A 144,179-nucleotide genomic window follows, 5' to 3' on the forward strand; every position below is an offset into this window, starting at 1 on the left:
TTGTGTAAACTTGCAGGAGCTTTAACGACCTCGCGAGCGAGATTCCATAACAGAGCAGAAGCTAGCTACCATTAGGTTAATAACGTTAGCCTTCATGCTAAATCAACAAGCAGGGAGCCAGACAGATATGTAGTTTTTGGATTCACTGTATAAAGCCGGGGAGCCTTTTTCGGGGCTGCTTGTAGGCTTGTCTCGGTGCTTAATAGTTCCTCGGCTGTACACGACCACTCGACACAAAGCTCAAGTTGCTGCTTATCCATCTAGTTGAAGAGCTAGCTAAGCTAACAGCACCGCACAGCCTGCCTTCCGCCGACGTGCACTTCCCCCACTCTCCCTCCAGCCGGCTAGCCGCAGCGTTAGTCCGGTACATAAAATGAAGCGACCATCAGCATTTTGGGAAGCTGTGTGGCTGTTTGGATTTTGCTGATGTATGAGGAGACGATATTGTTTTTGTGAGGTGAGCTGTTTTTAATTATGGCCTCTTTGAACTTCTTGCAACAGACATACCTAAAGACACACCAACCCTGACCTTAGACCGGGTAATGTTAGCTCCGCTGTCGGTAACATTTAGCTGTTAGCTTCGACCAGATGGGGACGTCTAATTGCTGGAGAACTAGCTGTGTTACCTGGGTGCTAACTTTAGGTTGAAATATGTTCAACGTTGGCGGTGTCCAAGGTGTGATCCACAGTTTGGCTGGCTGACAAATGTTGAAGTATATACGCCGGTGCATGACATTAGATGTATTAATCGTAGTTTTACCTCTTCGGGACACTTTGCTGCTACGTCACCATTGGTAGTTGTTAGCTTTTCCGTATCAGCTTGTCGCTAGTGACACGGACGAGGCTATTTGCTGGACAGAACCAACCCTTTGAAGTCGGTGTTTACATTGAGGAATATGCTTAGCTCTGCAATTATTTAACAATAAAATCTCACTAGCTTTCACCGTGGCACTGCAACAAATAACAGCTGCTGTCGGCTGCCATTACAAGACAAAAACAAACACGTTAAACCGTGAAAGTTAATTTGTAACGTTCACACTTTTCATGTTAACTTAGCTAGCCAGGATGTTAAGACGTTTCACTCAGCCATCATGTCATCACTTTTGCTCTGCACATTGCCAACTTCATTTTAAAAAACAAAGCCTGTTTAGTGTCCTCATTAGCTGTGGTGTAAGTTAACAGGTTTTGTAAGGACTTGGGTTGGACTTTGTTGTCGAGAAGAGAGTGCGTTTCCAGTGTTGTTGCCACTAAATGCGTCCATAAGGAAGATGTAACGTCAACGTTTACATGGAGAAATTCATTTTCATCAGCTCGTCTGCTTCTCTGCCATTAACTGCCTTTGGTGCCATTAGCTTGACAGCGTTTTAATGTAGCGCCATATGTGTGTTAGATTAATGCTGCTGCAGGAGTAGTGTGCTGAAAATGTATTTTTGGAGAATTGTTGGACAAGGATTCAAAACTCCTTAACATGTATTTATTTTTTTGACACAGATGCATATACATTAGTGTTGATTTAGTGTGAATCATTCATTACAGTCTGATTTGAATATGTGATGAATTCAGCTGCTGTGCATTATTAACACGAGAAAAGCGCACCAGTCTCGGATTGGTATCTGCATGGATCAGTAAAATGAACAGACAACATTTCGTAATGTGTATGCGTCCTATCGTTGGCTCACAGGATGCTTTTTCATAGTATGATGGCACAGTTTTTGTTTTGTAACAGACGAAAACACTGCGAGACTCTCGGCAGGATCCATATCTCAGAGTCACTGTCACATGTATTGTCTTTTAAACAACGTCGCACCATGGACGACCCTCCTAGCTATTTAATTTCTAACATTCACGATAATAATAACAAGTATTGGTGAGGCAGTTTTGTACCATAAGTGATATATGCCACGCAAATCGAGGCCGATCGGCCCCTTTTTAAAGCACAGTCTGTTAATAGCCTTTAAACGTTAAAAACATGACATGACTTCCCATTGCTCGCTTCGTGGATTAAAACACGGTGAGCCCGTCCACTCCTGCATTGTTTGTTTGACAGTATTTTTGTTAATGGCGTGAGTCTCATAGCGGAACTATGATGCGAGCGACGAAGGTTCTGCACGAAAGGAGTCCCGCTGCAACAGGAAGTTCTACACACGGAAGTTGTGTTTTCTTTGTGTATCCCGATTTATGGTTGTTTTATTTAGGAAAACACTGTTTTAGTTGTATCATTTTGTGGTTTTTTTTCACGCAGCAGTTTCACCGGGTTGGATTATGCATTGCTGGGTAAATAATAACTTGAATTGTTAAAGCGGGGTCCGGTTTATCTGTCTCCTGTAACCCTCGCGCTATTTTCACGAGTTTGCGAGAAAGCTCGGTTGCATTAGTGCTAACGTTAGTCAGACTAACAAGGAAATCATCTAAAGTGAGGACATAACAGCCCTATGTAATTGGTTGTGTTGTTGGTTGTAAGTCTTTATGTTTAAAGTGTTTTTGGATGGGCAGGGAGACCACTGTGAAGGATGGTGTGGCAGGAAAAGATGGATTTTGGAGATTATTTCTCTGATGATGATAAACATATGTTAGCTAATGAATAATGCCATTTTCTATTTTGGTAAGTGTATACCTACATTCAGCTTGGCGGATTTTTTAAATTATTATTTTTTTTTACCAAAATCTTATACATTTTTTTTTTTTTTTTGAAATGTATGTATTTATTTTACATATCATCAGATCTATTCTCAACCTTAATTTAGGATGCAGTGATAACAGACTTAATGTTTATAGCATTGTCAGTTATCAGATAAAATGCCAGTAGATTGTTACATATTTGAAATCATTTATTAAGCTGCTCTAGTGTTGATTAACTTTGGCAAATGATTCTACTTTTTTACGTTGCAGATCTCTATCAAGGAGGTCAAAATCAGCACGGGGGATGGACGAGCAGAAATCAAACTGCGAAGAGAATGACTCTGAACCAACAGGTAATGTGCTCCTCTTAAAAATGTCCTCATGTTCCAGTGTCATCTGTTATAAATGTACACTAGTCTGCAGAAAGTGAAAGAGAAATGCACATGGTTGAGGAAATAAAACAGATTTTTCATCTTATCACAATAGAGATTAGTCAGTATAATTTATTCAAGGTGATGACACCAGAGCAGAACAAATGAAAATGTTTTGATTTCATGTAGCGTTTTTTCTTTTTTCCGCTGTCTTCAGCTGATGACAATGCCCCTTCAAAGCAGCTTGTCTCCTCTGAGGAGGAGTCCAAAGCCCTTCCTGCTGCTGAGGATGTGTCCGGTGCTACTGCAGCCTCTTCCAGCACACCTGAGTACGTTTTCACTCAGATCCAAAAGGATTTCGTGTACACTGTAGAGGTCTTCATCCCAAGAAGCTGCTCATGCAACATCAAAAACTTTCTTTCTCTACTTGCGTTTTGAACAATTTTCTTTGTACCTGTACAGAGAGAGCGTTCGAGCCTGTGCACTCTGTAACTGTGTGGATCGGAGCCTGCACGGACAGCGGGAACTGAGACACTTTGGGCCATCTTCTGAGCGGCTGACCCTCAAGCCATCAGCTTCTCCACTGCCTCAGCCCGGGAATGATGACCTGTCTTCCATTGGATTTTCTGATTCCCCCTGTCTGGCGGCACTCTTTGACGACTCAGGTTGAACTGAAAACATTATACTCTTATAGATTTCATCTACTAGAAATACAACACACGTATATTATTGAAATTCTATGAAATTTTTACTGATGTTGAGCTTTATAATGAACAGGGGGTTGTTGGGTTCATCACTGGTGTGCGGTGTGGTCGGAGGGAGTGAAGCGGATGGAGAATGAGGAGCTGGAGAACGTGGATAAGGCCGTTATCTCAGGGACGCAGCGGGTAAGTTCACTTTCCATAGACTTGATAGTATTGATAGTAGTACAGTATAGAGTATATACAGTATATAGTATAGATGGTATTTGGTGGAAATATTGAGATAAACAGAGGCTTCCTTCAAAAACACTTACCATTGGTTTGTTTCAGCTTTGCGAATACTGCAAAAGGCTGGGTGCAACCATTCGATGCCATGCTGAGGGCTGCTCACGGTTCTACCACTTCCCCTGCTCGGCAGCCAGTGGATCCTTCCAGTCCATGAAGCAGTTGATCCTCCTCTGTCCAGAGCACATAGAGAAAGCAGAGGAATTGGGTAAGTGAATCAGACATCTTTGTCAGAATTGTAATGTGATGTCATTACTTAGGGCATGCTTTCAAACGGCACCAAAATCCATAGCTGTTCAATGCTGATTTTGGTTTATCAACAGTGGACTGTTATTGTACCAAGGCATTGCTCTTTGTTGTCATAAAATGGCAGCTGCTTGCATTGCTTGGAAAAAAAAAGCAATCATTGGTTGTCTTTTATTTAAAAAAAAAAATAAGTGAAACTTTTTCTTAACAAAACACATGGAAACTTTTAAAAATGGCTAGTACTACAAATTAAATTCAAGATTAATTTAATTGTCATTATGCAACACAAGATTGTAACTGTGTAACTGTTGTGGTGACGACCTGAAAATTACACAAAAATCAGTCAATCGCATCTCCAGAATCCCTTTAAATGTTTTCCTACATAGTGTGCTTTAGTTGTCCACCTTTATGCTCACACAGTGGCTTGACTGGCCTGTTTTTGTTTTTCTCCCCCTGTATGTGTCTGCTCTGTTAATGCCCCAAAAATACACCTGACGGTTTTACGTTTTTGTCACCCGCTATTCCGTTTTCACAAAAGTTGGTGAGCTGCGCATGTGCTTTGTTAATTATGTTGCCTATTGAAACGATCAAGGGCAACATGGTACCAAATGATATTGCACCAACCAGGTGCACTTAAAGGCTTTTATGAACGAACAGCATGAGTAGGCCTATATTAAATAGGAGATGTTGCATAATCAGTGCATTAATGCATATACAGGAGGGACGTAAGAGAGATCATCTTTCTCTCGGTTTTTCTGCAGAGCATGTGCAATTGTCCAATTTGGATTGAGCAAGGGCAGATTATCCACTAGTTTATTGTTCAGAAGGCTTTCTTCTTTCTGACGGTTAAAAAGAAATGTACAAAAATGTTAAAATGGGTCACCAAATACACTGTGGTGGCCAGCCCAAGTAAAGTCTATGTATGGGAAACACTGCTATAAGGACATTTCTGTTGTAATCCCAGGAGCTACACACACAAAAAAACAAAAACTATACAGACTAATGAATAAATTAAAATTTAAGTCACAAAAATAAACTATTCATGGTGGCGTGCTGTGAATGAGTTAAGGAGTCTCACAGCCTGAAGAAAGAAGATGCTCTGTAATCTGGTGGTACGACGGTGGATATATTTGTATCTTCTGCCAGACGGCAGCAGGGTGAACAGACTGACTGGGGTGGGTGTTGTCTTGTAGCATCCTTTGGGCTCTGCACAGGCACGCCTCAGCCATATAACTGATGCTGAGTAGATGGGTACCAGTGATGTCCAGGGTGGTTTTTATCAACTGCTTTTAGAGCCTTTCTGTCCTTGGCTGTGCTCGAACCATGCCAGTTTGTGATGTTTCAAGTAATAATGCTGTCTCTCGTTGCTCTGTAAAAGTTGACAAGGACTAGACACAGAACTTTAACCTTCTTAAGTTTCCTTAAGAAGTTGTAAATTTTTTTGCACCAGCTGTGTGATGACCATGACAGGTTCTCTGTGATGTTGATTTCCATGAAACTCAAACTGTTAACCTGCTCCACCTCAGATCCACTGATGATGTTAATGTATTTGTTGTATATGTTTTTTCACAGCAGGTGAGGAGTCTTGGTGTGCAGTGTGTGACTCAGCGGGGGAGCTCACGGACTTGCTGTTCTGTACGGGTTGTGGCTTACATTATCATGCTGCCTGTCTGGAGATTGGTGCCACGCCCATTCAGCGGGCAGGATGGCAGTGCCCGGAGTGTAAAGTGTGCCAGACTTGCAGGTGAGTCAAATCTCATGAATGAAACTGTATAAACTGTACCCTATCTGAGCGATTCAGATGTTTTGTCTAATGTTTTGCATTTTAACATAGTTAAAAAAAACAACAACTATATTTATCTTATTGTTCTTGAACTTTATTTCCCATTTTTAAAAGTACTGTCTTGATTCTTTATTTTCTTAGACAACCAGGAGAAGACTCCAAAATGTTGGTATGCGATGCCTGTGATAAGGGCTACCACACCTTCTGTCTCCAGCCGGCCATGGATTCTCTTCCCTCTGACCCATGGAAATGCAGAGTAAGTCACAATTGGCAGTCACCTCCACAAAGTGATGGCCTAAACTTAGAAATTATTGTGAAAACAAGTTCAAATACTTTCTTGAGATTGAAATCTTCCTGTCAAAAATATTTGAAAGTGAGCTTTTTTCATGTGCTTCTTTGATATATCTTTTTACATTTTAACCATATTATATCTACTATGTCAGAGGTGTCGTGTATGTACGGAGTGTGGTGTCCGTGGACTGGTGCTGCCAGGTTCGGCCCAGTGGTTTGACAACTACGCCGTGTGTGAGGCCTGCCAGCGTCAACGCAGCTCTACATGTGGCGTTTGCAGCAAAGCTGCCAACCCATCTGTCACTCTGCAGTGCTGCAGTATCTGCCACAGGTTTGTTAATACACAGGCACAATAGTGTCAATGGAGATGATGATCCTGTGGCTTGTTACTAATTTTGTCCAAAAATATTTCTTGATCATCTCTGTACTGTTTTAGATGGGTGCACAGTGAATGTGCTCTACCAGGGGAGCTTCCAGAAGCCAAGTGCATTTGCTTGCTTTGCAAGGAGCAGCAGCCTGTCACTCAACCACACACAGCAGAAATACAAACCAGAGAGGCATCTGAGGAGACTGGAGGACATGTGGATTTGGTGGAGATGACAATTCAAACAGATGCAGACATGGAGACAGAAGAGCACACAGACTTATCAAAGGTGACACCAGGACAGAGAGGCACATCAGCGACGGGTCAGGCTGAAGCCACGACTGACAAAGAGACACCCATGGACTTGGGTAAGTCTCAGTCAGACACTACAGAACAGAAAGCCTACAAATCATGCCAGTCATGAGGTTTATTGGAATAGCAAAAAAATGTAACTTCTTTATGTCAAAGATGTTTTTATTTAAGTTCACTACCTTTGGCTTTAGGGGCGGAGTCTGCACCTGTTGAGACAACAGATGTTGGCAAGAAGATCACTGAGAAAGAGCTAAAGGTAGCAACAGAAGAAATATCTTCTGAGGCGCCTGCTGCTCCACTCCAGTCTTCAGGTAAACACAGAGAACACTGTAGATGTACATATTTGAGAGTGAACACAAAGCTGCACTTTATTATTTTTAAGTCAGTCTGCTGTAACTAATGATAGATTCATAAATGTTAACACTGATAACAACGCATTCCTCAATCTCAAATGTAGAAAGTGGAACAACAGAACAGGGGCCCTCTTGTCTACCTGCTGATGGAGAAAGAGCAGAAGAGGCAGTCAGCCAGGTGACCCAAGCCACTCCATCTCAGGACCCCACTGCAAAGACACAGTCTAACAACTCTAAAGTAGAACCGCCGGTGTCACAGCAGGGCCCTGAAAATATGGAGGTGGAGAAGGAGGAGGAGGAGAAGGAGACCACTCCGTCAGTGAAACAAGAAGCATCAGCAGAGTTAATAAACAAGGACTCTGATAGTACGCCAATCACAGAACCATTCAGTAAGGATCCACCAAAGTTACCAGCTTCTCCTGCCTTTGTCGACAAAACAGAGCAGAAAAGAAGTCCATGCCAGGAGCGCCGGTCTCCCTCACCTCTTTCTTTATCAGTAGACAAACGGGATACCCTCTCTGCTGCAGACATGGACGGGAGGTTACTACCTCACTCTGAGGAGGAGGAGGAGGAAGACGAGGACGATGAGCCAATGAAAGGGGAAGAGCACATTGTGGTCATAAAGCAGGAAATGCATGAGCAGGACATTAAGCCAGAATTGCTGCTGGACGAGATGTCCAATATGAGCCATGGAGATGAGAGCAGCAGCGGCTTTATGGGCTCTCCAGGAGAACCCGATCCTCAGCTCTCCATGGAATTTGGGCTCGCTGGCCGCTCACACCCAGATAACTTGCTCACTGAGACTGATGACTCGCTTCCCTTCGAACCCCTCAGAAGCGACAGAGAGAAGGTGAAACGTAGAGGATCCCCAGGCCGCTCACGGGTCAAACAGGTAAGGTCACCATGTGTCTTTTGAGTGTTTACAGCTGTTGTTCTACTTTTTATCTATTGTTTTTTAAGATGTAATTTTCACATTCTCACAACATGACTTAACATTGAAATGGATTATTCTCTGCTTGTAGGGGCGAAGCAATAGTTTTCCTGCAAAGCGCAGACCTCGAGGAGGTGGTGCAGGTAGAGGGCGTGGTGGGAGGTCACGCCTCAAAGCCATGGCCTCCTGCATTGATGCCTTCTTGGTGAGCTGTGACTTGGGAACAGACTTCAAAATGTCATTTATATTCTTTCAATGTTATAATATGGTCAAAATCACTTTTCTTTTTTCAAATTCTTTCAGTAATTATATTTTATATTATATTTGCAATGTATTTGAAACTGTTTGTGTCCTTGTCCACAGCTAAGCATGACCTCAGACACTGGAATAAGTAAGGAGGAAGATGATGAGGAAGACGACACCATGCAGAACACAGTGGTTCTTTTCTCAAACACTGATAAATTTGTCCTGCTCCAGGTACAGCTATTGTTGTTGTGTGACATTTTTAATTACCCTGAGGCATTTGCTGTGCCAAGAATCACAGTTTTCACTTTCGAATGCAACATAAATAGATTCTTTGTTTCCCCCTTTTTCATTTTTTCGTCTCACTTTCTCTCTTCTGTTTTAGGATATGTGTGTTGTGTGTGGCAGCTTTGGAAAGGGTGCGGAGGGGCAGTTGTTGGCTTGTGCTCAGTGTGCCCAGTGTTACCATCCTTACTGTGTGAACAGCAAAGTAAGCAAAATGTTACCCTTTGACTTTTATTTTTTCTATCACCATATTTTGTAAATCCCGATAGATTAAACCTGATATCTTCTCTAGATCACCAAGACGATGCTCCGTAAGGGCTGGCGCTGTTTGGAATGTATTGTGTGTGAGGTGTGCGGAAAGGCTTCGGATCCCTCCCGTCTGCTGCTGTGTGATGACTGTGATGTCAGCTATCACACCTACTGCTTGGACCCACCTCTGCACAATGTTCCCAAGGGTGGTTGGAAGTGCAAATGGTAAAGAAAACATTTAAACAGGAACATCTTAATGCTTTGTTCAGCCTTGTAGCTTTGAATGGGGTCAAATGGAAATGAATACATGTGAATTTGCATATTATGTAAAACACTCATGCCACAGCCCTGCATTAGCAATTCAGAGGCCCATCCCTCTGCCTCTTGCTTCTGTAGCAACAGAAAAATTGTTGCACCACTCACATAGGCATCTGTATATTAGCATATTAGCTGTGTAATTATTACAGAGTGCTTCAATATTTCTGCGCAGGTGTGTCTGCTGTGTGCAGTGTGGTTCCAACTCACCGGGTTTCCACTGTGAGTGGCAGAACAACTACACCCACTGTGGCCCCTGTGCCAGCCTCGTCACTTGTCCAGTGTGCAGAGAGAACTTCATGGAGGAGGAGCTGTTGCTGCAGTGTCAGTACTGCGATCGGTAGGTGCTGCTCATTAGAACTACACATGCACACACAGAAACTGAGGTATTCATGAGACTGCAGCTAATGAAGACAAGCGGGGAATGGATTATTTATGTATTTTTTCATGTCATGAATAATTCCATAACATCTTTGATTCGCGGTGTGATTTGTTATTAAAACTATGCAATATATCAATGTATTTTTGTGTGCCTGTGCAGATGGGTCCATGCTGTCTGTGAGAGTCTGTACACAGAGGATGAGGTGGAACAAGCTTCTGATGAAGGCTTTGCGTGCACATCCTGCACCCCATATGTTCCAAAACCTGTGGGTAAGTCTCAGAAAGACCCTGTTTTAAAACTGAAGACAGGAAGACCATGGTTTGCGAAAATAAACACAGGATATTATTAATGTACTAATAATATTTCTTTTGCTTCTTTCTCTCTTTATACCTGCTTTTCGCATTTGTTCGCAGTAGTAGAGTCAGCCATTATGGCTTCTATAAAGATCAAAGAGCCAGGTTAGTCGACTTTGCTGATTCATGTTTATTATCACAAGCCCACTCTGTGTGGTCATTGTTTTTTTGTTTTAAGAGTATGTCACTCAGATTTTCAAATGTTACTTTACAGAACCCCAGTTCTACCGGTTGGAGGGAGTGTGGCTGACTGAGTCGGGCATGTCTCTGCTTCGTAGCATGTCCATGTCTCCCCTTCACAAGAGACGACAGCGTCGCTCCCGTCTAGGCACTCTGTGTTGTGAAGGAGGTCCTGATGGAATGGATCTGAGGGAGGTCGAAGGAGATGGTGAGGAGAAAAAAGGCTGGCACACTCCCTGCTTATCCTTTGGTGTGTGAACAATGTTTAGAGGTGTTTTTCTCCCTTTTAGACCTTGTTTAAATACAATGTTGTTTTGTAGGGGAGCCCATGGAATGTGAACCCAAGATGGAGAACCCAGGGAGCCCTGACAGAGAAGGTGGTGCTGAGGGACCAGAAGGCATGGCTGACTGCGAGGGTCTCAAAGCAGGAGCAGAGGAGACAGAGGATAGCAAAAAGCGAAAGCGGAAACCTTACAGGCCTGGTAAGCGACCCAGAATTTCACAAAATAACTTATAGCATCCACATAAATGTCTGACCATCCACAATATATCTACAAATATTTTCTTCATGAATTGTAAAAGGAATTGGAGGCTTCATGGTGCGACAAAGGAAGTGTCACACACGGTTGAAGAAAGAATTTTTCGCCCAGCTGGCTGGAGAGACTACATTAGATGGTCAGCCAATAGAGAGAACCATTGATGAAGGTTAGTGACAATTGTTGAATTTCATTTTATCCATTATTTATAATTTATAATAAAATAGTAACATAATTCTCATAAGCGTGATCTCCCTAATTGGGGTGGGGATTCAAAGTTTACTTTTTTTGACATACTCAATAGGCTGTTTTCCAGCTATTGGCAATGGTACCCTCTGCATATGATCTCTCTTCACCCTAAGGCCATGTTTGGTCTCATGTATAAATACAGAGCCCCTCATTCATTTGAATCAGGCCACTATGTTGACGCAGTGGATCTGCCAATGTAGAGGGATTAAGCAAATCCTTTTTACACATGGCTGTTTTTTTATCTGATTGCCCTCTCATCATCTTCCAATATTAGGGACAGTGTGACCACATTTGTTTTTTATGGATATTGTATGTTTGGGAAACTGAATTTCATGGTTTTATATGCCTAGGACCCCATCCTGACACCGATAACATAATGGATCCTAAACCAGTGGAGGGTGAGGAGCAGGCCAAGAAACGCCGGGGCCGAAAGAAGAGCAAACTTGAGGACATGTTCCCAACATATCTCCAGGTTTGTAGTCTCTCTTGCCCCATGTCGTAACCATTTTTACACTTATGTCATCCAGTGATATAATGTTTATATCGTAAATGTTTGTAATTCGCTGCAGGAGGCTTTCTTTGGGAAGACACTAATAGACTTGAGTAAGAAAGCTGTGATGATACCACCAGGGCAGAGGCCAGGTGCATGCCTTGTCCGACCTTCATTACCAGCACCGTCAGGGCTCAAAACTACTGCCCCAGAGGGTAAGAGCACTAACTTAACCTGTGACACATGAAAACTCAGAAAATTATTTGTGACACTGGGTGTGGAAAAGGTTAGTACATGGTGTGTGACCTTTGTGCTTCTCTCGCTAGCTGATGCCAAGGATCGTCTGATGAAAGATAATTTTCCTCTCAAGCAAGAGGGGGGTGAGGACCCCCAGGCTCAGGGAGAAGGTGCAGGTAAGTGTCTGTTTGGACTCTGATTATGCTGGTGTATTGTTATGGCCGTAAGGTTATTGCAGGTTGGTTTAACATTGCACATTTTTAGGGGTTTCTGCACCATCCTCATCGCTGAAGGACCAGGCGTCAGCTGATCCTCATGACTCTGATGCAGAAAAAAGTGAAGGTACTCCCCTGAGAGAATACTTTTGCATATATAGTGTGTAACATTAATTTGTTTTAAATTAACATTTAATATCTGATGTTAACATTACACCTTAAATGATGTTGTCCTTGACCATGACAGGTCTTCCGCAAGGGGTGGAGAGTCAGGACTCTGAACAGTTCTTCAGGAAGGTTTTGGGAGTGTCAGATGGTTCCCCTTTAGGGGGCATGAAGCCCATCTTGGAGGGCAGTAAGGGAGAACTCAATCGTAGCACTCTGCCACAGAGAGCTCTCCTTTCAGGTGGGTACAAAGGGAAGCCTTCAGATGATCATATCATGATGTTTTTGTTGTTCAAACCTTTGTTTGTTGTATGATAGAGGATGTGTGAAATTAAGGTTTAAGTGAAGTTGGATTCGTAATTTAAATATGAAAAAAATCTCATGCAGGGTCCCTGCCCTCAGCTGGAATGATGGACGCCTTTCCTGGCCTCTCTCAGTCACCGTTTTTTGACATGCGGTAAGACCAATACTGAATTGCCTAGTGTATTTTATTTTCCAACAATCTATAGTATGTAATTCTGCAACTTGATACAATACGTACTACATATTACAACATACTTTTTATGTTCCTGTTGTTGGCATGTGTAAGCCCTTTATTTAATGCCAAACAATACCCTCTTATTTTATGTACAGGGACCGAGGAGGACTGTTCAGTCCGGATGGGGGTGAGGAGAGCCCCTGGGCGACTCCCTCTACCCCAGCGACCCCCTCCTCCCCACCTACCCCCACTGAGGCAGAGGGTGATGGGCTTTCCTACAATCAGCGCAGTCTTCAGCGCTGGGAGAAAGATGAGGAGCTTGGAGAACTCTCAACCATTTCCCCTGTTCTCTATGCCAATACCAACTTTCCCACTCTCAAACAGGACTACCCAGGTGAGTGTGGAAGACATACTATATTAACATGTACAACCTATTTATTAGACTAAACAGTCATGCTTTTTCAAAGTATGATTTATATCACTGTTAGATATTAAGCAGATGTGAAACATGTCACCTGTTACAGACTGGGCTAGTCGCTGTAAGCAAATCATGAAGATCTGGAGGAAGGTATCAGCAGCTGACAAGGTTCCATATCTGGTAGGTTTGCAGTTTTTTGTTTTAATGGACAGTACAGATTTATTATTTATTTAATTAAATTTTTTTTATTGTCGTTCGCTCTAACACACGTTACTCAAATGTAGTCCGTGACGCCAGGTTCTTGTTATTCTGTGTTTGATCATAGTCTGTCCAATAGCATATGGTACCCTCACTTCTATGCAGAAATTTACCAACACAGAAGTTCAGGAACTGTTACTTTTCATTCAGCTTGTCTGGTGGGATCTTCTTATTAAAACCAAAATGAGAAATTTGGCATCGAGATATTCCACGTTCAGCCTACATGATGTTTGATGTAGATATGGGACAGTATGACATTTTCATTTTATGATTATCCTGGTCAAAATAATTTGAGAGCTAGACAGCTTTTTCAAGTTAAAATATTTAAAATTATCCCGATAACAGAAATTCAGCACAATTTATATTGAGCATGTTTCTGCAATTAAACGAAAGTATTACTAATTATTAACTAATTTAGTTTAATATTCTTATAAACATCTTTTTATTCTTTCTGTAGCAAAAGGCCAAAGATAACCGAGCAGCTCAGAGGATCAACAAGGCACAGAAGGTGAATTAAAGCATCAGCACGCTTTTGTATTGTCAAGGTGAATTAGGTTTGCTGTCTGTCCATTAGAGTCGTGGTGCAGATTGTTTATGTTTCCTCTTTACTCTTTTCACAGCAGGCAGAGAGTCAGGTGTGCAGGCCGATCAAGACAGAAGGAGGGCGTGTGAAGGGAGAACGGCCCAGTTTACACCTCCAGATCCCTCCACCTTCAGGCTCTGCGTCAGTCTCTTCCCAGCCCAGCTCTGCAGAAAGCCCATTTCCCTTCCCTCCAGATTCAGGGTCATCCTCAGTCTTTTTCTCAGATGGACCTGTTAAGACCCCAGGGTCAGCTGAAATCCGGACAGACCCTTTGGCCAAGTTTCCTCCTCAGTCACCTCACTCTCACTCTCACTCCCACCCAACCACTCCCTTCTCCCATGCTGGGGCCAGCCCATTGCAGGCCTCTTCCTCAGGTTATTCCGCTTCCGGCCCGCAGGGTCCTCCTCAGGGACGGCCAGCCAGTCTTGGCCCCTTTGACATGCAACCAGGAACTCCTGGAACCCCCAGACGGGCTCAGCAGGTTGACCCTTACTTCAGATCACAGCTGCAGCAGCAACAAAGTCATCTACCACAATCACAGCAAGGCTCTCAGGAGTCGTTAGGACCTCCAGAAAGTCCTCATTCAAGAGGTGCTGGGCTTGGGGAGTCGCCCATGTTCTCGCCAACCCACAATACCCACTATGGAGACCCTTTCAGAAACCAGCAAGGGATGGGACGGTCAGATTATGGCTCATCCCCATCACCTTCTGCAGTGGCTTCCTCACCTGCAAGCACAGGGCAGTACAGGGCTGATATGAGTGCACCTTCTCCACGCTCCTCCGCAGTTGGAAGACCGGACCTTTCCATTGGCTCCCCTGCTGGGATGCTGGACTCCGGAGATGGTTTATTCAAGGCACCTATGACACCAAGGATGCACCAAGGGGAGGGACTTCCTCCTGGAGCATCCCCTAGCCACCACTCTGATGGCTACAGGCAGTCTCCTTCCCACCCTTTCTCTGACCCCCACCCTCAACCACTGCTAACTCCCAGACCGCAGTCAGGCGATAATTGTTCTCTCGGACCCCAGAGACACAATGTGGGTCAACAGGAAGTTTGTCCGAGAGTGCCCTCCAGCCCACAGTCCCAGGGCAGCTCTCAGTCTCCCCACACTCCTGGTGGCCTCTCCAATGATGCTTACTCTGTTCACTCTCCTGCTACTCCTCGTTTCCAATCCCCAGACCCTTGTTCGCAGCCACCTTCAAGGCCACAATCTAGAGACCCTTTTGCTACTATCCACAAACCCTCTCGCCCCTCCTCTGTTGCCCCAGAGGGAACTGCAAGTTACAAAAGCTCACCTCATCCTAACCAGCCACCTCCACCCCATCCTAACAACAGTTCCATGGGGGATCCTCTTTCTGGTAATCTGTCAGCACCTCCTACTTTCAACCGCAGCCCAAGCACAGGAGGCTTCCAAATGACCCAACAGCAGAGTCAGATGATGCAGGGTCAGCTTCAGCCACAGCCACAAAGTCAGCAGTCTATGGGAGCAGACGGCTTCAACTCTAGGGTGCCACCTCCTTCTGGATCTCAAGAACTACCAGCTGTCCGCCCCCCTGATGCACCTCATCAACCAGCTTTGCCAGGCACTCAAGAAATGCCTGACATGTCAGCAGTGCAGGACCCTGCTTTAGTGGGCCTTAGCCCTTCTGAGCTGGAGAAGCACAGACAGGTATCAAAGTTTTAGCCAGTGAACAATTGTTGTATGCACCTCTTGCTTGTTTTGCTAATCAATGCTTCTCATGTTTTTTAGCGCCAGAGACTGAGGGAATTCTTAATCAGACAACAAATGCAGAGAAATTCCATTAGACAAGAGAAGGAGGCTGCTGCTGCTGCCGGCAGTGCATCCCCTGGCTGGTCCGGTGGAGAGGTGGGAGCCTTTCAACCGGACAAGGCCCACAGAGCACCACCACCTTATCCACAGGTACACACCTCCACAAAACTTACAAAAGGAACATTTAACAAGAGTGTGATATAGGAATTAAGAAGATGCGTTTGAATGTAGAAAAATGAAGCCAATACTTACTTTCTTTAGGATCGTGTTGCTGCTGCTACTGCTGCTGGAGCTCAGGCTTCTGTGGCAGGGAAGATGCCCATGGCTGTAGGAGGCATGGAGGACAAGCTCATTCGCCCACCACCTCCAGGAACCCCTTCTATAATGGATCCTAATGCACTAAGGTGAACACCTAATTGAAGTAGACAGCATTTGGTGCAACTTTGTTTTATATAAAGGTCACGCAAGAAATGTCAGCATTTGATCATTACAGAAATGCAAAGATGTAAGATGCATGCAAATTCAGATGAAACATTGCCAAGTAGTAATATTACTGGAACTGAATAGGGAATGTAAGAAGCCCAGAAGCACAAGATGGTCACAGAAATAATTACTTGCCCTCAAAGTAATTATCAGCAACCTAACTTAGTCCCAGCCCTCGCATCTTCAAAAACTAGTCATACAGTACAGTGAATTGAAATGCATATATTCTGTCTGTCTCTATCCTTCAGGCCGCAAGGGCCCACCAGACCTCAGGGCATGTTTTCCCGTCCACCATTCCCTCCTCAGTGGCAGGGCCAGGCTCCAGGTCCGAGGAGGTTCCCCCAGCCTGGCATGGAGGCTATGGGCATAAGGCACAATCTCAACCCTGCTGTCAACGTCCAGGGTATGGAAGGCATGGGCAACCCGCACACCATGATGCCAGGACACGGAGGAGAGACCATGCAACCAATGGGTCAAGGACCCCCACCGCAGTTTATTGAATTGAGACACAACTCACAGAGGCTACCCCTACGAGCCCAGTTTATGCCACGTGGACCTCAGCCCAGACCACGGCTCTTTGTTCCACAGCAAGGAATGGCATCCCCGTTTGTTGAGCAACATCCTGTAGCTCAAGCTGGTGCCATGCAAACAGAGGGGGGGAGTGACTCACAGCTGGGGTTACAGCAGGGTGGTGTGCCAGTTTTAATGTCTCAGCAATCTACAGGCCCAGTAACACAGCAGCCTCACCTGCAGCCCCACGCAGCTACTTCCACTCCAAACATGGCTAGCACTGAGCAGCATCAGCTTCCACAGCGAAGCGTAGTCACAGGGCCCCAGTCTGCCACGGTAGAAAGCAGTGAGGAACTGCCAGAACCTGACCTCGAAGGGCTTGGGGATGCGCCAGGGGATGGAGGTGTGGAGGATGAGGATGATTTGGCTTTAGACTTGGATCCTGACAAAGGAGATGATGACTTGGGCAACCTGGACAACCTTGAAACCAATGATCCACATCTAGACGACTTGCTTAACAGTGATGAGTTTGACCTGCTGGCTTACACTGACCCTGAGCTAGACCAAGGAGACCCTAAAGATGTCTTCTCAGACCAGCTGCGCTTGGTGGAGGCAGAAAGTGAAGCACCTTCATCTTCCTCTGGATCTGTGTCTGTTAAAGTGGAAGTGAAAGCCAAGGTGGAGCCAGGGCAGGAGTCTCGCACAACAGCCCCTGCCACAGCTGGGGGTTCTTCTACCCAAATGCCACCCTCTGCAGAAATTGCTGATATCTCCAAGGTCAAAATAGAGGACAGAGGTCTGACCCCTCAGTTGCAGCCTGGACAGACTGTGGTGAAAGATGAAATAGGAGAAGCTGTGTCGATGCTTCTTGGTGGTACCACACCATCAGCCAAGCCTGCACAACCAGAAAATCAGTCAGCTTCACTGAGTTCTGTTCGATTAGGGGGTCTTCAGTACCCTCTGCCAGGCCAAGGTGATCCATTACCTTTTCCTCCAGCTGCTCCACATGCAGATATTGGTGATGATCCACTGGAGCTGCCTGATGTAGGGGGACAGCACTCCCCTGCTGTAGATTTGGCAAAGGTAGAAAGCTCTTTAGATGGTGAACTGCCTCTTCTAATACAGGATCTGTTGGAGCATGAGAAGAAGGAACAGCAGAAGCAGCAACAGCAGCAACAGCTCAGTTCCCTCCACCAAGGAGGCATGGCTCCTCATTTTCCTGGCCTCTCAAATCAACAGCCGAACCCACAGGCACCTGGGCAGATAATGCTGCCACACCACCATCGTCCGCCACCCCAAGGAATGATGGCCCAGCAAGGAATGGTGCCCCGTGCTCCGCACATGTTGCAACAGCAACAGCAGCAAAGGCTTATAGGAACTGGAATGGCACCTCCACCTCACATGGCCATGGCCCAGCAGCAAGCTATGATAAGGATGGGGCAGCCAGGGATCCATACAGGTCTCAGTCATCAACAGCAGCCACAGCAGCCAGTGGTTAAACAATCACCTCTGGCAAACAATTTCTTCCCAGATAAAGGTAACCACTGTGGCCTATCACTGTCATTATTCTGCATAATAATGTACTTTTTCATACTGTATCTAACAGATTTTGTGTTATTTATTGTAGATTTAGACAAATTTGCAACTGATGACATCATGGATCCCATTGCCAAGGCAAAGATGGTGGCACTTAAGGGTATCAAGAGAGTGTTGGCACAAGATCCAATGGTTGTTCCCTCTGGCATTAACAGGTACTTTTTGTGAATATTGTATTTACATAGCTAGAAATTGATATTAATGTTGTGTGTTTACTGGACTTGTAAACAGACAACTTTATGGTAAAACGTTCAACATGCTTAAAAGTTCACATGTCTTGGTGCATGCAATTAACTTGTCAGGTCTAACATTATACAGAACACAGGACAACTGCTGCAGGTGAAGTTGACAGATATTGTAGGGTAGAGTTGAAGTACTGGTGTTGTGTATTAACTAGTTTCCTTGTTACCTTTTGAACTTTCACACAAATGTGTCAGTGGTTGCTTGTAGATGCAGAAATGTTGAAAAAAAGAAGTAACCATTGTTTTTATGAAAATTGCAAAAACATTACCCATATAGCATATGTTTCCACACCCACAAGAATTAAACAGTTGCAATTTGGTTATAAAAAAACTGAATAAAGTTAAAGTTGTTTTGGTACTTGTCTTGTGTATATATACACAGCAAGATTAACTTTTAACCATTATATCCAAGCATTTCCAAAATTGGCACCATTTCCAAAACATTGTGGGCTTTATTATTATTATTATTATTATTATTATTATTATTATTATTATATTTTTTTTTTTTTTTTTTTTTACATTTTCACTTTTTTAATACTTTGTCAGTGCTGGGCACAATGATATATTTACACGTACCAGTGCAATACAATTCAAGCATATACTACCGTAAACTTCAGCATCAAAAACGTCAACAAAGAGCTCTTCATCCTTCATCCTTTTGTCAGTTACGGAGTTAGAGGAATTTTTAAGTCCTTATCTTTAGGCATGATCCCCCTGAGCAGAGTAGGCAAATTCAGCCTTGTGCATCTACTGATGCCCTAGTTCATGTTGAATTATTTAATGAATTAAAGATAAATATAGGCTCAGTCGGGCACAGTTTTGAAAAAACATCTCATAGAGCCAAGAAAAACTTTAAATCTTTAAATTAGGTAGTCTTGTCAAAACTAGCAAAAGGAAACTCGCACTAATTTTTCCTTTTTGTTTGTGAACATTTTGGCATGAAGAAGTTTTGCAGCATTTGGATGGAAACTTTACTACAGCTGTTGTATCGTGATGACGTGAGCAATACTACAAGTTAACAGGTGGAAAATAAAGATTACCTAGCTGATACCAATCGTTATATTCAGTTCAGTTTATAGATTTGTGGTCACAGACTATGCAGTTGAGTTTTTTCTATGAAGCAATTGCATCTCCATTCAAATGCACTTTGGTACATACGACACTAAGTGACACCATGGTAATTGTACACTTCTAGTATAGTTATACCTTTTTATGTTTTGCTGTCTTTTCAGGCAACAAGTTTCTCTGCTTGCTCAGCGGCTAGCCTCTGCCCCAGGCACAGATCAGGGTCAACTTGCATCTGGACCTCCAAAGGTATGCTGTATTACTTGTCAGGAGTGATTGATTTACTTATCTTTGAAATCTTGTGTAGCTGATTTATTAATATGTTTCTTTTTGTGTTTAGGAGGGAGAAACAAGTGATCCCACACAGTCAAGACCCAACCCTCCCCAGTTTGTGCAAGGAATCATCAGTATGTTCTGCTAATACTGCGTCTGCTGTTTAGTCATTAGAAAAGACATTGCTGTCCCCATACTGTTTTATGGATGTATTAAGTTCTCCTCTTTTGTTACAGACGATGCAGAACAGCACCAATATGAAGAATGGCTTCTTCACACCCAGCAGTTACTCCAAATGCAGTTGAAATTTTTGGAGGAACAGATTGGAGTTCATCGCAAGTCACGGAAGGCACTGTGTGCTAAGCAACGCACGGCTAAGAAAGCAGGCAGGGAGTTTGCTGAGGCAGATGCAGAGAAACTAAAGTTGGTTACAGAAGAGCAGAGCAAAATTCAGAAACAGCTTGACCAGGTATGTAGCTGTTAGTTTTACAAACTAACCCAGTAAGGGCAATTGGCATCTTGATATGCAAATTCACTTCTGTTCATAATTGTTCTGCTCTAGGTGCGTAAGCAGCAGAAGGAGCACACCAATCTAATTGCAGAGTACAGAAGCAAGCAGCAGCAACATCAGCAAGGCTCAGGTCTTCTTGCCCCAGGCCATTCTGCCCAGGGAGGGGGCCCTCACATGTTTCAGAAGATGCCTGGCCAGATGGTCATGGGCCAGCAGGGAACACCAGTGATGGGCCAGCACCCAGGAATGATGCCCCAAGGTGGAATGCCTGTCAGGATGCCCCAAGGGCAGCCTTTTATCGGTGGAGCACAACCCCAGCTCCCTGCAACTCTTGGAGCTGGTGCTGCAAGGGCCCCAGGACCTCCTGGGGCTCCGGCAGGATTCTTCCCACAGGGGCCTGGAATGCAAGGTGCAGACCCTCGGCTTCTTCATGAAAGACAACTTCAACATAGGATGCAAATAGCAAAACTGCAGCAACAACAGCAGCAACAGCAGCAGGTGATGATGGGTCAGCAACCAATGCCACACCCAAATCAGCAGTCTGGCTTAATTGCTCAGCCACAGTCCGGTATGATGGGGAACCCGATTATGGCTCAACAACAAGCAAATACTCAACAGGGAATGATAGCCAACCAGGCCAATCAGCAGGGCATGGTGCAGGTTCCTCAAGGAATGGTTGGAGGCCAGTCTGTGGCCTCGCTGCCACAGAACATTGCAGGAGGTCAGCCTGTCAACCATGGTCCAGCCATGATGGGAGCTCAACCAGGAATGATGGGGAACCAGCCAGTTGCAATGTCACAGCAACAGAGGCCTCAAATGATGATGGGTCAGCAAGGAATGGTTGGATCTCCAGGTCATCCTGGACTCAGAGGTCCCCATGTCCAATTAACTCCACAACAACAGAGCATTCTGGCCCAACGCATGCTTGCATCTCAGCAGCAACAACAGCAGCAGCAGAATGTTGCAAAGAATTTGGTCCACCTTCAGCAACAGCAGCAGATGGCACAGCAAAGACAACCGACACAGTTGATGAGTCAGTCCAGCCAAGAACAAGGAGGGCTCTCCCAACCCTCTACCCCACAAATGGGCTCCTCGCCTTCAGCAGGAAGCAACACGCCCCAGCCGCAAGGAGCTACAGACGGCCAAAACTCAGGCCCCAAAGAGGGTGGGATCCTTAGCCCTGTTTCAAGAACACCACCACAGCAGAGTGGACCCTCCACTCCCAATCAGGTCACCCAACTAAGCTCTGCAAATGATCATCAAACTGACTTGGGGAGGCAGCAGTTACAACAGCAGCAGCAGCAGCAGCATCAAAACCAGGTTTACATGGCGCAGCAGCAACAGTCAAATCCTCAGCCTGTTTCTGAGCAACAAACAGGTTTGATCGGACACCAACAAGCTGGCGTGCTTCAGCAACAGCAGCAACAACAACTTTCATTAACCCTCCAAAGGCAAGGTTCCCTCAGTGTTGACAAGACCGGTTTGTTGACTCCTAAAGAGGAAGTGAAACCAGGGGATTTCTTAGCTCAGCAGCAACAACACCAAACAGTTCAAAATCCCTTGCAGCAGTCCCAAGATCCCAGCATGCAGCAGCAGATCACAGTCCAGAACCATCCTGGCCAGCCACAGCCTGGTGTGATGGGCCATAATCCACAACAGCAAGCTCTCATGGCCCAGCAGCAAAAGCAACAGGCCATGATGGGCATGATAAGAGCCCAGCAGCAAGGGATGATGGCACAGAGGCCTGGGCTTCCACCTGGACAGATACGCACTCCTATCAACATCCAGGCTATTATTGCTCAGAATCCTCAGCTCCGCAATCTTCCCCCAAACCAGCAGATACAGCACATCCAGGCCATGATTGCCCAGAGGCAGCTCCAGCAGGGACAGATGCTGCGAATGTCAATGGGTCAAGGCCAGCATGGTCAGTTAAGGCCTCACATGCCACCAGGACAGGTACCACAGGTTGGGCAGCAGATGCCAGGAATGGAAGGCCAACAGATGCCATATGGAGCCATGGGGAAGCCAGGAGCAGTGGGTACTCAGCAACAGTTAGGCATGATGGGCCAACAACCTGGTGTTGCTCCTCAGATGCAGCAGGGGACGATGGTCCCTGGGCAACAACAACCACAAGTAGGGGAGATGATGCAACATATGAGAGGTCAGGCACCAGTTCCACCTTCCCCCATTGACCATAGCCGTATGGTAAGGCCGGCATCTCCACGTCAGCCAATGGCCAACTCTCCTGGAGATCCACAACGCCACACATTTAATCAAGCTATGGGGATGCGTCCACCCACTCCCAACCAGAACCAACAAGCACTAATGGTTGCTGCAGCAGGCCGAATGCAGGGCTCTCCATCACATGCGTATTCTCCAAGAGGTCCCTTCGGAATGAGCCCAGCCCACCCGGCCTCACCACACTCATCCCATGTCTCCTCACCATCTATAGCTGACAGGGCAGGAAGGGGGAGTCCATACAGCCAAGTAAAGGCATCTCCACTCAGGTCACCGGGGGCCAAAAGTCCACTTGATTCTCCAGGACTGAAAGTAGAATCTCAGACATCAGGCAATGAAACATCTCACACAGCCTCAGTTATCTCTAATGGTCCACAGAGAGACACAAATGTTCTGCAACAGTCGCAGCAGGTCACAGACGGCAATGTTCCTCATGCACAACATGGCTCAAGAGGAGGGGAGCTATGCAAGATCACCCTACAGAACATCAAACAGGAGCCAAGAGAAGTTCAGTGTGATGGTGCAGCAGAGGCTCATCCTGGGGCTATAAAGCGAGAAGCAACAGGAGAGGCGGTTACTTCTGGGAGCAACACTAGCTTAATTAATGCTGGAAACATGGCTGGAGACCCTGGGACTCAAGGTCCTAGATCTGAGACTGGTCAACAGCTACTACAAAAACTCCTGAGAACCAAGAACCTCCAACTTGGGGCTCAGAGGCCTTCTGAAGGCATCCACAATGAGATCAATGGTCACATCAACACCAAACTAGCAATGCTGGAGCAAAAACTTCAAGGAACACCACGGAATATGGAGGTATATTTTTTTCTTAATTTTGTTCATTAATTCATTTGTTCATTAGGGGTTAGAGTTAGTGGAGTAGTTGTGTAGAAAACAACCTCTCATCCATTTTCTCAACCCTTACAGGATTTACAGTCTATAACAAAAAGGGCTCCTGTACAAAAGCCAAAGCGCACTAATAAGGCAGCTGGAGACCGAGGGCCAAACGCACGGAAGAAGACTAAGAAGGAAGAAGTTGGAAAAAGTGCTGAAGCCCTGATAAAGCAACTCAAACAGGTGAAAGGATGGAAAAAATGAATTTCCTTAATGATTTTTGCCATTGATGTTTTGAAAAGTGCTTCTTCATCATTTTCACTAATGGACTTTTACCCTCTAGGGTCTCTCTCTGCTGCCCCTGATGGAGCCATCAATCACCGCCAGTCTGGATTTGTTTGCACCTTTTGGAAGCAGTCCAGCCAATGGCAAGGCCCAGCTCAAAGGATCCTTTGGAAATGCAGTGCTGGACAACATCCCAGATTATTATTCTCAGTTACTCACTAAGGTATAACTAAGCTTCGGCATATACCAATGGCTAGCTTTTGCAGGCTTTGGTTGTTTATAAATGCTTCCTCAACAACATCATCTTCAAAAAAAAAAAGTTGTTTTATGAGGATATTGTTCTGTGCCTTTTACAGAGTAACCTCAGCAACCCACCAACACCACCATCGTCACTTCCACCTACTCCTCCACCTTCAGTACAGCACAAGCTGCTGAATGGAGTGACTCCTGGGGAGGAGCTGTCTGAGGGTCAGAAAGACACAGAGCCAGCAGAGGAGCCAATGGGTAAACAATTGGCATGAAATTAATGTTTTTCATGATAACTAATCGGCAGCCATACAATGATTGGTTTCTAAATAACTAATTGTCCCCTGCAGATTCTGTTACAGAGGAGGTGAAGAGTGTCGACATTCTAGCAGCTCTTCCCACCCCACCTCATAACCAGAATGAGGACATCAGGTACAATAATGCAACTCCCTTGCGTTTTTTTGTCAACTAGAATACACATATTTTGTGTTGCTGAGTGGCTCTAACTGTAGGAAATGTCTTCGTATCAGGATGGAGAGTGATGATGAGGATGCCCCAGAAAGCATCATCCCGGCATCATCCCCTGAGAGTAACGTAGGAGATGAAACGCCACGTTTCCCACACCTACGGGAGCCTAAAGAGGAGGAGACTGAGAGAGCAATATCCCCCATCATCCCCCTCATACCTCGCACTGCCATCCCAGGTATTATACATTCAAAATGTAATTCCTCAAAACAAAAGAAACATTGCTCAAAAATCCATCCTGAATGTGTGCATTATGTTTTATTGTTCACGTCTCATTTAGTTTTACCATAAAATCCATTTATATTGCTAAGATGCAGACTGCCAGAAGATTAATTTACATATTTTCTTTTGTAGCATTCCCAGAAAACAAACCCCTTGAAGCAGCCGATAGCAAGGTAGTTTCTACATCCAACCATTGGGACAAGGCCAAAAGCAACGAGGTGTCCGTTACCTTCACTCTGTCCTCTGCTGCAGCTAAGGTACAAAGCCACAGTATCACTGCAGCCAGTTTAACCTTTGCTTATCTTCACACATAGTTAAGAAACACTTGAACTTCCCTTTTTTTTTTTTTTCTTTTCCAGAAACTGAATCACGTGATGATGGCAATGGCCCAGCTGCTGAACATCCGGATGCCAGGTTCTTATGAGGTGACTTTCCCTCCCCAAAACCCAGACGTGCCTGGAGTTGATGGGCCTGGGAAAGGACCCGGCCAGTCAGGTATGAATTTAGAGACTGTTTGGATTATCTTAATGTTATATTGAGTTGGTAATCACAAAAAGAGGGTGTGTAACTGTATCAAGACATTCATGTCACCCTGCCACACCAAGTCATGCGACAAATGTCTGAGCTATTTCTAATTTCTAATATCTATTAAATGGAAAAAAATGTCATAGTCCTTTTTTTTAAGCATCTTGTGATGTGAGTCCTTTGAGTGTTGCTTAAACATGTGAGTGTAGCCAAGCTGCTGTTCAAAAACAAGATTTAATCGCTGTAGAAGAGTGACTCCACTGCTGCAGACCCACTCGCATACTTAGATTGCTCTTAGGGCCCTGACACACCCCACTGATCGTCGACCAATGTGGGGCTATTGGTGAGTGTCTGTGGCCCTAGTTGTTACAGTGTGTCAGATACATTGGAACTAGTCGGCTCTTGTTGAGGGCTGACCGATGATGTAGAATTGGCAGTGGAGCCCATCAGTTACAAAAATCACTTGATAGGCTGTTCAGCTAAGCAAATTGGTGCATGAGAAGAGAAACAGAAAAAGAAAGGGAAAGCCCCCATTTCCTGTCACTACAGTATCCATGATTTCACCCATATATGCAGTTTTTCTCCTAATTTTTCACCTTTGCCTCATCGCCAGTGCCATTTGCACCTTATTATCAGATATATTCTCAATTAGAATTGGCATAATTAGCGAGAGTTGTGTCAAAAAACACTGCTTATCATAACAACAGCTTGTATTTCTACAATCCTGAGTCTTCCTGCGTCTCCCTTTTGAATGTTGAATACAGACTACTGCCACCTGGTGGTATGGAGAGCTATTGCTTCTCACACAGGCGCAGAGCATAAAAGCTAGTTGGACATCAGCTGTAGTCTTTGCGGTGTTTTTTGGCTAAGAAATAGGTGACATGAGGCAAAGCAACAGTTGGCCTTCCTTGCCACTTGTTCTTGGATATTGTTTTGGTGTGTCTGGATCTTTTAAACATGAATGCAAGTCTTTTAAGTTTATTCATCCAGAAATGAAGACTAATGTTAATGTGGTCATGTTTTCCAGGGGCGCTGTGTACAAAAGACAGTGCTTCACCCAGTCAGGATGAGTGGCTCAGGCAATTTGATGTGTCTCTACCAGGCTGTACATTGAAGAAACAAGTGGACATTCTGGCACTTATTAAACAGGCAAGTCATTACAGCTCTCTTGAGAACTGTATGAATCACTAATCTTTTTTTTTTATCATGTGCTGTGTATGATATATTTCTTGTATGCTGTAGATCTCATATGTGTAATTGTCTCCCAGGAATTCCCAGATAAGGATGACAAACCTGTCCAGCACTGTTACACAACCAATGTTAGTGACTTAGATGTGCGCCACCTTCCTGCTATACCAGTAGAGGAGTCTCCACCTCCATCACCGTCCCCTCCACAACCTCCACCAGCTGCCCCAGTTTCATCGACTGAAGCTGAACCTTTGAAAAAGTCTGCTCCTCCATCCCCATCTCCTACCAGTCCTACCATTGTCCAGATCAAGACTGAGCCTGAACAGGATGATGCTCCGCCTACTGATGCTGCTCCACCAACTGGTGTCTCAGAGGCTGAAGCTGCTGCTCCAGAGCCAGTCACAGAACCAGAAAATGCCAGTGCAGTCCCAGATCCTGCTACTCCTCCTGCTCCTACTGAAGATCATCTGAGTCCTGCTGCCAAGGAGGAGGACTCGACCATTGATATAGCTCAACCTCTACCTGAAGATTCTCCCAGCAACGTGGAGTCCTCCCCTAAGGCTATCAAGCAGCGCCGGCCTCTCTCCCCTGACGAGGAGGTGGTGCATCCCAAAGTGAAAAAATGGAAGGGGATTCGCTGGAAGCGTCTTCAGATTGTCATCACAATACGCAAGGGAGGTTCAAAGAAGGAGAGCAGCCGTGAGGTGTCTGAGCTTATGGAACGCCTGCGCATTACTCTTCGACCAGAAAGGCTGCCTCGGGACAAACGTAAATGCTGCTTCTGCCATGAGGAAGGTGATGGAGCCACAGATGGACCTGCCCGGTTGCTTAACATCGATGTGGACCTGTGGGTGCACCTCAACTGTGCCTTGTGGTCTACAGAGGTTTATGAGACACAGGGAGGTGCACTTATCAATGTGGAGGTAGCCCTGCGCCGGGGATTGCGGACTCTTTGCGCATACTGCCAGAAAACAGGCGCCACCAACAGCTGCAACAGACTGCGCTGCCCAAATGTCTACCACTTCGCATGCGCCATCCGAGCTCGCTGCATGTTCTTTAAGGACAAGACCATGCTGTGCACGCAGCATAAGCTGAAGGGCCCCAGTGAAGATGAACTCAGTGCGTTTGCTGTGCTACGGCGCGTCTACATCGAGCGGGATGAGGTGAAGCAGATTGCCAGCATCTTACAGCGAGGTGACCGTATCCACCTGTTCCGTGTTGGCGGCCTCATCTTTCACGCTGTTGGCCAGTTGTTACCCTCCCAGATGGCAAACTTCCACTCATCCACTGCCATCTTCCCTGTTGGGTATGAGGCCACACGCATCTATTGGAGTACGCGTCTTCCCAACAAGCGCTGTCGCTACCGCTGCCGCATCAGTGAGGATGACAGTCGCCCCGTGTTTGAAGTGCGAGTTCTGGAACATGGCATGGAAGATTTGCAGTTTCGTGATACCACTCCAGAGGGTGAGAAGCTCCCACTTTGTTACATAGTATCTCTCAATGTTTTGGCTTTTCCGTTTGAATTAACTTTCTTTAACACCAACTGTGTTTTATTCACATCTTTGTCTTTAGGTATCTGGGAACGGATTGTTCAGAAGGTGGCTCAACTTAGAGATGAATCATCCATGTTGAAGCTGTTCACCGAACATGTCAAGGGAGAGGAGATGTATGGCCTCACAATTCATGCTGTCATGCGCATCACTGAATCGGTAAGAATATGCACCAAGAAAAGGTATAACTGTGTGTCTCATTTAATTTTGTCTTAGTCTCCAAGTCATGATTGAAGCCCTTGAGGTTGACATCTCCTTCTTGATACTAAACTTATAAAATTAGTGAAAGTAAATAACAAAAATGGTAAAAAGTAAAATTTGATAAAATTTTGGAAACGTTAGTGTATATGCCAAAATTGGGACTAGATTTGAAATACTTGCAGTGTATGAAAAACTCAATCAAAAATCATAAGCAGATATGACTATATAGAAAGCTTGACTAGACTCAAACTTTAGCCCAGTAGTCGAGACCTATGGGCTACAGAACCACAAAAGTCTGCTATGATATAACAGATCTACAGATCAGAGTTCGTTAATAACATGATTTCTTTGACTTTTAGTTGCCTGGAGTGGAGAACTGCCAGAACTACCTGTTCAGATATGGCCGTCACCCTCTGATGGAGCTCCCTCTGATGATCAACCCCACTGGCTCTGCTCGCTCTGAGCCCAAAGTCTCCACGCAATGCAAGAGGTAAAGTGGCATTATTATAAGGAATAAGCCACAAGAAGCTGGACTTGACATTAACACCCAACATGTCCTGGTTATCAAGCAGAGTAAAACATGTGTGATTGTTGTAAAATCATTTGATGCAAGAAGTGTTGAGTCTATTTTAATACTTTTGTACAATAACTCTTATTAACAGAAGCATAAGGATAAAGCATAATAATTTTACAGACTATTATCTTATTTCAGTTATTATAAAGTTTGTCCTAGTTTGTTCAATTTTTATAGTAAATTATTTGATTTACAGTTGTAGACATTTTTACCAAACAACCTTGCATTTATAAATGCATCTTATCAAGTAGATACACACTGACATATTCTTTTCTGTTTGTCTCAAGGCCTCACACTCTAAATAGCACCAGCGTGTCAAAGGCCTACCAGAGTACCTTCACTGGAGAGCTTAACACACCATACAGCAAGCAGTTTGTCCACTCCAAGTCGTCCCAGTATCGGCGCCTGAAGACCGAGTGGAAGAACAACGTGTATCTGGCACGATCTCGCATCCAGGGTCTGGGTCTGTACGCTGCTAAGGATCTGGAGAAGCACACCATGGTCATCGAGTACATCGGTACCGTCATACGCAACGAGGTGGCCAATCGACGTGAGAAGATCTATGAGTCCCAGGTACGGCAGTTAAACACTGGCACATGAATGGAAAGTAAACAAAAAAATATTCCTTTGGGTTTAAAGTTTAAGGATGTATCAGGGGGCAAAATACAAAGAATCTCTTTGGGATGTGGACATTAGTCCATAATACTGATTCTTAGTACTCAAGGGAGACAGATAACCGATAATTTGGAGCTGATATACATTTGCAGTTAAATTAAAAATCTTAGTGTTCAAATAACCAGTGATGGAATGTAATTAAGCACAATTTAAGTACTGTAATTAAATACAATTTTTAGGTACTTTCCATTTTCTGCTACTTTATACTTCCACTCCACTACATTTTGGAGGCAAATATTGTACTTTTTACTTCACTACTTGATAACTATTATTAACAGTTACAATGCATTACTATAGATCAAGCTACCCAGGAGTATGTAATGTAATTAAATTCAGCTCCACTTTGAGTAAGATCATCATCAGAGCCAAAGAAGTGGATTTTTCAATTAATTCTAATGACTCGATGACTGAGAAACTTCATAAAAAAAATTTAATTTATGTATTTTATCAGCAATCGGACAAATAAACCAACAGATTTTTCTGTTCATCTGAAAAAGGCTCAATATTGCATCTGATAATCGGTCGATCCCTTGTGGAAATAATTACATTTAGTTGGTAGGTCTCTAGAAAAAGAAAAATGTATTTTGAGTTAAGTGTACATCAACCTTTTCCTGTTTTTTTCCTTAGAACCGTGGGATCTACATGTTCCGCATCAACAATGAGCAAGTGATTGATGCCACTCTGACCGGTGGCCCAGCTCGGTAAGTGTTGATTTGTGATGGCTTGCCTCAATGACTACATTCACATGCACCATTCTTATATTCTGATTTCTGGTACTAAGCTGTTTACATGGCTAACTGAAATATATGTATTTTTTTTTGGCTAACTTGTTTACATTCAGCCGTGCACACTGTACTTTTAACAAACACAGCCTCCCTATATCATTTGTTCAACCACATTCTTGAAAAGGTTGATGGATCCATTAGAGCCCGGCAGATGCTAGATTTTTAGGGCCGATACCGATACAAGGGTGTGAAAAATTCTCATGTCAATATAACGGCTGATATACTCACATTATTTTTGCAGTGCTCCCTCAAATGTGGTTATCAAACGCTTGTGACAAAGTTATGTAACAGCAGGATATTTTACAGTCTAACGATATAAACTTTTTTGTCTTAAATGACATCCGTGCAATCAAAAGCTTCACTGGACAATTCATTATTTATAAATGACCCAAATCATCGTTTTCTGCCATATAATATCTAAAAATAAAGCGTTCATATCTGCGCATATCGGACAACATAGATGCCAGTACAGATATATCTGTGTTAGGCCAATATCGGTGGATAATATCGGCCAACTGATATATCAGTCGAACTGTAGTGTCAGTTATTTGTACATATCCAAAAACCTGTGGATATCCAAATCTTTCATAATGTTTTTTTAAGTTGGGTTGTTTCCTTTTACGCCTACAAATGTGCATCTATCTGTACCCCAGCAGTAAAGGGCCAAGAGACCATGTGTTGCAAACTGCATTAAAAACCCCAGTGTGGACACATATATTCCAAAAGCTTTCTATACATGTCGAAAGAGTGCACCTAAAACCCAAATAATGTTGGCATATCCCACTTCCAAACGTCAGATTTTGATAATAGGGGAGAAATTGTGCGCATGTTAACATAGCAACTGTAACCCTCTGAGTCTAGTAAGTTTTTTTCACTGACTTAATCTTTTTTTTCCCTTTCCAGTTACGTCAACCACTCCTGTGCCCCCAACTGTGTTGCAGAGGTCGTAACATTTGACAAAGAAGACAAGATTATCATCATTTCCAGCCGCAGGATCCCCAAGGGAGAGGAGGTGCAGTGTTTTAGAAAACTGACTGCTACTCAGTCCTACATATTCTGTTAATTTGAAAGTTTTATGTTTTTTTGTTATTAACAGTCTGTTTCCTAATTCCAGCTGACCTACGACTACCAGTTTGATTTCGAGGACGATCAGCACAAGATCCCTTGCCATTGTGGAGCCTGGAATTGCCGAAAGTGGATGAACTAACTGGATGAAACGAAAAACAAATGGAGAATTCCCTTCTCGCTGGTGCCAGAACACTCCTGCGCCAAAGCCTTTGAATCCGACATAGCCAGTGCATAAGCTGTTCTGAAAGACGTGGAGGAAGGCAGGCCTCCGTCACTGAAAGACTAAAGCGTTGACACCTGTAGCCAAAGGTTTGAAGAGCATTAATAAATAAAAGCAACCGACCACCTCCGTCAACAGCAGCTTGATGGTGGGACTAACTTTTCATGTGAATCACCTTTTCCTCAGCCAAAACCCTTTCCCCCTCCTCGACTGTTCTCAATAAGCTTACAGTGGCTGGAAAACAATCCTCAACATCTTACCAAATGATTCTGACCCTCTGATATATCAATACTCGTAGTGCAGAGCTCACCTGGAGCTTCGACAAAAAGCCATTTTTAAAATACTAAGAATGAACTAATGATGCATTTTTATGTTCTAAGTCGGACCTATTTCCTCTCCCGCCTGACCACACCTCCCCCTCACCTCCAGGAAAAAGGCACTTTCCCATCAAGTCATCAATGAAGACAAAACGGATATTTGGCTCGCTAGACAATCTTGATGTGGCTCTGTGTAAGAACTACATATGATCGATGGAGAAAAAAAAAAAAAAAGATGTAAGTTAATATAAAATCTGAGATGCTATTGATCTGTGGCTCCAGAGGCACCAGATGTTGTGGAGTCCCAAGGTGGGTTAGTTGGACCCAGTCTACCTCATTGATTTAGCGGAAAGTGACTGCTTTGTATAAAAAAAAAAAAAAACTGCTACTGTGGAACGGGGGTGGGGAAAGGGGGGGAATGTTTTTATGGGCTTAGCCTTCTCGGACAAGCAGGGAATCTTAAGCAGCAGGTTTGCTCTATCTACTCTATGCTGATGATGATTTACAATAATGAGCCAACATAATTATTATTCATGAATTGTTTATACAGAGGAAATATATGACAGTTTTGATAAGATATTGCATTAAAATCACAATCAAGAAGCTTAGCGGGTGTCGTGTACGCCACCAAATCATCCTGAATATCGATGTAGCTTTTTCTTTTTTTTTTTTCTTTTTCTTTTGTTCTTTTTATTTATGCGTCAAAAGCGTGTTATGATTAGCTGTGTGAAAGCACAATAACATCCAGCTTTTTTTACGTTGCTCGAAGATGACGTGAGTAAACGGCTCTAGGATCATGACAGGACGCTTAGTCTTTGAAGAAGACTACAATGTCCAGAATTAACCAAGTATACATTTGCTTGCTGCTTCATCCATTGAAGTTCCACTTGTTGCAAACCAGCCGGTGGATGCATGACTACTGTCCTATGAAATGCTTTTTATTCCCCCGGACAACCCGATCTTTTCACAACTCAACCTTAAACTTTGAATCATGCCTCTTCCTCTCTGTATGATTTAGTGGACTGTTGTTAACTTTACTGTAGTAAGTCTTCCTCTGCCTGAGTACAGCCTGCAGTGTTTCTACTCCTCCCCCCCTCCCTGTAGTGTGCTTTTTCTAGTGCTGGTACTGTCCTCTCGAGGCTGAACTGATGGCAGGGAAAGACTTATTGGAAAAAAGGGCATTTGTTTTCATTTCTATGTAAGATGAATGAAAAAGTCTTTAAAGGGAGCTTTACTAAAACTCCACCCTCTCATACTACTTTGTTTTCCTCCTTCCCCCTAACCTAAGACCTCACATGATTTTAAAAATGCAAAGTTGTACAAACTGTATATATAGTATATGCATTAGGGGACAGCAACTCTTTATCCAGCCCCTTTGTAATCAATAAAGTCAAAAAGTGTAGAGAAATAAAATTGAGAAAAAAAATCAACCACTGGATATCATTTTAACAAAGATAAAGCTGTATATAAATATAAATATATGTAAAATGGCAAACTAATATCTTTATGTATATGAACCAGAGTGTTTTGCATTTACCTGTTTTTCTATTAGTGTTTTTGCTATAAGCTCTCAGAGACAAGTTTGTTAAAAATAGGTATGAGAAAACGTCCGGTCTTCTCCAATCAATGGCGACGAGAAGCCGGAGTGATATGAAACCGTTTGGAGGGGTCGTTAATTAGACATGAAAATCACTTCTTGCGTAAAGCAGTACAATGGTGCATAGCATTTGTATTTATGTAATATTGTTCGTGTTTATTTTTCTTTTTATTTATGCTACTGCTTGTTGATTACCAAAACCTGTCCCTTAATCGGTCACAATTGGATTAATATACTCTTGAATGGAAAATCTTGAACTCCCTAGACTATTGTTAGTGTTTTTGCTTTTTTAATATCTTCCCTATAGAAGTGAATGTGTTGGTAAACCTTGTGAAATGGTTACTTGGCCTAATGTATGTTATGATGTAATACTCAAAGTTAATCCCATACTTAACCTGGTAATGAATTGCACTCTCATAGTATAACAGAGATCTTCTCTAAAAGTGGTAGATATTGATCAAGTATCCGAAGCAGTGATATATATATTTTTTGGTATGTTTCTATTTCAAGGGAAGACCATGACGAGACATTATGCCGCTCACTGGATTTTAGCCTGAATAATTTTTAACTTCTTCTTCTCTGAATAATTTAAGTTCTCTGCATATCTTATAATTTAATAAAGTTTTGCTCAAAATTGAAGGTTTTTTTTAACCTCACCTACTTTTTAAAAAGATGTTGCATCTGTACAGCAGAGATACTTTTAGGGAATATGAATAAATATAATGATCATTTTTATTGTATGTGGCATGTTTTGTATGGATATTATTTTGAATTGTACATATTTTTTTCAGGACGCCAGAGGTTGCATCTCTTTATATACAGTTTTCCCGCTCCCTTTCCCCTTCATCTTATTTCTTTGTCTGCTTTTGTTTCTTGTAAAGGAAAATAAAATGCATTTTAAATATGTGCTTATTTTTCTTTCCTTTTCTTGTGTACTGTGAGTTAAGATTTTTTCAAAGCACTGACTTCTATTCCAGCCTCCAGGTTTATAACAACCAATGAGGATCTGATTTCAGACTTAAGCATAAAGCAGGTGTTTTGCTTGCTGTTCATACAGCCCATTAAAGGGTAACCCCCACATTTTTACACATTAAATTGTGTTTACAAGTCTTGGGGCACGCTACTGCATATGTGAAATAAGTAGTTGAAAGCTTTTTGAGGATCCAGTGATATCACTCAATGGCTAAGTTGCATTGTGGGTAATGAAGGCACCTCTGTAGCTGGCCCCTCATGTTTCCTTGAGCTACATTAGAAGCTACCAGCATTAGAAACCTAATCTAACAATGAACAGTCAGTGGTTGAGTTCCAATGTGTAATGTTTGACGAGGAATATATAGAAAAAGATCTTGGTTCAATTTAAACCTGGCCATCGTGAGTCCGACGACATGAGTACTTTATTAATTGCCAGTATGAGCAGGAGAAATTTAAACAAAAAGTAAAAACTGTTTGAAGGATAAGTTTGCCCGAATGATTTAGTCATTACCTACTCACCCTCTTGCCCCTTCGGGAGGCCCAGAGGCCCTAAATTTATTTAAAAAGACATTATTTACACAAGGCGGAAGTGTAGCTGCTTAGCTGAAAGCATTAGTGTGCACTTTGTCAGAAGGTGTACATAAAGTCTTTTAAAATCAATTTGTGATCTCGGGGCTTCTGGAGACATGCTGGATCAGCTGTATGGAGTCATTTTATGTTGTTTTTTTCACGCTTTAAAACAAGTGTCCATCTACTAAAAAAGGTCCAATTTGTACGTATTCCCAACTTGTCAGATTCTGATGCCTTGGAATTGTAGGTCGGGTCGGCAGCCATCCCCAAGCACGAGTATTTGACACATTGGGAATGAGACTCAAATCAACTTTCTTACAAATTGGACCTTTTCTTTCTTTCTGCATGTGAACAATCTATAACTGGAGCTGAAGTTCACAATAAAAACACTGCATGACATTTTGAATGAGCACCACAGTTGAAGCCACAGGTAAGAAAAAGAGGACTTTATTGTATATCATCTATATACACTTTTCAACTAATTCTGAAAAGATTTGCACAACATGATTTGAAATCTTGAAGTATTACTTATGAACAGGATGTCTGATGGTCATATACCCATGGCAACAAACCAAACATGGACAGGAGTGTTTTGACAATTTTGGTTCAACTGACAGCAGCCTCACGTTTCCCCCTCCCAGCTCTCCTTCTCTGATCTGCCTGCTGAACTTCTACCCATGTTATCAGTAGCAGCAACATTTCTGGGGTACACAGCCAACGACGCAAACAAAAAGGAAGAAAAACAACAACAGGTAGGGAGAGGGAAGTCTCAAGTTCATCTACCTCACTTCAGAGGACCCAGTGTTGAGACAGCATGCAAAAATGGATACTAACATGACATGGATTCAGGATCAAGTGATGACAGAACTAACATTAACTAAAGTCCATGTGGACATAACAGTGCAGAGCCCAACGGTGACAAATGTCAGTGTAATACTTTCATAGTTTAGTCTGCAGACAGACTTGAAGTAGAATGAAAACATGCAGTTTCACTTTACAGCATGTCAGTCTTTGAGGGTAAAACGTCTCAACTGCTTTTCACATCTAACCTTATGTTCCCTGTGTGTGAACTGTCAGCAGCTGTCTTTATCTCTGAATAAATAGCCGTTGGCAGTTTCAGAATTCAAGGTTACACGACGCTCCTAAATATTCCAGTGTCGATGAGAAAGAGATGTCACCCCGGAGGACATTTTATAGAAACAGATCTGCATTACTGAGCTCTGAAAAGAACTCAACAAGCCAACAATTACACATTAAAAAATAAACATGTTGCATTAAAATTATCTGGGATCAGTAGTACCACCAAATTGCCATAAGAGGAGCAGGTTAAAAACAAATTCCAGCAGATGACACAGTCCATTTCCTGGCACAGTTAGAAACCATGCAGACAGATCAAAACAACAGACTTCTGAAAGTACCGTTCAAGCAAAAACATCACTGTTCAAATGTCACACTGGTGCTTGTGGCATTAAAGGAAAAAAAATATGCATGTTTTATATACAAATCATATGTACCCATCATCAGTAGTGTCTAATGTCAAAGTCAAAAGTAAACACCCATCATGATGTCTTTACACAAAACACAAAAATATATTTAAAAAAAACAGTATTTTTCATTGCCATTTCATACGCCTCTTATTTGCTCAGTGTGCACGATGTCATCGCCTGTCACAAGCGGGGTTACTATGGCTACATCCACATTTGCACCCTTATTAAATGAATGCGACGACCCCTTAAATCTAACGTCTGAAAGATGGTGAAGACTCGACTGAACGACTTATTTTCACGTCAAGGCTCTGGTTTGTCACATCTCATCTCACAGTGTTTTCATCAACAAAATGAAATAAAAACTATCAACAAATAAATAAAAAGTAAAACCATCCCAAACATTATCCCTGCCACATTTCAAACGAACACCAGGAGTGGACCACATCCGGTGTGAGACACCTGAAGGAGCCACACATGATGAGGAAGCTACAGTTGAGTGCACCTAATTTCTGTTTCGTTTATCGGGCTGTTCATGCTTAATTACCAAACGTCCCATTACTTGTTTTGTCTAACGAGGACGTCTTAGTGTCTTAGAAACATGCTAGTAGTCCAGACACCTTTCACACACATGGCTAGAAACAGTGCTTCAGCCTCTTTCTCCCTCACACATACACTCACTCATTCACTCAACAGAATGTGATGTTGCATGGCCAACAGACTACGAAGTGTTATCTTAAACGTAAAATCCACAATGTTCTCGACTCTTCTGGACAAGGTTAGTCCGTCATGGGACAGATTTCAGAGAGGTAAAAAAAGACCAAACAAAAAAAAAAAAAGAAATCCCGTCACTGTACAGTTGTAAGAATTCCTGCCATGGGAAATGAAAACAAAAATGTGATGATATTAACAGTGGTAGTGCTGTAGTGTTGTGGCCCATGGAGAAATAGGGGTCGAAGGGAAGAGGGAAGAGACACGAGGAACAAAGGGGAGGCGGGAGAAAAGTCAGGAAGGGGAAGGGTGACTCTCAGTAGTTTTGGCTAAAAAGGTGAGGTAGGCCTCGTCACAACTTGGAGTGTGGCTTTAAAACTGGCAGGGTTTTCATTTGCAGTCTGTCTTTAGTGTTTGTTTTCCTATGGGAGTGTGGTCTGGTTGTGCGTCTCCAGCGCGTCTTTTTTTCTTAAACGCCGCCTGGACGCTCACATCTTGACGTCCTCCTCCACGCTGAGCTGAGACAGGGTCTTCTTGATGCGCAGGGCAGTCAGTCTGGCTGCTCCGTTGGCGTACCAGCACTCCCTCATGATCTTGCCCATCACACGCAGTGACTGCACGGGAAAAGGAACACAGGTTTGATTTAGAAGAATGAGACAAATTTTAAAACAAAAAAAAAAGGATCCATCAGAGGGGACAGCTCTCAGGAAAATCACTTAACAAACATCAGGAAAATTAGGCCTGTGTGAAATAGGATCAGGATAGAGGCGAAGTAATGCATTTCTGACGATCGCAGTGGTAGTGACTTGTTGATCACAAGATAGTCTAAATGGGGCCATCACTTACAAAATTAACATCATACATTTTAGCGATTGAGACCATAAACAAATGAGGAAACTGTTTATCGAGGAAATGAATCAAGTGAGAATTAGGGCCTCTTTCTCTTAAGACTCCATACAATCAGACTTCTTTTGGAAACCCTCTGCTGGCCATTACTAAAAATGCAGATTTAAGGCACGTATATAACCATATTTTATATGCTCAATTGTATCCTACAGCTTTATAAGAGTAAAATTCAATCACTTTTAAAGAACTATCTAAACTGTTTCTTTAAGAGCATTAGTGCAAACTTACTTCAATTCTCACTTGGTTTATTTTACTACTTATTCATATTACCATTGATTGAGTGATTATTTAATTCTTGCTTATTTTGATGCCGGGAGAGAAAAAAATATGACGATGTGATCGTTTCATTTCAAAAATTAAAAGAATTTAATATGTTTTTAATACATTTAAAAATGTACACAAATATTTTTTTAACAAACACCAACTCAGTGTGTAGACGACGCCTTTAACACATATTTGCCTATAAACATATTTTCTGGAGATTAGTATATGAGTATTTGAGGTTTATTTATTATTTTGACTTTGTCAAGCACTCCAAACATCAGCACCTTCTAACTTTGGTTTTTAAACAATTGAGGTTATTGCAACTCGTTCATATTTAAATGTGCTGTGATTTTAATGAAGAAAAACATTTATCTGCACCTTTATTCCTGTTCACAATTGTTTAAATAATGTGTTAAGAAATGTATTTGATTGTACTGAAGTATACATTTGAATTTAATGTGTTAGCCTAAATGAAAGAGTTTGGCGTACCAGTGTAAAAACTTGGTCTGGAGCCCTGATAACAGTTAACATTTTGACTTTAAAAGAATCCTGATGAAAATAAAAGAAACTGTTGGAGCTTTTATAGGATATAGGAGGTAAATTAACACTTTGGACTAACAAAATTAAAACAATAGAATTCTTTTAATACTCCCCCATAACATTTTATTGTTAGCAGTCCATATCCAAGTCAGGACGTCCTGTACAGCCCAAACGGATAAAGCTGAGCTGCCTTCCTATACAGCCGCTGAATGTATTATTAGAAAACGGCCAGTGCAGCTGTTGGTGTTTAGTCTATATAGAGTGAGACATACCTCGTAACTCTGCCACCAGTTGGGCACATTGGGCCTCAGTTTCTGGTCACACACCACCTTCCTCATCTCCTCTATGGAGGGGTCAGAGGGCACCAGGTCGTAGTAGGGCAGCTGGTACTCCTCGTGGATACCTGCAGCACACAGTGAAGAAGCCAGCTCACTCTCATGCTCCTGTTACACACATTGATTCAGTCACATCAACTGCCGTTTGTGATCTTACCTCCTGCATTACAGCGACGTGCAATCTCCCAGTACACCAGACCCAGCGCGTAAATGTCGGCACACTTAAAGGAATCAAAGTGTTTCATGTTGATGGTTTCGTCCAAGACTTCTGGAGCCATATACCTGAGGTGGACACAAGGGGCAGGTAAGCATAAAGGCATAGGATGAGATTTATTTTAAATCATAAAGGTAGTCAAAATCACAGACTTTTGACCATCTTATAATAGAATTCAAGGTTAATGGGGTCAAAATTGTAATGTTTTGGGATGATGCGTTTCAGTGGTCAAAAGGTCATATTTGAAATGGTTCTTATTTGAGCACAAACAAACATTCATCACAACTATCTTCTGAAAGGTCCAAAGAGCTAATATCATTTTTTAAATCTAAAATAGGCTAAACGTTCAAGTTTACTTTCATAAGCCTCGATGGACTATAAAAAAATTAATTAAATACTGTATGTCATTGTCAACAACTTCCATAAAAAAGGGGCTAAAATTAAGAATGCATCTCTCAGTACGTTGACTTTCTATCTTATTAGTAGCACTCAGCCCCAAGCTCATTGGGTCTTACTGAAGATGGGAATTAAACCGTTAATTGAATCAATTAATTGGTTTGAGTAAATATCTCTGATTCCAGCTTCTTAAATGTAAATATTTTCCAGTTTCTATACTCATGAGTAAACTAAATATCTTTGGGTTGAGGACAAAACAAGAGATTTGAGGACATCATCTTAGAAAAGGGGGAAAAATGTCTCTTTCCTCAAGCCTGATATATTATAGACTAATCGTTTTACTACACTGACCAATACCTATTAGACCACAGTGACAGTTCAAAGCTGTGGCTCACTTATATGTATATAGTTCTTGGACACCATGGAGGTCCTATGGAACGTAGACAACACTTGTTTGTGGGATCTATTCACAGCTGTTTCCGACCTTTACATGGGATTTGTAGACAATAAATAAAGTATATAATGTTGCCCGACTTAGCCTTCAAAAGCCCTGCATATCTCCATTTGTGTGCTTATGATTATGGAAACATTTACCTCTTAGTGCCCACGCGCTGGTTCGGGGCTATATCGATTGTGTCTGTGATGGACTCGTGGCGGACTGCCAGGCCGAGGTCAGCTATAGCACACATGCCGTTCTTCTTAACCAGGATATTTTTAGACTTGAGGTCACGGTGAGCAATGCCAGGCTTACCTGCAGGAGACCGGATAACACATCATTATATTTGCATCAAGAGCTCAGCAGAAATAGCCCCTGCTTGCTGAATGTAAATAACCACTTTATGCGCTGTTCTGTTCATGCTGAGTTCATTTGTTTATTCATTGCCTGCTGCGTTTTTACATGACAGGTCATCTCACCCTGAGTGCCGAGGATCTCCATGTGTAGGTGTGCCAGGCCGCTGGCAGCCGACAGCGCCAGTTTAATCATGCCCTCGATGGTGACGGAGTAGCGGTTCAGGTAGTCAAAAAGAGAGCCGTGCTCATGATAGTCTGACACCAGCCACAGCTGAGTCCATGTGCCATTGTCTGGAAGAGAGCAAAAAACACGAGTCAGAGAATATTTACTTGGTTTAATTTTCACTCAATTAATGGAAAATTTGTAGGGAGACACTTGAAGTGAAAACATGATTTAGAATTTTCTTTAGTAACACGTCTTCTCGCAGACTAGTGGAGAATGGAGAATTGCAAGTGAGGTGAACAGTGTGCAGGAGGTTTTGTCCTGATTTCGTCGGCCCTTGGTCTTCCTCTATGCGCCTGTTGATCAATGTGCAAAAGGTTTTACTCTTAGACTAGTGGACATAAAATATTGAACAAACACATTTAGGTGTTTATTTTAGTTCAGATCCCTCTTCTGTAGATTTTTTTGTGCATATGAAACTTGTTAGCCTTATTTGCATATTTAAATATTTTTTTGTATAAGTTGAATTGTTACCATCCTCACCATTTTTTCCTCATTCTTTGAACTTGAAATCTCCACTTCAGCAGCACTTACATACCCCAACTTTTCAATTTAATTCCTTTCTATATTCTGTAGTTTTTTACAGAGGGGTTTGTACATTCATGATTCATAGTCTGATTTATTCTACATTTTATTCCTAAAAACATAGTGAAATTCTTTTTTTTTTTTTTATGGATGTTGACATTATTTTCTTTGGTATTTATTCAGTGATCAAAAGAGATATCCTAAATTAATCGCTGTAAAAACTCCAACATGTCAACATAATAATTCATTAGATAATGTACGATTTGCATATTTAAACATCAAATTCTCAATCTATCATTCTAAGTAATCAACTGGGGAAGTTTAATGGTGATAATTATTAAAATTTTTTCTCCCCTTAAACTAAAACAGAGCTCTACTCTGCAAAAGAGAATATGGATCTATCCACATCTGAACCTCCTTTTCTTTAGATTTGAAAGTACTTATTCTTACTTTGACTTTCTTGGTATTTAGATAATCTCAAAATTCACCTTAACAATGGTCCTTGAATAAATTAATTTCATATAAATGGTCCAGGTCTCCACAAACTTCCTCACCTTTATTGTCTGCTGCTATGAATCCCAGGATGTTTTCGTGGCGCAGCATGATTGTCTGGTAGATCTCCGCCTCTCTGAACCAGGAGCGCTCCTCTCTGGATGAGAAGATCTTCACCGCCACATCTCCTCCCCTCCATTTCCCTCTCCACACCTCCCCAAAACGTCCCTTTCCTATTATCTCCTGCAGCACAATGGTTCTAGCCACCGTCCGCTGCACAAACAGGGGCAAACCTGCAGGGGGCAGCAGAGAGATGAACAAACATTTAGCCAGCATTCCCTGTATGTAGGCTTTGTAGGTGTGGGTCACCAAGTGTTGCAGATGAATAATCATTCATGTTCATATTTATAGAATACATATAGAAGAATGCCCAGCTTCTTGGTCTTTGTGTTTCAAAACCAAATATCTTTTTTTAATTTCATCACTATGTCACGTCGGTGAGGCACCATGTACTGACCAGAGCCTGATCCAGAGGTGGACATGTCATAGATCAGGTCCTGCAGGGTCTTGTCCTTGGCCAAGTACAGATGGTCACAGGATGGGTCCTCGACTTCCAGCCTCTGCCTGTGGCTGTAAGCCCTCTGATGATACTGGAACAGGAACACGCCGACCATCAACAACACGCAGAGTAGGAACACCGGCCCTGCGATGACCGCCACCAGTTCCACCGGCCCCCAGGAGCTCCCTGAGCCCGACCATACTTCTGTTGTTGGGACTAGGAGGAGAAGCAGATGTGATTACTTTAACATTCTGTGCAACAGTGCTGCTGTTGGTCTGAAAGAGCTATGATGATTGATGATGTAACCTCACCAGGGACTTTCAGGTCAATACTGTTGCAGTAATCTTCATAGCAGCAATGTGTGTTGAGCAGGCCTTCAGCGCTCAGACAGTAGAAGGGTTGTCCAGGGGGGACCAGATTGTCCTGGTTAATACAGATGCGTACATGTTGCTCCTTCCCCTGGATGAAGTATGTGGAGGCCATGCAGGCGCCATTTGTCTCACACTCATAGCCTGTCTTCTCACAGTTTGTGCAGTTACAACGTAGAGCTGACGGAAAAGACAAGAAAATTAGAGCCATTAGTTTAAAGTCATCTATATCACTTCAACATTTTGTCCAGCAGGGGGCAAGCTAACCCCACAGCTTCAACACAGGATGTAAAGAGTATAGAGTCAATTCAGTTGTAGGCATTTTGTGATGTGCAGACACAGAGCTTGAAGTTGAGCAGCAGCAGCCAGACGGCCCCGGCGGCCCTGAAATCAGATCCTTCACTGCAGATGAACCCAAACACGCAGGGTGGAGACGGACCTGCCCAGTGGGACAGACAAAGTGAAACCCAACAAGGGGAGAGGGCTCCTGCCAAATCCCCAATGCAGCATTCTGCTCCATTCCTCTCCTCTGTCTTTCTCACACTGACAGAGGACTGCCACTGTTTAAGCTAATGAGACAGGAGTTTTATTAAACACAGCACACTCCTGCACGGTGACCTATTAAAGCTGACACAAGGGAACCCAGCTGCAGCCGCTATAATAATAAAACAACTGTGGTCCATCTACACACTCACGCTGCACAAATCTGCCACATCTAAAGCAGAGCCAGAGTTGGTTGGGCAACTAAGAGAGCAACTGCAAACTGATTAGATTTGGAGTGAAATGTGATTTTGAGTCATAGCACACATGCTTCTCATTTAGAGTAAGGTCAGCACAAAAGGCTTCTTCCAAGGTTTTCTGTGACCAAACTGAGTGCAAAGCAGGACCAGGCGAGGCTAGATGGTAGTGGGACTGTGGGACTAGTTTTCACATGGGAAAAAAACAGAGAAGTGGCTGAGCCCAACCAAATCCCCGTCAGTGGTAAATGACAAACTGTCTGACTGACAACGGGGCCGTGAACGAGGCGTGACAGGCCAAGAGCCGATCCATGGTTGGAAAACAAAGGCCGGACCACTCAAGACTAATCGCTGTGGACTTACTGAAGACTAGGCCACCGTACCAACAACAACACAGGAGACACAAAGCAGGGAGGAATTTCAATCCCTATTCTCCTTGAAAAAGAAGCGGCTCAGCATCGGTTGGACCACTGACAATGTTTGCCACGGAGGAAAGAAAAGATTTTAAGAGTGGCAAGCTTCCACTAATCCCCTGTGTCTTATCCTGAGGGTTTCTTTGACCAGATGAGCTCACTGATCTTCCCTCTTTGTACCAACTTGGGTCTCTGTCAAAAGGTGTCAGCAGATTTGAGAACATTCTTGAAACCAACAGAGTTGTCACACGATAAGGCTTCGTTCAGTAAAAAAAAAATCAAAATGACTGATGCACTGATTGCGACATCACTATGTAAGATCCAAATGGCAAAACCACAAACCTTGGTGTCATAGGAGTGGTTTCCACTTTACTGAAGTCAGGGAGGTTGTGTTCTGTGTGGGAGCATTTTTTGCATCTAGCGTGTATGCTGATGTGTCTATGCTTGTTCACTGAGCAGTAACTGGAAATGTGGAACACTTTCAGTAAAATTTCTCATCTGTTTAGTGTTTGCGTGTGTGCATGTGTGTGTGAGTGTTGCTTTCCAGGAGGTGAGCGGGAAAATGGCAGGAACTCTTGGCCAACTGTGTCCAAAATCACTACAGCTCGCATGCAGATGGAATTTCCTGCAGATTACACAGAGGTAAAGCAGGCTGGGCCTGATAAAGAGAGAAAAACAAGCTTTGTGCCACATCGCACTAATCTGCAACATAAATGAAGCAAAATAGTTTAGCTAAATAAAAACAGATGACAGGAGTAACAGCTGTAGGTTAGAAAGCTGGACGACACTCGATATCCATCATCAAATCAGACAACTTGAATCCCTCCTTCCATTAAGCTCCTCTTTTGTAGGCCTGATGTTTACTACTCTCAGTGAAATAAATCAATCTGCAGCAACTGAGTCCAGACATGAGCCATTTTGATCAATCCATCCTCAAAGTAAGAGCAACTTTTAAAAAATTGTACGTTTGTGAGAGAAACAGCCTTCACTCTACACTCACATTACAGCTAACTGCTGTAAACTACATTTCATGTTTAGTTTTATCATGAGAATCAAACTGAGGGCTATGAAATCATCTCACCACACACACATTGCAGTAATAGACAGCAATAAATTAACGACAGCAATCTGATGAGAACACCATGATCTGACATGAACAGGCGCATCCATCATGGAGGCTCTGTGTGTGGTAAGACAGATGGTCCACAGACATACAGACAGAAGCTCAGGAAGGAAACCAAACATGGCTGGAAACACACACATTCCCCCCTCGAGTCGGCCATGGATGGTTTGTGGTCTACCAAGAGTTTGGTTTGTGGTGATGCTTCCGTTTCCTTAAAGGTTGTAACTATACCATATGTAGCCTGCTTACACACAAACAACAACACTATGGGTGGCCTATGTGAAAATGGAAAATCTCAATAGGATATGTTATATTATATAGAAAAAAAAGGAGATGACTAGTTGCTCTATGTAGATAAGAATTGTGTCAGGTGCTTTTGAAAAAAGGTACTCCAAATAAGAAAAAAGTATCAATACAAGAAATATCAAACAGTATTTATCAAAGTGGCTAAATCAGGGCTCCAACGGTTTGGCGATGAAGACCTAGTGGTCAAACATATGGGCTTTTTTAATGTTTTAGCCACGGTGATAAAGGCTTTTTAATAATTCTTTCCTCGTTTTGACACTTGTTTCTTACATGGACTGCCTGGGTTGCCTCTGGTGTTTGAGGTAATATTATATATTGATGGAGTGAGAAACCATTTATAGATGAAATAACCTGATCCAGTTACCTAAATACAAAACAAATTAAGGTCATTTATCACATGGAAGAAAAAATCCAGTAAAGCCAATAATACTGTCACGAAACAGGCCTAATCACTGATTTGCAGCATTGCCCATTACAATCTAATACCACCAGAAATATTAAAGGGATACCACTGAGGACAAATCTCTACCAGCAGACAAGTCACTCACAGGAGATGACACAATGTGACCTGAAAAATAAAAAAGGTCAATTCACAGTAGGGCTGCACAACTGATTGAAATATTATCGAAATCCCAATATGGCCAAAGGCAATACCCTAATCGCAGGACCTTCAATTTCTTTGATGAAGATGAAATGTGTGACAAAACAGCATTATAATGAAGTAGTCCTGCAGAGATGCCCTGCTCTACAAATCTTGTACTCCAGATTTAAGAAAACATGTTTGTTTGGTACAGACTCCATCAAATGTCACATCATCCTGATTTCAACCGTTTTTGCAGTGAAAATGAAATTGTGACACAAAAATTATTATTCCCACTAATCGTGAACCATCTCACATTGATATCAAAATTACTGACTGATCTCACACCACTGTGTATATCCTGATCATATCACCCAGCCCAACAACATTTCACAAAAGACGGCACAATGTGGAACTAGGACCTCAAAAATAAAAAGGTAAAATGAAACTTAAATCATACTAGACAGCCAACTGGTATATAACTAAGAAAGAACTCCTGGCCCACTAGCATTTAACCAAATGCCATGTTGTTTGCACAGTGCTCTGCATATCTAGCAGGATTCAGAGCAGAAGTGTCACAAAGCTAAACTTGAAGGAATAATATCAAGCCTAAATACACATGGATCTGAGTAGAGGCCGGGTGTGTGTGGTTTTTGAGTGAACTCTGCTCTTGTATCCACATAATTGGTGGTCTTTACACTGGTCCTTTGTGTGGAGATTAAGACGACATGAGGAGGGATTGGACTGGCCCTGCACGAACAAAGAGCGGAGTGGAGTGGGGGAGCGCACTTCTGCGTGGAGCAGCGAGCACGGGGGGATGGGTGGTGCACTACGCAGGGGACAGGGCCAGGGGTAACAACCTCGATGTTTGGGGGTTGCTCTGGTCCAGACAGGATGGGGGCTGGTCCCAAATTGGGCAGGACAATACGTAGGGGAGGGGGCAGAGGGTAACGAGCGGGACTTACAGGGCCCCCCAGCTGCGATCGAGGTCTGCCCAAGTGACCAGCTGCGACCGTCATTAAAACCTAGTCTAGACTTTGACTTGCGGGAGGGGGTAAATAACAGGAAAAGGGGAACAGTGGAAGACAGAGGAGAGAAAACAGCGCAAAGAGCGATTCCTTTGAGCTGCTAGTGTGTGAAGTTCCTATCATTCCGTTCATGTTGAGACAGGAAATGGCAGACACCTTGAGGAAGGGATTAATAAAACATTGTTGCCATAACCAGCGTCGCCTTAACTTGGACCCACTAAAAAACCACAGCATAGTCCCATTCCAAACACCTTCACACATTAACCTCGATGACCGTGTTGTGTGTGTATTTCAGTGTGTACATGTGTTGTTTAGATCTACTCGTGCGGAGCAACTCTGTCAAAACAGAGGTGAACTTAGTAGTACGGTAAGATGATGAAGACTGTGGAAAACAGTCTTAAGCGTGCTTGGCGCAGGGCGGCGGAGGTTACACACACACAAAGTGGGTTTCTGGGGGCTACGCGTCGCAGACAGAGACAGTCGGTTCGTGCGTGTGTACGGGGAGCAGAGCACCATTACCAAAATGCACCAGCTGAAATTAGATCCATACAGATACCAGACTGAGAGCTGATCAAGACAAGCAGACGCCACCAGACAGTGTGAGTGCATATACACACACACACAGACACACACACACACACAGACACACACACACACACAGGCGCATGCACACACCACAACTGTGTCCTAATCAATGCTAGGGGAAGGAGGAAAGTCATTACCTTTGTCTGCATCTCAGGGTCAGATTACTGATCTGATTCTAAAGTGAAGTCTCTGGGGCTGAGGCTGCTTCTACTATCTCTACCAACCACCACCCTCGAGGCTACATCCCATCCTGTCTGTCTGTCTGTCTTGTCTGTGGCCCTGGATGAGTTCAAAGGCACACAAGTGTGAGCTCAGGCTCACTTTGGACCGCTGCACAAATTCACAAACTGGTCAACGTTGCCTCTACAATGCTCAAGTATGTTTCAGTATTGTGAGCCAATTTATCTACCATGTGACTTGAGCTTAAAAACCCTTCTGAGTATTAGCAGAGACTTAACAATTGCTCCTTCTTCTTCCTCCTCTCTACAACTGTTGTTTTACCCTGGAAGCAGTTACAGCTGGTTATCTTCAACTTCAACACTGTTTTGGGAGAGACTAACAGATAGGCCTGTCACGATCACTACTTCATTGACTTATTGTTAGGGATTGGATGATAAAAGATCGTGAATCATAATTATGTTGATCAGGATAAACGTGACATGAAATTTTTATACTGTCACATGTCTACTTATCATACTTATCTTTTATTATAGTAAGTATCTTATCAACTTGTCGATATATGAACATGACCTTGATCATTTTTGCTGACGTGATGTGTTTACATGCATGTTGTTTTACAGAAGTATGCCACCAACATTTTAGCCAAGATGTTGCCAGAATGACAGGGTTTTCCTACCATTATAAGCACCTAAGCGTTTGCTATTAAAACATTTTATTGATTGTTTTGGGTGTGCAATTTAATTTTATGATGTTTTCTTTCTTGAGGATATTTTCATATTTTTTCACATTCCAATCCAGTATTAAGAATTAAAAGGTCATTAGTCTTTGTAGTTGGGGTCAACTGATTAGCTTTTTGGGGGCCGATACAGATAATTAAAAGTCAAGGAGACTGAAAACCAATATTTGGGACTGATATTCATTTGCAGTAAAAATAAGTAACATTTACTCAAGTACTGTTCTTAAGTACAATTCTCAGGTGCTTTACTTTACTACCATTTCCATTTTCTCTATAGTTCCTCTCTACTACATTTATTTGAGACATTTAGTTACTAGTTACTTTGCAGATTCAGATTATTCAGTGTTTTAAGGCTATAAATTGTGACGTGTTACCAATCAGATATTGTTGTGGCGGGGTCATTGAGTGAGAAGATTCTGCATCAGAGCCAAAGTAGCACATTTTAAATTTGTTTATTTTATCAGCAATCTGACAGAAAATTCACCGTTACAGATAATCGTGAAAAAGCTGAATACTGACCAGGTAATCGGCCAGGGCCGAATCTTGGTCTACCCCTACTCTGTAAGGATGTACTTGCATTATAATGCCATTATATTATTATTATACTAGTGGCATAAAATGGTCTTAATATGACAATAACATGGTTTATTGCAGTCATTTCTGGGCTAATATATACACCAATAAAAAAAGTAGTTACTGTGACCGGCCTACCCAGAGAACCTTTAGTATTAAAAGTCAAATGTGTATAAAATGTCTGGTAATGTTTGTGATGCTTGGACAACATTTAACACATCTTCAACAAACTGAAACTCTTGATAGAAAAAAACCCTCAAATTTAGAATCAGTGCTGAAACTCTGACGTTTTATTGGTAGCATTAGTTTAAAACATTTTCAAACTATACCCAGCTCTAGCCATTGCGTGGGATAGCTCAATATTTTAAGCTACCAGCCTTTACTTGGTGATGCATGCTTTCATTGTCTAAATAATCAGCAGACACCAAATAGAATAAATATTTCACAAAAGAAAACTGACTGTAAATCAGGACTACCATTCAAAACAAAATATAATGTAGATAATGATGCCATGCTGCTCAGTGTGGAAAAACAAACAAAAGATGATTAATGTTATTTAGCATACAATGTATAATTAGATAATGTTATGACACCAAAAACAACTAGATCTTATTACCATCATCAAATGGTCCTAGCCCTAATGCTGTGCTGATGTAGGAAATACACAACGACCATTAGAAGTGGTTCTGCCACATTAATCTTAATAAAATTAAATTTACTACACAAAAAAGAGCAACTTTGCACGCTGGAGTTTATTGCCAGGATGATTTCTTAACTGCCAAGTGAAACACACTCAGTTTCTGTTTGAGCCAACATCACTATGGAGGCCGGAGAAAGACAAGAGGTAGAGGTTTAAAATGTAATTCAAGAACTAGTTAGATAATATAGACTTGCACTATATTCCTGGAGCAAAAGATCTCTTACGCACTGTCCTTCTCTGCATCACACCAATCAAAGCAAATCAATGTCAGAGAAGTATTGTAGAGAAGGAGACTGCACACCTTCCAGCACAAAAAGAAGTAGGCAGAGCAAGTCTAATCTACATTCCAGCAACAGCCAAAACACAAATCAAACACCTCTACAAAGAGACATGTAATGGAGGACGGGTGTCAGGTTTAGCCCTATAGACATGAACTCAAATAGCTAGCGGGTCTGTCTGGGTGTACTGTGACAATAACAACTCTCTGTCTTGAAGTACATTTAAGGTACGGCACGAAACCACTAACACGCATACTACGAAAACCTTTTAAATAAAGAGTACAGAGTAAATTAACAGCACGGAGAAGAAGTGGACAACCCAAGGTGAAATTGCTGCCTCTGTGGTGGTAGTAATCCCTTGTGGTCCAACATCAGTAATGGCGGAGCTGGGTCAGTCAGAGGCTACACTGTCTGCTGTAGCAATTAGGGCTCTGTGCCTCTGGGCCAACAGAGGTCATTAACAACACTGGTCATTATGGGGGGAAAACTAGACCACCCTGGACCTGACCTGACCCCAACTGGCTCACTGCCACATTGTAGAAACTGTTAGTAAACACAGATTTCTAAAAGGAGGAGGTGTCTGAGCTGGGGAGAAATTTTATACTGAGGATGTGAAACTTAATGTAATCATAATTCAGCTGCAGGGATCCAGCTGCTAAAAACATCTGTCTATCTAAAACAGGCCTCAACAACTGCTACACATTTAGGGAAAAAACTCTCCTTTTCAAGCTTAAGCCAAGTGGAAATACTACCCCCCGCTCCCAAGTCCAAACTCTCTTCTCTTTACAGACACACACCTTTGAACCCAATAACTTTCTACCTTTCTCCGTGCCTTCCCTTGGCTCTGAAACTAATGGGCAGGTGTACACATGTTTCAATCTGACTCGCTCACCTTAACTCCTTCACATCAAATTTGACATTAAACAGCACCTGTAGCAGAGTTAAGCTCTCCTGAACAAGTTGAGAAGTAGGGACTTTTCTGTTTTCAATCGGCCTCTCTTTGATTTTACACAGGAGGCACGCCAGGGAATGACAAGACTCTGGCACAGTCTTGATAGTATGTGGAAGGGCCACTAAAAGAGAGTGCAGAGTGCGAGAGATAGCTGGAGTTAATTTAGCCAAAGGCTTTCCTTTAACACAGCCCATGCCAGAGCTTTCTTCAGCACCCTATGGTGTGTCAGTGAGCAAGTGAAAGCCGAAGTGGGACCACAGATAACAAAGTACAGATTAAATTCTGATAAAGCACCAGGGCTTTTATATGACAGAGATAGAGAAAGAGGAGGGCGGGAGGAAAAGAGAAAGAGAGGGACGCGCCCTACCTCACGGCAGTGTGGTTGACAGTGCCCATATCACATTGCTATTGTGCTCAATGCACCCAGGCAGACTGCGTCACACAGGCATGTAATGCCCATAACACCAGTGACTCCTAAATCCTGATGAAGTCAACAACACGTGACAGATCCATCAAAGCTGTGAGTAAACAGTATTCTCACAAAAACATAACTACACTCGCCACGGGCCTGGAATCTGCTCCAGCGTAGCTGCTTTCAGGTTCGTCTGGTTTCAGTGCTTGCATGGTGAAATCCATTATATGGTGCGAAACCATGGCTCCAGACAGACTTGTGGGCCCCTTACACGACAGACCCCGCCAGCTGGACAAACCCATCATCACCCCCTGTCTGCTAATGCTGCACCCCAACCCCAACCCCCACTCTCCCCTCACACATCACTGTTAATGTTGGAGTGGCCCAGTCAAACAAACTGACTACTCAGGTGTGATAGTTTTCTCAGCATACCTCAAATGAACTGAGCAACCTTGGTATACCGAACCCTTATCTAAATTAAGCGGGGGAGGAATATTTCATGTGTTTCTTGGAAGGATGACTCAAGCGTTTAAAGAGCCACATGCACTGTAATAGATGACAATGCAGGCAGGATATTTACTCTGGCATGCAGAGCTGATTTTTTTCATTACTTAGTTTATCTGTTGGGTGGCAAGTTGAAACAAGGCAAGACGATTGCAGTGACAGCAAAAAATGTTTGTTTTTCTTTAGTATCATCCAAGACGCACTTGTGCCTCAAGTGAAAATCTATTGAATCCTAAGGCAAAAGTGGGGCATTTGGAGAAAGTAAAGGATGAGTAGCTGCAGAGGCAAACAATCACAAGTTTAGTGCAACATATGCCCCGGTCCAGGCTGTGGTGTGGGGCTGGGTATCAGCTGCTCCAGCAGACAGGGAGGATTCAGACTGAAGCAGCCCCATAACTGGCGCCTCAAAAGGACCCCACTTGCCACATTTCCATCACAATGAACCCAGACTTCAACTCTGACTTCTGTCTGGGACGTCTGAATACACGGCTGTTGTCACCCTATGCCAGCATTCACTTTGTGCTGGAGGCCACTAAGCAGCCTTTTCACTCCTTACAAATGGACACCAATGGAAGAGCTGCCAGTGTTTACACTCAAAAACACATTTCATGCACAAAGTAGGTTAGGCCTTCATTCAGAGACTCCTTTCTGCTGTATCCAGTGCACACAACATGTGAGGGAAACTGTAACCGACCACACTGCACATGCTTAACCAGCCTGCCATCATTACAGGCTGCTGTGGCCAGGCAATACAGAGATAAGCAGTCACAAGCCTGTATTAAGATTGTTTTGTAAATATGTTAGCATAACAGCGACAGATAACTTCAACACCAACAGTGGACTGGAACTGTTTTATTATTTATAAATAGTCACAAATAAAAACGCGTTTAATTAACCCGTAAAGCTCACAACACAAGCACAAATATCGACTATATTTAACTTTAAACTGTTTACCATCTAGTTAGCTAACCGACGTTAGCAGGCGCCTTGAAACAGACAGTCCCACCATGTTGTTGTTGTGGTTCAGCTACTTGCTCCGTGTTCAATAACGACCATTAACACGTCGGGTTTTCTCACTCGGTAAAAAAAACAAAACAAAAATCACAATCAAAGACAAATAAGCAGCATGACTTTTGGTGGCGGGAGGAGAGCAATCGTCGTTTTGAGGTCGACGCTAGCTAGACACGGTTAGCCAAATCCCTGATACAGAGCGCCATGACGATGAGCGACAACAGGCGATGCCCAGTCCAGGAAAACACATCGAGACAAAAGCCGGAGAGGTGCTCAGCTGAAACTTACCATTACCGACAGCCACCAGCCCGAACAGGGCCAGCAGCGTTAGGGCAATTTGTTTTAGAGCCATTTCTTCTGAATTCCCATCTCTCCGCGATGAAATTGCGTCCGAAGTGTGTCGTTATCAACACGACCAGACCTGAAACACAACCACAGTCCGACCGCACACACCACACCGCCAAATACTTACTAGCCAGCCAGCCAGCCAGCCTGGCGAGTGACGTGTTTAAAGGGGTGTGTGCGTGCATGTTTAAAGGGGAGGGCTGCATGTCCCCCTGCTGCCACCCAGGTCAGCCTCCGTGTTGTAAATACACAGTTGGATGAATTACAATCTTTCAGTCTCACATTATCAAAGGACATAGTGAGCGCAATCAACACAAAATACCTCTACTTTATGAGAAAACTCTACATTATCAGCTTACCTTCTTTGTCTATTCTTGTTATATGTATTCAGATGTATGTAATGATTTAAGCAAAGGCTGGTAAATGTAGTGCAGATGGGATTATATCCAAAGCAAATTGTATACCGTCTTTATCTGAGTATTTATATCTTCTGTAATTAACATTGGTTCATTTTATGGCTGAATGGACTGAACCTTTAACCTTGACTGAAGTCATTACTTAAGATTTAAGATCTATTTGAAACAAACAAACAAAAAAAGGGTCCAGGGAACAAACTTAGTCTGAATGGCCATCTTTCACTGTTCTTTATTAGCTAGAGCTGGGCATTATATTCATATTATATCGTTATCATGATATGAGACTATGTATCAGATTGTGGAGATCATTTCATTATGGAAGCCCTTTCTATAAATATTCCCATGGTAAATCATAATTATGAGATAATCAGCAGAAATTATGAGATAAAAAAGTAGAGATTATGAGAAAAAAGTCAGAATTATCAGATAATCAGCAGAAATTATGAGAAAAAAGCAACAATTATGAGATAATCAGCAGAAATTATGAGATAAAAAGTTGAAATTGTGTGAAAAAAGTAAGAATCATGAGATAAAAAGTCATAATTATGAGATCAATGTTGACTTTTCATGCCATGATTATGAATTACCATGGCAATATTTTGTTCATGAAGCTCAGTTTTTCATCTTATTTTCTTTTTCTTTAACTGGCAAGAAATGGGCTTCCATATTATATCTTCATATGGCATAAGTGTTGTCTGCATTAAAGTAAATTATGTCATTTTCTGACCTCACCAGACGGTTGTTCTTGCTTATACCCACTTTGTCATTATATCCACATAACTGGTAATGATGTATCAAAAATGTCATTGTATTATTATTTTCTGAAAGTACCACTTGTCATCCCTACAATATAATCGCAATATCGATATCAAGGTATTTGGTCAAAAACAATATTATTATATTTGATTTTGTTGCCCACTCCCAGTATTTATGAAGTTCGGAGGAGATTTCAAAATATCAAGATATATAGTGAATCAAGATACACCCCTAAAAATATTACAGTATATATAATATTATATGTAATATATAATTACATAATATAATCTGATTTCATATTTGTTGTACCCAGTGATTTATTTATCTGAAATGAGTCTGTATCTTATAAGAAAAGCGACTACTTCTTTATATTCAGTTTACTTGTCTCTTGACTTGACTATATATTCATTTTTTGTTCTAAACATGTCAGACTAAATGTGTTAAGTAAATTAAGGTTTGCATTCTTGATGTGGGGTCTCCTTAAGATGAGGCTTTTGGTGATTGATATAGTTAAAATATATTTGAAATCTACTCAAGGAACAAACTGTGTATAACTGGTCACCTTCTGCATTATTATTAATATAAATGTTAAATAATAAAATATCTCTCTCATGACATTTTGAGCAATATCATTTACCATCATAACATACAGATAAAAAAAACAAAAAACAAACAAACAAACAGATACAGATACAGATAATGGTTTACAAAAAGACGTGAAAATAAACTGATAATCTTTGTTGTTTTCCATCAAAATATGTGCCCAGGCATTTAAGTTATTGTATTAAAAAAGGTGTATTTATTTTTCAAGAAAAACAACAGGAAATTATGGCAACTTCTCTACATTATTTGCTTAATTTCTATGATTATACAATTATTTTTGTGTCCTAAAGTTTTGGAAAATTCATTTTTTCATGTGTACAAAGGTCAGTCTCCAAACTCATGACTCAGATTTGAACTACGTTACACCTACATTCAAAGAAGACATTAGAAGTTAGACACAACTTAGTCCTCCAATTCAAATGGAGCAAGAATCCTTTGTGACTGTGACTGGCTACTGAACCTTTTTCTCTTATTATGGATTTAGGTTAGAAGGCAGCAGGGGAAGAGCTTATTATGATACGACTTATATGCACAGCAGGTGACTATGGGACAACACCAGTATTATGACAGACACATTTGTCTATGCATTCCATATTCAGTGACTGATTAATTATCAAACACATCTGTATTTGTAATTTGTACTGTAGCTTTGGTGCACTGCAGCCTAATGTCTAATCTAAAATTCTATCTGTGGTCCACTGATCAAAATCTGTCATGTTTGGTTTGAGTTCACAAAAAAAGCCTCTTTATTGTCCCAGGTTATGTCACATCACATATCAGCTACTGCATCAGATTTTGAGGAAGTTATAGCCACTTGCATAATAAAATAATCATGGACCTGAAGAACTCAAAGGTTGTTTTTGTTCAGATTCATTCAGACTTTCCTCTCAGCTCGGGGACCCGGCACACCCAGCTGCCACTGCCTGTGAATGTAGCTCAGGCAGAGGTGGGTCAGACTGGAACCAAGTACATTTGGGACTCCGGTCTGCGTCTGCTTTTATCACCTGTCCTCTTGCTAGCACTCTGACTGATCTATCCTCAAGCCTAATTGTGTCTGCATAGTCTCCTCTGTGGCTTTGTATCTGTCCATTATCATCCCCTGTCCAATTTATCTCCACATTTCTTCAGCGCAGGTTGTCTGCTGAACAAATCCCTCTGTCTCTACCGAGCCATTTGGAATGATCCCACTGTGAAAAGGAATACACAGAGGAGGGAAACAGAGGGAGAAGTGAGATGGGCTTCTGCACTCACAGACAGGGAGTTTGGCCCCTCTGATACTTGAACATCTCCCCCCCACCCCCACCCCCCACAGTGTTAAAAATAACCAGCTCTTCATCTGACTGACCAGACAGACTGGGGCTTCGAGGGAGTATTATCTCTCTGGAGTTTGTTCAACAACCAGGCAGACAGAAAGAAAACACACACACACACACACACATATACACCCATCAACAGATAAAGGAAGCGCAAACAGGCCAGATACAAAAAGAAAACATTGGCATGCAGACATTACATGAAAGGGTCAGAAGTGATACATTCTCGGGATTTTTAATTCTTTAATCTATATCTCAAATGTGTTTCTTTTACGCTGTGCTTTGACCACATTTTCTCACAAGATCATTGCTAAAGCAAAAAATATTTTTCTGGACAAGGTCAAAGATAAAATTAGATGATTCTGACACCCGATCACACACTGTTTTTGCTAGGGTTAAAGGTGCACTGTGTAGTTTGGGAAAAAAAATTCAAACTTTTTATCATTTAACAATATTATTAAGATAATACTACAATCTCAGAAATATTTATTTGCTGTACAGTATTTCCAAAGTTGAATAAACAAGATGTCCTCTGAGGAGAGTAAAGTCCCCAGAATGCTGTTTAAAGCTAGAAAAGGGGAAAGGCAAATATAAACAAAGTAAAACACTATGAAATTGTGTTTTCCTGTTCCAACAGTTTGTCTATTCCCGTTCCTTTAGTTGTGAAAACGATGAACGAAGATTTTTCTCTTAGGATTAAATTGTCTTCCCCAAAGCTACATAGTGCACGTTTAAAGTTAAAACCAAATAGCTGTGGTTTGATTTGTGACCCTTCTGAAGAGTAATCAAAAATGTTTACAGGTTGTTTTGATTTTGAGAAATTATTTTAAATGGTGAGTTTTTTTTCTTTTTATCCACCATCAATAACTAAGATGAATGCAGCAAAATACTGTCTTACATTCACCTATTTATATTTTCTTGTGTAGCATCTCACTAGGTTAGTGTGTGAGAGAATATGTGATTACATTATCTTATATAATTTAATGAAACGTGACATGTGTACTGTTATGGCTGTCCAAACATGAAAATGTATACTACTTTAATCAACCCTCCATCTTTTCTGACATTGGTGACTGTTTTTAGTTATACTTCATTGTTATGAGGAAATGTCAGTCTCTTATTTAATCATTTTAAGATGGTGCAAGGCAAATAAAAACATGATTGCAAAACCGATTACACCGTAAATCTCCAGAGGTAAGCTGCACTTACTGTAAACAACACGGATCACTGTTTGTCTATTATCTGATGACCTCTCCTGGTCGTTGAGAGAATTGCAAACATCAGTGGCACAAACAGTTCAAACAGTTAAAAAATACAATCCTTTATTCAACATATACAATATTACATGTCTGTTTGTGAATTATTTTACCAACCATAGTAATGGTGATGTTACATTTTAAAGCTTACAGAAAGGTAAAAAAAAAAAAAAATTGGAAAAGGTGTGTCGTAAAAAAAAGTACATAAAATGTGTCTCGTTGTCGAATAATAGAAAATAATACCCCTTTAAAAATATATTTACAATAAACCAATGGTGATACAAAACAACAGCTTCTGTGCTGTAGGACTATGTACAACTATGTGTCTGTGTGCAGATAATAAATGCTCATTCTATATAAGTTAAATATGCTTACATAACAGCTAATGTGCTTTGGTATGAGCATGTTATTACTTACATATTTCCTGTTTTCAAAGAACACCAATGCCTTTTTGTTCTCACCAACTTTCTGTGGCTTTGGTCATGATGGGAAAACCCGTAAGTGCAATTAAGAAAGAACAGAATGAAATACTTGATAAGAGGATGAGTAACTGTGCTATGCTAGATTTTCCTTTCTGCATGACGATGGGGGATTTATACAATAATGATTAAAACCCTGTGTGTGTAGAACAGCCTGTGAATTTTCCATTGGATTAATTATTCTGTTGTAGAAATGTCTGAAAACATTTATGAGCTGAACATAACAGAAAGAAAAAATACCCTGATAAAATAGTTTCCTTTATGGGGCCTCGTGGTTTGAGGCAGAAGAAATAAGGCAGATGAAAATCAGGCTCCACAAAAAGAAAATAGCCTTGGGTGCGAGCCAGTCTAGACAATACTGCTGAAAGTCATATGGTTTTAACATAATGCAGTGACTGTGTGAGTCATTAGCTCGATATATGCTAATGATATGCACCTTGTGCTGTTGGATTGTGGTGCAAAATGCCTTCAGGCATTTTCATCTTTTTGTCCCCGTTTTGTCCTGGTGTCTCAGCGTCTAGACGTCCCGCTTGAGTTTCTCAATGCTGAAGTCGCTGTCGTGGTCCAGTTTGGAGAGCGTCTTCCTCACCCGCAGGGCTGTGAGGCGGGCTTGTGGGCTCTGGTACCAACACTCTTTCATGATCTTCACAATGGCCGTCAGGATCTATGACAAATGGAGACAAATGTAAAATACAACTTGGTCAACACTATTGTGTGTCTTGTAGAGTATGTGCCCAACATATCCTTTGTGAGTCTACGTGAGTACATCATCAATGTGTATGTTTATGTATTTCATATCTGCCAACACCCTTTCTCCCGCTGAGCTCCCGATTGGTAATTTCTCCTGTTGATCTCCCCATTTCATAGTGATACAAATCAAGTGGGTGGGTCTCAGTTTCTGTGTGGGATATGTGTCATGGTACCTGGCAACCCAACACAATGGCAGAGCTAAGAAGGCGCAAATGACCCTGCCTGACAGTTTGCTGCTGAAAATGGATGAAACCGGTCCTGAGAAGAAGAAATACGCTTCCAAATTTCACTCAACTTTGCGCAAGACCTTGCATCACATCAGACAGAATATTCAACTTGTTACACTTTTTCCACACTCATACTCAGAATCAGTCAACTCGTTAGAGTGGACAGAATCCTTCCCCATTATGGACATCTGCCTCCCGTCTCACATGCCCGTCTTGCCTCCACTCTACAGACTGCTTTTAGATGGTCTTTCTGGAAATCATGTTGACTTAACACTTTTTTAAATCTATTTTACTGTGAGCTGTGAATTTAAGACTCGTTAAAATTATTTTACTTTCACATCCTTATATTTATTCAATTAATCTGTGGTGTAGGGTTATTTGGGGGCAGGGGCATTGTGGGTAGGCAATTTGCCCCAGATACCCAGAAAATCTCCTTCTTTTTCACAACCTTAATGTTAGCAGGTATGCAGTTTGCTTGAATAACTATGTACATTTGAGAATATGTGACTGTAAAGCTCAGGAGTGGTTATAACCCGCAGTGAGATTTGCAGTCTTGGAAAATATAATTGCACTTACATGTTTGTGTGTGTGTGTGTGTGTGTGTGTGTGTGTGTGTGTGTGTGTGTGTGTGCACATCATGGTGTGTTAATGTGTCATCAGATGGCTTACAGGATGGGAATGGAGCCTGTTGTGCAGACTGGGCTTCTGCTGGTCGACACACACCACCTTCTTCATCTCCTCAAAGCTGGGATCTAAGGGTACCAGGTCAAAGAAGGGAGGACGGTACTCTTCCACAATCCCTAAAACAGTACAAGAAAAAGAAAAAAAAGAAAAAAAAGAGTCAGCCTGCTGTTTCATATCCAGCTGAGCAGGAGAACAACAACTAGTCTTGTCTTCAGACTGAAATGTTAAATATTGTATGAAAAGTCACTGTCAACCTCATGAGTAGATAACAATTAAAACCCTAATTTATCTCCTCATACATGTACAGAATTAACTGTTTTTCCTCAAACGAGACTTGATACAGCACACTTGATTGAGATAGTCTGTAGTGGGAGTTTTGTAAAGTATGTTTGACTAAACAGAGAGGAGAAAGATATGAAAACCCAAGAGACTACACTGGCATGGAGATTTGCCAGGCCTGCTGAGTGTGTGTGTGTGTGTGTGTGTGTGTGTGTGTGTGTGTGTGTGTGTGTGTGTGTGTGTGTGTGTGTTTATGTGTGTGTGGTTGTTTGTGTGAGAACCGACACAAAGTTATGAAAGTCTATCCATCTGGACTTAATGTGTTTGTGCATGGATGTGTGCTTCTTGCATCTACAAACTGTGTGCACGGACATCTGGACAATGTACAAGTGAGTGCTGACACCAGATAAGACTGTTTATAATTACTGCAGTGCTAATCATGAGAGAGGATAGTCGAGACAAACACAGACCATGAAAACACTGGAGTGCTGAGAGACATGGGACTAACTACTTCTTATGTATACTCTACCAGAGCCAGGCAGACGTGACAAAGAAAGCACATTTTCAATATGAAGTGCCTCAGCCTGAACACATCAGGTACCATTTTCTTTCATAAGTTTAAATAGGTACAAACTAGAATATCTCTGCAAATGACTGTAGAGGCACAGCATTTTAAAAATCTGATGTCTTCTTACCATTGACAATGGTCCTTCGGCTAATTTCCCAGAAGACCAGGCCCAGTGCCCAGATGTCAGTTTGCTTGTAGGACTCAAAGACATCCGTACGAATAGTCTCATCTAGCACCTCAGGGGCCATGTAGCGCTTGGTCCCCACACGAGGGTTGTTGCCCACATCAAGGTAGTCATGGGACTGAGAATGTATGACAGCCAAACCTGAGGAAAAAAGACGACATAGACACAAATGATCCAAATCAGTGTGATGTTGTTGTTTTTACTCAATTGAAACCATTAGCAGAAGTTGGAAACAGATACAACCCCAATTCCAAAAAAGTTGGGAAAAAGAGTAAAGAGTAAATAAAAACATCACCATCATCATTTTACAGATTCCCCAGTCTTTTTCTGCCCCTGTCCAAACTTGAAATGTGTTGCTAGCGTCAAATTCAAAATAGGCCAATATTGGCCAATAAAAACTTGAAGGAGTAAAACATTAATATATCATCTTTTTACTGTTTTGAATTGAGCATGTCAAAAAGGATTAGCAAATTATCACATTCAGTTTTTTTTTGTTTTACACAGTCTCAACTCTTTTGGAATTGGGGGTTGTACAACTAGAAGTCGAGCAGATTAATAGTGATTTCCAAAACCCTCACCTAGGTCAGCAATGCAGCATTGTCCGTTACGCTTTACCAGGATGTTTCGGCTTTTCAGGTCTCTGTGGGCGATGGCTGGCTTCTCCTGGGAGCTGACAATCTCAGTGTGAAGGTGGACCAGGCCACAGGCCACAGACAGGCACATCCTCAGGCAGCTCTCGGGCTCCAAGCTGCTGTACTGCAGGAAGTCGTAGAGTGAGCCTAACTCATGAAAGTGGGTGACGAGCCACAGCTGGGTGCTGGAATTCTTGGATGTCATGTCAGAGGCGATGAAACCTAAAGCCAGAATAGATGATGTCAATATCTTTTGTCTGTTTGAACCTTTCTCTTCATCACATGAATATTTCTTCTGAACTTCAATCTGCTGCAGTACCCAGTATGTTGTCGTGTCGCAGCTGTACAGTATTGTAGATCTCTGTCTCTCTGAACCAGGATTGCTCGTCCCTGGAGGAGAAGATCTTGACAGCCACACTTTCCCCCATCCAAGTTCCTCTCCACACCTCCCCATACCTGCCTTTACCTGAAAACAGAGGGACACAATTACACAACTGCAAAGTAATAAGCAGTAAGAAGCAGCAGTGGTGAGGAAGGAGACTGACCGACACATTCCACAAGTGAGATTTGTCTGGCCATAGTCCTCTGGACCAGATAGGGCAGCCCTGTCCCACTCCCTGATGTACAAAACTCATCAAAGATTTCCTGTAGAAAGAGACAGAAATATTCAATATGTGAGGAAACTCAAAAACTTGAACATCTTTTAATAGGATCATTTCAAAAATCAAATCAAATCTCTTACGCCGTATGTTGGGTCATCTCCACTGGGGACCTTGAGCATGGTCACATCATGCTCTTCAGCATTTTTCAGTCTGCAGTGTGCACGCCTGAAGCGCAGGAAAAACACCAGGCCACACACACTGGCAGTCACGATGAACAGCAGTAAAGACACAATGATCCACAACTCGACTGATGTTGTTGGACGACTGAGATCTGGGGGCGTTGTCTTGTCTCCATCTGGACAAACGTACAAATTCACACACATTTTTTTAATTTGTGAAACTAGTCTACAACATTTCAATACACTGGGGAGGAGAGGTTTTATTTTGGAATTACTTTTAAATAAAGAACAGGACATTCAGTGCATCATCAGTCCCGAAAAAAGAAATTCACACATTAGCAATTTGCTCTGACTGACCACAAGGGGGAACAGTTACTCTCCGGAGGTAAGCTTTGAATCCCATCAGTACAAAGTAATACAGGATGTGCACTCAGTAGTGGGTTGAGCCTGAGAGGACTAAATAACACTAAACCACAAGGCTCCGTACCACAGTTTAATGGATGTGATGTTAAATACTGTAAAGCAATAGCTTTGGATACTGACTAATGTTTGGAGGTGGTGTGGTGAACTCGTTGCAGTAATTCTCTCTGCAGCAGTGGACGAAGAAGCGCGGAAAGGAGGTGTAGCAATTCTCCCTGTAGTTATTTGCCATGAAACAGCCCCTCTCCTCATAGCTTTGAACCCAGGTGTAGAAGCAGTAGTCTCCTGTGCAAGTTCCATTCTCACATGTGCTTTTGGCATTCTCACATGTGCACTGGATCTTCCCATCGTCAGAGTCTGAAGCACAAGGAAATACACAGAAAGTGTTGACAGCACACACACACACACACACACACACACACACACACACACACACACACACACACACACACACACACACACACACACACACACACACACACAGAGTCAATAACACATTGAGAAACCTACCAAAAATGATTGATTTGGGGAATGTAAATGCCAATCGTGCCACAAATCATTACTCAAAGATTAGTAGTAAAGTGATAAACAACACTAGACCTTGGCTTCCTCAAGGGGAATCCCTAGTGGTTATAGAAAGACATATGTTAAAAACATTTCCTGGCAGCCACAAAGCATCAGGTAGACGCAAGAGGCTGTATGGTTAACCAGGAGAGGCGTTTTTGGTTTGAAATCATAATCCACAGTGTCTCTGAATGAAAGTTAATAAGTTATAGGAGAGTTATATATATATACACACATATAACATTTAACCCACAAATGAGTCCTTTGCACCATTGCCATGCTCTTAAAACATTAAATATGTCAAGTTTTAATCAGTTTATCAGATTTTCTAATCTTAAACTTGTCTATAAGTGCCGACAACATCACGCTCCTTAGGTGCTCACTGACCACGTGCTTCCACTCACACGGAAGCATCAAATGGTGATTGTAAAATGCCTTCACGTAAACAGCTTTTTCTGTTCCAGGAATCACTATCTGTGACTTGTTACCTTCAGAGCTCAAACTGGATCCGATCTCTTTAAACTTTAACTGTAACAGTTTTTTGGAGAGGGATTAGTCCTGTAATCATGAATTATCTCGTGCTTCTCGTTTAACAGTGTTTTATTGTACATATTACAGTCTGTGTCTTATATTGTCTGTCTGCATTTTCTTTAACATATTTATTGCTGAGTTAATATTGTCTCTTGTGTATTTGTTGTTGAGTTTTATGTATTTTAAAGGCCCATCTAGGGAGAGGAATTGAAAATTAGCTTAGGCTATAAATGCTGTGCTGTGTGGCATCAGTTTATGCTGCATGCTTGTCTCTATCAATAAAAGCAAGAACCTCACAATCACAAATTTTAAAAGGGACTATTTGTTCAAAATGGTTAAAGCTGCATTGTTTTTTTGACCACTAGGAGGCAGAAAGACTGAGAGCAACACGGACATCCAAATAAAGACCTGTCTTGTTTGTCTGACATTCCTGAGCCTTTTAGCTGAGGTTTGGTCCACCAGATCTACCTGAGTTGACATTCCATTGTCCTCACTAGCCACTTGTTTACTTTGACTCTACATTTCTTGCCAGGTAGGTGGTTTACGTTATGCCTGTCTGGGCTCGTTTGACACAGCTGCCTATTGTTTTGCAATGGAGGGATGGTGAGAACCGTTGGACGCATTGTACCATCTCGGTGCGAGCTGGAGAACCGAAACAAAGTGTTTAAGGCTGCTAGGGAGCCCTTCACTTTAGAGTCACGTGATTCAGTGTCAGTATCAAAAGGAGCCTTTAATTGAACGGAACAAAGAGACCATTAACTCACCTGCATGGATAGCAGAGATCCACAGAAGCATCCCAGCTAGCACCAGTGTGAGCAGAGCAGAGCTTCCCATCTCTGTGAAACAGGAACAAAACATTGACATTTTGTATAATTAAATGATGATAATACAATTAGCGTTGTCTCTTAATTAGGGGCTGTCATAATGAGGAATCGGACCTCAGGGCATTATGGAAAAATAAGGCCATTTTCTTGACATTTTAACAGCTATGTGATTGAAAAGCACAGACTGTAACTTAATAGCAGTGTCCATGAGGAGTCGAGCAGTGGTTAAATCCTGAGCTCTTTGGCAGAGGAAGCTATGAGGTCAAAGACAACAGTCCAAGGGCCCAGCCTGTCTGCCTGTGCTGTAATTGCATTGGGTGGGAAAAGGGGGCTTAGGGGAAGGAGTCTGTAACAGCACTCCAGAGTGTTTGTGTATGTGTACTGAGGTTGTGTGTGGCGCTGTGCTACCCAGGCTCCAGGCCTGTCGACTCCACGACTGCCCCTTTCGCAGAGTAAATATTGATGGCTACGCTTCCTGCCATTGAGCGGCCCCACCCGGCTGGCCGGCGAGACTCTGCTCATTGTTTGGGGCTGCATTACTGAGGGTCACGCAAGAAGGAGGGCCATCACACACAACTCAACCTCTGTCACTGTAGAAGCAGACTCTGGTCTGTAACTTGACAACCAGGTGAGCTTAGTCATGTTACAGTGAAAAGATTCAGTGTAGTTTTTAGTACAGTTAATTTTTTGAAGCATAAAACATTGTAGAAATATCTACAATAACAGATACGATGTTGTTTAAGTTACAGAAACTGTGCCAAACATGAAGTAGGCCTAAACAAATGCATGTGTTTAGTTTTAAAACAAGCTTTGATAAAGAGACTCTTGAGGTTTCAATCACTTTTTGTACTCTCTATGTCACTTTGTTTGTCACCAAGGAATTATATAAACAAGAGAAATGGCAATTACTCACCATGCTTTTAACTTTCTGTCAGCAAAAGCAAACAAACACACAATAACACAAGCTCCCACATAAACCCTGAGGTCTTTTAAGGTCTTTCCTCACCATTGTTTAGCCGGTCTTGGAAAGTTGTTGTTTAAGAGTAAGGAGCAGTTTAGCTGGCTACATGGTGAGGCACCATTTGCTTTTATCAGACTCTCAGATTTAAAAGGGCCTGCTGGAAGCTTCTTTACTCATCACAGTACACAGAGAAAATGACATTTAAATTATATGCAACACCTGACATTGTGAAATTGGGCTTTGGACAAGTGTGTACCTACAACTGGTCTTTTCCCTGTGTCGCTGTCCTCGAGACTATCAATAAGACATTTTACATTTTACAACTAGGTGAAAAGTCTCAACAGAAATAAAGTCTATCATTAAATGTTGGTTTTACTTTGAGCATCTAAAAAGCAAACTTCATTCCAAAGAAAACGACAGGTTATGTTGACTACCTGTAATACATTTCTCCTACCCTGAAGGCAGACTTTCATGACACTTAAAAGCAGCTTAAGATAAGTAATACAACAAAAAAATAACTGGACTGATGGCCATGCAGTTAAGAGAAGTGAAAATAAAAAAATAGTTGCTTTTAGTTACTGGAACAAAATCTCATTTACAAATCTAACCAAAAAAAGGCAAGTACAAAGCAACAAATGTAATCACTGTTAAGCCATTGATATATATCTCTTATAGTTTTCAATGTATGCCATTTATATAGCACTATAGTGGTTTTGCACCATAGTGCTTCACAAAGACACATATCGGCATAAAGGCATATACTGTATGTAGTTCACAGATGTTGTGGAACATTGACATAGAAAGTTAAACACAATTTAGAACCAAAGGAATCAGATAAAAGTAAAAACATCTTAAACACAAATAGACGCCAGATAATAAAAATAGAACTAGAAGTGCACTAGAACACATACCTCCACCAAGGCCCAGCAGTCCCCTTTTTGTGGAAATCCGTTCTGTAGTTTGTGTAATCGAGCTGACAAACCAACCAACCGACCGACCGACCGACCGACCGACCGACCAACCGACCAACCAACCAACCGACCAACCAACCTACCTGAAGAGCCACTACAGAAAAAGCCTTGTCCTCAAATGGGACACAGCCATTGTGCTACAGTGGGAGGATCTGAGAGGTTTGGTGGTAGAGAAGTGGAAGGATTTTGAAGTTTATCCTGAAATGAACATGGAGGCAGTGGCCAGATGCAAGGATATGAGTGATGTGGTCTAGTTTCTTGGAAATAGTTAATATCTAGGCAGCTGTGCTTTGAATTTGTTGGAAACAGGAAATGGTGCCTTGAGAGATCCCTAGAGGTATGGTCATCCAGCTGGCACGAATCACTGTCTAGCTCAGAGTGTGATGGGAAAAGTCTAATTTGGAGATGGTTCTGAGTTGGAAGAAACTGGACCTGGCAATGTAATTTGCCTGCCTGGTGAAACTTAGATCACCATTTAATATAACACCCTTGTTCTTGGCATGTGTTTTGATGTAGATAGAAAGATTATACTATATGCTTATGGAAAACAATTTACACCAGTGAGACACACCTACAATTGAGCAACTGAAAAATAAGGGAGACCTTAGAATTGGATTCAGCTGGGAAAGTTAGATAAGCTACCGCTTGCTGTACGTGAGTAGCACAGCTTGTTTTATAATAATTGTCAAGTAGTCTTATAGAAATAGTAATCCCACCTCATGTCGCCCACCCTTGAACTGCACACATCTGGCAGTGGAGCTTGCTCATGTCAGCACGAAACTACGGATATCCTCCTTTAGTTATGATGCATCTAGCATGATATATGTAAGCACAAACTACAGGAAGCATTACCATAGTGTGTCAAATGTCACTGAAGAGAAACCACAGAGGGCTTTTTGCACATCTGTATTTCCACTGATATGAAAGGTGTTACCTATTCTTGTCAAAGTGTCAAATCAAATGTGACATTTCGGCTAGATTAGGTTATAGTCATTGCACACGACAAATGTGATTCAAATGTCTGATAAGCTATCTTTAGGCCCCAGCTCAACGGATGAGAACTCACTCTCGGCTCTAACTCTCTGAAACCACAAGCCATATTTTACCAACAGAAAAGAGCACTTCATTTGTCATGCAGCCTACATGGCTGTGGTGGTTAATCTGTGGGTCCAGTGGATGAATAGCCTAAACAAAACTCCACCCACAGAATTAACTTGTGCAACACGACTGTGTCTTATTCTCCCAGCTATCATTTTTATCATCCACAGGGTCCTGACACAGGAGAGAACAGTAATCACGTCCTCCATCGTGGGCATCCTGATTCCTGACTTTAGGCTCCAGAACACTTCCTCTCTCCTGTTTGTCTCCATTCTGTCCAACGCTACACCCGCGTGACCCAAGGGGAAAAGATCCATTGTCATCTCTTCCTCTCATCTACAGAACTCGGACTCGGGAGGCAGATCTCTCATTCCATCTGGATGACTGTGTGGTTATAGCGGTGGATGGTGGGGGCATGGCATAGCACAGCAGCCTCCCACAGCCCCTCCACTGGGGCCTCATCATTCCGAAAAGCCCTATAACTCTTCCTCTGGAAAGTAACTTTGAGCAGTGTTACGGTAAAGGCTGCTATCATGTGGTTTGAATGGCAGATCATCACATTCAGATCTTTTTTTAATGACATAGCCACACATTTAAAACGCTTGTGTGTGTGTTTTAAGTGGTAAAAACCCTAAACCTGTAATCCTGTGATTGTGACCGTCTGCTAGTTACAGCGACAGACTGATTGTATCTTCATTTCACAGACAAAGCCAGGCTTGGCAGGCTTTCTCCTACAATGAATGCATGTCTGGGGAAGAAAAGGACAAATATACCTCACATACTGTGTGTACTAATTAGTCTTGACTTCCAAAGAAGAAGAAGCAGAAACAACTCTTGATGTCATGTGCCAACAATAGCATCCACCTGAGAAGAGCCCATGTGACTTCCATCATGACCTATAACGTATAAACTAAAAGGGCAAATGTCTTCCCTATGTGTTTGTGTGTGTAGGCAGGGACTAGAAATACATCTAAGATCGCGTTCATAAGATACAGGAAATATGCTAATTCTGCACATTCAAGAGGTATGAACTTTTCACCCCAGCATGCTGTGAAAGCAGGTTCTTGCCACAAAGTACATACCAGTGGTGGAGGAAGTATTCAGAGCTTTAACTTTACAACTTACAGTGCTGCAGTTAAAATCTTAGTTATGTAAAAATGCATATATTATCATATCATGACCAAATGTGCTGCTTAAGGTATCAAAGGTACTTGCAGCAGAATGACCTTTCAGTTAGCATTGATATTATATCATTATCATGATATGAGACTATATATCGACTTAGATTTTGGATATTGTTGTATTGTGATATAGCATAAGTGTTGTCATTGCCTGGTTGCATCACAGTAAAGTGATGTCATTTTCTGAACTTACAAGACTGTTCGATTTGTTCTAATACTTGTTTTTACCCACTTAGTCATTACATCCACATTACTGATGATTATTCATAAAAAAATCTTATTGTGTTAATATTTTGTGAAAGTAGTGTCATACCTACAATATTTTTGCAATATAGACATTGAGTGATTTATGATCTGCTTTTGAGGAGCTTTTTTAAATATCGAGATATATATCATGTATCGTGTTATAACCTAAAAATATTGCGATATCATTTTAAGGCCATATTACCAGCCAGCTTATCAGCTTCATCCATTTATCAGTCCAACTATTTGTAACTATGGCTGTAGGATAAATGTAGTAGAGTATTGGCCTGTGAAATGTGGCAGACCAGAAGTTAGCAGGACCACAAGCTAATACTCAAGTTAAATAAGAATACTTTGACATTGTGTAGTACTTGAGTAGGCTTAATGTAGCAGCAGAGATCAATAAATGTAATTTATTATGGCCTGTGGTCTCAAGTCTCTATCTCTTGTAGTGGTAAAAGTACCACTACAAGAGTGTAGACATTAGAGCTCAATGATACTGGATTTTTGGGAAATTTCAGATATTGATATATTTTTTGTACACAGAATATGTACATAAACACACATTATTTGCAATGATATCTTAAATGTTGTTATTGAACACTAAAACAAAGATACATATGTAATGGAGACTATAGATATTTTACAGTACAACAATAACTTTATTATCCATGATGACATCAATGCAGGGCACCAGTAAACTTCACTGGGATTTTAATCATTATAAATGAACCCAAATATCTTTTTGCTGCATTATGTTCTGTAAAGAGTGGTTTTGTTTTAAAATTGGGAGATATTGGACAACATATGCTGATACTGATAAATATCTGTGACAGGCCAATATCAGCCCAGCGATATACTTAACTGAAATTAATTAATGTGTTCATCACTTTAACGTCGCAGCTGGTAGAAGTGGAGTTTTTAGTTTCTCTCCTTAACGCAAAGTATCTGAAGAGTTAATAATACAATAGTTGAGTTTGTCTGTCAGTTTGTCTTCGGGCCACTTCTTGACACCTGTTGGTTCACATCTGGAAACACGTGGAGTGATGAAAGGCACCATAAAGGTGACTTCTGGTTCAGTGTTAGCTATTTTTAATAGCTATGTATCTTAAGCTAGTTGGCTAGTCATCACAGAAGAGCGTACAAAAAACCAGCAGAAGAAGAAAGTCGTGTTTCAGAGCCTACCTGTTTTCTGCCGCTCGCCTTTTAACTTGACAGCCGCACGTCTCCCATATCACAGCTAGCTTGTAGTGTCCCTCCGTGGCCGAAGAAAGTCGAGTAGAAGTAGCGTTTAAACCACAAGTGGCTCCATTTGAGAGTTGAAGCTGAAGTTACTCTTCAATGGCAGATGTTTCATCCACAGACAGCTCACATCCTTTCCTGCTTCGGAAAGCGACGACCCACCGTCGATCCTGGGGAGGGAAAAGTTCGCCCGCAGTTTTTCCCTCTCTGCTCCAAAAAGTTACAAACTCCTCACTCGTTCAAGTGAGTCTCTGTGAATATGAAAAAGAAGTGTATAATAAAAGGGAATAGAGAAAAAACAAGTCTGGCGGCTGTGTCCCGACAGGACGACAAACAGCGGGGTGTAGCCTATCTCATCTCGGTCCAAATCTGCGCTGATAACCGACGACACCACGAATCACCGTCGTCGGGTTGGAAGCAGATCAGACTCCTTCCGCTTCACGAGTGAAGGCTGCCTTCAAGTCCTCTCACATTAAGTAAGTGCACGTCTTTTGTTGCTGTCTGTGGTCCCGATCTGAGGGCGAGATTACATATTTTTTTAAAATTAGTATACAGTTTTGTCCCACCCCTTATTGTCCCGTACAGAGTCTGCTCTGCCTGGAATGTGTTCTCATAGCGGTTTTCCTGTTGCTCGCTAAACCTCTCATTTTCCTCTTTCCCCTGTGGACTGCTGTCTGCACTGCACTGACAGGAATGTGCTTCAAAGACCCCACTATGATACAATAACATATCTCTTAGTAAAAAAAACACAAGAACTACCCAGCATCTCACATTTTTATCAGCTATGACAGCGCCATCTTATTTTTTTTAAGTTCCAGAGGCCAATAAAGGCTTTATCATGCCCTGCAGACATTTTTAAAAACATGAAAATACAAGTTCATTCCTCGTTTATAATTCCCAGTAGCTCATTTATACTCCTCTTATATTATATATAAATGCAAATATTTTCTTTTCTTTAGTTTTTAAAACGATATGGCCAACAGCTAGCAAAATTCTCATTAATTTGGAGATATTTCTTGCCACCTGGTGAATCTAAGTCCAACACTCAGTCTCTTTTTGCTCTGTTTTTGGTCTCTACCAACTCAAATGAAGTACGTTGCGGTCGTTTACGATGAGTTTTTGAAGTGAAAACAGCTACCTGCTGTGGCTGGAAATGTTGCTAACAGTAAGACTGAACAAAAACAGACAAGATGTGGGCCAGACAGCTGAGCAATGAGCTGCAACACGCTACAGAGTGCTGCAGAGATGACATGTTTTGTTCTGATTAAAAAAAAAGCACAGAAAAGGCTCTACTTCCTACGGAAACTTAGGAAGGCTAAATTCCAGAGCAAGATTCTGGTCAACTTTTACAGAGGAGCAACAGAAAGCATCCTGACTGGAAACATCACAAGCTGCCATGGTTTGTGTAAGACCCAGGACAAGAAGGCTGTACAGCGAGTGATTAAAACCACCCAGAACATCATTTGTACCCATTTACAGAACATCAGTGACATGACTGATGTGAGATGTCTGCACAGAACCCAAAGGATACTAAAAGACAGCACCCACCACGCCACAGTCTACTCACCCTGCTGCCATCTGGCAAAGGATACAGAAGTATCTGCTGCCGTACCACCAGACTACAGAGCAGCTTCTTTCCCCAGGCCGTGAGACTCCTCAATTCATCACCAAGACTCCATTGTCTAAAACGGATATTGTAGGACTCAAAAGGACTCAAAGTTTATTTTCGTTTTTTAAACCCTTTGTTAAAAAAATGAAAATTTACCTTGCATGTTTTTGTAGCCTAATGCGGACGTTAGCATCCCCCTGGTTCCCTTGTCAAGAAGCCTATGGGATTAGATTTTTGGATTGGATTGGATTTTGGATTATTGCAGTAAATAAACACTGTGGCAAACACAAGTTAATGATACTCAAACGTTTTGTTGATGATTCCTGATTTTTTTTTTGTGTAAATGAAATTACCATAAATGTAAAGCTATAGTCTATAAACAAAATACATTTTGGTGGCATGACTTCATCAGCACCACTAAGCTTCCTACTACACTATACTACACACACTTTAAATTGTAAATTGTAACTGTAAATTGATCAATCTATGAGCTGTAAAGTTAGAATTAGAATAGTTTGCAGCCAAAGTCCGCCTGTAAAGACGGACTAGTGAGTAGTAGTCTCTAGTCTCATTTAGCTGCTTGTTAGCAACTGCAACACTTGGTAATTCACATGTGGGGTATTCACTGATGTTTTTTATGTCGTAGAACAAGACGTGAAAAGTGCTTTTGTTAACCACAAACCTTATTTACAGTATTTAACCAAAAACCCATTCAAAAAACCTATTGACTGTGACACAATGAAACTGGAAGTGCAAAAATGCTGACTTATTTCCGGGTTCTAGGATTAATTCCTGTTTTCCCATCACACTTTTGTATGATGCATATTGTAACACAAATTACTTCCAAACTAGTTGTGTTAGATTGTGGCACAACTTGCATTTTTCTGTCTGAACTTGACCGAGTCCAAGAGAGTAGTATAACCTGAGGCACTGTTTTTGTTCCCCTGTCATGCAGTTATTTTATTTATTTCAAGAACTTGAAAGCACAATTTAGATTGACATGACCAAAGATTAATGTGAAACAGCCTTATAGTGTCTAACTGTGCATATAAACATCTTTCTGCACAGTGAAGGTAAATTATCCACAAAACACATTCTTGAGTGGGCTTTAAGGTTGATTTTTCTCTTAAAAACACTGAATCCTCCTGTTAATCTGTGCATGTTGTGAGTATTGTAAAAGCTTACACATCCCCTTAAACTGAGGATAACACAACGGTGCCCAAGGGCCTTTTATTTCCAGCAGTTGTGGCTGTTAAAGGGTGTCTTAATGGCAAATACAGTTGTCTCTTAGATGCCAGACAGACTGTGCAGTGTGAAAACACTTCATTCAGCAGAGCCTGGGAGAGATGTCTTCATGTCTGTAATATAAATTCCCCTCCTTGTTCTCAGGCCCTGTAATCTCTCAGTTTTTGGCTTACGGCTGTAGAAACAGCTGGAAGCACTCACATCAGCTGTCATGTAGAAAGAGAGCAAACTGTTGTCCTTTTTTTAAAATCGGCAATTATTTTTCATTTCTACTAATCTCTGTGTTTCAAAGAGCCACTCTGTTCTATTCCCTTAAGGCTGTTTTATAATCTACTAGAAAAGAGGAAAAGTGATGCTGCTTGTCCAGGCATTTTTTCATGCTGTCAGTTTTTCAAAAGCAAATTCTTGATAAAGAGAAGACTTGTTTTACTGCCATCTTAATACGATTGAGTAGACAATATTTTAGCTGTGGACACACAGCACATAAAGGTGAAAAATATGGACGATCTAGTCCAGTCTGTCTTACAACTGTATGAGGATGAGTGTTTACAGTCTGAGTCTCCAAAGACATGGTCGCGAGACAAGTCTGATGTGTTCTGTCATTAAACTCGAGAGAAGTGTTTATTTTTGCGCTGACGTCACGTACCCAAGTTCCCCCCGTGAAGAGGAAGTGAGCCACAATACTGAAAATATATTGTGACGATGTGTCCCTTTTAAGATAACCAGCTGCAGCATGTTTTCATATAAATAATTCAATAAAATATACATATCTAAGTAGCCTGTACGTTTAATTGTTAAAAGCTAATTGTTATGTAATGATACTGCACATTGGATTAAAAGATTACAGGCCAGGGTTCAAAAGTCATCCCATGCCACTATGGCACATTAGAAGCATCCTTAAGAAGCTCAGAGTTACTTTATTGTGATGAGTAACCAAGGCTGTGTGCCAGAAGCGAGGTTCATCAATCAAATGCATGCCAATTAAGGAAATGTTTCATTTCTAGCGTGTAAAATGTTTCCGGGAGTGATGAGGAGGCATCTTTAAAATCTTATGTTATGCTGTGGCGCTTTCAGGTCACCAAATCTGAGTTGAAGGTACAGCGCAGTGAAGAAAAAAACAAAGTCATTTGCAAAGGTCAGTACATTTATTCCAAGCTCGCATCCAAACACACATCCGTCTCACACATTATCAAGTTGAAGAAGACCTGAGCTTCTCCAGAAACTCCCAGAAAAGATCCTCTGTTTTTTTGTTAGAACAGCATTTAAATACATATTTTTTTAGATAACACAATTAAAAATCCTCTGCTGTAATTACAATGTGTATTGCTGTTATAGCTGTATAACATATGTAGTAATTTAGTAATAACCAACTTCATCTACAAGAATATTTTGATTCCAATGCAAGGTGAGCCCCAAAAGAGATTTCTTGTCTCAAGAGAGGCTTTAAGTATAATGCCCAACATATTATTACCAAAAAACTTCCTGAGTGACATTATTTGCAGGTAGTTTCTTTGCTGTGCATAGGTAACTCAGACATTGTACATTAAGCACCAGCAGACTGAGGAATTATATACCATTGAGCAGTTTTTCTCATGAAAGCACAAAATGTAGCTCAGTTCCTTTTTTCTGTATTTTCCCTACTATCATCAGTCACATGTCACTGACAGTTTGTGGTTTTAAAATTCTGTCGAATCGACCAAATAAAGACATCTGGTAGATGCTACATGTTGCATACAGTGAAGATTAGATAACCTGTATAGGAGGAGCATAAAAATAAGATAGTTTGATATTAATCGAACTGGTGACTGATTCATAAAATGCTGTAAAATGATGAGGCTCAGTTCAAAGTTGTAAGCTCAGAAGTAACTTAAACTTTGCCGTGGTAATGGTTATGTAGTTTTGAATAATTTCCTGTTTCTGAATCTTTACCAACAACTTAATTTGTGCATCATGGCTGAACTGTTTGTCTAAAGCATCCCACAGATGGGACAAGAGGGAGCGTTAATATTAACGTAATCCTGCTACTGCCTCCATCAATGTGTCACAATAATCGGGTGGTTTGACTGGGTGCTATTCCTCCCATTGCAGGATCTGAAAAGATAAAAAGTTAATGAATCTTACAGTAATTAGGTGCTGACAAAACTTTGCTATCGCTTTGGTTGCTTTGCTGTTGAATACCATGATGGTATGCTACTTGGAATTTGTTCACAATACATACAACCTGTTTTTTTCCAAAATGTCCTTCAAAAACACTTGCATCCCCATGAAACTTGACCTGCCAATCCGCCAGGTAGAAATTGCAATAAGAAACATCCATGCTATGTCACTGTATATCTCCAAAACCAAAAAACATTTGGTGGAAATAATTTTGAGCTTTCCAAAGTTGTTGAAAAATATGTCACATCTAGCAAATTCAAGTCACTCAGTTTTCTCAGGTTCATCCCAAGCCAAAGTTCAAGTCAATGGGTTTTAATGGTCCATTTTTCATTTACTAACTTGATTTGAGATTCCTTTTTCTTCTATGAAAACTTCCAGAGTCACTGTAATCACATGCTCGACCCTCATGCATGAAGCTATCACAGTGAAATTCTCTGAGGAAAAGAGAATAATGCTTCATTTTTGGCTTAATGAACGTTTACGTTTTTCCTGTAGCTCTTTTTCCTTTTCCTCCTGCAGCTTCTTTTCTCTCTTTTTCTCCTCCTTGGCCTCCTTGTACTTCCATACAGGAGGCTCCAGGTAGCCCCTCTGCCTTTTCTTCTTTTTCTCTTTCTTTGGAGTGGGCTCGCCAGATTTTGTCACTTCAATCTTAGGGATACAGCCTGAGGGGAAGATGCTGTTTCTATGTGCCATGCCACGGGGAATGAAGCTCCTCACACCACCTGGCATGCTCTCCCTGCACTCTGACTCCTGGCAGCAGGAGGTCAGAGATACAGAGTTGGCTGACACAGCAGTTGGAGAAGCTGATATGACAGAGCCTTTCCTGTGGGATACTGTGCTCTCTTCCAGCTCCTTGCTGCTATGCTTTTCAAGCAGTTCGGGGATGGCAAACCGTCGCTTTCCGATCTCTGGTGGGCTGTTGGGACAGAGTGGATGGCAACCGGTGGCTATTAGGGGGCTTTGGATGCCTGTGGTCATCCGCACCATATGGTCCATGACTCCATTGTCTTGAGGGTCCTGAGGGAAGCTGAAAGAAAGGCTGTCTTTTAAGCGCAGCCTCAGCTTCTGACTGGCTGTTTTGCTGGCGGTGGACTTTGCTACCAGTTGCTTCAGCTCTGGCCACTCTGGGATGTAGTTTAGACAGAACTGCTCAGCAACAGGATGAGCCTCCAGGCGGCGTATTCTTCTGATAGTCTCAAACCCTCCTGTTCTAATGATCCAGTCCTTTAGACCTCTGCCTTGGACCATGTCCGTTGCATTTGTATCAGCACCTGCACATGAAAAGGGAAAAGAAAGAAGAGAATGTAATGAAAACAAGGAAACAAGTTAATAATCGTTGGATGCTGAGGGCTCCTTCAACTCAACAAAATTACCCCACCATGTGGTCATTTTGGAGCACAGTTCATTGAGTAGATGTTTAACGTTACGGAAGTAAATCTGGTCATGTGGTCATTCTATTTCGAAGCCTAAATTAACCCATTTAATCCATAATCAATCAAGGCCTAAAGATAAATCCAAGAACATTGGATATACATTTTTTTTCCCCCACATGGCTCCAGTTTGCATCTAAATACAACTAGATCGTGGACTAATGCTTTCAATCTGTCTCTGACATAATTGGACTTTTAATAGAACATAGTTGGATTCTTTTATAGTGCTATGCTAAATGTGTCCCTGTACAGTTAACACAGGACTAATCCCTGCAGCCAAGAGAACAACCAGATTAGTTCTCAGATCAGATGTCCTGGTTTACCCTGTATATCATATGCATTCAACATTTATAGTTTTTAATATATGTTTTCCTGGGCACATGACTTGTACACAATAGTTGTCACATTTTGTTTTCTCCTATACCGTTAGATATGTACCATGGAGCTGCACTGATGTAAGTATCTGGCCCGACTGCCTCTGAATAAATATATTGTCTGTGTGCGGACACATACTAGATGTTACACCCTACGTTTATAAGAGGTCTTATGTGCCATACCTACCATGCATTATCAGGGCGGATACACACTCTTCTCGGCCCTGCAGGCCTGCCTTGAGGAGGGCCGTGAAGCCCCGCGGATCCCTGATCTCAGTGTCCACACCAGAGAAGTAGTTAATGATATAGTTTAGAATGGTGATGAAGCCTGGATTGAAAACACAACAACATTTATGTTGATATGGTAGCATTAACGTGAGACTAGATATTGAGGTGCTGTATGTGTCATCAGGCATACCTGCCTGGGCAGCAATCATGAGGGCAGTGTTGCCATCGTTGTCTTGGTGGTTGATGTCTATTAATGGACACAAGTGGAGCAGGGTGACGATGTCTACATAACCCTTGGCCACAGCCAGCATCAGTCCATTCTGAGGCAGAACAAGGTGAAAATAAATTGAACATTGTTAAACTCTAAGTTTACCTTAATTTTTTGGTCTTTTCATGGCTTTATTGGACAGGACAGCTTAGAGAGAGGGGAAACGAGGTGAAAGAGAGGGGAGATGACACTCAGATGACGCCACAGGTCAGCTTTCAAACCCAGGGCCGCTACGGGCGAGGACACAGCCTCTGTACACTGGGCACACACTCTACCAACTGAGCTACTGGGATGCACCAAAAGTTCACCTTTATATTAAACCATAGATTTCTGAGGTTGTATCAAAGTCACTTTCCTTGAGTGATAAAAAGGAATTAAAAATCCAGCTCACCCTGCCATTGATGTCCAGCTCCATGGCCTCTTCTTTAGTGACTCCTCTCTCCAGGATCCTGCGCAGGGATGCAGCATCATTCTTAGCGCAGGCCTCATACAGTGTTTTAGCCGGCTCCGTATTCTTTTCATCCCCTTCGTAGTCGGGAAGCACCGAATCATCAGAAAGCACACTCCCTGAGTCAGAATCATCCAGGAGGATCTCCGAGTCCTCGGATGGGCCTGCGCCCAGGTGGGGGTCATAGTTTGCGGTGGCCATTGGACCCCCCTGGGATCACACCTGAGTGTCAGGTCTGCTGCACACTGACCATATCTTTAAAAAAAAACATTTCGTTAGCATGCACACACATGAGCAAGTTTTCATTTTGTAGCCTTGTAACAGTCATGCACTGCCTCTGTATTCAGAGATAGGGCTGCAACTAACTATTTTTTTCATTACCGGTTAATCTGAAAGTCCAAAACCAAATGACTCTTCATTTACTATCATGAATGACAAAGAAAAGCAGCAAATCCTCACTTTTAAGAAGCTGGAACTAGCAAATGTTTGACATTTTTGCTTGAAAAATTACTTAAAAATTGATTATTAAAATAGTTGTCAATTATTTTTCTTTCGATTGATTAATCAACAAATTATTGCAACTCCAGTGGTAAAAGGCATGACTTAACACCTACAAACTTTGTGTGCCTATCAGCAGAGATAAGAAGAGAGACATGCTGCAACACTGACCATGTCAGAGCTCATTTTTAATTCAGATTATCCAATTTTTGGGTGCAGAACTTGCTACAGTGGTAGGAGAAGAGTCCTAATGGCCGCTAAACAAATGCTGTGTTGCTAATTGTAGAAATATTAGTGTGCAAAAAGGTAATCATTTCAGCCTTTGAAGCTTGCATGTTAAATAGATTTAAAGACCTGAGAAGGCCATGTCTAAGTGCACGATGCCTAAAGAGGATAAGGAGCCTCATGTCACCTCAGTGCTCCTATGAGGGCGACTGATCCGTAAGTCTGTGATTTACAAGATGATCAAGCCGACTGTGTAACACGCTTTTTTTGCCAATGTTTGTTCACTACCTCAGCACATTATAGAATAGAAGAAGAGTTATAACTCTGAGGGTAAGCTAATGTTTTCAACTATATTTATTAAAACTCATGTAAAATGTGAAAGGCATGAATGTATATTTAAAAATATAACAGTAAATAGAAAACAAATGCTCTACATCTGCAGAAGCTCATTCTGTGAATAATGTGAATGAAGGCATAGTAGGAGGAGTGTACTGGGTCGAGAAAGGCCATATGGTGCCGACAGCAATGACAGGCCAGGCTAGTGACAGCATCTGTCATGGTGTCTTAACCGTGACACACTGCTCTACACTACAAGTACACTGTAGTATCCAGTGGTTTTCTGGCATAAATCAATAAATTAACCAAGGCAATTCTCACAAATGTTATTTTTGTTTTGAAACTAGTGATGACACTGTTTCTCAAGGCTCAGACTTACGATGGGATACACTTCTTCTTAATGTTTTTAAAGCTGGGAGTGAGAAAGAGCTTGACTGCTCTCCAGTGAGGGATTGTAGGTTGCCTTGGCCATGCATACATCAGTGCACCATATCTACATTTGGCACAAAGTCACACAGACATGGCTTTGCACTTGCTGACAATGATTCCATTAAAGTTATTAGAGTAATAGCATCTTTTGGGTAAGCTCATGCAAAATGCTGGATAGAGCTGCTCAACTCCTTTAATCCCACAAACATATGTTTCTGTTTTGGTTCATGCAGAAGAATGAAGGTTACTATCACATAAACCTTTCTCTCCTCTGCACCAACACAGAAGGATCCTACTCTAACTCTGTGGCCTACACTTCCTGCTGAGCAACACCTTGCAATCTGGTCAAGCTACTTCCTCTGATGCTAAAAATGAGTTGTCAGAACAAAAAGTAATAGTCAAAGTCTCACCCTAAATCAATCCAGCCACGAGTTAGTCCTCTTCTCTTTTTTCTTTCTCTTGCTGTAGCTGGTTAAACCATCCTCACTCTTCCTGTTGGCTCTTGGTGGATACTGGTTAAGTTCAAGTTTCCCATTCTGACTCCAGCTGAGCGCCTCCCCCCTCCTTCCATCTCTACTTCTACTGGCCAGTTAGGTTGCCTCATCAACCGGCAATCTGTCCAGGTCCCAACATAGACTCTGCTGTCCTAAGTCAGGCAACATGCTCTCTCCCTCTCATCCTGATTACAGAAGATTTAAGGATTAAGAGAAAGAAACAGGCAGCAGCCAACCTTGCTCTCCTTACAGTCTGTTGAGTTAGTATGCTCTGTCTTTCTCCTCTCTCTCTTTCTTCCCTCTCTCTCTCTCTCTCTCTCTCTCTCTCTCTCTCTCTCTCACTAGCTCTCTCACTTGTCTCCACAGCTCTCTCAGAATCTGGACATCCACACAGCTCTCTTCTGCCCGTCTGTTCTGTCACAGCAAACCTCTCTAACCATCCAAATAAGTGCTGTGACTGAATCATGGAGACTAGGGCTCCCAAATCTGCTTTGCTGCTGAGGACCCCCTGCCTTAATAATTTCAGTGTGTCAGTGAGATGGGAGACAGCGTCTCGGGTCTGTTTTCCCATGGAAATCCGTTTGCTGGGACAACAAACTAACCCTGCTGTTACTCTAAGCCAGGGGGCCTTGGTGGTAATTATTCCCATGACAGGGATGACACACAGATATGAAGCACATGGAAAATCTGTGTGCATACAAATGCTAAAGCACAGTGCACACAAACTCACAACCACACATGTTGTAAATGCTGGAGCAAGCAGCTTATTTGCAAAATCTGCATGCTCACACACGTTCTTTCACTAGTCTAACAGAGTTCAAAGGAAAGCATGCATATTTTCTGTTTCATAACGCATATTTTCATCACCAGATAATTGGAAGATCTTCTCCACATGTATTAAAGGGGCTCTATGTAAACATTTACAGCAATCTAAAAATCACTTTTTTATTGGCCATATGTGAGTGAATTTTAACGTGACGTGAAAAATTAGACTTTCCCCGTCTCTGTCGGTTACCTATACAAGCCTGTGCATGATTTGTTTAAGGCGTTTAAAGGTGCGACATGTTAAAACTATCAAATTCATACCCCAAACAACAACTCCAAACTAACAGCTGCTAACTGTAGTTGCTGTTAGCTGGTAAGCCCAGTTAACCGTGCGGCTAGCGAGCGATCATATTAGCTGAATTTGCCCGGACGGGTAGCTTGGAGCACCGGGTGAAGGTATCAATCTCCTGAGGTACAAAGCAGTTAGGGGCTATCTGGTTAGCATGCTAACTTCAATAGAAAATCAAAACTGTTATTTCTCCCCATTCTGATGATAATTTTAGTTATTTTTTTTCATGTTTTAAAAGCAAATTCTTACATACCATTAATGCTGCTGGACTGTGGATTTCAATGTGAAGGACAGAACAGTCCAAAGGATGTGACTTTATGCATGTTCACCAGTACCTCTCTCCACTTTGCTAACAGAGAGCAACGGTAGGTAATGTTAGTTTAGAGAAGGAGTCCGACGGGCTTCCAACACAACACCAAAAATATTATTTTGCAGCAGGAACAAGCATAATTAACACATTAAAACTGCTAAAATTGCACCTACTCCTTCTCCCTCATTAAAAATCCCTCAAAAAAAAAGTTCAACTGCTGGACACAAGATGTCTCCTACTTCACTGCAAAGTCTACTGTCAAAATCTGCATAGTGGAGCTCAAACGTTCAACTGTAGGAACAGGAAGTAAAACACTTTTTTGACTGGAGGGTAACTTTAATCATCTTTTAAATCTGTTTAAAATGTAGTTTTGAGTCAACAAAAATATCACAAGTTTGAATATATTCCAGTTATTAGAATCCAGGTTAAGATGCTTGAATTAACCTTTTACTTTAATTGTGACCACAACTGTTTGGTTTCTATGGCCGAATCCCACATGTGGACATGAATATTGTGTTAACAGGTTTACTCATAGCACCACAGTCTCAATCACGTGGTTAAAGGTGCAGGTACACAGATTATCCCTGATATTCAATTGATCCACCAGAGCCAATCTGTGACTTTGTGCACGTGAATGTGGCCAGTGGTATTATGCAACTGCTTCTCTCTGTTAGAGGGATGCAGACTGCCCTCTTCTGATCAAACTGGATAATGCAATGCTTCAACAAGATATTCAGACAGCTCAAGTTCAAAATAGCCATAACATTGATCTTCACTGTAGGTTACAGCTGCTGTCTATATCACCTCTAAATATATCTCCAAACCTACAACAAGGCACATCTTGTTTGCTCTGAGCTTACACGTCTCCACTTTTGAGTGGAACATACCATTAACAATTTATCATCAAATGCTTGTTAACGAGGAAGATTATTTTGATATCAGATGTCCTTCATGTTAAAGCTGCTGTGACAAATTGGACACCCATTCAAAAGCACTTTGATCCAGAGAGTTATAGTTGCTGATCTGCTGTGAAGAGTTAACCAACAGAGACATGTTGTTGATACCACCCAGTTGAAGCCGACACACCTCCAAAAACATAATCCCACCAAATCCAATCAAATGCCCCGGACAATTCCTTATCAGAGGCCTCCTCTTCGGCTGTGAGCAATTAGATCAGACCTATAACATCACACTAACCTGACCCATTACTCATAACGGTGCTATGTTTAGACACAGGAGCCCGAGGTGGGTCTTGAGTCTGCACTGATATGAAACACAGGAAGAGGAAAAAAGTGCACGCTTGGGGGTGAAGATTTATAGGCTGAGAAAGGCCAAAACAGAAATGATAGGAGAGGAAAGGGAAGTGTGTTTGGCACAACAGGGTGGGGTGGTGGTGCGTGTGTGTTTTTCTTTATCCTTTTAGATATACAAGAATAATCTGACTGCGTTACCAGATGAGGGCAGCACAGCATACTTTAACAGCAGGTTTGTGTTTCTCCCCTGAACCAAAAATCTCTCAAAGTAAATCCAACAGATTCTTTGACAAATGATCACTAATCTAATGTTTGAGTTGAGGAACATTTTGTTCTGATTCCCACCTCCTGATAGTACTCACACTTTCCTTTTAGGGTCTGAGCTATTTTCCCCCTATTCTGCAAATTCTTTGCAGAGACATTCAATCACTGGAAAAGGCAGTCCAACTTCTCCCCAGACACCAGGGTACCCAGCAGAGGTCGGTGGTAGAGCAGAAGGAACTTGGAAAGAGGCTTGGGAAGCAATGAACTAAGTTTAGCCAGCTTAGTGACTGATTCTAAAGACAGCCATGTGCTCAGCTAATATTAGATTGTTGGCAGACTCCCCAGGATGGGTCTTACCAGCACTTTGCTCAGTCTCTGTGAGCATCTGCTGTATTATTTCCAGCTATGTGGCTAAAAGACAGAACAGCCCCTCTGCTACTTGCTCTAAAGCATCTAAAAGCCTCGAGGCATCAGGTGAATGGAAAGGAAGCACGGAGGAAACAGAGCTAAACTTATTCATGCACGGCAAGCAGAAGATTTGGGGTGATTTGTGAAAAGTTATTACAATGGGAAGTTTGTGTTGTTTGTGCTTTGACTCGAGGGTGGCTGAGTGAGGCACGAGGAACAAATGCTGCTCACTAAGGAAATGATTTGTTTAGAGCCAGAGTACTCAGACCTTTTCCTTAGGAGGGCCAAAATGAAACTTGCTATCGGCTGGGTCAGGGTTAGGTTAGAGCAAGAAAACATACAACAACAGAAGTATGAAAACGTGAGCACCACAGCCTTAGTATGTTCTTTCACCTTCTGTGCTTCCTAATAAGTGCATATACTGTACATATAATTCATAGTATAATTTCAATATAAAAAAGAATTTAGCGCACACATATGATAGAGGCTCTACATTTGAGTAGACTTACATTGTATGGTGATATAGAATATCAGCAATTACTGAGAGTAATTGTTATTTTCCTGGCTCAACAGAGAAATACAGGACGTGCTCTTGTATTTCTTATTCTTGAAATGTTTTTGCAACATCTTTTGTAGTTTCTTCACGTGAAATCTTGAGTTTTTGTAAACAACAGATTGCTAATGCTATTCGTGCTTTACTTTGTTTCACTAAAATTGATCTTGGATCTTTCCTTATTAGCTGCTTCCTCTAATTGCTTACGATTTATAAAAACTTCTTCTGAACATATCAGAACAAGTTTGAGAACCACTGGTGTAGATGCAGGTCTGACATCGGGGGGAGAAACATTATTGAAAGTATGAAATGGATGATGAAAGGATGATGTAATCTGCAAATTTTACATCTGCCTTGTGTTAACAAATTTACCAAAATGACAGAATAGGATTCCAACTGTCTAAAATGCAGAAGTGGTTATGCTGTATGTATCAATTATGTCTGTTATAATTAAAGGTCATCACAGGACTGTGTGCTTCAATTTTTGCTGTCTTGGTTTAGAGAAAATGATTTTGATGTCCTCTGAGGTCTTCAGTGTTGCTGATAACTAATTGTATTAAGCCCTGTTCCTTTTAGTTCCTTCACTGCAAGAGCCTCATTGCTCTTTTTTTAAAAGATAATGTGAAACTCAGAGGTCTGTCTTGGCTCAATGAACACACATTAGCCAAAATGAGGGAAAGTCACCGAGATAAATGTTGATGAAGTCATGTTATTTTGTTCATTCAGCAATTTGTGTGAAGTGCTGTGAGAGATGTATCTTACTTAAGCTTTCATTGTATTTTTATTTGTGATCAAGTGCTTTCTGGGCCTTTTCACTGTCACTTCCATATTATTAATGTGTGGTGCCACTCCTTAAAAAATAAGCATGGATGCTTTAGATTAAATAAAGGACTATTCAGACTACCCAGGGTCAATTATCAATTAACACATCTAAGGTGATTAACAATGAGTATTTGTTGTATAATATGAAGCATTATTACCATGTATTATGTAAACATTTGTGTTATGTTTTTTGACTTGAGATCTTTCTAAATCTTTGGTTTTTGTAGATAACATGCTGAGGAGAAGTTTAGAGGTGGCAAATGCCTTTTCTGTGTCACACATAATTACTCTCACTCCTCACTCTCAAATATTAATATGAAATCCTGGTATTACTTTCTCAGATGGTTGCTTAGGGCAAAGCAATTTGATTTCCCAGTGGTCCACATTTGAGTACCAAACCTCAGAAATAAACTTGTCCCAGCCATGAGACACACTTCTGACCTCAGATAGTTTTTAGTTTAGTTAGATAGAAGATAGCTTTTCCTTAATGTATTTGTATTAAGCAGACTGGGTGAAGAAAATCCCACGCTAAAGTTGATAAAAAGGTGAAGCAAAAAGTGATAAAACTTTGTTATTTAGGAGTTTTAGATGTTATTTACACCTTTAAATTTCTTGTCACATTAGTGGAGACAACAGTAGCACCAGACACAAAGATGACAATCGTCCTGTGCTAAGTTACTTTTATGAATGCTCTCTTTGTTTTTGTTACTTGTAGTTTTGAGGTATTTAAATTTAAGATAGAGTACTGATGACAAAACTCATCTGGAAATACCAAAGAGTAGTATATCATTCTTTATTTAAAATTGTAATCCTGTTAGTAATACAGTTACCTTTTTTTTATATGGTAATCATGGTAAATTAATTCTGTAACTCCCCAAGACAGATTATGAGGCTAGATCTAAAAGTACATCACAAATGAAGACTTAGTTTGATGAATGTACATGTATGTAGGTTAATGCTGCTATTCTCTATGTTGCTCCAGTCTATAGGTTTATTGTAAGAATAAATTGTAAAATTAAACATTTACAACACACACACACACACACACACACACACACACACACACACACACACACACACACACACACACACACACACACACAATATTATTTCCATGATCTAGGCTCTTCATGTGACCTGCCTGGTCAGTCTGTCGGTAAACAGTGTTGCAAACCTTCAAACTTTTAATAGCAAATAATAGTTCAAGTCGGCACAAAACAAACACTACGAGTTTGATTACTCAGTACTTCAGGAGTTTAAGAAGTTGTGTAAGATGTGTGAGCAATCAGTGACAGTCTCTTAAATAGTTGAGCTTCATGGGCTGTGTGTTCATACCTTATTTGGGGCTGCCCCGCAGCTCAAGAGTTCACAAAACCCATGTGTCACCGCCTGAGACTATGGCAGAGATAAATGGAGTGTGTAAGGTGCCAGGATTGTTCAAAGACCAAGAGAAAGAGATATAGAAAAGATTGAGATAGTTTAAATTGGGGAAAGAATCCAGGTGGTGGAGAGAAAGAGGAAAAAGTGAAAGGAGAGAAGGAAGAATGATGGAAGGAGGAGAGGTTTTTGAGGAGGGGGGGTGGTGATCCTCCAGAGCCAATGAAGAACAAGGAAGGAGGATTTCTGTGAGGGTGAAGTCCTGAAGTCACATTTTACCGCTTCAGGATTCAGAGAGAAGAAAGAAATACTTCCACACTCCTTATTGAGAAAGGATGACACAGAAGAGGACAGTTGACTCTGCTTAAGAAGGCCCAAGAAGATCTTCTATCTGAGTTTCCAGGACAGCACACAGTGGATATTTTCACACCTCCAGCCAAGCTCACCTGTCTCTGGATTGGAGGAGGTGAAAGAGACAAGGAGTGAAGAGGCTCCTGTCCCAACGCAGGCAGAAACATTCCTCCCTCTCTCAGGATCAATTATTCATATGTATGAGGTTTCCTGTGTGTCAGGGTAGAACGAGACGGGCTGTGGTGGCTCAGCTCCAAACTGTGGCACAGTGCGGCGTGAGACAAGAGCTGAAGAGGCAGAAAACGGGCAGACAGGAGGGATAGAGGACACACGAGGATAGGGGAAGATTGTGTAAGAGTTGGAGATCAAAGGTCACGACAGCAGAGGAGAATAATTCGAGGAACAAATGAAGGCTCTACAGAAGAATCAGGGGCGCACTGACCAGATGTTGGGAGCTATGGCTGACATGCTTACTTCTGTGGCCATGCCCAATCAACAGTGGGTAAGTTGTGGATCTGTTTGTGTATTTACTCTCCTTTTATATGCAAGCATAATGCCACAAATTCAAAAAGAGAGCAAGAGACACATATGGAGGTATTTTCCAGGGCTCAACGTCCATCTTATCTCTGGCCCACATTGTTACATACCAAGTTTATTTCAGGTCATCTCTATAACTTTGTCATAAACCTAAAATGGTAAAGCCAGACAAGCAGAGAAAGAGGAGAGAGAGAGAGAGACAGAGAGAAAGGGGGAATGGAAGGATTGCTAGTCTCTGTTCAGTGCTTGGGAGGAATCTTGGATGTTTGAGAGGAACAGGAAGCAGAGTAGTGGTGATTAAACCATCTGACCATAAACAAACTCATGCAGGTCTAACGCCTCACTGCAACCAGGCTATGTTACTCCTTCATCCCTCTTCCCATCCCTTCTCTTTATCTTTGTCTGTTCCCTCTCTTCTCATTCTTTTTCAAATTCACATGTTTTCTTGTTGGTTGTATGGTAGCCACATTAATGTTTATTCTTAAAGGTGCACTATGTAGTTTTGGGGAGGACATTTTAAACAGAAAAGAAAGATCTAAATTGACTGTTTTTTTATGCCTAAACAAAAGAGGGAAACTAACTCTCTTGGTTTTCATGACTGAATAAACTGAATAAACAAACTGACCTTAAAGAAAAACACAATTTCATACTAGTTTATATTTGGCGGACCCTGCCACCTTTCTAGCTTCAAACAGTGTTCTGGTGACCTTGTTTTCCTCTGAGAACAGTTGTTTATTCAGTTATGGGAAAAAAATATTTCTGAATTTGTGTTATCAACTCATTAACATTGTAAATATTGAAATTCTGACTTTGAATTTCTTCTCCAAAACTACATAGTGCCCTTTTAAGTTTCAAGTTTATCAAAGTTCAACAGGACAGCAACCAACAGCATAAAAACACTGCTTTCAACAGTGCATTTCCTCAACGATAGCAGTCAAACATAACAGCAGCATTATCATGAGCAAAATCGTGAAAATTAAGAGCATAAACCCCAGAATAAATAGGTAATTTATATGGTAATTTATATGTTGCTGTGTGGTTGGTTCTTAAATGTGTATATAAATTATATCATAATAAAAAACGATTCAATATCTCATGAAAATTCAGACACAAATTTGATAAACTTGATTGAGCTACAGCGTGTATGTTTTGACACAACATCTGGAACCACAAATGTATAGATGGGTAACACTTTACAATAAGGTACACAAAAGTGTGAGTAGTTACCAAGGAGCAAGTAAGGAATGAATCAGAAACGACTTGAAAGTCAATTAATTGTTAGTGAGTAATACCCGAATAACTGAAATTCAATTACTATATAGTAGATAATGATGAGTTACTGGAGAACAGTGGGGGAGATACATTTTTTCTTGAATCATTAGGTAATGCTTTGTTCATAAATACCTGTGAATCGACATAGTGAGCAGAGTAGTTCCCGAATAATAACCTGACTCAAAGGCACACATAAAAAGTGATTAGGTAATTAGTATTTAATGGGTCTATTGGGTAACTACTCACTACTACTATTATGTTTCATTTTACTTGAAGGTATACAAAAACAGTAACTAATGATTCAGTAATCAGTAATTAATTATTACACTCAACAGCTGGTTTTTAGTTAATCAGGAACAACCCATGAAGAAAGTGGTCAGTATGTTGATTCATAGATATTTATGAACTAATCATTACCTAATCATTCCTTAATGTATTTCCCAGACTGTTCTCCAGTACTCATCATTATCTACCTGAAATCACAGCTATTCAGGCTCGTTAACGATCATCTATCATCAAGTAGTTCCTGATTCATTGCTTACTCGCTCCTCAGTAACTACTCACATTTTTGTGTACCTTATTGCAAAGTGTTACCTACAGAGGTACCAAAAGATCCAAATGCATTTCTCATTTAAACTCTGCTTTCTTTAAAAAAAAATGTTTATCATCATAAGTCATTTCCTCTCTTGCAGAGAGTGGTTGAAAACACAACAGTGATTATGATCTTGTTTCTTCCCTGCAGAGGCCTGATAACTGCACTTGCCTCTGTTAGCCTCTACTCTGGTGCTGCTGGGTTTTAAATAAAGATTAAAATCTGCTGTCGGAGAGGCAGTTCTTATCCAAGCTCTGTGGCAAAAATTGGACCTCAACAACTTCTATTGCATTCCTGTTCAGTGTGTAATGGAGAGAAAGATGAAAAAGATGCAGGGAACAGTAGGGAAAAAACAGCCACTGGTATAATGTTTTGTGGTTATGCGACCATAAGCACTCAGTACAATCTTACCATCACTTCCTCCTCGAGAGCAGGGCTCCACCACTGACAAAGGCATCTCTGTGTGTAGCTCTCAGAGGGGGGTGAGACGGACCTCCCATCATGCGAGGAGGAAAAGGGGCCTGCGCAGGGCCAGTGGCAGCCAGAGGGGCTGGAGTGGGAGCAGCAGGCCACTTCCACAGAAAACCCCGAGCGGAGAGAAAGAACAGGTAAGACCTGAAAGGGCTGCACTGAGTGTGACAGACCATCTTGTGACCCACAGACTAACAAAGCTAGTCCAAACATTGGCTCTCACCAAACCAGTCAGAGCTTAGAGACTCACCGAAACACAAACTTTCAGAGTGGGCCCTGATTCTTTGTGTGGAACGTCTCAGATTTCTGAGCAGTGACATCTAAAACAGCCTGCTCTGCAACCCAGTCGCAAGAATAAATGTTAGCTCAGTACATTTCTGCAAAACCATTGATAAGTTCAAAATAAACGTTTCTTTATATTGCAACTTTCATTACGTTTCAATTCAGTTCTCTATTTCTCACTTGTCACAACACTGTGCTTATGCTCGGTTTAGGTTTAGGCACAGAAACCACTTGTTTAGGGTTAGGAAAACGTCATTGTTTGGTGTAAATACCTGTTTTTGTCGCCACAAAATTGCCTGGAGATCTGACATCCTGTGAAAAATAGCTGGTCATGGTCATCAATTACACGGCTTGAGGTGGTCCAATTTCCCACGAAATATTACTGATTTTGGTCGCCACAAAAAACACCTGGAGATGGTCTGAAATGTCTCCACGCTTAAAATAACCTTCCCCTCCACCTCCTGATAAGCTAATAAGCATATAATATGGACGTGATATGCAACGTTTGGAAGAAATGTCAACCTCGGACATATCTGTGGTTTGCAGAAACGTTAACTGCTAAGATCATATTGTGGTGACTGGGCTGTGCTCAGCTTCATGAAAACTACATGCTACAATCTGTGTGGCTATTGACATGAATACAGAGATGATTTCTCGATTGATGACTTAAATAATCTATAAGTGTGTGTGTGCCACGTGAGCGTCTGCCCAGGCCTTTAGTTTCAACTAAGCCTGTTCTTGCTTGTCAGCCATTTGTGAATTCAGGATAAAAACAGGCCTGAGTCCCATCTGTCATATCTGATGGTGGTCATTAGGTGGTAATAACGCCAGGGAAAGTATCAGATTGGAGTCACCTGAATACTGGTCTTTCACTCTTATTAAACCCCGCCCTCTGCATCCTCTATTAGCACTGATAGCAGAAAATTGCTTCACCGTAATGTACCATACATAAGTACGTGAGAGAGAGAGTCTTTGTGTGTATACACATGCAACACTTTCCAGATGGGACAAAAAAACATGTTCAGCTGCCTGCCTTCCCCTTCTGCCCCAACACTGTTGGTTGCACTTAGTCTGTGAAAGGGTTGCGTGCGTTGCCATTTTCCTTGAGTGGAATGAAACAAAAGGAGCTTTGTAGCTGGATCTGGGTTTGGGTTAGAGTGAGTGTGTGTGTATACATGGGGGGGGGTTTGGTGGTGTGCACCATTTGGCGGGACCACTAACTGTTGTGCAGGACGGTACATGGCGTACATAAGAGGTGTGAGTGAGGCCAGAGGAAGCTGCCGGCGATGCTTATCTGTAATACTCGGGTGGCGTGTGCTGTTGAGGTTAATGCTGCCAAATATTGTTTAAGCAGACAGCTCATGGCTCAAAAAACCAAGAAAGAAAGGTAAAGAAAAGCATTATTCAGGGCCATGTGGAAGGATGATGACCAAAAAGGGAGATTGTTTATTTCAGCTCCAGACAAGCTCCTTCGCTCAATTGTTTTCGCATAGCCCAATTTCCTCCGGATGGGAAATTGGATGGAAAATCAATGAAACACAAGACAGAAAAACATCTGAACCACAACAACAAGAGACAGACGATGTCATAGCCCAGAGTAGGGCTGGACCAGAACTATTTTCATTTATCCAGTCTCCATATAATCGAACCATGACAACATTCCCATAACAACATGGTTCATGATTTTATATTGTCTGAATGAATAGCTGTAGTTTTATCAGAATCTGACACATCATATGATCTTAAATACTTGAGAAGAACCATGACCTCATATGCAATTCAATGCAACCATTTTTAGTAAAGATAATTTATCAATATCAATCAATGATAGTTATTTCAATGTTTTCTTAATATCATCTGCCTCCAGCGCAGAGAATGCAGTGCAGACATAAAACAGTCCTCACAAGACCCAGAGGTGTATAATATATTAGGATATATATAATATAAAATTTACTGCACTTAAGTAGATTTTTCAGGTATCTGTACTTTACTTGAGTATTTTTATTTTTTTTAATCCTTGTTTTAACAGCCTTGTTACTTTAGTTTGAATGCATTTGAGGGGAAATATCGATTATTTTTATTTTGCATCATTGCTTGCCGCCTTCTCAACATCACAGGACTGATTTCAACCTATCAGTGCATATCAGACAGGACAGACGTAGCAAGACAAAAAGATGTAAAAGACGTAACAAGACAGAAACAGACAGAGAGGGAGACATGAATGTGGAAGAAAGGCGTGCGAGTGTCTCGTATCTGCAGAGACCCTGCAGCCCTCTGTCTGGAATTTCTTATTTTCTCAGTTTGTTGCTGTGCTCCAGAAGGTTTACCATCCCAAAATGTCGGTATTTGATATCCTGAGACTCAATAATCAACTATCTTTACAGAGCATTTATGAACAGCTCAGACAAACCTACTAATTCTATCCAGTCTAGTCTAGTTTAATAGTGAGTAATAACAATTTAAATTTTATTAATATGATGTTAGGTTCAGTTAATTTTGCACTGAAATGGCCGGTAGAAATGACTTTGAGTACATTTCACAGCCTGTACTTTCTTACTTTTACTTGAGTAAAGAAGTTGAATCAGCACTTCCTCCTTGTGTGTGAATGTGTGTACATTTGCCACCTCTGACAAAACCTTGAATTTCTATGCTTTGTGATGACACAGTTTCACATTTCTTCACCATACACTTACATTCCCGTTCTTACAATCATCATGTTAATGTGCCAATTGAGAGTCTTGGAAACTCAGAGCTCAAACACTAAAAGGTTAATGAGGTGCACATATTTAAGTAGTCATTAAAAGAAAAGTTAAATGACAACTCAAACAATTCCAGAAAAAGACATTTATATTGCATTTGTATCACAATGTTTTCTGCTTTAAATGAGTTTTCGTCTGTAATGAATTTGGTTTTAGCGTAACACTTCAGACATCAGTCTTCAAACATGCAGAACAGGAGACATGTGATTACATTTTGCCATGGTTTGACTGGCAGAGGTCATAGTGTTTCCAGCTCTTGCTGTGTCAGTGGAAGCGAAGGGAAAAGAGGAGAGGCCCCTGCTCTCTTTAAAGACGTGGTTCACGGGGCCATAAGGGCCATCTGTTATATGTTAGAAACAAGATGCCTGCTAGTGGCTTCCCAGGAATCGCAGGACAGAGCCAACCACCATGAATTCAGTCTGCCCCCCCCGTCCAACAATTTCTCAATTCCAGCTGAGTCTGCTCTTTCCTCTTATCTTGGTAGTGAGTCTTACTACAGTTCTTTTGATCATCTCATTATTTTCCAACTCTTCTTCCTCATGTTCCTTTCCAGTCTCTTCATATCTCTTTTTTTTATTTTTCCTCAGAGTAATGTCTTCAGCAGTGGTATTTTAAACCTGGCTTCCACCGAGCACACAGAGCTGCTGATCATATTTCTCTCAAATCTCATCAGTTTCTTTCTCTGTCTCTTGACTCTTGAGACTCCCACCCATATACTTCATACTCTCACTCTCCCCACACAATATGAGTCTACAGTGTCTGTTTTGTAACACTGATCTGTGATGGATGGCCATGTGTGTCCACACAAGCCACATCAACAGGAAACTGCACTGAACCAGTAAAAACAACAGTGTTGTATTTGACCCACAACTGCACACACACACAATGCATGTCTCGATTTAACTTTGAATGTGCTCATTTGCAACTTAAGACACATGCTTATTATTAGTGTTCGGAAACTTATGCCAGTGAATTGTTTTATTTTTAGGAAACATGATACAGACGTAACAATGACTAATGAACATTTATGGGAGCATAATATGAAAAACGCTTCATACATTTTCCTTTCATTATAAAATGAAAGGAAAAAGACACAAAACAAGACAAATTTGTGGGACAGAGAGTATTATGTCTCTCTGTCCCACAAATTCTTCTTGTTCTTGTTGTTTGTCTAGTGCAGGTCCCATTCAAAACATGCTGTTTGGTGTAGACGATCTGATAATGTGAGGAGTTTACACATCCAGTCTTAAGCCTCCTGAACTACAGTACTCGCAGACTCATCAGGGCCACCCTGATAGTATGAAAAATGTTTGATATTTACAATTTAAAATCTGGATGACCACAACAACCAATGAGAGAGACAACCCCGAGCAGCTGACAGTGCTGTCAAGCAATGGTAAACATTCTAGCCTTTAAGGCTAATGTTAGCTAGCATACAACTGTTGACAGAAACGTAAAATCTCACCGCCACTTCTTGAAGAATGGAAAAGCCAAGTTGACTGCATCGCCCCTCTCGTCCAGACTTAACCTTAACCTTTACCTTCAGCTTTTGTATTTTTCTTAATGCAGTGCAGTAGGTTACTACTACTACCACAGCAAGTTGTTGCACCAAGTCAATCTCCATTTAGTTTATGTCTGCTTCCCCATGAGATCATGTGGGTGGTGTCACATATGAGCCCAGTTTCAGCACCAAATTCGACACTGCACCTCCTTGGGTCCTCAGCAATATACCTGCCAAGTATGAAGTAGATCAGATGAACAGTTGTCGAGATATGTAAATTACATACAGAGAGACAAACTTAACTCATTTAAGCTTCTGCTTTGTTTTGTTTTTCTCACTGTGACGCATTACTATGGCAAGTTGTTACACCACGCTATCCTCAATTTTGTTTACGTGTACTTCCCCATGAGATCAAGTGAGAGGTATCACATATGAGCCCAGAGTACTGAGTGGTGTTTGCTGTTTTTTTTAAAAATAATTTATTAATACTGAACATGTCACATCTCCAAATTGCACCAACTTGCAACCAACACTGCACTTTCTTAGATCCTCAGCAACAAACCTGCCAAGTGTGAAGTAGATCGCATGAACGGTTCTTGAGATATGTGAGGAACATACAGACAGAGACTCTTTGCTTTATAATTAGATAAGAAGAAGAGGAAGAAGAAGAAGAAGAAGAAGAAGAAGAAGAAGAAGAAGAAGAAGAAGGTGTACTGCATTAATCCCCATGGGGAATGTTTCCTGAAATAATAAAAGCTCTCTCAATTTGAAATACGAGTGATCAAAACAAAAACCTTGAGAACCTGTAGAACTTGAAATAATTAAAAAAGCCAAGAAAAAGGATTGAAATCAGTTATGTTTGAAAGGCCTATGTATGCAGTTTGGACCTCTGCACCTCATTGGAGTACAAATAAAGGACATAATTTACCATATTCTTGACTCAATGTGAGGTAAACTGTGTGGAAAATGTATGTCCTCGTCCATATTTGAGAGGGGTTTGGAGAACAGGCCATCCAAGGACAAGTGCTGATCCCAAAGGACCCTGGGACTGAACTGTGTGTGTGTGTGTGACCTTAAATGGGCACAGATCAACCCTAAGGTTTACATGATTATAATATCTCTCATACCCTCTATTGTAATGCAGAAGATCTGTACTGTTTCAGATGACTTCATACAGTTTGAATCTGAAAACTTAATTACTATAATTACCTACATAAATATCAAATGTTTCCTATGTCTGTAAAGGTAAATACATTTCTAGACATAACCATGTGGTCATACAGTTGTCATAAATATTTAAAAAGCTCTTCCAGTACTGTCAGTATTCCCATGTGATGGCAAGATGGTTTGATTTATAATCTGTTTTGTAATGTGCTGCTGATGTTGTTGTAAACAATGGACAAAGAACAGCTCTGATTCTGTTATCTGCACCTTTGACCTTAAGATCAGACTCTTCTCCTTGAGAAATAATGGCCCTAAACTTCAGGTATGTGCAGACCTCCTACCACATGGATTTAATTTGCCTTGAATTCTTAGTTCCTAGGCTTGATCTTCAGCCAGCAATAACTGATTTTTGGCCACTTGGAGCAGAAACAAGATGTGCACGCAACATTAAAGTTAGGGTAGGTAATGTAATTTAAAAGCATTTTTGTTATATTTCTTGAAATTCTCTTTACATACCCACCAGCCATTCCCTAAATTGATAGCGGTGAACAGTAACAATTGACCCTTCCTATGCCTTTTTTCACTCTGTGGTCCAATAACAGTTCAACAAGCTTGTTACCTGGATGCACCTTGGTCAACTTTTCTGTTTCCTGTTAAACTTATGTGGACTAAGTTTGTCTATACTGAAAAGAAAAACAAGTTGAGATGTTGCTGGGGGACATGTAAAAGCGAGACTCGACACGTGGAGTGGAGGGTGTTGTGTTTATTTTATTTTCCATTGTAAAGAGTGGATTAGGGTTAGGATTACCAACACCAAAGACCCCTATGTTTACAATGTAGAGTCTCTGGCTAGCTAATGTAATGAAAAGGTCAGCACCATGGTCTGTAGTTAGGAATAAATATATAGAGTACTTTTTGAAAAGGGGACATACCTGGCAGTGCAGGGTATCCAATAGTCACTCTCCTTTTAGCTCTGATTTTGGTCTCTACCAACTCCTTACATTTGGCTCTTCATCTGCTAAATGCTCTGTTCACCAGTTTGTAGTTGTGCTGTTTATTTCTGCTGCTTGGTGCTGAGCTGCTAGCATACAGTGGATTTGTAAAGCTTCTAAAAACCGCAAGCAGCTGCTGCTGTGGCCAAAGACAGTGCCATGAGAGCAGCGAGAGTGAACCAAAACAGTAAAGTTACTGGTCTGAAAGCCAAACAATGAGCTGAAACTCACTTCAAAGCCCCTTCAAGCTGAGGATTCAGCTAATGATTCTCTGCAGGTTCATGACATCAAGCGACCCCTCTCATGATGTCACACTGTCAATATAAAATTGCTGATTATAGCTGCTTTAAAGCATTGAGGATCATAAGCAAAAACGTATGTGGGCTTTACTGGTAGTATGATTGTGTGGTGAAAGTGCCACCTTTATGTCCCCCAAAAGCCCTAAAACATGTGAGTCATGTCCTCTTACATGAATAATAATGGTCAAAAACTATTTAATGTGTGTGTTTTTGTAGAGTTGAATTACAGAAGTTCATGTTGTGTTTCAGTGAAGTGGGTCAGGCAGGAAGAGCTGGAAGGCTTTGGTCAGGCAGGTCAGACACCTCGCATGCCGCTGCTCTACAGCACAGCTGGCATTTATGTAGACCAGACTGACCTGGAAGGAAGGAGGCAGATGGAGACACATGAACACACATATGTGCATGCAGACGTGGATCCAACCACATTAATGTAACAACAAAGAAGAGGAATGCTGATTTGCATTTTTTATTGGTTGATATAGAAATGAATCTGCAGCATGATTCAGACTGTATTGCAATGTAGCAGAACCACCATCTCTAAATCTCTTTTTAAGATGGAAAATCTCTTTCCCTTGACAGCTCTCAGTAATTATGAGTCAAAGATAAAGCAGCGGTGTCTCTCCATGTGTGGTCCCCGGGTTTGCGTTTGTTTAATTAACATTTCCTCCTTTGGGTGGCGTTTTAGCTCAGGCTTAAACCTTGAACACAGTCAGCGGCAGTCCCAAAGTCTCAGTGCTGGCATGCTGCTTCTAGAGCAAGGTTCACAGACCAGTTCCAGAGAGATAAAGAGAGGGAGGGAGGGAAGCTGTGGGTCAGGTAGAGGAGGAAAAGGTTGTCAAGAAGTACTGTCACTTGTGGTTTGTTGGAAAAACAGTAGCTTGATGGGAAAAGGTTGGGAGTAAGAGCTGGGTGAATGTGTGTCTGTGTGCCTGTAGTTGTAGGAGGCACAGTACGTGCAGTATTGTAGATGTTCATAGAAGCAAGTCTCCACGGGCAGTGCGCCTCCCTTCTGGGTCATGCAGAGCGCCTGCTGCCTGAGAGCTGCACTGTATGATGAGGTGTAGCAGTGGGAGGTACAGCGTGGTACTAGGCTTGAAGTGAACACATGCACACCCACCCACCCACACAAGCACACACACACACACACACGCTCAGAGCAACACACCTGTCTGCCTCCCTGGTGTATGCCAGCAGTGCAGTTTAGTCTAATTGGACAAAAGCAGCAGCTCTCTGCAGACCGGCAGGACAGAAGCGAGGAGAACAAGACAGTTAACTCTGCGACTTCTGCTCCACGGTGGGACCTGAGCCAAGACCAAAAACCTCCCCCTCACACCGGCTTGTCCAGAATGCCAGTTTGCCTTAATTGGCGCTCAGCTGAGAGAAGAAGGGAGAAAGAATAAAGAAAGAGATGAACTAAGGGAGAAAAAGGGGAGAGGGAGAGTGAGGAGGGAAGGAAAATGAAATCTAAGTGAGCATATTTTGGCAGGATTTCAGCCGGCTGATGGGGTGAGGAGAGGCTAATGTCAGTGGGGGGTTGGGGAACACAGTGCGAATAAGCAGCCGCACATCTCCTGAAATGAGACTTGCTGTAGCTATTAGTATGCACAGTTATGTCATGCGTTTGCCTGCATGTACATGAACAAGTTCACTCCTGCAGGGTGTATTGTGGATGCAATCTCTGTTTTCCAAGAATGTTAGAACAACGGGACATTAGGAAATTGTGTGTTTGCATGAGCTGATTTACATTCATAAATCACTTTCTCTGAACGCGCCTCCTAAGTGTGGCTGACTGTCTCCTACACAGAGTGGAAAGATGATGTGTTCCCCCTGTTCAGACAAAAACACTCACATCCATCTACTTGTGTGCTAATCTCCAGACAAGCCTTTAAATCCAGTCTGGTGTGAACGTACATGTATAGATTTTACTCATCCTCCAAGCACACGCGTGGGGATGAATCATCTTTAGTGTGTGTGTGTATGTGTGTGTGTGTGTGTGTGTCATGTGGAAGCTGGAGAGAGAGGGAAGGAGTGAGGCAGAGATAAAAGGAAGGAGATGAATGGGTGTTAATGCATGCCTCACCTCATGTCCCCCAGCTCCTCCCTTCCAGCCAGGGCAGGAACATTTTTTCCACATTTCTGTTAACATTCAGGGCTGTGTACACGTTTCCAGGGCCAATTTTAGAGTTCATTTATTTAGAGGTTTCATTCCATTCTGTGAGAAAGAAAGAGAGAGAAAGTCGGGGTGTTGAATGTTGGGGCTGATACACAGAAATGGAAAGAACTCAGCATTCAGAACACTCACCACATGTCAGACTTGGCCATTGTGTATATTAAAATGCATCTGTTTCAGTAGAAAATATTGATCAGTGAAGGAAAAACAAAACACCAGCACTATCAAGTGAGAGAATCAACCTTATGCAACAAGTACAAATGCCCCCTACTGGGTTCCTGGTAGAAACACACTCTGGCATCCTCCAACTTAAAAGCACATGAAAAGATTCCCCTGAACTCACTTCATAAATGTTGAATGCATCTCAAGAGCAATGCATTCTTCATTATCTACCCTTTGTGCAGTCTGTGTTTGTGTAGAGTGATAGTGCAGGCAGCGTTTGTTCAATTTGTAATGCTTTGCCCTCGGATTCTTGTCTCGCTGTCTTCCTTTTATCTTGTTTCTTTTAAGCCCTCTGTTCTGCTGTCAGATGCATTGTTTCTCAAGCCGCTTCGGATTGTGTTCCTATGCTTCCTCGATGTTTGGCAGCCATATCAGCGTCAGACAAGTGGAGACATTCAGCAGCGATGTTCAATATTCCTCTGGTGAATCGCCCCTTCAATCACAGTCGTTTAGAGCATCCATTACAAGCAGAGAGAAGGAGGGGATGGAGGGAGGCCGGGGAGCGGAGGGGGGTGTTGCATGTGGCAAACCAGTGTGCTGTCTGAACCTGAGAATAGATAATATATCTGTCCCTATGATAGATGCGTCGATATTTTCTCTTGAGAGATTATTTTTTAATGTAGAAAAGTCAAGTAAAACCAAGGCTGTAAGGCTGTACTATCAATACAGCTCAACCAGTGGGATCGTGAAATGTGAAGGACATAAAGATGCGCATTGTGTCTATGTTCTGAAGTAGACTACTTTGTTAGCCCCAGTGTAATGTGTGTGACACTTAATGCATAAAAGTCTCCTTTAAAGATCATTGCGATTATAAATCCATAGCTTGGAGTTGAATTTCTCAAAGGCTAAGTTCACCTCAAAGTGAAAAATTCAGTCACTGTCCACTCACCACCCGGCTACAAGTCCCCATCTACTTCAGACTTATTCTTCAAAGACACCACAACAGGGAGCCATCTTGGGTCCTTCTCCCAGTTTTGGTAAGGATTGGCTGAGCATGAGCAAAGACAATGGAAGTAAATGTATCTGTTTAAAGCAATATTATGTAGAAATTGGCATTTTGTGGAATTTGGCGCCTCCCACAGTTTCTGAGTGCAACACCACTGTTGTAAATACAAATCCCAGGTCTGTAACTCTTTTAGGTGCTAAGTACAAACAAAACTCATTACATCATAACAATGTAATGTGTTGAAAAGCTGCATCTTGAAGTAAACATATATGTAAAGCTGTGATCCTTCCCCTCTTACTGAAGTTACATAGTGCAGAAACAAGTGATGGGGGCGAAGTGGCTGACACAGAGACACCATTCACCCTGTTACAAGACACTGTACCATCAAAATTATTTTGAAGCTGTTAATTTAATTATTTTAATAATTTTGGCCTCCTCTCCCAGTTTTGGTGAGGATGGCTGAGTGCAAGCAAACATAATGGAAGTAATTGCATCTGTTTATTGCAGTTATGGATCTTTACAAATGTTTTTATGTTTTGAACAAAATGTGTCAACTCCACAATTGCATAAATTTTTCTCAAGAGCAATTCTTGAAGGGGACACCAAAAGTAGTGCTGTAACTCTGTCCCCCTGCTGGCTGATTAACACTACATTGCACTGCTAGCTTCTCTCATTGACTGGAATTCAAACAGCTTGCAAATATTGGTTGATGTTACCGCAGCTGTGGCAAACTTCAGCTACCTGCTATCTACCATAAAAAGTGACCTGTAATTTAATGAAACGAAAAAGATTATAAATGTATTTGATTGCATTGTGTGGTAGACTTACTGTAGGTCAGCAACAACGACAGACTCACCCACACACATAGTGAAGTTACATAGGTCAGTGATACAGTATATTGGGGGAACAAATCATATTTTTCCCAGGATGTGGGGGGGTTGCCCCCTTCTGTCCTCCACGTATGGTTTTAAAAGCAACAAGATGACACAGTGATGAAAAAATAACTCAGGTGTAGAAATCAAAAATGTGTTGCATCAATTTACATCGCTAATCATTTCACAATTGCATTTATGCCCTCTGAGTAAGATGTGAATCATGATGTGCCGAGAGATTCCCAACCCTCTTTCTGGTGAAAAACTCTCATCTCTTCGATGTTGAAGCTGCTTTGGTTTGTCCCGTACGTTTGTAAGAAACAGAGAGATGATAAGAGAGTAGAGTCTAGTGCATCTTGTCACCTACTGGCGAGGCAGCCAAGCTTCTGTCTCCTGTAGACAGCAGAAACATCCTGACAGCAGTCTGCCACCACCCTGTCACTTTGGAGAGGTGGATGCTGGAGAGACAGCCCTGTCAACCATTAAAGCACCTGACAGTGCACCTCAGGGGTGTGCGTGCTTGTGAGTATGCGTTCATGTTGGTTCAGCGCCAGCAGATACTCAGCCTTCTTTCTTTTCTGCCGATGCCTCCAAAGAGGAACCAGAGTGGGTGCTGTCATGCAGCTCGTATTTGTTCCAATAATCAGGTGTTGATTTCTACACAGTCGGATTGTAACTAGCTTGAATGGAGCATGGCGTGCAGAGTGCTGCAAAAGTGAGATGAGATCACACACTGAGTCATGAGCTCAGCAGCTTCAGGCCTAAGAAATGCTGTTTGTTGGTCAGAGAATAATTGGTTGGGTCTCAGAACACGCATGCAGTATTTCATAATAATGTCATCACCACCAACCTTTTCCTGCTCCTGATGGTAACCCTTTGAGTTGTTTCCTTGGATGAACCTGCTGTACTCACTGAAATGCCAACAGACTCTGATTTCATCTATAAGGAAGACGGATGAATCATAACCAAGTGTTAATTGAGTTTAATCAGCCCTGATATAAAGCGCACATCTAAATATGGTGCATACGCTTTGTGTGTATTGCTGTGTTAGTGATTACAGCTTCCTGGTTCATCAAACTGACTTAGAGGAGAAAAGAAACATACATAATCATGACCATGATGAGTTCAAGCTTTATGAAGACTGGTAGACTGTGTGTGTGTGTGTGTGTGTGTGTGTGTGTGCAGGCATGGATACAATGTTCACCCGTGCAACACACAAGCCTTCCATAAGATATGCACACTCATGTCTGGTGTAGACACAAATGCTCATGTATGCATTGTCTGATAATCTGAACACACAAGCACAAACACATTATTTCCTGTATGAAAAGTCCCAGATAAAGGCATTGATGAGTGAAATATGTTTGTTTAGCTGTACATATACAGTATATCCTGTATTTAACCAGGTAATTACTTTACATTACTTTAGTATTGTGTTACTTGGATTACGTTTTTTCTAACAGGTAATTGTCGGAATACATTTACATGTAACCCTCCTAACCCTGTGTACTACTGTTGGCGCCACTCTCACAAACACAGCATTAGCAACATGGCTACCGCGAGTGACCTGAATACTGTACAAGGCAAAAAAAACAACTGTAAGAATCCATACTGACCTAGAAACCCTGATCTCAGTGATATGTAGAGACAGAGAAAAACACCAAGTTGTATTGATAAGTAGGCAAGTTTTGAGACTTATTGATCCGGTGTAAAGAATGTCGGTTTTGAACCGTCTCGAGTCCCGGTGGTCGGGGGGAAGACATATCAGGTTATATAAAAGGTTATAGTACATACTTTGATTGAAGAGTTTATCTGTTGTACCATCCTCTCCTTCGCTATCCATCTCTCATACAGAGGATCAAGAACAGTTTCATATCTGCAGTACAGTTTAGTCAAGCTTATCTCACAGACTCACAAAGCTGTTTGACTGCCCCACTGTGTGCTGCAATGAATTGTCAGGCTAAATGACCACATGCACACACACACACCCCCCCCCACACACACACCAAGAATGCCAACATGCCATCATTGTGAAATTCGAGACCGCCTGCTCGCTCCATGGAAACAAAAAGAAAAAAAAAAAGGTCACTCTGCCGCTGGCCTCATGATCATAAATGAACTGGAGCTGTCCCAGTCAGGAAAACCCCGTCTGATCCATGAAGTGATCGCACACTCTTTAACTGCCAGAAACACACTGATGATGACACTGTTACTGGAAAACACATGATACCCACAACCCAACATGGCCTCCCCTCTGTAAATAGCTTTATGTATCATAACAGACCTGGGTGTTACTATTTCCAGGGACAGCCCTCACTCAGCGTGGCATTACATCTGCTCTCTGAGTTGTATAGTTGGATTGGCAGACAGACAGCTGGGCGAGGAAACAGAGGAAAAACCAGCTGAGAGGAGAGAAACAGAGGACAGGAAGAGAGAAAAATTAAGAGAGTGGGAACGTTATCCTGGAATAGCCAGCAACTGGAGCTGCAGACTCCACCCTTCTCACCCCTCCCCTTACTCTCTCTCTCCCTTTCTCCCTCGCTATCTCTCTCCCTCTCTCTCCGAAGCAGTCTCCTAGTGTGTCATTTGACCAGGCAGTTCACAGAGGCAGAGAGCTCAGCACCAAAAAGAAAACGGGAAAAGCAGAGAGACAGAGCAAAGGGAGCACGTTCAAAATAAGCTTGCTGGAATGTTTCTTTGGCTGAAAAGAAACCCCCGTGAGTGTGGATTTCCTCTTGACTGCTGCTGCTTTTTGTGGACTCTTTTTACCCTCCTCTCGGTCTGGAAGTCTGGGGCTTTAAGTCTGTCTTCGGTCAACTGAGGAGGAAGGATCAACTGACACCTTTTTGGGGATTTACACTTTGAGGAGTGAACCTCTACTTGTGTATGTGAGAGAGAGGGGGACTTTAGAGAGACAGAGAGGAAATTAGAAGAGGGGGAGGGAGAGGGAGAGAGTGCCGGGCCATGCCCACCTCTGCTCATGGTTCAACAGCATGAAAGGGGGCCACCATCACCATCGCCACCACCGAGGCTGTGGCTGCCAACACTTGTTCCGTAAAGTCCTGGTCAAGTGTGGCTGCTGCTATGCCCGAGTCAGAGGTCAGTGTCACACCCACACACTCACAGAAAATGTTGATGTTCATTGAGTTTGTCATCATCAGTCTAAGTTCTTTGCCCTGAGGTTGGTGCTGTACTTTAAGAAATGCTTTCTGTGTGTGTGTGTTTTCGTTGATCACACTGAACAGGAAGCAATAACTAATCATAATAATAATAATACCTCCGCGTTCGCTGGCTCGTCTTCTCCTCCACATTTTCTCACATGTCCACCCACCTCTCCCTTATCTCCCCTTCCATTCCCAGCGAGCGTATGCTAATGCTTTGAGTGTAAGCCTCCAATCCTCTCGCCTGCTCTCTCCCTCTGCCTCCAGCTAAAGCAACAGATGTGTGTCACATACACATCAGAGCGGGCGAGAAAAATAAAAAGTCCTTCCCACAGATGACTACACTGTGAGGAACAGGGGAGGAGGACAAGCGAGCATCAAACATTCTTCCATTAGAGATAGAGAAGGAAAGAGAGAGAGGGAGTGTGTGTTATCTGTGTGTGTGTGTGTGTGTGTGTGTGTGTGTGTGTGTGTGTGTGTGTGTGTGTGTGTGTGTGTGTTCTCATCATGATGAGTGTGTGTCAGTTGGGTATGTGCAGCACGTGGATGGATGAAACACACAGGGGGACTGAACCACTCTGAAACATTCCTCTACCCCAAACAGTGAAGCTGAACAAAACATCAGTAATCTCCCCTCTCTCTCACTCTCCCTCTGTGTATGTGTATGTGTGTGTGTGTGTGTGTGTGTCTTTCTCCCTCCAACTCTCCTGTTTGTTGTAATGAAGTGCAGCAGGAATAGCAGTGGCCCATTAGCTTAGTGTGGTTGAGTAAAAGCAGCGGGTGGCACGATATGTAATAACAACACGGCTGGTGGTGAGCGTGCAAGCAGTCTTCGCAACAAGAGCTTAAACAGAACTTTCAAAGCTTGCAGGTAGAAGTGCAACATCTACCCACAAGCTTTAAAAGACAGAAATCAAATCTGTCTTCCTGTCTTCCTGTCCTGTGCACACACATGACCTCCATCGCTGCAGCTCGGAGGCAAAGTTAAAACAACAACTGCACACTAAATGACACAAGCTGTGTGTTTGTTCCCCTTTTACAAGCCGACATCAAAGGGATAAACAGTGGGCCTACCTGCTGAGGCTCTGTACATGAGGGGAGGTTCATGAAGTCAACTTTCATATTACTGGCCAACGTTGTTGGATACATACCTCAGATTCCTCCAGTTTAATCTCTTATGTAATGGATATTCTCCTTTTCTATCGCCTGCAGCTCCCCTCTGCACCTCTGCCATGTTATCATAGCAAATACACGCACGCTTTAAGACCATAATGTATAAACATGCGGGGGATTGGAAGAATGAAACATTTGAGGCTATTAAAAGAAATCTCAATAAACACCAAGCAATCCAGAAGTTTTAAACAACCTCTAAGAAATCAGGTCCAAGATGAGATGTTTTATGTTTTACAGTAAGAGGCAGAAACCTTCTTGATCTCGTTTTACAATCTGAGCAGGAGAAATAAAAGCGCTCTACCCCCTCCAGGGAAGCCACATTATAAAGCTACAGTAGTCTCTGTGAGGAACTTAACTATTCATGCGAAGCTGTGTGCTCCATAAAACCTCCTCATAGCGCATGCAAAGTACATTTCTATGTTCTATATTTCTACATACAGTCCTCTCCAATCATCAGTTTCCATAATTAAAGGGGCACTATGTTGTTTTGGAGAGGACATCAGAATTTTAATATTTACAATATTAATGAGGTAGTAACACAAAGTCAGAAATGTTTATCTTTTCCATAACTGAAAAAACAAGCTGTTCTCAGAGGAAAATATGGTCCCCAGAACACCGTTTGGGACTAGAAAGGTGGCAGTTGAGAGAGTTTGTTTAGTTTGTTTAGACATGAAAAAGATCAGTCAATAAAGATCCTTCTCTTCTTTTTAACATTTATTCCCCAAAACAACACACTCTAACATGATATCAGGGGAAAAACCATCAGCTGTGGTGGATTTCCTCTTTCTTATAGCTCTGACTTTTCAAACTCTTTTACTGCATCTGGCTGCCTCCAGTAGGAGCATGAGCTGAACTGACACTCAGAGCCCTGTAGTTTCTGTTGTGGTGTTTACAGGAAAAACACTGAACAATGCAGGTCACTAGCCAAGGTCCTCAAGACAATACTCTAGCAGGTCAATCGTGTCTCGGCATTAGATAATCAAAGTTTTGCTGTAGATTTTTTTTTTCCATGTAAGGCTTGCTGAGGCTGTGATAATTAGTGTTAAAATACAAAATAATGGCTTCTTCTAATATGACTCTGATCTCAGCAGCGAACAAAGAATTTCCTCTTCAAAGTCATTTTTGTCTCACTGACAGGCCGTCTGCATCTACAACCCGTTCATTGATTCTGTAAAAGCCACTCCACTGACACAAGAGGAAATTATAGCGTACTGCATGATTCATTCCCTACTTAGGCACAATAACACTTACTTGTGCGCTGCAGGATGACACGCAGTGCAGTATGCCATTATGTCACACCATATGTGTGCCCGGCGTACGCCTTCATTCACACGCTCGCACTCAGACCAACACATGAAGCAATCAGCGAATAAATGATTAAACTTCAAGTAATTTCAGATGCTGTCACTCAGATTAAATGCCCGAATGCTTGAAGATGGTTTATTTTGGTTGGTGTTCCTAATCGTCATGTTGTACTGTGTGGTTTTAGTTTGTATTTCTTGTAGTTTTGGTGTTTAAGAGGACCCCAGGAAGATAAACAACTACTCTGTGGAAGCTAAAGGGGATCCTATTAAAGAATAAAGATGGCCATCACTCCTGTGTCTAGCCAATTCACTTTTATGCAGAAAGGGGACTGCAGTGCGTCAGAAAAACAGGTGAATCAATGGATTCTGTCGTTTATACATGCAGACTATCCTGCCACACATTTTTTTCTCCACTTTAATCAATGCATAATGAAACACAAGCAGTGGAGTCCTTAGCTAAGCAAAGTAATGTGTGAATGTGCATATAGGTGTTGGTGCAAGGTGTGTGTTGCAGGTTCAGCGCCAGAAAGCATGAAAAATTGAGTTAAAGGAAGTAAATGACAATATATAAATGAGAGCGCAGGGGGAGGGGAGAGGTGGGATTATTGATGTGATAGAGAAGGTGGAGAGATGGATATAATGAAACGAGAAAAGCATGGATCATTTTTGCTCCGATGTCAGTGTCGCTCTGCACGGCACATTAGCAGATTGGCTGCCGGAAGGCCATTAGTGAGGTCTGCTTCCCAGCAAATACTGTTGACAAACCATTTTGAAGTAGATGGTGTGTCATTGTTTCATATTTTCCTTAGTGAACTGTCTCCGTAGGGCCAGGGGGAGGATATACAACCTGTTGGGTTGTGTACTGAAAATTATTTGTAAAGCAAGAGTCAAATGTAGATATTTTTTCTTCTTACTTTGTTACTTATTTATTGTCTGGATTGTTGTGGTGTGAGTTGCAGAGTTTTGGAGTTATCAGCCTCCTTTTGATTATAACTAGAGAGCACTCAACTTTCGATGCTCAAAACAGCAAAAAAATGATGATGAACGTAATCTGCAATAGTAATATAATAATCAATAAACAAAAAACAAAAAAGATGTGGGTAGATTTGCAGGCAGGTCAAAAAATATTTTAAAATTCTGTAATATTACACATATACACCCATTTATTCTAGTGATTACGACCTGTGCATGATAATTTTGCTCACAATACGATCATTTTAAGCCTCTGGTATGATAGTTCAACACATCCCATTTGGCAACACTATGGCCCAGTCACTCAAGATAATCCAAAGACCTTGTTGTGAGCAGTTTCATGTAATTTTATTTCTACCAAACTACACCCGCCAACTGTATCAGTGTGCAGAAGGAAGCATGCATCTACTCGTGGACATTACAGTGCAGCTGAGTAGGACACCATTAATGTTTAAATCCTGGCAGGAGACTCTTGTCCATGAGTAGATGCATCATTCCCTCTGTGCAGTGATATGGTTGGTGTGTGTAGTTTGGTAGAAAGGAAGTAGTTCCTGCATGAGACTGCTCACAAAAAGGTTTACTGGATTATAGAGGGCATGATTACTGAATAGAGAAAGTATATTTTTTTCTGCACCACAAGCTGAGTGCCATCTAGTTCCATTATATTTAAGAGAAAGCAGATATCTCTACAACCGACATCTCCGAAACTCAGCAACTCACACCAAAACAATCTAGATGGATAAATAGCACTACAGGTAAGAAGAAAAATATCTATTTTTTATTTTGGGGTGAACTATCCCTTTAATTTGTGAGGGAGACGTGGTGTTGCTCCTAATACCAACTTAATACAACTGAATAAACTGTTTTTGAGGATCAAATAGCGACTTTCAAACAAAGAATTTCACACAGAGCTCCTGTACGGACTCTTAATGATGACACTGACAGTGTTTTCCTTATACATACATGGTAATGTTAAACATGATATATGCCACTGCATTCTGAGCCAACACAATCATTTCTACATGGCGTCTTTACTGCAGCATAGCCTCCCACACATCCAGTGGTATTTGGGATGCACCCTGAGGTAAATCTGACACACATACACGCTGCCTGAGAGACGGAGGAAACAAAACAAAAAAAGATAAGGACACACTTATACAAGGCAGATTGTCAGCCCATATGGAAATTAATATATTTTGATTATACAGCTTTTTTAAAAACATGCTTCGCTCAAATTATCATCGACAAAATCATCCGAGAATGCATTTTAGGCCATGTTAAAATATGCACAGTGTTTGTGTGACTAAATGTGGCCCAAAAAAACCACATAACCTGAATGTGTCATAGAAAATATATCTAAAATGTATTTTTTAGTGGCTTTAGGCAAATTATGGAAACGAATCAGACAATGCGCTTCTGACATGCATTTAAAATTGGTTTGGCATGCGTTTGCAACAGTTTTTTAAGAAAGACATTAAGACTTTTAGAGAAGAAATGCATGAACAGACCTCTTGAAGGAGATTGGAAATGGGTACACATTCAAAAAACATAAATTTATGTACATTTTGTACTTATTGGTAAATACAAACTAAACAGTTAATGTACTGCATGTCAACTATATTTCTATTCACATGCGAGGGTTTCCTCGGGAAGAATAATTGAGGAAAATTAAAAAAAAAAAGAAAGATGCAGAGATTTTTATGTTTTAGTTTGACAGGAAGGCTGAGCTGAGCTGATTAACAGTAACAGGTTTATCTGAGCTTTAATTTCTTTCACTCTTTTTCTCTCTTTTCTTACACACACACACACACACACACACACACACACACACACACACACACACACACACACACACACACACAGACACACTCATACAGGTATCTTTAGTAATTTGCCTGTGTTTTTCTCAACATGTCCCTGACCTGCTCTGTTGCCTCACTGAGGCTGTAAGCAGCTTTAAATGTGACTCTGAGTTTAGGTTAAAGATGACTTGGCTGCAGTCGTACCAGCAACTAAAACAACTTCTCCATCGGTGCACCCAAAATATCCACCTCTTCTGTCTCTCTACTCCTATCACTCTCTCGCTCATTTTATCCATCTCTTCCTTTATGTTCCTCTGAGAAAGGAAATGGGCTACGTGCTGCCTCGTGCATGCGTTGTGCATCTATACGTGTTCCCTGTGCATCTGTGAGCGTGTTTATTTGTGAGTGTTGACTCATGCATGCACTGAGTTAGGACAAGGATCCCCCCCAGCAATGACACACACACACACACACACACGCACACACACACACACACACACACACACACACACACACACACACACACACACACACACACACACACACACACACACACACATAAATACTTACATGGTTGAATGTCAAAGACCAAGAGCACAGAGAGAAAAACAAACATTTTTAATTCAAAGAACATGAAATGGAACTATAAATGCCTCACGTATGGAAATTGCTTATCCTTGTGTGTTCAATGCATAGACACACACATGTAAACACACATGCCATAACTAGAGACGTAGATTTCAGAGGGGATTGAGCGAACAGGTCCCTCTCGATATTTGGATATTTAGAAATCATGGATTAGTCCACCTGCCCTCCCCGATTAATGCATGAAAGGATCAGAGGACTGAATTTTGTGTTTTTACATAAATTAAGCCTTTTCCAATATAAATTGATGCAGAAAAAGCACAAATTGGTGCATAAAAAATCAGAGTGCGAGAAGTGGGAGAGACATTTTAATCAGCAAGGAAAAATTTTCATTCATTGATTGATTTTCATGACTGAAGAAACTGAATAAACATCACAGGACAACACGATTTCATAATGTTTTACTTTTTTTTGCAGGCTCCTTTTTGTAGCTTTAAACAGCATTCTGGGGACCTTATTCTCCTGTGAGGACAGCTTGTTTATTCAGTTATGGAAATACTGTGCACCAAATAAAAATTGTTTGTATTATTATGATAATATTGTAAATTTTACCTTTCTTAATTTGAGTTCCTTTTCCAAAACTACGTAGTGCCCCTTTAAAACAGATTAATTGAATGCAATAATTTCTGTCAATCAGCTGATCAGTTAAATTGTTTCAGCTCTACTTAATTTGCACTGCTTTGTGAATTTATTCATTAACATCAAACGGCTCATTTGCTACAATTTCCAGGCAATTTTAAACTAAAACACTTGAACACAGTCTGAAAATGATTCCTGTTCTCTTTCTCAGACTAGTGAGAGTGTATGGAGGTGGTAGCAGGGTTCAGTGTCTTGCTCAGGGGCACTTCAGCAGCGTGTTTGCTTTCAGACACAGGACCTTGATCCCCAGATTTTTTTTTTAACCTGTGACCCAAAGGCCCATGAATAACTTTGATATCAGTGTGCTTTTGACGTAAAGCAGCCGCGTTGGCAAACGTGAGGGAAAATTGCCGTGACAGAAACGGCGTGTCTTTTTATGTCTCAGCTGGAGGAGCGTCTTTGTCATCAGCTTATAAGGCAGACTTCAGACATTATGGAAAAAGCAACAAAAATAGCTGAAATTGAAGGTATGCTCCTGCTGGACTGCTGTGGCCCAGCCTTTTTGTCCGGCAGTCTGAGATATTTTTAAACTTTGCACCCTAGCCCACCCTCCACCTCGTCATCTCCTCTTGCCCTCCCACCCAACCCCCTGTCTCTTCTCTGCTGTGCAGCTGATCTCCATATTGTTTCTCTCGCACATGCAGTAGAAAAACAGACAGACAGGCAGAGAGACAGAAATGGAGTGAGAGGAAGTACAAGGAAGTTTGGAGCAACCCAGTGCTCCCAGTTTCCCCAGCTGGACGAGGAAATCGTCTGATATTTGGTCTGAATGTTGCATGATTTGCCAGCTTGGAATGTGAACACCAAGTGGAGCATTAAGATCATTCCTGGGGCATTCTTATTTTCTCTCTCTTCCTCCTCCTCCTCTTCCTTTCTCCCAGCTCTCTCTCTCACTCACACTGGTCGGCATACAGCCAGTCAGACGGTTATTAATGATGTCTTCTCCCCTTTTCACTATTTTCACCATCTTCCTTTTTCACAGTTCATTCGCCTTTCCTTTTTGCTCTGCTAAACGGCCTTGCCCTGACATATTTCCAGTGCTCCCGTGCACTTCTTCTCCTCCTCCTCTAACTCTGACTCTCTTTCCCTCTCTTTTTCATCTTCCTCTGGGCTCTGTTTGTAAACGTGCAGAGGAGAAGAATGAGGGAACAAATTATGAAACACAGGAGTGCATTCCATACCTTGTTTAGAAAGAATTCTCCTACAGCGCAGAGGGGGAGAGGAGCCACTTCCCCCTGCGTTTCTACCCCCACTTTTCAGCCCATATGGGTCTTTTTATGTCTGGAGTCTTTAGGGGCGTCCATGACATTTGTTCTTACCATACTCAAACACGGTTATTACTCTTCTTATCCTGATCTAAAAAAACCCCAAAACTTGTTCACTTTCACCCAGCAGGGTTGGAGCATGCTTACTGTAACTCTTAGCAACAGGTTGAGTACAGCGATTACTTCAGTGTCCCCTCAGGCTGACAGAGTAGAGAGGTACTCTGATTGCGGCTCCTTTCCTCTGCAGTTCTCCCCGGAGGATACTTGATAGAGGGTTCGCTGAGAAACTTTCCAAAACAGTGCACAAAGCAAAGCAAACAATGGAAAGTGACAATATTGAAAGAGATGCGGTGTTGTGTTGAAAAAGTTAGCTTGAGCTTTGACTGTAGATGAGCTGAGTGTGCTCGCTCGCTGCTTACCGACCATGAGAATGACTGCCTGTTGTGTCTGGGAAGGGTTAACTTGTTCTTCCAACCAGTTCGTTAGTGGCACATGTTACAGCTCTCAGTCTATAGAGTATTGCTCTTGTGTTGACTACTGACCTGAATTCTCCCTCTTCTTCGACTCTCTCTGACTACAGGCTTTCCTAAATTACTGGGCATTTTAAGTATTACTTACTGATTGAAATCGATTCTGGGTAAATTATGACTCTTTCCAAACTAATATACAATGCTGACCTAGCTTCAGGGCTCTGTTCACTCCAGTAAAAAACTGTAGAAGAATGTGAAAAGTTCAAGATGTTTTTTTCTGGGAAATTCAGTGGAAACCGAATGACTAAACAAAACATTTCCAAGAGGTTCCTGCACTCCAGAGTAAACTTCTACCCCTTGCCTTTGCCTGCTCCACAACACTGTGAGCAAACCAAGATTGAGCTGTTTTCCTCTTTTTGGTCACAGACCACATTGACTGTCACTTGTCAGCAGGCACCATCGATTATTACCCAGCTCTTCATTCAGAGATAGCCTGCAGCTAGTCTGTGACTGCCAATACTTAAGGGGTTAAATCAGTCATTGTTGCCTTGTGGTTAGGACGACAGATGCTCTGTGTTGCAGCAATGCAGCAGCAAAACTAAGACAATCATAGTTAAGTTAGCGACTTTACCTGCAGGCAATATAAGAATTATGTTTTCAGTGGTAAAACTCAAATCACAGCCCAGATGGCAGGATAACAATGTTGGGGCTAGGTTACTTTATTAGGATATGAGTAGGGTTGCCAATTGGCTTGACCATCTGGGAACCAGGGAGGTTGAGACTCAGAATGAGGGAATGTCTCGATGGGCGCATGTCTTAGTCAGCGTGGCTTCATCATCCCCCCGTGGTTCCTGTGCTGGAATGGCCTGGGTGTCCGGTCTGGAGGATCTTCTTGCCATGGGATGGCGATGTCGAAGGCTGGGCTGCCGGCGATCCTGTGAGAGAGGATAGTGAAAAGGAGAGGGTCTGGGGGGGAGGGTTGTCAGAACTTGAGACGAACGGGAGAACACTGGTTAGGCTTGCCTATATAAGTTTCACAGATGATTGAATCAGGTTGACGTAGGTGGTTGAGTTAATGAGACACAGGTGGTTAGGTTGATGAGGCTCAAGTGGTTAGGTTGATGAGATGCAGGTGGTTGGATTGGCTGGGCCTGGGTGTCAGATTAGTGAGGAGGAGCGGCGTGGTCTGGTTCCTGAACCTTAGTTATAATAACTCCATTTGGTGTGACAATACAAAACAGGATAAAAAGACACTTCAACAAATCACAAATTGACACCATATGTATCACAGTGTGAGTATTGCACAGATCCCTCAAACAACAGGGTATGAAACATGAAGTTCAGCAATCATAAACAAGAGTTATATCACAGTTTCACAATATTGCACAAATCCCTCAAGTTGTAGGCTAAAACCAACCTCAGTGCGTCACAAAACTAAAATTAATAATATGTCATGAACCAGACCTGCTGAACGATTTATTCACTTGTGGTATGAATGACTGTTTTCTCTTGTTTTTTGAAGCTGAGTACCGAAACCTACGACCAAAAGGTAACAGCTCAAAAGCACTAATAGAATTTTCTCGGCTTTGTTTAGAGATCTAGATCTGCAAATGGGTTAATGTTTCTGCAAACCACTGCTACGTTCACATTTGTGTCATAAGCTATGCGCCATATTGGCATTTCGACAATACCTGTCATTTCACGTTCTCAGTGACCGCATTTCGAGACTGTGTTTCAACATTAATAAGTGTGACACCACTGGATAATTTTGAGGAGACCTCGGTACAATTCTGAGCTGTGTTTGTGGCAACAAAAAAACAGATATTTTTTACGACAAGTTGGAAAATCTCCAGCTGCGTTTGCGGCAACATAACTGGGTGTTTTTAAAGAGATCTCATGACATCTCCTGTTTGTGGCGACCAAAACTGCTATTTTAAGCCAAAACATGATCTTTTCCGAACCTTAATCAAGTGTTTTTTGTGCCTAAACTTAAAGAAAAGTAAAGTTGCAATGTAAAGACATGCAAAGTTTCAAACATATCTGTGGTTTGCAGAAATGTACATTGCCAACATTCTATTCCGACGACTGGGTTGAAAATGACACCTGCTGACAAAGAGGAAAAAATAAAGCAGATCAGTGAGCAATGAGGTTGCATTTTTTAGGGACTGCAGCAACCACCTGCCAATATTTATACCCTTTCTATTGATCGTCTGAATCTATCCAGGATTGAAACTCCATAAATTAGTCTACATTGTTCAATCCATAGACATAGACCATGGATTTACAGGTGGACCTGAGCTCCATTCTTCCTGTAACACTTGAATGGATTTTGCGTATTCATAAGACAGCCTCTTAATGGCCATATGGAGAGCTCTTTGCTCCGAATGCAGGACTCAATCTGAAATGGACAAAAGCCGACAGGTGCAGATGCTTTTCTTGAATTTGGAATTAGCTTTTCAAAAGCATCCTTTTGTGCGTACTGCATTGTTTTACAAATAAGCATAAAAACTGTATTACTGTATAAATATTTATGTGAATCTGTGCTAATTATTTTTGCATGTGTGTGTGTGTATATGAGCAACATGAGGGGACCACCACGCAAAAGATTAGCCATCAGCAAGACAAGAAATCAACCTACACATGTGGGCACAAACACACTCTCTCCCCTTCTGGGTTTAGTTGCCATGGTGATCAGAGTGGGGGAGAGTGAGGTGGAGAGCCATGGAAAGGAACAAGAATATGTGTCTGGAAAGCCCATCAAGTCTGACTGAGGATAACAGTAGCAGCACGTCTTTACATCAGGTCAACACAGTGCGCCAGATCAGCATGAAGAGCCACACTACGCTCTTTGCTTTGTTTTGTGGTTTAATGCTTCGTCGTTGGAGGAATTCAGTTCAGACGGTCCGAGCAAATCCTACCCACGATTCACCTCCGACTCATTTACAGTAGCCTCGGTTACTTACAGTTCAGAGATGTGACCTTGTATACAGCCAGCGTGAAAAACAGCAAGAGCCCAGAGCCCAGAGCTGAGAGCGCCAGAGCTGTCAGGCAGACTGGGGCCAGGAGGAAAGGCTCCACATCCCCACGGCCCAGCAGGCTCCACAGCTCTTCTCACAGGCCTCCTGACTGGCACTGCCACAGCTGCCATATGGAATCACAATCGCTTTTAATTTGCACTGTGCTCTCTTTAAGTGTGTGTGTGTGTGTGTGTTTGTGTGCGCGCCCAGATAATCATAGTTATAATCAACAGTAGTCACAGTGTGTGTGAGTGTGTGCATGTTGGCTGCCTGCTGTTAAAGAGGCTGAAAGGGTAGTGTTGATCATCACTATGATTATCAGGGCACACACACACACAAACACACAAACAAACACACACTGCAAGGTCATGTAAGTGCTTTGACATCCCACATTTTCTCGACCAAATGCTGTCATGCTCAGTGGGGACATACAGTTTGAAACCCTTTCATATGGGTAATACACAGTAAATCAACAAGTATATCATGTATTATTATAAATTAAGATAAGACTTGTTTACCCAGAACTATATAGTGTAGTTTCCACCACTGCAAATCAAGGAGTTGATATAAAGTGAAGTATAGTGTTGTCATGATACAAGAATTTCTAACTTCAATACAATACCCTAAAACATATCAATATCCGATAATATTTACACAACATTGAGGGGATACAATTTTTGATTTTTATTAAAAGATAAATAGAACCAAGGTTGGCCACTTTTTTAGTAGCAGAGAACAGCAGAATGACTGTAGTTCACACTGAATATCACACTTCTTAGTTTTTTTCTCTTTAGATCAAACCTTTAAAAATAATTTGTGTGTGTGCCAACGTTGAGAGAAGACAGAGAGAAAGCGGAGCTGATAGCGGCTTATTAAATACTTCAAAAAACAAGTATTAAAACGGTTTCAAATATTCAGAATTGATATGCATCGATATATTTCAATACTTTTGACAGCACTAGTTTACTAACAATACTGCCACCCTGATGGTAACCTGACACGCCAGATGGTTTGTTCCACAGAACCTTCTGGGAAGTCATCCTCGGAAACTGTTTGGAAAAGGGCAGGCACTAAAATAATTGGCATGTGATTGGATGAACCATCTGTCTATCACTGTCTATCACAAGCACTTTCAACTGTTCAGATCAACAGCAGAAGAACACTACCACCAGTGAGATAGTTGCCAAGTCAAACTCTTACAGAAGCCAGTTGAGAGAAAAGTGAAAACATCTTTTCCATCGAGAAAAAACTTCACTGCCATTCTTTATTTTCTTATTAAATAAATGGTCCAGTTCTGATATAACTAATGCTATAGCAGCAATGCTAACATCTTGAGGAGCCGCCATTGTTGTTTTCAAACAAACAGTCCTTCCTCCTAGCGTACCGATTGGTTGGAACCACTGTGGTTCAGCCCACTAGCACATAACCTGAAGCCCAGCAAGATAAGTTTGTGAGATCATGTGAAATAACCTTGATTAAAGCCTCAAGCCGTAAAATCAGGTCTGTGTGATTTTCTAACCACTGTGTACTTTGGCAGCGTAACATATATCCAGATTCATACTGACCTTTTAATGACTCCTCTTTGTTCCTGATCACCAAAACTCTGTTATGACTCAAACATCTGTATACACTGTAAAATCTGATCTGAAAAGTGATTTTACTTTTTAAAAAATCAAGGAATCCGAGCAGCTCGTACAACTTAAATTTAATAGTCTACTTGGTAACTCTGAGGTAATCTATTTTCTGTTTTCTCCAACCCAAGTTTCAGACGTCAAACTATTTTATGTTTGTGTTATGGACACAAAAACCTTGATGTGCGGCTGTGTGAGGCACAAACAACAAGGTGCAGACTCACTTATGTCCATGCAGACAGGCAAAGATCTTGTGTCTCTGATGGCTCAGTTGTGATCAATAATATTTACCCCAAGAGCAGCATGGGAAACATGAGGTGCTACGATTGCTGACGTCAATGGGTAGAGAGATCATTAAGGCACATGCAGACGAGTGGTGGTCTGTGTGAGGAGGAAGGGGATTAAAGGGACATGCCACTGATTTTACACATGAAGATGAGCTTAAAAACAGCCTAATAATGTCCTCTGTGACTCTGAATACATGGAAATGCTATAGGCTCCTGGCAGTGTGAGACTGCGACCAAATAAATGGAAATTTTATTTAAGCAATTCAATATGCAGTTTTGACCATTGAATTTATAGCACTAAAATATTTTACTTTGAAAAGTATACAATGGTTTAAAGAATTCATCCATTACTTGCTGTATGCAGGGAGCTTTGAAAAGTTTAAATTGAAATAAATAGAAAACTTGTGTTGCAAACTTTGGACTTGGTGTTTTGTGAAATTACCACACAGGAGGACATACTAATGATGGACACATTGAGTTGCATCATGGGTAATGTAGGATCAGGTGTTCAGAGTTTGAAATCCAAAGATCTTAGAGACTAGGTGTTAGGAATAGATATCTCACTCTCTGCTGCTTTGATTTTGACCATTCTTGGTAAATGTCAGCGCAAAACTTAAGTGCTGGAACGCCCCTTTAATTAAATGAAAAAAAGTGACTCACGATTAGTATCTCCGTATGATCCCGTGGAGCCCCGTTGGTTAATATCAGTGTGAAATCGACCTCACTGGAGCCTCAAATCCCCTGCATTTCTGAGTGTGTGTGTGCGTTTGGTTCCCCATAGCTTACATTGAGGCAAATAAAGGCAGATGGTGCCAGGAACTTGGCAAGTCTCTCTTTGAATGGTTCTGGAGGAATGTCTGGAGTTTTCAGGCCCACTAACCACAAACATGGTCGCAGTCTCACACTGCCAGGAGCCTATAGCAGCCGCTGAGGACAAAACAGTGTCTGCGGCGAGATCGCCACTGCCCTACTTATGCTGATTCATCCTTTTTTGACAAAGGTGATAGAAAACTCGGTAAAGATGGTGAGTGCATTATCAACAGGGAGCAGCAACTGTAATCTATCTATCTATCTATCTATCTATCTATCTATCTATCTATCTATCTATCTATCTATCTATCTATCTATCTATCTATCTATCTATCTATCTATCTATCTATCACTGAGGGTTGTTTCATAAGCCCTCATCAGGAGAAGTGTCTGAATCACTCTTCATTGTTCCACAGACAATAGGATTAATGCCAGCATCGTCTATTCAGGCCTGTTTTCCTGTGACTGGCATTGCTTTGATGCTTTACCCTGATGAAAAATACGCCGTGCACAGAGCCGGGCTGAGAGAGCTGATGGCAGGAGACCGACCCTGATGGCTTGTTTGTGTGTGTCGCTTCTGTGTCTACCACGTATTTCCTTCTGTGCTCCTGGAGCACAGCAGTGTGTGTGTTGCATGTGTGTCTGCATAAACTAGGTCAGTAGGAGGACAGGAAATCTCTGTTCACTTGTCTGTCTGACTGCAAAGTGTCCCTCCAAGAGTGGCTGCACACAGATACACACATATGACACACACAGTAGCTGCGTTTACATGGACAGTTTATTCCAACTTAACTATTTACATGGACACTAAATAAAGCGATCCAATAAAGATGTGTGTTCACATGCCCAAGCATTTAATCAGAATATTACTATTATTTATTTTCTGCCTGCTGTGAAGCATCTAATCCGCCAGAAATATAACAGAAGAAGATTCAGTTCACTTTTCACATTCATGTTTTTTGATCTAACGTTAGCTAATGTTGTGACGTTAGCGTTAGCCATCAAGATTGAATTTACCAGTAATGCTGCTGTCCTCTTGAGCAGGAACAGGAGCCTCAGACGAGTCATGTTCACCAATCGTCGCTCTCCCATTAGATGATCCATAAGTCTGCCTGGGTCGGAACCACTTTCGCCATTTTAACTTTTAGCCTTGTAACGTTAGTAGGCTGTCTTCAAACTTCTCCAGCAGTTCTTGATTTGGTCAGTGGTTCGGTGGATTTGTATCATTCGTTCATCTTTTCAAACACTTGTTTTGAGCCTTTCAGCCATTGAGGCGTGCAGTGATCCTTAACGCCTTTAAAGGTGCACTGTGTAGTTTTGGGCGGACCCTGCCACCTTTCTAGCTTCAGACAGTGTTCTGGAGACCTTATTTTCCCCTGAGAGCAGCAAAATGTATTTTTCTGAGTTTGTATTATTACCCCATTAATATTGTAAATATTAAATTTCTGAGTTTGAATTTCTTCAAAATTACGTATTGCCCCTGTAAGACCTCCAACACATAAGTTGTCTCGGCCTCAGACCAGTTCTGTTTTGCCCTCGCCATATTTTAGTGGCTCCTGGAAGCAAAGTCACCTATGATGATTAGTGGAATACTAGGGACCATGTAAACGCAGCTAGTGATGACAGCAGCAGTGTTATTGTACACATGTTTTTATCCATAAGATTAGGAACTATCACACTTCCTGCTTATATGCTCTCAAGTATATTTAAAAGGCAGCATGTGCCCTAATCGCCTTCTTCCCCTTCTTCTTCGTCAGCGTCTCCTCGTCTACTCTCACTCGAGGTTTTAGCTTCAATCTGTCTGCCTTAACCTTCATTTACTGCTAAACTAAATCACGAATAATCCCTGCTCTCCCCATCAGCCCATCTCTTAGCCTTTCCCTCTCATTAAAATACACATTCATATTCAGTGGAGAGAGAGCTTGATCATTTCAGAGGATGTGTGTTCAGTTGTTTCAGTCGTACAGTCAAAATCACCACTAGAGAAGAAAGCGGAAGAGAAAGGAAGAGAGATATTCCAAGTACTTTTCCCTCTGCTCCTGTGTTACTGTGTTCTCTGCTGGTTGGTTTTGCATGTCGAGCTTGTGCTGGTCTCAGCAGCTTTGGGGCAGAGCCGGGGCATTGCATCAGAGGACGGAGCTGCTTTGTGTCCTGATCCCAGGGCAGGACCGACAGAGTCTTCAAAACACTGCAGTGCAGATAGAGGAAGAGAGGGTTAGAGTGCAGAAAGAGGGTAGCAAAGTAAAAGGGAGGGGTACATGTTGTAGGGTAAGAGTCAAGATGGAGAGGAGGGGAAGAGGGAGGACGGGAGAAAGAGAGAACAGCCGAGTGCCAGGATTTATTAATCAGCAGCGGCACAAACAGAATACACATAAAACAGCCCGGGGCCGACAGGATGGAATATAATGAGAAAAAAGGAGACAAAAACGTTCTAAAGTCATCTTTTTATTGTGAATCACAGCTGAAGAAGTACAGTAAGTAAGATTTTATAAGTGTAGTGAGTTTCTCTACAAGTTCATTAGAGGACAGTTACAGGGTTTCCGGTCATATGCTTCAGATACTAAGTGCCTCATGGTCTCACAGGTCTTTCAGTCTGTACATCTGAATGCCTGAGTGCAGCCCAGGTCCTGCTAGTTGATGGGAAGAGTGTCCATTTCCTCTGAGTAGGTGAAATGTAATATACAAGTAGAGGGCTGAAGGTCTGAAGACCATAAGGTGGGGAGGGCAATGAAAAGAGAGGGAGAACAGAGAAGGTAAGTGTTGTTTTGTGTTTTTGTGTTGTTAGCTATGACGCAAGCTGCCGTCTGTGTCTTGACCGCCACACTGTCAGACCCCCGGGGCTGTTATGTGTGAGGTGCTGGCATTGATTGGCAGCTCTACGTGTCTTTTAGACTCAGCTGGACATTTGACATGTTTGACAGTTTGGTGATCAGCAGGTCGCCTGTTTGTGCTGACAATAGATGATGTTCCAAAGAAATGGAACAGCCTGCAGCCACCCGTCTGGACTGCTACCCTGGAAAAAATGTGCATGTGCCATTTGTTAATCCGTTCTGGGCACCTGCATGTCTGTCTGCATGTGTGTATTGTAGGAGCTCAGTGATGCCTAAAATGCTTGTATGGTCCCAAGAGGCATTTTGATTGACAGAGAGCTCCAGAGTGGAGTGGCTGTGAACAAGTTTGCTCCATTACAGCCAACGCTTTTAGTCTGATTTGTTGGCTCAGCAGCACTCACTTAACAACTGATCAATAGCAGGAAGTTGGACTAAACTTCTTCATGGGGACCAACACTGACTGCACATCCACCCACACACTTGAGGCTGCTCTGCCTGTGTGATGTGCTCGTATTTTCTCATTGGTTTTCAGTTCCAAATACCGCTTATTCAATCACATCCAACCTCATATCCATAACCCCCATGAGAATGTTGCATCGGATGTTTTCCCTTTTCCACATGACTGGAACTGGATAAATCAATTCAGCTGTGATTGAATTTGAAACTTTGTTGAGCAGACATGGTTCACTTTAAATCACATGAAAAAGACTGAAGAACATCAAATCAATTTCAAGCCAAAATGCCAGATGCTTGTTGGTTCCCACTTCGACAATTTTCTGCTTTTTCTGCCTTACATTAGAGGTAAGTGAATGTGTTTTAGACTTTGGTGGCCACTCTCAGACTGCTGAGAATCAATTGATCACTTACATGGATGTGTAGTATTTCTTCATTAAAATGTCTAGAAAGTGACTAGACGAGCTCTATAATGTACATTTTGTTGAGTTGTGCACTTACATTATGCCAAAGATTTCCAATAATGTTTGTAATGTAATTTTGTAATGTAATTTTTACATTGCATTTCATTTGGATGCCTGCTGCTATAACTTCTGGGAGAGAGTCAGAGGTCAGAGACCAGAAGTCTTAGAGCATGACTACACATAACGTGAATAAAACTTTAAAACATTACCTCAACCGTGAACATTCCTGCCTGAGTCAAACACCAAACAATAAGGGGGGCAGCATATCAAACCACTAACTGCTGCTAACTGTACCTGCCGTTAGCAGGTTAGCTCAGTCAGCCATGCAGATGGTGGTCCTATTAGCTGACTCTGACTGGGCTGGGAGCTTGTTGGTATAGATATCTCGTCAACACAATACATAGACATATTTTATATATTCTGTTGATTATTTTAGTTGATTTTTGGATGTTTAAGTGAATATTTTTTACACATTGCTCCTTTTAAAGGACTCAATGTAACAATTTATAGCAACTTACATATACTTTTTTATTTGTCATTTGTGAGCGGATTGTAACTTGACGTGAAAAATGGTATTTCCTAGTCTCTCTGGGTTGTCTGTGCAAGCCTGTTGATGATTTGTTTTGTTGGTCGGAGTCAGGTTTTCCACGACAGTCCAAAGTATGTGACGCTCCAGCACAACACAGGAGTTCCACAGAGCCCCTTTAATCAATCATGAAAACAAGAAAATGTTGGGATAGTTGCAGCCTTAAAATGAGTAGTCCAAACATGGAGGCAAAAGCATTAATAGGTGCAAGAAAAAGTTGCTGCTTATCAGCACTAAAATAATAAGATGATAGATCACTTGACCAAATGAGCCATGGACTGCCTAAATTAGACTGTATTAGGCAATGAGTACATTCAAACTTCACTGTTGTGGGTGAACAACATCAAGACAAAGTCTGGAACTACTTTGCACAAGAGACCTGCGTGGCTCTAGAGTTACACAGAGCAAACTTTTTGGGTGAGCCTCGTGCCTGCCTGCTGCCTCTCAGCCTCTCAGACAGTGAGTGGGCGACTGGTGAAAGCCCAGCATTAACTGATCACCACAGATCGGGCCAGCTTGATGCAATCCCCTTGCCCTGTGCCTTCAACTGTTAATTATCGCAAGCGCATAAACAATAGTCAAGTTGCATTAACAAAATCAGCCTGGGTAATCTTTTCTTAGCAGCGCCATTATGGAGATGAATGTCACCAGGTGCTATTAGCACGCTGCAAGACAGAGGGAGAGTGGGAAGGATTTGTCTTTTTTTCCGCTTGATTTCCTCTGTGTAGGTGTATAATGGTATCAATTCCTCTCATCTTGCAATGTGTGGGGAGAGCGGAGGCATGCCGCTCTGAGGGGAAGCTCATCATCTCCCTTTGTGTTTTACAGTTTCCTTTCTGTTAGTTTGAAAAAGCTGTTATAGATGTTCCAGTAATGGCTGGTTTTGGTTTCATAACAACGCTGAGATTAAGCTTTCCTGGGTCAACAGGGAATATACATAACAATCAGTGGGGTGTAGATGAAACAATCTTCCTGATGAAACCAGTCAATTTTGTACACGCTGCACGTTGTAAATCTATACATTTGACATAGCCACTGTGTCATTCTGGCGTTTCAAATCATGAAGCCACGCTGCTGTCTCTACTCAATTCTAATTGCTTCCAGGCGCAGAGTGTGTCAGCCTCTCTTCCCCTCATCTTTTTTTTTTTTTGATAAGCTATCTCTGCTGATGTCTGGAGCTGGTTAGGAACAGTGTTACTCGCTGTGTCTCTGCACTGTGACCCCTAAACCCTGGCCTGACTGAACCTGAGGAGGGAACACTGGGGAAACACAAACCTCCAGGACTTGCCCTATTCAGAGGTCAGAGAGGCTGAGGCGGGGGTTATCACATGTGCTCAGCATCATTTTCACATCCTCACTCTTTTCTCTCAGAGAAAGTGTATGCATTGCTTCAGGCTTTTTGAAAGTACCAGCCATAAATACAAAAGCTTTCAGATCCTTCTTGATATCCTGTAGTCATCTTCAGCTAAGGCATTTCACAAAGGGCAGAGGCTTGAACTCAGACTGTTTTTAAGGAGACATATTATGCTCATTTTTGAATAGGTTTACAAACTTTAATGCTCAAAAAACACATCAGTTTTCTCATACTGTCCACTGCTGCAGCTGTATTCTCCTTTTGTCTGAAACACTGTTTCAGCTCCTGTCTCTTTAAGCCCCCCCTCCTGAATACCCAGTCTGCTCTCATTGGTCAGCTCACACACGCCTGAGCCAACAAAAACAGATCAACTGTGCTGGATTAATTTATCCCAAACTAGCCGATTGGGGCAAATTATGCAAATGTGTGACGTAGTGTGATGTCAGGAAGCCACAAAATTAAAGGTGCAACTACTGAGGAGGCGTTTCAGGAGTGTGTGTTCTGTGGGAGAGAGGAGCTTCGGTTGTTTTGGACTTTGACCTTTTTAACTTTCAATATCTTTTACATGCACAAGAACCTATATAACACACTGAAGGAAAGGAAAAAAGCGAAAAAATGTAATATGTCTCCTTTAAGTTGTCCTTACTGTCGACAGACCCACCCAGTGTTTGTTTAAAGTTTCCGTCTATCCCCTGCAGCGTTTAGCCGTCTCCCTTCTTTGTACCCCTCTCTGCTCCTCGTCTCCTCATCCCTCTGTTCAACCCCCCGCCCCGCCGTCCTGCCAGGCTCAGATCTCCTTACACTCTCCAGTCTTTCATGTGGATGGGGGTGGGAGTGACAGAAGAGAGGATGGGGAAATTGGCCACCCTGGGATCACATACACACACACATGCACAAGGCCTGTAAAATGTATGGCGAGACAGATTACAGAGGAAATGTTGTCTTGGTGGTGAAAACACACAAACAGAGAGAGTTAGAGGTTTTTTTTGTTAGCAGCCAGGATCCACAAACCATTTATTTTACCCAAGTTTGTATGCACAGGCAGCGGTGCGATGTCACGAACATGAGTTGTTTTGCTTTGAGGTTAGCCATTTCACAAACACTGTGACTGAGGTTTGTGCACTGAAGAGAAGGGGACATTTTTACATAGCTCATTTTCATTGATCGGTACAGTGGCTGCTATTGTATTTCTGAGGGGAAATAATTGAATGAATCAAGTGTGGAAAAGCTCAATCGCTTTAAGCATGAACACTGGAGGGGATTGTGAATTTATTCCAGCTTTGCCTTTGAAGACAGCACACTCACAAAATGGGCCACGCTGTGTCAGTGAGGCTCCTGCAGTCTGGGCTCTTACTGCTGAGTGCTGTGATAAGATCTTCCTCCGTGGCTCACATCAGGAACGCCGGAATGAGGTCAGCGTTGTCCCCTTGTAAACAAATGCACAACGAATTCACAAACTCGCTTTTCCTGGAAACTTAAGACACATTCAGTTGACAATTGGTGTGAAATAGCGGCTGTACTCAGGCGATAAGAAGCTGCGGAGTGTTAGCAGGAGAGAGTGTTTCTCCATCTGCAGCAGAGTGGTGGTCAAAGGTCAGAGGCTGGGTCTGGGGCAAGAGGATGGATGGGGGGCATGACTGAAGTGCACACAACAGATAAAACACACCAGTCACACAAGTCAGAGGAAGAGCTATCTCAGGACTCAGGAAGGGTTGGGTGGTTGAGACAGGATGGGAATGGAGGACAAGACAGAAAAACAAACAGTCCCAAGTAAGGATCTTCCCCTCTACAGAGGATTATAGTGGATGTCCGGTCTCAGCTCACCCCCCTTCAAGCCCACTTCCCATGTCCTCCTGACATCGCTGTACAGCAGACGGCCTGCAGTGTCTTTCACATTAAAGGTCGGCCATACGCCGGTCATGTGATTGGATGTGCAGCTCCAATTTGAAAACCATGGTCTGCTCGACATAAACAGAACAGTGCGTCTTTTATGATGCGGCTCACAGCTGCACAGCTGTGTTTGAAGGGGAAGGCTATTTATATCTACACTCTTTGTTTATTTCTCTCTTTACCTCTTCTCTCCTGATGTTGACACATCTTCTGACCTCCAGTCCTCCATCACCTCTCACTGATCCAGCACTATTGCTTCCTTCAAATCGTCAAACAGGAGCTCTATTGCCTTGAAGCAGTGTCTCCAAATGTTTTTCAGCAGGACCCCCCCCTCTTTTTGTAGATAATGACATTTTCAAGCCCCTATTATGTCGCCTTTATAGTAGAGGCATTACAAGTTTACATTACAAGACAGATTTTCTCAAAATTCTCTCTCCTCTTACTTCTTCACCCACCATTGTACTGTTGAAGCAGATGTGGTGGCGAGATATGCCTTATTATATTTTATTCATTTGGTGTAGATTCATCAGCTTTTATGTTTGTCTGGGAGTCACAAACTTGTCCCTGCTTTGTTAGCGGAGCTGAGCAATGCCTCATACTTTTAGCCTTGTTGCAACCCCCCAGTTACAAATCACTGCCTCAAAGAAAGTGCTCTTTTTGTTCTGTTGTTTTAGTCCATAGATTAATTGATTTATTGACTGTTGAGATCTGATTGTGGAGCGTCCCGCTGTACTTTGCCCTTTGACCTTATATCAGTTGTCTGCGGCCCAATCCCGATGTCCACACTTATGGACTTTGAAGTGCGTTCCCAATAAGTCGCTGTTGGGCTGTCCGCTGTCAAATTGTCAGATGGATGAGGACTCTCGCAGACATTTTGAGCAATTTAAGCCCGCTTTTTGTGACATTTGTGACTTTGCCTGAGAAAACTACTAAAATCAGTCTATTAAATAAAAAAAACAAAAAAATGTAATAGGTTTTGAACTATTACACAGAGTGTTCTTCCCTGAAATCTCTCAGTGAATGTGTTTATATTTGTATATTCATGTTTTTTTAATTACATTTTTTTTAAAAATAATTTTTAATATTCTAAATGGAAATGGAATAAAAAGTCTTAAACCCATAAGGTTAAATGTCTCAAAGTGCTTTCCCATTCTTATTTATAGCATTTTGGGGCCTTGCGACATCTCATATTCGATCACTTACCAAGCAACACCTAAGTTGTTCCAGGAAGTCCTAAAGCTGTGACATCACAGCAGCCTGATTGGTCAGTTGCAATCATGTTCCTGGAACAACATCAGCACAGCAATATCGGAAACACCTAGGGGGACATCGGGATTGGGCCTTCCTCCACATTGTTTTTATACGTTATACATTATACATTACCCTCAGCCACTCAGTGTTTTCTCTCCATGTCTCCTTTCACCAGACTCATACTCGGCAGCAGGCAGCGAGGGCAGCATCTCCACCTCTGTGGCGTCCCTGCCCCCGCAGGCATCAGGTAGCTCGGCCCCCAGCTCTCCGGGCTCCAGGCGCTCTGTGAGTACCCTGAAGAAGTGGCTCACGAACCCTGTGCGCAAGCTCAGCGCCGGGGCCACTGCCAAAGGGGAGCGTCAGGTCCGCAAACTTGAGGGAAAGCCTCTACCTCTTCCGTCCCACAGTCACAGCCAGGAGCTGGGCAGCCCCATGAGGCCTGATGATACTCTCACCATCCTGCCTGTCACACACAGAGAACTGGTAAGAAGTGTTTTTTCTTGGTCACACAAACTAATCAAACAAGGCTTTGCATGCTGACTTTGTACCACCTTGTAAGTAAACTCATTAGGAATTATTAAACATTGATCCTTCGTATGAACTGGTTCTGATGTAAACACACAAAGCTTGAGTCTCACATAAATCCAAACTAAAGCCAACACCCTGACTGTGGCTTGTTTATATAGTTCAGGAATATGAGCAGAGACAGGTTTGATGTGGAGTTGATCCAGTGAGGACTAAGTATCATGGCAGGTGGTGATGTTGTTATATAACAGCAGCACTGCAGGTTCAGCCTGCAGGAACTCACGCTGCCATGTTCTGTGACTCGTGCTGTCCACGCAGCTGCCTCTGTGTGCTGCAGACATTTCATTTCTATTGTGTTTTTTGACATTGTGTGTGTGTGTGTGTGTGTGTGTGTGTGTGTGTGTGTGTGTGCGTGTGTGTGTTGCAGGAGTGGAAAGATCGCCTTGCAAGCCCTGAGGACCTGTCACCGGCTACACTACAGTCCCCCAGCTACATAACTGACTCGCTGATTGGCTGCACTTCACTGCCAAACACCCAGGTCTGTCTGCACGATGTGCTGTAAATCTAATACAATATAACGTCTGATATCTGTCATCACACATCACTTTAGTCATGTAGAAATAACATCAAGAAAAAGCTATCTTTGTAGCTTAAATGACTGGATGGAGACCGCCCATGATTCATGGTTTTTAGCTGACATTTTAGTGAAGACCATAGAGAGGAGTAGCAGTGATACTCTGAGAGAGCACCCAGCCTGGTGGGGAGGTGACATCAGTACTGTTTGTCTCCATGGCCCTCCAGCCAGATCTGGAAATGACTAACGCTGCTGCTGCTGCTGCTGCTGCTGGCAGAGCTCAGCTATCAAGCTAAACAAACACACAGATGCACAAAGGAGCTCTGCATTCTGCAACCACACAACCAAAGATTTATAGCCCCATACATAGCACACACATATGTAAGGGAGTCTAAATGAACACAAGCCTCTCTCAGAGCAGGTCGATGCACCAGAGGACCAGAGGGCAGGGTTTGACAGCGACCTGTGTGATGCATGACTCACACTCAACATGTTACAAAAGGACATGCCTGGAGAAAAATAGGAAATAATGTGAGACGGCAGATGTGATGAAAGATGACTCCGTTGCTGCGAAGTGACAGAGAACTCTATGTGTGCGCACACACTTTCATTTCTCAATCAAACACTCAGTTAGTTGCTCGTGGCAAAGGAGCGTCTGGTGCTCAGGGGGTCCCCTCTCAGTGTGAAATGGAAGCGTGGCAGAGAATGGATTTCACTTGAGTATGAATCATCAGTGCCTGAGCCCTATCAATATACAGTAAAACAATATCTGAGCATTGTGTGGAGAGTCTCCTGTTTGTGAATCGACACCGGACCACTTAAATCCTAATTTCAGTCTCAACAACACATCAAAAGCCATTAACACGATTACATCAGAGGGATGAGGTCAGCGCTTAGGTGTTTTCACTGCCAATCTTTGGAGAGAGAGAGAGGTATAGAGGAAGAAGTAGAGAGATTGAAATATGTAGGTCCGTCATCTCCGAGCTACACGTCCAGTGTTATATGCATTGTTGTTCTTCCCTTTTTCTTCACACTGTTGTCTCTAATATCACGACTGCAGAAGAAGATAGTTTTTGGAGAAATGTTTATTGTTTTTTGGCTAGCAGAAAGTTCTTGTTATGTATGTCAGAGATGTGGTGTAAAAAGCACAGCCAGAATATTCATTAACATTTATTTTCCCGAGGTAGAGTACATACAATCTGTCAAACTGACCCAAAAAACAAATAACTTGTTTCTCATTAAGACTGCTGCTATTGTGAGGTCTCTTTCAAGCCACCCCTCGCTTTGTGGCACTGTTACCAAAGCTGTTGAATCACAGTTATCAGCACTTGAGACCAACTGTGTTCCTCCTCAGTATAGTACCGTACCTTTGATTTGTTCTTGCATGTCTAAAGATTGATGGGCCCTTTGAATGGGCTGCTCTGTTAATATCACTTTAATACTGCTGTTTTGCAGCATTTTGTGTGGTTTGCTCATCCTCAAAGGAGCAGTGCAAAACTTGAGCCATAGTTATAAATATAAAATAATAACCCTATGAAACCTTTAACCCTATGAAAATGGACCAGGGGTGGCATGAGGTGACACGACATAACTCGTGATTATGTCATCATTTCATGTGACGTGTGTTGCAAATAAGTCTTAACGCGTGGTGGCACCAGAGGATTGGCCCGAAGTGGAAGATTGTTGTTGACATGATCCTAAATTGATCAGATCAAAACTATAATAGCTAGAGCGACTATTAATTTTGCAGCAGAAAACTAAGGCTTCTGTTGTTGTTGTACGTGCGTGATGACATCCTTATGTTACGTGACGAGAAGTGCAAAACATGGTGGCAAAGTGTAGTGGCGCAAGGGGAGCAGAGAAGCACGTCGATAGCTGTCAGAGAAAGATCAATAGAAATAGTCAAAGAAGGTAGTAGGATAATGTAGTTTGTACTTGGGAATATTTTGAGCATTTGTAGATGCTCCAGAAATACCAATGTAAGCACTGGGGAAATATTTCTATAGTAGATGAAATGATCAAAATGCCTTACTCTGTTCATAAGAATGAGCATATCTCTAAAACTAAAATACGTACATAGTTCAAATAAGTTGTGGAGTGTTGAAAAAAATGTTGTTCATATTTCTACATTGAGAAATCTTTTGGATCAACATGTTTTGTGTTATATATTTAGTCAAATTTGGCCAAATTTTTATATTTTTTTGATTTATGACATAATTTCAATACTCATCATTTATTATTGTTTATTTAGGCTTACATAATCTTCCACCTTAGGTTGTACAGATTTCAGGGATAAGAAAGATATGCCAAGAAATTACATAACAATAAGCCAAAATGTCCGTTCTTTCAAACTGTTATTCCATGTATCAAGAGCTCTGTCTCTTTGTTTCTGGTCTGTAAAAAAAAATGCAAAAATCACCTTTAATATCAAGATTTTTTAAAGAGGAAAACTCTTCACTGATTATTTTTGCCTGAAACTTGATGCTAAAGATTTTTTGTCCCGTACACCCTTGTTCTTGATTGATGGAACTGTTAGGATCGATTTTTTTTAAAGATCCCACACAAGAGAATGACCTCAGCTTTTACTAAAACTGTTGTCAGTTTTTTTTTTTTTTTTTTATCGTCGGCTTCTGAGTAGAAAAACAAAACTTGCAATAGAGGGAGACGAGGGGAATTTTTCCTGTGGGCTTTGCCACAGCACATCTGGAAGTGATCTGGGAGCCAGGGAGACCTGTCAGCCAGGCTGGAGCACTCCTAGCGGGGCAAGACGAGTTGGGGGAGCGAAGGTCTTTATTGAGCCTCTCTGTCTCTCCCTGAACCCCTCTTCTCTTTACTTTACTTTATCACTTTCATTCTTTTTCTCTCTCTCTCATACATCACGGTGACAGAAGTGAAAGCTCACAACTTGTAGACGCCAACAAGTTTATCATGAAGATGGCAGGTGAACAAGTTGAACTAGGCCAGAGAAGAAAAAGTTCTGTCCCTTTTTCTATTTGCTTATATGTCTATCTATTTATTTCTCCATCAGGGTAGCCACCTGCCAGGGGAGTTAGGCAGGGATTAGGCGTAGGTCTGTGGTGTGTGTGTGCAGGTTTGTGTATGTGTTTAAGGTGGGAAGGTTCTGCTTGACTAGGGCAATGGAACACAGGGATTTAGGTGAAGACAGACGGCTGCCCCTATATGTTTACACAGTCAGGAAAGAGTGAATGACCTCAAAGAAACGGCTGAAAAACACGTCTAAAAATAGAGGGAAGAACTCCGTAAGAAGACAAAAACTGAGTCATTTTAAAACCACACAAAGGAGTGAGTATTATGAGAGAGAAATAGGTTACCCACACATGAGGGTTGTTTACAGATGTAAAGCATGTGTCCACTGAGTTGGTGATGATTTTATTCTTTGCGGGCTTTGTTGCGGTGTGCACAATGAGTCTATATTTGCACCAGGACCCCTACAGGAAATTATATCAATTCCAGGAAAAAGCATGAAAAGGAGGTCATGTATGTAACACATGAACACAATCGATTAGATCAGAGTAACCTTGGGTTTATCCTGCATTTCTATTCGCAGCCAATAAGGCAGTACTGACATATTTGTTGCTGTGAAAACAAGATACCGTATGATGCATTTACGTATGTGTTTGAATCCTCAGATGGCAAAACAAGATCATTTATTAATCCACACATAAATCATAAATGTAATGCCATTGTCAGCAGGTGAACAGTAATTGTATTCCTCTTCCTCTCAAGCCAAAACTCCATCGAGAAGCTTCACAGCTTTATTCGTCATCTCCTTCATCTGTGGAGCCTGTTGCTCCCTCTAACTCTTTATCTGTTAATCTCTTTCTCTCCATCTCTCTGTGGCTGATGTGCACAGCACGGATCATTAACGGTGACTATCTGAATCTGATCTTCTTATCATTCAATCTCTGTTCCTCGTGTCTCGCTGCTCTCCCTGGTCACCTTGGCAACCTGCATCATTATCGTCTCTCTCCCGCTCTTTATCTCCCCCTTGCTTACTTTGTTCCTGGCATGATGCACAATACTGGCACCGGACCTTTGTTAAATAGTCTGTCTGTCTGTCTCTGCCTCCTCAGGACACTCAGTCCATCAGTGTTCTGCCAGATGACAGCGGCTCTGTCTTGATGGACGACACATCCAGCCAATGGTCAGCTGCGGCTGACACTGAGGAGGAGAGGAGGAGTGCCTTAGAGAAAAGCATGTACGTGTTTTGGCAATGATGCTGCCACATATTCTGTTAATAAATAACATTATAATTCAAGAGTGCAGCTGCCATCTAGGAATGTGTTAGATTTCACCATATGCCTGGGAAAAATCTTCATCTTATCATGCTCATGATGACAATTTTAACATATTTGCTAATTAGCACTAAACACAAAGTGCAGCTGAGGCTGCTGGGAATGTCACGCAGCAGACTGTTGGTCTTAAACCAAAGTGTTTGACAAACCAAAATTTTGACCTCAACTTTTGTGGCGCTCGATAAAAAAGTCAAAGGATCACCAAAGTCATGCATCATTTGGGAACCAAGAATGAAACCGTCCAATAATTCAGTCTAGACTAAAGTCGTGGACCAGACTGACCTTGATCTTCTCAGAGCAACAAATCTTTTCAAAACTATTTTAGGAAGTTTATGAGCGCAATACGAATATTTCAGTCTCATTACAATACAAATCAGTTTTTGCTGTCTTTCTTTAACAGAAAGACATCATGACATGTCACAGTAGGAAAAAGCACAGGTGTGAACAATAAAATGAATAATGCCTGAATGTCATTTTGCTGCCTCAGTTTTAGGGTCCTGGTATCGTGCATGCTGGTTAAATGTCACACTGTTATTACAGGGAACACTGTTATTACAGAAAGTAGCTTTTGTTAATGTGATTACTGGTGCTTTTACTTCTGTGACAAGGTAAATATCTGCTGTGGAAAATGCTTACAGGGCAGGTCGATGCACTAAAATTTAGAAAATTAAATATTTTCCCTTCTCCCAGAATTTATCCAAGAAATTTCATTGGATGTCTCAAGTAACTATTGGATTTGATGGTACATACAGGGGAAACAGAGAATGTTCTGAGTCTGTAGGCCACATTTGTAGCAGGTATCTGGGTATTTATTGTAAGAAAGAACCAGGATATTAATCAAAGTAGTTATAGTAGTTACATAGTGGGAACATTAAGTTTAGAAGCAGTTGCTGACCAAGTTAAAAGTCAGAGACCCATTTAACTCAAGAAAATATGAATGTATTTGTTGGAGTCCTTCTTCTCCTTATTTGTTAAACTTTATGCTCGACTCCTTTTAATACTCATGTGCAAAGAAACATTTTACATTTTAAAATCATCATAACTCAAAGTCTTAAAGATATTTATTCCTTTGTTCATTTATTGAAGCGTTTTATTATATTATGATATATTTATTAAGCATTAAGTCATATAATTATTTATTCATTTCTAAGTTAAGCATTTTGTTATGTAACTGTTTATTTATTCATTTATTTGGGCATTTAAGTATTCAATTATTTATGTTTTTATTTCATTTTGGCTCTATAAAAGTCCACTTACTAGTGCTGCTCTCTCCAGAGCTGTCAACCACTTTTTGACCAACGATCCATACTCAGGTCATGTGATGAGCCAGTTCTCCACTGCCTGCAAGATGCAGTCAAAACCCACGGAAAAAGCTAGAAACTTTTATTTCCAGGGTGAGCTTGATATTTCACACTTTTAATGCTCAGCTGATCTGCTGTATGCTGACTACGTATGTTACTCTAATAAGTTTGATTTAATAGAAAGAGTGTTGGACGCTTTCTCCATTTTCCTTTTAACTAGTAAGAAAATCAAATAATCCTTTCCAGGAAACTTTCTACAAAATTCCAATTTAGTATCATTCTGGATCCCTTTCTGGAAAAATAATAAGGAAACTGGGACTCGTAAAATAAAGTGCTAACAATATTTTTGCAGTGTGCAAAATAAATTTGGTAGCATGACTCTAACACTAATCCTTCCTCATTTGTATCTTCACAGGTATGTACTGAAGGAGCTTATTGAGACAGAAAAGCACTATGTGGCAGACCTGGGGCTCATAGTGGAGGTAAACCTCACAAGTCTGCCAGCTCAGAACACACACTCTGCACTGACTCAGAAGAGGGAACTTAGTCATCCACCCAGTCTGTCAGAGAGAGCTCTAAAGCCTTATCATCACAATTCCTCCACACTTGCCTCCATCCCACCGTCTGCAGTCTTAAGCAGATTTTGTGAATTATTAGCTTGAAGAGTATTATGTTGCGAGGCGATCCATCTCCCGGTGCCTTAAATAACTGGAGATATTTTGGTTCAGAGAAGAATTCTTGCCATCTGAAAGTTAATAAAAGCTCAATAATAGCTGGTGTGTGATTGTCGCAGTGTGTTATAAATGTTTCGAGGTGTGAACAGACGTCAGCAGCTCTGTCTTTTCCTTGCAGGGCTACATGGGCACAATGAACTCGAAGAATGTCCCAGAGGACATGAAGGGAAAAGACAAGATTGTTTTTGGGAACATTCACCAAATATTTGACTGGCATAAAGAGTAAGTTTTATTTATGCATTTGATCTCAATGTGTGGAAAAATGCATGTTTGCTCAAGTTGCATTCAAAGTGAAAGACAAACAGTGATTTGCAGAGTATTGTGTTCGTGGCTGAGCGGGGGACAAAGGAACAATAGGTCAGGAGACAAATCTGACCTTCCGTTTTGGGGATGATTGCGTGTGTGTGTGTGTGTGTGTGTGTTTTCTCTCTGTAGCTACTTCCTGGGAGAGCTGGAGAAGTGTTTGGCAGAGCCAGAGAGGCTGGCCCAGCTCTTCATTAAACATGTGAGTATGACTGCCATGCTGGCACACTCACACACACAGAAACACACAGAAACACACTCACACAGCCGTCAGTGGAAGTGTGTCTGGGTCTGCTTCCTTGTGCTGTTTGGTGTGAGGGTAAACAGAGCTAAGAAAACATGTGGAGCTCCTGTTTATCCCATACTGTACCTCTCTCTCTCCTTCTCTCTCAGCTGCCAGCATCTCTCCTTCCACTTCTCTGTTACTGATACGTCTCAGTCCGGCCTGTGTTTTCACAACAGCGCACATGGCAAATACTCTCTCTCTCACACACACACACACACACACACACACACACACACACACACACACACACACACACACACACACACACACACACACACACACACACACACACACACACACACGAATGACACACTGGCAGATTTCCAGTCTGGGCTGAACCGGTCAGGAAACACCAGGGAAAAACAGCCAGAAAAGGACGAGGAATAACAAACCCTCAGCTCAGGCTCTTTGATACGAAGTCTTTATTCCACCCAAAACTGTGGTCGACTTCTTCCTACATATCTTGGTGATGCATGCAAGACAGAGTAGAGTAAAATAGAATTGAGCCTGAGCCGGTGTAGGGTCACAGAGTTTCTGCAGCTCTCAAAATTAGATTAACGCATATTGGTTATGTGGTGGCACATGCAGACTGTGCAGACACGATTGGTAATTTGACCAACTCGGCTTTGCTTCTTGCCTGAAGATGATTAAGTTTAATGTCTCTCTTTACTCTTTGCTATATTCACTCTTTCTGTCTGCAGCTCTTTAACAATTCAATAAGGCTCAGCCCACTGGATAATCAACTTAAAAAGCCTGCGGTGGAAGAAAGAAACTTGTAACTGAATCTAAGCATAGTGTCAAACTGTGAAAACAAGCAGACGGGGAACACGGTCCTAATGAAAAGCAGCTTTAAAACAAGGGGTGTGTCGCCGACGTGTAACATGTGTGCTCATATAAACACATGTAAACATGCAGCCGCAATGCAGGTGGGCAGATGCACGCAGCTGTCCTCTGCAGTGTTACATGATGTCCATATTCAGGTGGAGCAGCTTGCTGGTCTCCAGGTTACAGAGCCATACAGCCTGTTGCTAGGTACAGTCTCGTATCAGCAGGCTCTGGTTACACTGAGGGTAACCTGGGTGAATTATACATAACCTGATGCTCATCTACATGTAACTCCATTAGAGCTCTCAGGACTGCCACATCTGCACTCCCCAAACCATTTAGTCACAGAAGAGTAGGCGCTAACCAGACAGAGTCGACTTCAAAGGACCCGACAAATCATTATTGCTCTGCTCTCAAAAGCAGCCAGAGTCACTGCACATTTATTCTTGCTCACATTCAGGGGCATTTTCATTTATCTGTAATGCAATAAAAGAAGGATTTTTCTGACAGAGTGGCTCAAATTTAAGTCTTTTTTTTAACCTTGTGGCTAATTTGTATCACACGTTCAACTGAATGATTTTGTAATGATGTTTGTTTGTTTTGTGATGCAGGAGAGGCGCCTGCATATGTATGTTGTATACTGTCAGAACAAGCCCAAGTCGGAACATATCGTCTCAGAGTATATCGAGACATTCTTTGAGGTGAGTGACATAACTTTTTATTACCCTCTACCATTTTTCAATTAACTGATCAATACTTTGTTGATGCTTAATCTCAAATATTTTAAAGATGAATACCAACAAATTCACACATATGTGGAGCTTTAGACAGCAAATGTTTGGAATTAACTAAAGATCCCCTCCACACATGTATTAAGACGTGCAAAGAAAATGTGTGTCTGACATGGTTTTTGCAGAGAATCCTTACAACATGTCCTCACTGCAGACAAGCGTCACTCTGGCCGCTGTGCTCAGATTATGAAAACAATTAACAATTAGGGATCCTTACATTTCTGTTCATTCATTTTTTTCACGGTGGGCCAAATCAAACCTTATGACAGGCCAACCTTGGCCTACGGGCCTCACTTTGGGCAGCCCTGGTCTAAAGCAACGCCATGTCAGATGCTCATTGTCCACAATGAATCTGGTGAATATGCGTTCTGCTGCGTCATGTAAACAAACCACGTACCGATCAGCAGTGTGCTTGATTTTAGTTGGAGACTTAGACCTAGATCTCTACCATAAGGCCACGCTGGCCAATCAGAAGCCTGCCAAACAAAGGAGACAATCCAAAAAAACCCTGGTTTTCCTGTCTACACATAAACATTGAAAATGTTTATGAATATCTTCACCTTGGCAGGAGTTTTCCAAAAGCTCAGTTTTCAGTGACGGAGTGTACGGAAGGCCAAAATGCATAGAAAAAGCTTTGTTTTAAGAAATACCCGTGTATGTGTGTAGAGGGCCTTAACCACTCAAGTAAAAGATGGGTGAGTTTGCTGAGATAGCAGCACTTTTTAAACAGAAAAGACACATTTTCACAGTGATATTTAGATGTTTCTCTACTGGAAATGACGTACAATATAGCCAACAGTAGGTAGAGAGGATGCGTTTTCTTACCAGACAGTATCAGTCCCCTGGCGCTTGTCCCCCCAGCCAACTGGCACCTTATTTAGATTTTTGTAGTAAAAGGAGATGGTGCTCTAAAGATACTCCCTATTTCAGCTTCATCAATCAATCTTCCATGTCACGCTTTCAAGGCAAGCGACAGGAATGAAAATAGAAACAGGATGTCAGGCTCAAAACATGACACTTGCTCGTGTCGCATGCAGTTTGAACACTGTACTAGAATGGCAGCTACTCCTTCTCCCTCATTAAAAATGACAGTATATGAATATGCAAACACACAAGTTTAACTGCTGGACACAAGATGTCACAAGTTTTCGCATCACACTTGTTTATGCTGAATACTCGACCAGGATTGGCTTACAAACTAGTTGTGATGTCACAAATCCTGCTCGTAGGCCCGCCTCTTACAGTCCAATTTTCACTGAGCACAGAGAAAATTAACACTTTCATTAATAAATGTGAAAACAGCCTTCTAGTGTCAAACTCTGCACATGCATCATTCTACACAGTGAAACTCAAGCATTCAACTGTAGGAACAAGAAGAAAAACACATTTTAATTGTAGAGGGACTTTAATACATGACCTAAGCTCTAAAAGTTGTTTTTGATCATATTCACTAATTAATTCAGGACAAACACTTGTATACCCATGATGCACTGGCCACCTGCCACTCAGGCCTGTAGCTACTAAGCTATTTAGTATGCATGGATGTCTAACAGTTCCCATACTATATATTATACATGGCCATGTGGGTGTCTTTTCCTCTGCCATTTATTATTCAGATTGTTATTAGTTCCTTTACATTGACACGAAACAAACAAACAGTATAATCCCTGCGATATATTGTCTAAGAGGGATTAAATTAGCCATTAGCTGCTGTTTTTTTGTGCCGCGGCTGTCACAATGACCGGTGTCGTGTTGTTTGTGTCCATCTCCGCTGTCAGGAGTTGCGGCAGCAGCTGGGCCACAGGCTGCAGCTGAACGACCTGCTCATCAAACCTGTCCAGAGGATCATGAAGTACCAGCTGCTGCTCAAGGTGAAAAGCAGACACACTGCTGTGCTGTTGATCACACACCAACTCCTATGCACACACGCACACGTACTGGTGTTTACTGTGCAGCTGTCTGACACACAGCAGAGTCAGTCACAGGGTTGTAAACATACAAGCACACATTCACACACATGCGTACGCCCCTCTGTCAAGAAACACTGACGACACACCTGGGCGTATTATCTGTTCAGCCAGGGAAGAGGAAGAGGCAAATTACATAACGAGACTCCATTCTTACCAGAGGATTTAAACAATCATATGTAAGAGTCTTTGAAGATGATCATAAAATGACATCCCTGCTATAAAACTGTGCCCTCTGGCATTTAAATGAAAGGTGGGTTCAGCCCCCATAAATACTCCTCCAGATGTCCTCACCTTACTCTGAGCAGTAAACCTGGAATGCTCTGTGACCATGCTGTGTTTATTTGAGCAGGACTTCCTCAAGTATTACACCAAAGCTGGGATGGACACGGAGGAGTTGGAGGTTGGTCCTGATTCATAAATATAAAGTTTAAAGGTTTTTTTTTTGTACGTGTGCAAAACTTTTTATGAGTGTTCCTGATAACAACCTGGCTTTTGTCTTTTAAACAGAAAGCGGTCGAGGTGATGTGCTTTGTGCCAAAACGTTGCAACGATATGATGAACGTGGGCAGACTACAAGGCTTTGAGGTACGTCTCAGGAATTTAGACCATCTCTCACAGTCTTCAAAACATTTCTCATGCCAACTATTCAGCCCGTGAAAACTACACCACTTCCTCCGTTTGTTGTGTTTGTCTTTCGCTGTGGTACCAGGGGAAGATCACAGCCCAAGGCAAGCTGCTCCAGCAAGACACCTTCACCGTCACCGAGCAGGACAGTAGCTTCCTGTCCCGAGCCAAGGAAAGACGGGTCTTCCTTTTTGAGCAGATGGTCATCTTCAGCGAGCCAATCGACAGGAAGAAAGGTTTCTCCATCCCTGGATACATCTTTAAGAACAGCATCAAGGTTTGTGTCTCATTTGATGAAGTACATTTCACTCCCAGGTTACGAGTTACACAACAGATCCCCACTAATTCTTGCCCAAATCAGCACACGTTACATAATCCCACGGCAGGGATTTTTTAGAGGCTTGCATGTGTTAGTGGAAGTATTTAACAAGCAGCTCAGCAGGCCGGACTCCTCACAGATGCTAATCAGATGTGATATGTTCCAGGTGAGCTGCCTAGGGGTGGAGCCCAGCATTGACGGCGATGATGCCCCCTTTGTGCTGACATCACGCAACCCTGACGGGAGTGTGGTGCGCTTCCAGCTGCAGGCCTCCTCCCCCGACATCTGCCGGGCCTGGGTCAATGATGTTGGTCAGATCTTGGAATCCCAGCGCAACTTCCTCAATGGTAAGTCCCAGCTGAGCTCTGAATACGACACCACATCCCCTAATCCATAAATCATGCTCCATCTTATTTTCTACTTATTGTCAGAGCACAAGCATTGTAAGCAGTCGAATCAGTGTGAGGTGTGATTAGTTTTGTGGGTTTTTTAACTGTGTAGTCTTTTCCTGTGTATAAAGGATATTACTACATGGGCTCAGACACACTTCGTAAAACTGTTGTTGGTAAACACAGTTAATTTAGATATGATTGAATTCTATTTTTATCAGGGTTTTGCACAGTGTCACAACTTTTTTTTTCTAGATGCGATTGTAGGTTGAAAATTTTAGTTTGTGGATCTCATAATCTCAAAAATGTATCTACATTATGACAAGGTATATAAACTTTTACTTATCATCTGTAGTTTTATTCAGGTCATTCCTTTATTTCCTGGTGAAAATGGACTTCCATTCTCTTAGATCGCTTTCAGTAGGCTTTAGGCAACTAACGTACACCCATGAATTGAAAAAGGAAAGTTATATATATACAAGAGTATACAGGAAAAAACAATGCACCGTTTTAATCTTAGAAGTAGCTGGTCAGTTGGATTCTCGTAAATACCCTCCGCTTAAACAGCCTAGCTTAAAACATTTGATTGAAATGAGAGTATTAATGTGCTTAGCAACAGACTTAACAAATGAATGGGCTAATATGCCTGCCAACCAGATAATCATAGAGCTGGAATGAGGTTGTTGAAGGGCTGCATTTGGCCCATGGGTGGCCAGTTGAATAGGTCTGCGCTATAATGTAGCTGTTAGCATATATAAATGTTAATGCATTTTTTGGCAACTACCTCCTTTGGGTATCCATAAATGGAGGCTGGTATAAAAACACATAAATAACACAATAATCATATAAAATATGTCTTCAGAGAAGTTTAACATCACATTATAGTTGTGATAAACCTTTTACTCAGCCTTTATGTAGTTCTGATGAGTGTAGAGCTTTGTAACAGCTGTCTCTGTTCCTATGTGTCTTTCAGCCTTACAGTCACCTATTGAGTACCAACGGCGAGAGAGCAAGTCTAACAGCCTGGGCCGGTGCATGAGGCCCCCTTTGTCTGCTGCCAGTGCCCTTCGGCCCCACTCCTCCGCCTCAATTGACCGTCACAAGCTGCCCTCCCTTCACTCTTACAACACCTCCCTGCCCGCGCTCTACCTGCCCAGCCAAGGCCAGGGCCAAGGACCCAGCGAGACTTACTCACAGCGGGACGTAAGTTTTCTTAAGCTGTCTCTCCATATTTCTATTCATAAGACACCTGAGACACTGCCAGGCCTGCTTTCCTCTTAAGCTTTTTTGGCTGTGGGACTGAACGATCACACAAATGGAATCATAAAAACAACAAATGGTGTTGTGTGCATGCTGTGTTAGTGATCGACCTGCCTGTTGTTTGCATCTGCAGCCTGCTGTGGTCCAGCCATGCCCTGCTGACTCCCACACTGTTTCTCCGTCACATGTCCAACTGGGCTTCACTGATCAGCCAAACTGTCAAGCTGTGTCAAATGGGCTGTACACACCCACCACACAAAGTGCACAGGTAGTGTATATATGCATGCATTTACAGACAAAGCTGTCTCTATGTTGCATATAACATTTCATTTTTTTGCACGTTGCTCCTGAGTTGTCTGGCAGTCATTATTCAACACCAGCATTGGGAAAATTAATGACAAAACAAGCCACAGGAAGCTAACCACTGGGGAAATAATGGGCCATTGTCTAACGTCTAACAATAATTCCAATGTGCTCATTAATGTTAATTAAAAGATGAAAGACTTTAGTAAATTGTAAGCATTTATTTCGACACACATCCGGTGCAGAGTTGTTGAGTCTTAAGAAGAGTTATTGCTCCCCCTATTGGATGAAAAAGGAATCAATAAAAATAAGCATATTTTTTAAGGAATTTGATTACAATGTTGAATACAAAGAAGGGAAATTCCACAAACATTTACACAAAATATAACATTTTGCCAAATTTCAGGCCTGTCTGTCTTCAGTTTGACTTCTTTTTTCCCACATCTGGCCAGTCAACAATGGCAGCATCCTGTTGTTGGGCTTTACATTACCATTAGCAAGTCTCCCTCTGTCATCAGTGGGCTGTGTGTGTGGACAAGCCAGCAGTTGTTGTTCCCCGCCTCTCTCTGTTTACTCAGGCTGAACAGGCTTGGTACAGAACAAACAGGAAGCTGGCTGAGCTAGACGAGGAAATCAGAGCGAGATGCCTATCAAAGGCAGATAATCGTTTCCCATACGTAGTCTGGGGTGAATAGATGGAGCTTAGGCTAATGCACTTTTAAACTGGGGCTGTAAAAGAAAAAATCCCAATAACCTAATTTTCCATTGAATGATTAGCAAGGTAGCCTATTTATACTTACTGCAGCTTACCTTGATACTTACTGACTCAACTTCAGTAAAAGACACCTTACTGTATAATCCAAATAAATTATAATTACTTAATTCTTACCCAGTTCAACATCTGCCTGTGTGTCCGCCCCGTTTCTCCATGGTCTCTCTCTGTTTGGGTCTTGTCCACTGCACCCGCCCCTCTCTTCCTCCATGCCCAGTCACTGTTTTAACTTTTTAATTTTGAGTGACCCATAATTCAAAACAAGCCAGTTCTGTTGTGCTATCAACTGAAATTCGTATTCTGTGGTTATGTGTCTGTGTTTGTGCGCGTGTGCATGTGCATGTGCATGCATTTGTTCTGTGAAGCAGCTGGAGTGCTTCAATTATTGTACAATTTTAAGGATACATTTTATCTTAAAAATGGTTTTAAGTATCCTTAAATACACTTACAATGAAGTGGAATTAAACTAGACTTTAATAAAGCATAACCTGTATTACAGAATTATACCTCTCAAAAGTAAACTAATTTACCAACTTGCAATTCAGTACACTTTTTAAAAGTACACTGAAGTGCAACTTAAAATAAATGAACATTAAAGTGCACTGTATACTTAAGAAAGCGTACTAATATTGTAAAAACCATCATGAAAATAATTATATTTGTTGAAAGTGAACTTACTTTCCGATGTAAGTCTTTTCAATTTAGTACAAAAGTACACTAAAGTACAACTGTTTGGAGGTCTACTAAAATATATCTAGTGGAATTAAAGTTCACTTCAAGAAAGCATACTGACAGTGTATTACAAAGGACATCCTATAAGAAGTATACATTCTATAAGTACACTGAATTAGTACTTGCAATGTAGATTTTTTTTTATATTCGTGTACTTAAAGATTACACTCAAATGTAACTTGAAATACATAAAAACTCCAGGGAACTTTGTTGGAAAACAAAAAGTAAAACAAAGTTCAAGTAAGTGCACTAACTTTAACTTATATTATTTAATTGTATATAAGTATATTTCCGGTAATATAAATTTAGAATACACTATAGCACCATTATTTTAAAGTGAGTTAAAAGTGTTATTGTGTAAATTGGTAAGAATATGATGTTGGTATATATTTTTTTATATATATTTAACCTGTAGATAATACAGTTCCTTTTAGTATAGTTGCAATGCACTATTTCAAATGTGAATATATTTGATATGGAGTAAAGAATACTGTATTTAAAGTATAATATATTTTAATGTTGTTTAGTATAAAAATTAAAATAAAGTTTAGCAACGTTTTTATGAAGTGTTCCCGAGCCCATGTTATCATGTGTTTCACACGGTGGTGAGCCTCGCCCCATCCTTGCTTGTGAGAGACTGAGCTTTTGGACGATGCCCCTTTCATAGCCAAATATGATACTATCACCTTTTACCAATCAACCTGTTTACCTGTGAAATGTTCCAGGTGTTTTTTTAGCATTCCACAACTTTCACAGTCTTTTGTAAGTCAGTCAAATTCAGGATAGGCATATATTTACAAATATCAACAAAGCAGATGAGGTAAAACATTAAATATAATGTCTTTGCATTGTATTCAATTGAGTTTATGTCAACAAGGAAAAGCAAATCAGCACATTTTTTTTTTCATGTTTTCCACAGTGTCTTGACTATTTTGGAATCAGGGTTGCAGATGTGTGAGTTCATTACGTGGAAGCACTTTATAACTGTGCGACGAATGTTCCCTCTCTCCCCAGCAGAGAGCAGGAGAGGGCTGCCGAAGGGGTCAAGCTACTGACGCTGGGAGCCAGCCTCCACTGTCGGGCCCCTCAGCTGGACGACGGCCCAGCAACCTGGCTCAGTTAGCCGAGGATGACCTATGAACTCTGACACTGTGTCTCCTGGGTCAGGAGGACAGCAGCTAAACGCATCAGCTGTGGAGGACTTGTCTACTGTCTGTTTATGCCAGGCTGGTTCAGTTATGATATCTGGAGGATAATGAAGGAACATATGAAGGAATTATGGGCTGCAGCTATGAAATGACTTTGCTCCTGTTTTTAGAGAGCCATTCAATGGAAGGTGACTAGCCTCAGCCACCTTGAGTGTACATGAACAGCACCCAGTGGGATGTTACTGGGCTCAGAGAGAAAACACTCGACAATTTCTGTTATGACAATTTCTGCTTTTTACCTTTTTTGAGAGTTTGTATACTCTTCTCTCTTTTAAAGGGCAAGGGGGAATTTGTTTAATGAAGAAATATCCATTCCTAATTGGGGCGGTCACTGGAGTTACGTGTGTGCCTGGATGTGTGTTAGTGTGCGGATGTGTGTGTGTGCGTGTGTGTGTGTGTGTGCATGAGAGTGTGCGAGGAGTGGCAGCAGCTCCTTTTGTACTCTGGTAATTCTGATGCCCCGTTGTGAAGAGACAAGTACAGCTACATTAGTGCATTTTGTC

The 144,179-nt window shown here is 41.8% G+C and overlaps 5 protein-coding genes across 9 annotated transcripts in view; 2 read left to right on the top strand and 3 right to left on the bottom strand.

The window, feature by feature from the left end:
- Positions 1-367: 367 nt before the first annotated feature.
- kmt2d (lysine (K)-specific methyltransferase 2D) lies at positions 368-34,296 on the top strand. 4 transcript variants are annotated; one of them, XM_073471098.1, is made up of 55 exons: positions 368-457; positions 2,890-2,972; positions 3,208-3,319; positions 3,453-3,655; positions 3,768-3,877; positions 4,022-4,184; positions 5,795-5,966; positions 6,147-6,261; positions 6,449-6,627; positions 6,733-7,028; positions 7,164-7,283; positions 7,430-8,217; positions 8,348-8,461; positions 8,620-8,733; positions 8,885-8,989; positions 9,077-9,258; positions 9,524-9,688; positions 9,890-9,999; positions 10,144-10,188; positions 10,298-10,471; positions 10,584-10,745; positions 10,846-10,968; positions 11,399-11,520; positions 11,618-11,753; positions 11,865-11,951; positions 12,040-12,117; positions 12,238-12,396; positions 12,543-12,612; positions 12,789-13,027; positions 13,158-13,231; positions 13,767-13,817; positions 13,930-15,561; positions 15,643-15,813; positions 15,925-16,067; positions 16,395-18,193; positions 18,284-18,407; positions 19,727-19,808; positions 19,900-19,966; positions 20,069-20,301; positions 20,395-23,394; positions 23,506-23,655; positions 23,756-23,920; positions 24,054-24,201; positions 24,294-24,375; positions 24,474-24,646; positions 24,823-24,947; positions 25,050-25,185; positions 26,243-26,364; positions 26,484-27,867; positions 27,976-28,112; positions 28,514-28,644; positions 29,016-29,301; positions 30,031-30,104; positions 31,092-31,200; positions 31,303-34,296. In XM_073471098.1, the coding sequence occupies exons 2-55, from the start codon at positions 2,924-2,926 to the stop codon at positions 31,393-31,395; spliced, it is 15,183 nt and encodes a 5,060-aa protein (XP_073327199.1). In that variant the 5' UTR covers positions 368-457; positions 2,890-2,923; the 3' UTR covers positions 31,396-34,296. The 4 variants fall into 4 exon arrangements, with proteins under 4 accessions (XP_073327199.1, XP_073327202.1, XP_073327203.1 ...); XM_073471101.1 differs by having other exon boundaries at positions 10,147-10,188; XM_073471102.1 differs by having other exon boundaries at positions 5,798-5,966.
- A 1,067-nt stretch (positions 34,297-35,363) lies between these two features.
- On the bottom strand, positions 35,364-53,325 carry acvr1ba (activin A receptor type 1Ba). The gene is made up of 9 exons (XM_073470691.1): positions 53,148-53,325; positions 42,685-42,921; positions 42,332-42,589; positions 41,877-42,107; positions 40,698-40,865; positions 40,377-40,533; positions 39,330-39,454; positions 39,110-39,240; positions 35,364-37,741 (listed from the first exon to the last, which is right to left on the bottom strand). The coding sequence occupies exons 1-9, from the start codon at positions 53,209-53,211 to the stop codon at positions 37,616-37,618; spliced, it is 1,497 nt and encodes a 498-aa protein (XP_073326792.1). The 5' UTR covers positions 53,212-53,325; the 3' UTR covers positions 35,364-37,615.
- Positions 53,326-57,597: 4,272 nt separating this feature from the next.
- On the bottom strand, positions 57,598-70,853 carry acvrl1 (activin A receptor like type 1). The gene is made up of 10 exons (XM_073470715.1): positions 70,111-70,853; positions 64,412-64,483; positions 62,676-62,909; positions 62,094-62,308; positions 61,897-61,996; positions 61,671-61,817; positions 61,298-61,573; positions 60,663-60,860; positions 59,674-59,804; positions 57,598-58,691 (listed from the first exon to the last, which is right to left on the bottom strand). Exons 2-10 carry the CDS (start codon positions 64,479-64,481, stop codon positions 58,545-58,547), a joined length of 1,518 nt encoding a protein of 505 aa, XP_073326816.1. The 5' UTR covers positions 64,482-64,483; positions 70,111-70,853; the 3' UTR covers positions 57,598-58,544.
- Positions 70,854-75,634: 4,781 nt separating this feature from the next.
- Positions 75,635-78,127, bottom strand: ankrd33aa (ankyrin repeat domain 33Aa). Its single transcript, XM_073469450.1, has 4 exons — positions 77,870-78,127; positions 77,401-77,530; positions 77,170-77,310; positions 75,635-76,449 (listed from the first exon to the last, which is right to left on the bottom strand). Exons 1-4 carry the CDS (start codon positions 78,125-78,127, stop codon positions 75,635-75,637), a joined length of 1,344 nt encoding a protein of 447 aa, XP_073325551.1.
- Positions 78,128-103,068: 24,941 nt separating this feature from the next.
- The window catches only part of arhgef25a (Rho guanine nucleotide exchange factor (GEF) 25a), a 42,279-nt gene continuing 1,168 nt past the window's right edge, over positions 103,069-144,179 (top strand). Inside the window, exons 1-16 of one of the 2 annotated variants that reach the window (XM_073471056.1) lie at positions 103,069-103,538; positions 126,620-126,927; positions 127,397-127,507; positions 131,638-131,762; positions 133,576-133,642; positions 134,013-134,116; positions 134,330-134,399; positions 135,920-136,009; positions 137,878-137,970; positions 138,419-138,469; positions 138,577-138,654; positions 138,779-138,970; positions 139,179-139,359; positions 140,375-140,604; positions 140,795-140,929; positions 143,483-144,179. The exon at positions 143,483-144,179 is cut by the window's right edge and continues 1,168 nt beyond it. In XM_073471056.1, the coding sequence (XP_073327157.1) occupies positions 103,433-103,538; positions 126,620-126,927; positions 127,397-127,507; positions 131,638-131,762; positions 133,576-133,642; positions 134,013-134,116; positions 134,330-134,399; positions 135,920-136,009; positions 137,878-137,970; positions 138,419-138,469; positions 138,577-138,654; positions 138,779-138,970; positions 139,179-139,359; positions 140,375-140,604; positions 140,795-140,929; positions 143,483-143,608 (2,067 nt within the window). In that variant the 5' untranslated portion in view covers positions 103,069-103,432 and the 3' untranslated portion in view covers positions 143,609-144,179. The remainder of the gene's footprint in view (positions 103,539-126,619; positions 126,928-127,396; positions 127,508-131,637; positions 131,763-133,575; positions 133,643-134,012; positions 134,117-134,329; positions 134,400-135,919; positions 136,010-137,877; positions 137,971-138,418; positions 138,470-138,576; positions 138,655-138,778; positions 138,971-139,178; positions 139,360-140,374; positions 140,605-140,794; positions 140,930-143,482) is intronic. The other variant, XM_073471057.1, reaches the window with a different exon arrangement.

Source organism: Pagrus major, chromosome 7, assembly GCF_040436345.1.
Source record: "Pagrus major chromosome 7, Pma_NU_1.0".
NCBI lineage: Eukaryota > Metazoa > Chordata > Actinopteri > Spariformes > Sparidae > Pagrus > Pagrus major.

What these genes read in the sequence shown, in the direction of transcription:
- kmt2d (XM_073471098.1), top strand. Translation starts at nt 2,924, where the DNA reads ATGGACGAGCAGAAATCAAACTGCGAAGAGAATGACTCTGAACCAACA. An exon ending in GTTTGTGCAAGGAATCATCA is followed by an intron (nt 19,967 to 20,068) that starts GTATGTTCTGCT and finishes CTTTTGTTACAG; the next exon opens with ACGATGCAGAACAGCACCAA. An exon ending in TGTCCTCTGCTGCAGCTAAG is followed by an intron (nt 24,948 to 25,049) that starts GTACAAAGCCAC and finishes TTTCTTTTCCAG; the next exon opens with AAACTGAATCACGTGATGAT.
- acvr1ba (XM_073470691.1), bottom strand. Translation starts at nt 53,211, where the DNA reads ATGGCTCTAAAACAAATTGCCCTAACGCTGCTGGCCCTGTTCGGGCTG. An exon ending in GCTGGTGGCTGTCGGTAATG is followed by an intron (nt 42,922 to 53,147) that starts GTAAGTTTCAGC and finishes CTTTTCCGTCAG; the next exon opens with CTCTACGTTGTAACTGCACA. An exon ending in CACCTCTGGATCAGGCTCTG is followed by an intron (nt 42,108 to 42,331) that starts GTCAGTACATGG and finishes TGCCCCCTGCAG; the next exon opens with GTTTGCCCCTGTTTGTGCAG.
- acvrl1 (XM_073470715.1), bottom strand. Translation starts at nt 64,481, where the DNA reads ATGGGAAGCTCTGCTCTGCTCACACTGGTGCTAGCTGGGATGCTTCTG. An exon ending in CACACCACCTCCAAACATTA is followed by an intron (nt 62,309 to 62,675) that starts GTCAGTATCCAA and finishes ACGTTTGTCCAG; the next exon opens with ATGGAGACAAGACAACGCCC. An exon ending in CCGAAGGACCATTGTCAATG is followed by an intron (nt 59,805 to 60,662) that starts GTAAGAAGACAT and finishes GTACTGTTTTAG; the next exon opens with GGATTGTGGAAGAGTACCGT.
- ankrd33aa (XM_073469450.1), bottom strand. Translation starts at nt 78,127, where the DNA reads ATGGCCACCGCAAACTATGACCCCCACCTGGGCGCAGGCCCATCCGAG. An exon ending in CATGATTGCTGCCCAGGCAG is followed by an intron (nt 77,311 to 77,400) that starts GTATGCCTGATG and finishes TTTTCAATCCAG; the next exon opens with GCTTCATCACCATTCTAAAC. An exon ending in ATCCGCCCTGATAATGCATG is followed by an intron (nt 76,450 to 77,169) that starts GTAGGTATGGCA and finishes TTTCATGTGCAG; the next exon opens with GTGCTGATACAAATGCAACG.